This window comes from Lepidochelys kempii, chromosome 9 (assembly GCF_965140285.1).
Source record: "Lepidochelys kempii isolate rLepKem1 chromosome 9, rLepKem1.hap1, whole genome shotgun sequence".
NCBI classification, from domain to species: Eukaryota; Metazoa; Chordata; order Testudines; family Cheloniidae; genus Lepidochelys; species Lepidochelys kempii.
In genome coordinates, this window is record NC_136388.1 from 8,346,761 (window position 1) to 8,484,608 (window position 137,848).

Sequence of the window (137,848 nt, forward strand, 5' to 3'; positions counted from 1 at the left end):
ATAGGCTCCAAGCTGCCAGGGAGGGGCCCTTTAAACCCATCAAGTCGTTCGCTGAGCAGAACTCTGGCGTGGAGCTCTCTACGTTCCCCCGCTGGGGTGACCAACGTACCGGAGCGAGACGGAGACGTCGGTCCTAGTGGTATGTGGGAGAGGGGGAGGGGAGCCCCTTTGCTGGTGCCCATACCCCTCTCTGAGCGCTTGGCCCCCGCCCAGCCAGCATGGAGGGGCTGCAGGGTTACAAACCTCTCCAGCAGCCTGGATGCCCCTCACCTGCTGCCCACTGGGTGGAGAGGGGGTCCAGTTAGTGGCTCCCCTCCTCCAGAGCGTGGAGAAGGAAACTGCCGGTGGTGGGGTAACTTGGCCTCCGCCGAACCTGTGGGGCATTGCCCGGGTGCTGACACCCAAGAAGGGAGGGACCATGGGATTGTATGTCATTATAGACAGCTCAATGCCCTCCGTGTCTGACAGGTAGCCGATGGCCAGGCCTGCTGAGAGCTGAAATGAGCTGGGAAGTGCATGTTACTTTACCACATCTATGTTTATCCCCGAGTGGGCCTGGAAGGGGATTCCAGCTATGTCGGTCGCTGGCTGGGGAGAGATTTGTTTCCTAGCTCAGGCCTGGGAGGAGCATGTTCCCCATGATGGGGGGCAGCTCAAACTTCATTGCACCATGACCCCCTTCGGACAACAAGGTTACAACATGACTTTGGGTTGAGGGAAGAGCCTGAGCCCCACCGCCCCAGGGGTGGGGGAAGGGGGCATGGGTGGCGGGTGAACCCCCACTTTGGGGAGGCTAGCCCACTGGCCCTGCCCCTTCCACCTGAGGCCCCACCCTCCCACAGCCGATGAAGCGCCAGCTTGCTTGTGCTGGGCAGCGCCCCCCCCCGAACCGGGCTGGTCCCAGCGCCACTTTGGGCTGCTGGGCCGCCCCAACCCCCCCTGGGCTGGCCCCAGCGCTGCCCCTGGCAGCCTGGAGCTGGGTCCCCTCCAGCTTCAGGGAACAACAGGGGGGAGGCAGAGCAGGGCCTCAGGCCAGAACATGGGCAGGGCCAGGGCTGGGTCAGAGGAGGCTTAGCTCCTGAGAGGGGCCGCAGCCAAGTCCTGCTGCTCCAGGTGGGGGTGGCAGCTCGGACTTCAGCCCTGGGTCCCAGCAAGTCTAATGCTGGCTCTGGCGACCCACAGTTTGAGAACTGCTGCTCCGGCACATTCAGGCTGCAGGACTGATGGACAAGATGGAGAAGCGTAAAGGGGGCACGGCCTATCTGGGCCATGGAATGGGGCCTGGCTGCTTTAAACAGGAGCCTGCAAAGGTGGAGGGTCCTAAGAATTAGCCCGCGCCCCCGAGCAGGAAACAGGCTCGGTCCTTTCCAGGGATGGCCAGAAGCTACAGGAGCTTCGTCCCTCGCGGCAGCTCCATCCCTGAGCTGTGTCCAAAGAGAGAGCCAGACGAAGGAGATTGCACTGAACAGGCAACAGGCCTCCTGTGAACTGAAATGGGCCTTCAGCAGAGATCTGTCCAGCAAGCCCAGACCACCCACTGGGTTCTCACAGACACAGCTGTGAGCTGTACGGCTGCAGACCGGTGACAACGGGGAGGCAGTTTGTGGTGTATTGGAGCAAGATATTTCTCCCCTGAAAAATAAACGATGCAAGTGATGATCAGGAGTGTCCGGCCATTGTGTGGGCACGGAGACCATCCAGCCATGTCGCTGTGGGTACCGTTGCTCCGGGTGCGCCCTGACCATTCGCTCCCACCTGGCTGCGTCAGATGAAAGGGTCCAATGCTGAGATGGAGTCTGGTGCGGTGAGATCAGGAGATGGAGGTGATGCATGGTAAGGGGAGTGAAAACACAATGGCAGATTGGCGGGTGGGCCAGGGGCTACTGGGGGCCTGTGACAGGAGACTGCATCAAACGGAAGGAGCGTCCCTGCTCTTGCCTGGCTGCTCTAGTGGGCACTGGGGCCAGTTGTGCGTTTGCTGACACATTACTGGGAAGTAGCCAGTAAGCTGGCCAATAATTATCTGGGGAGCTGTTCCCTGGCTTAAAGGCTGAGTCGGCCAAGCCAGCCCACTGAGAGATTAACAATTGGAAACATTAGGCTGCAAAAAGCTCCTCACAGGATTAAAGCAAACTTTCTCCATGGAGTGGCAGGGCACAGTGGCCTGGAAAGCCGTGCTTCCTGTCCCACAGAGCACCCCTTTAAATGTGACATGGCAGTGACGCGGGGGGAGGCCTGGGGGGTTCCAGCTAGACCATCATGCAGTAAGTCTGGGCAGTGCCCTGCAGCACAGACCTGAGTCAAACTGCCGCCCTGCTCTGGCTGTTCCCTTTGCCCTTCCATTGAGGGAGTCACCGTGCCCTGGCGCTCAGCCACCGGCCAGCAGTCGCCAGGGCTGTCACCATCTCACTGGGGCTCTGGGGGCTGCTTTTGGGCAGGCCTGGCCTGGCAGCTTTCGGAGCTGGGCTATGCCTGGGGGTGGCAGCCGCGGAGCCAAGAGCAGCAGCCCCAGCTCCTACGCTACCGAGGACTGACGTGCCAGGACTCCCAGCTGGGGGACAGCGTGGGCAGGGACGCAGGGAGAGGTTTGCCTCGGGTGCCGCAACGTGGCCTTCGTCCACTAGATGGCGACGGAGGCTCACGGCTCCTGGCAGGTGGCTGTGGGGCGGTGGGGGGCACTGGCCTTTGGACACTAACTTTCTCCTCTCCATGCTGTTTCCTCTCCCCCTGGCTGGGGCTGGGCACACGCCAAGGGCGGATCTCGCACCTCTGGCATTTCCTGGGCGGCGAGGCTGCTGTCTCCCTAGCCCCCGCCCGCTGTATCCTAGTCCACCCTGCGGTGACGGCGGGGCCTCGCTCCCTCTTTCTCCCGCAGTGGAGGATCATCACTGCCCCACAGCTGTGCTGTGGCCGGGCACGGACCCGCCCTACCCAGACAGCAGCTGGGCCTGCGCTTCACACGGGGGCCTAACAGGTGAGTCCTAGCGCTGCTAGGAGCATCCTGGTTGGAAAGCAGGCCGGTGTGTCTCTTCCAGCAGCGCCCAGTGGCCCCAGCCAGGATCAGGGCCCCGCTGTGCTGCGTGGGGCACAGACAGAGCCGGGGGCAGCCCCCTTCCAAGGACCGTGCAATCTACAGAAGCAAAGGCCATGCAGGGAGTGGGGGAGAGAAAGGCCACGGAGTCCAGCCTGTAGCTGTTTGCTTTAGGCTCTGGGGCCCGGCTGCCTGGCTGATTGCCCCGAGGTGTCTAGCAGAGGAGGTTCTGGAGTGGGGATCTGAAGGAGCATAGGGTGGCACCAGCGGCTTTGCAGGGTGGGGAAGGTAGCAGAGATGCTTGTGGGAAGAGGCTGGCGTGGTTGGCAGAGCGGGGAGCAGGGGGCACGATAGGGAAAAGCAGAGCTATGCCGTGCCTTGGAGGACAGGGCGCTTCAGTGTGATTGGGCGAAGCAGGGGGAGCCAGGGGAGGGGTGCCGTAGTCAGAGGGGTCTGAGCAGCTGCATTTTGAGTGGCCAGGAGCGGGGCAGCAGGCATGTCGGGGTCTGGAGTGCTCGGGGGTCCAGAATCGAGCTAGGAGATGAGCATGTGGGCAGTGTTCCCTCTAATTTTCCCCACACGTGTGCAGAATGAATTTTGTGATGTGCACTAATGTGGAAGGGATATGTGACACATCCCCTCCGTATGGGTGCACATCACAAAATTCGTATGGCGGGGGTGGGGCTGAAGAGTTCGGGGTGCGGGAGGGGGCTCAGAGGGTTGGGCTGGGGATGAGGGGTTTGGGGTGCAGGCTGCCCTGGGGCTACGGCAGGGAGAGAGGATCCCCCCCCAGCTCGCGCTCTCCCTGCTGCAGCCCTGAGCACCTGTGCGGCCCATGTGTCTCAGCGTGACGCAAAGCTTGTCTGTGCTAGAAATGTTCCCCTTTGCTGAACCTGGGAGATCAGAACCGGGGCTGAATACGCTTTGATTGCAAGTGGAGACAGGACGAGCCCACATTCGGTGCCAGCTCAGGTCCAGTCTACATGGGCCGTTACACCGTGTTCAGCTTCCTCTATTGCGTGCAGTGGAGAATGTCGTTGGTGTAGACACGCTCGTCATGTTGGCCATGATCTGCCCGGGATCTCTCTGGGCCGGATTCTGCTACCTCATGCACTAGTCCATGAGCAGTCCTGTTGGTTTCAGGGTGGCTTTGAATGGAGTACGGCCCTGTGGGCATAACCATGTTCTGGTCCCGCGCTGATCTCCCTTGGTGCTCACAGCAGAGCAGCAGTGTGAGGACGCATCCTGGTCCCTGGTCTCTCGCTGGGCTTTTCTTGCCTCCATTGGTCTCTGAAGAGGAACCTTTCCTGCTGTTTTCCCGCTGGAGTTTCTCATTTTCAGTGGAACATTTTGGGGTGGGGAGCGCAGGGGGGCCACTTTGCTTCTCAAGTGACAATGGAAACTCTGGCTGTTTCTGTCAGCGGGGGGGCGGGGGCAGGGGGAGGTCCTGCTGTGCAGAACTTGGCTTACACACAAGTTCACAGCCAAATTCCCCCTCCCCACCTGGCGCTCCCCTGCCTCAAGGGACTATACACCCTGTCCATGCCCCTTGTAAGGCACCGCTGGTCTGGCTGGCAGGGTGAGTCAGCAAAGCGGCACTGCGTGTCCATAGAACCAGATGCCCTATCACCGTTTGTTTGACAAGGGGAAGTGTCATTTTCCCAGGAGGGGTTTTCTTTTCTAAAAGGAGGTGCTTCAACAATGGGGCTTTTCAACAGAAAGTTGAGTCAAGATCATTCCAACCCTCTTCGAAATTCCTTTCTTTGCATCATGCTGTCTGTAGCACAACGCCCTTCTCCTCCCCTCTGCCCCCCATAGCAAACCACAACCATGGGCAGAGACGAACTTTGCAGAGAGGCTCCCTCTTCACCCCTGTGCCACAGAATTACATCCATAGGACCAGATGTGGGGCCTCTTTTGCCGTCTGCTCCTCTTTCAGGGCATGAATCGTCCTCTGGGGTTGTCCCCTCTTCAGCGGCTTCAGATGCTGCCTCATGGGTCACCTGCTCCAACATCTCCTCCATCTTCAACAGCCAAGCTCTGCTTCTCACCTCTTGCCCACAGTGCTCCAGAGTGCCTGGCCAACCCGCCCCATTAACCCTGTGCTCAGCACCGGCTCCAATGTACACTAGCCTGCTCTTGAACACCAGACCTGTGCTGCTGGGCCCTGGGTGACACATACAGCCACTTTCGCTAGACCCATTGTAACAAGATGCAGAAGAATGGATAGATCTCCCCTCAAATCACATGGGCAATGTCTGCCCTCAAAAGCACCCAGTCAAGGTCCTAAGAGCAGAGTTCCGTCAGCTGAGAATGATGGGATCTCCTGGATGGCTCTGTGCATTTATTGGCCACACAAGGGGCTGGAGAAATAGCTAAGGTAGGGGGCCAACCGCACACCCAAGCCAAGCTATTCAGATTCAGCAGATCGAGCGTCGTGGTCCAGAAATAACAGACTGTCGTGAAATGACTCCGCAAGCTGGAGTTGGTGATTGTGGTGGCAGATGAGATGGTGGGTGGGGTGGGGTGGGGAAGGCACAAACAGTCCTTTGCTCATGGAACTCGCCCAATGGTGTCGTTGGAGGAGACGCCCTCGGGCTCACTGACATCAATGCCTGGGAGGGATCTAGCAGAGAAGATACCAAGCTACGAAGCGTGGCAGCAGGTCTCAGGGTCACAAGTGGCTTTGGGTTTTGATGGAGCTGGTGCCATGAGCGGGTGCCCGGTGGTGGTGGTGATCAGTTGTGTGGGACAGCCATTGTGCACACTGTGGTCTAAATGTGGTGAACAGAGAATCTAGTGGGGATCCTGCAGGTTTTAATTTGTTCTATTGCACAAACAACATTCATCAGCCAAAAAGTGACCCGGCTGGGGCACGACAACAAACGCTTCTGTTGACCAAGTCGGTGCCGACCCTCAGCAGATGTATCGACATGCTGCTGCTGCTGTGTCCCACCAGCTGTGTCTATACATTGTGGATGCTCTGGGAGCCAGAGACGGTTGGGACATCCCAGGAGAGGTAACTGTTCTCCGACACCTGTTACGGGATACAGTTTTATCATCTCACTTGGTGTTCTCCAAGCGGCTTTGGGTGAGACCCAGAGCGTCAGTGGTGGCCTGCCATGTGCCACCCCGGACTCGCTCCTGCCTGTGAACTACATGGCAATGGTTAAATGGAGTTTCCAAGACTGGCACCAAAACGGGATCAACATGGTAGTTCCAGTGGCTGAGGAAGGTGCCCTGTCTCTTGCTGTCATCACAGATCTTGTGGGGAGGTCCTGGCCAAAGTGAGACCCCTTTGAGGCCTATCTCAAGAGGTGACTATCTGATGATAGTCCAGAGGGGCTTTGGAGAGAGACACACCTGGCTGGGGTGCCTGCCGGGGCATCTCTGGCATCCAGGCTACTCTAGAAAGTCAGTGCGGCTTCAAAATGCCCTGTCCACTTAGTGCCTCAGGTTGGTGAGATGCTGGACAGATGAGGTAAAGCCAGACTCATTCAGACTCTAGGACCCGCCTGTGACGAAGTGGGACTGTTGTTAATGTTTCCTCTGAATACTGTAGGGGTGCCTCAGTTTCCCCTATGCATTTCTTAAGTCTCTAGGTGGTGGGATAAGGGGGTGTAACTGTTGCAGAGCAAAGGGCCAGGGTACATAAATGGCCGACACTCTGTCTCCTGGCAACTGATGGCCTGGGCTCTTCCCCACTGCAAGGTGAGAGCTGAAGGGTTGGAGAACAAAGGAATCAGGTGACCTCCTGGCCCGGGAAAGGGACAAAGCTCAGAGGAGGAGGGGGTGGAGGGTGAATCAGTTTGGGGCAGGCGGGCTGGCTGGGGACGTGGAGTGAAGTGCAGACGTGGTTGTCTGGCTCACTGCCACCCCAAATGGACCCAGCTGAGGGGTCCTGGTCTCTGTACCTACAAGCTCTGTTTTAGACTCTGTTCCTGTCATCTAATAAACCTCTGTTTTACTGGCTGGCTGAGAGTCGCGTCTGACTGCGGAGTTGGGGGGCAGGACCCTCTGGCTTCCCCAGGACCCCGCCTGGGTAGACTCGCTGTGGGAAGTGCATGGAGGGGCAGAGGAGGCTGAATGCTCCGAGGTCAGACCCAGGAAGGTGGAAGCCGGGTGAGCTTCTTGCCCTGCAGACAGGCTGCTCCCAGAGAGGAGACTTCCCCAGAGTCCTGCCTGGCTTCGTAGGGAGCAGTTCCAGAGCAGCGCCCAGGGACCCCGGGACAGCCCACAATCCACATCATCTTTGAGTCCAAAAAAAAGTCCTTTGCCCTTCTCTTTGGTCTGGACTCCGCCTTTGGTCTCTTTATTGCCCCAGCCACATTCCAGCTTGGGTGCTTCCCACCACCCCAGCAGTAGGGTAGAGCTTCTTCATGCAGTCATTAGTCCAGTACCATTATAAAGCCTGTGTTGGACTCAGCATCTCAGGAGAGCCATGACAGGACTCCAGCTTTTCAGGAGGTGGGTTTAGCCGGGAACCCAGCTGAGGAGGGCATTGACCCTGCCTGGCTTTTCTGTCCCAATAGCTCTCTGGACAAACCTCACAAAAGACAAAGCTCCTGGGAAGATATTCGGGACACCAGCATAACAGATGCCCCTGGGGACTCGAGGGCAGCCTGGGCGCTAAACTGGCATTGCACAGTCCTGGTGTCTCCAAGCAATCAATCTTGCAGGCAGGTGCCCCTGAGCTGGGGCCTAGAGGGCAGCAGGGTCAAACGCCCCATGTGCTCTTCGAATATGATCCTATTTCCTTGGCAGAAAAATTGTTCCATGCTAGAAGGGGAGTGTCCAACTGTGAACATAAGAACGGCCACACTGGGTCAGACCAAAGGTCCATCTAGCCCAGTGTCCTGTCTTCTGACAGTGGCCAATGCCAGGTGCCCCAGAGGGAACGAACAGAGCAGGTGATCAGGTGATACGTCCCCTGTGAAAGGGGCAACACTAGCATCCCTCACATTAGATAGTGCCCAGTTCAGTGTCTTTCATAACCATGCAACCAATGTGTATTACACCTCTGATATAACCCTACTTCTTCGCATACCACCCCCACAGCCCTACCTCAGCCTCCCGCCCTGCCCTGTCCTTTGGCTGGCAATCGCTCTCTGGCTTTGTCTGCAGCGGGAACATAGAACACATTTCTCTGCCCCAGTCCTGCTCTTCCAGTGCTAGCAGGAGCTCCAGCTGAGCTGGGCCACCCAACAGAGGCCGAGTGTGATTAGGAAACGCTGGAGCCAGCTGGTCCCTGACATTTTCAGAGCCTCGCTGTAGCAATGACAGTAATTCCCGACTTACAACACGGAGCCAGTTTCCCTTTGGAACACTCCGTCCAGCAAACAAAGCTGGCATGTGGCTAGCAAGAGCAGGGGCAGGCCAGCATTTACAATGTCCCTTGAGACAGAGAGATTAGCCAGCCCTTTATGCTGTGGTGATAAGATTGCCCCATTAGAACAAGGTGACAGTCCAAATTTTAAATGACCCCAGAGATTTTTGCCTGTGCCGTAAAGAACCCTGTAATGGCTTCTCTCCAGCTGATGGAGTAAGAGCGGGAGGCTTCTCGCGGCGGTCTCTGTCGCTGTTTCCCCCTTTGAGTCTGTCGGCTGGAGAGCCGCACTGTCTCTCACACCGTCGGCCTGGACAAGGGGCAGCGGCTAACAGCCTTGATGTGCTGCACTGGGCACGTGTGGTACATTCCTTCTGGATGCCCAGTGTGATCACCTTTCGCCCCCATGCATACGTGCACTGACTGCAGCCCTAGCCTGGGCAGCTCTTGCCTGTCTCTTGCTCACATTTTGGCAATGCTTGCCTAGCCAACCGAAGTGCCATTGAACTGAAATCGATCCCTCGCTGATCTGACCTTCCCAAGATGGCCAGGGGATCTGGCCTTCCCACCATTGCTCGTGCTTGCTCTAAGGTGCATTGGCCACACGTTTACCGACTAGCCTGCTCTGTCTAGAAAGGGGCAGTATCCTGCTGCCGGATCAGCTGTATTTTCCCAAACTGAATCTCATGGTGTTGCCTGCTTGTGCCTCCAACCTTCTCTAGCCCCCCTTGGTTTACATTCTCCCTCCTGTGCAATGAAATGAACGATGGGCCATTCCATTGCCATTGCTGGCAGGAGCGTGGGGATAAGACAACCAGGAAATAGACAGATAAGAAGGCCATATTCTGCTGTATCTAATCCATAGCCCACTGGCCAGTGCAGGAATCTTCTGTACCGGGTGTTGGGCCAGCAGGGAGGGTTCCACTGGAACTAAGAGTCATCCCTAGGGAATAATCCGTTCAGTGACCACCACTTTCTCCTGGTTGGGAATCATTCCCCAGCTGTGTGTGATTTCCTGGGTTTTTATTTTAATTACTCAGAATTATTTGCCTGTGGATCATCCATTGGCTACAGCTCAATTGTGAATAGCTGATGGAGGAGCTGTTTGATTGGGCGCCTAGGTCACCTGACTATGTTTCTGTGACCTAACTGGGTGAGAGCCAGGTTTCCGATGCAAATGTTCACGACGGGGCATTGGAATTGTGGGAATCTGCGTCCCTGTTTGCTTGAATGTTTCTGCCACCAAGGTCACTGCCTGGATAGTCCCAGACACGGACCGCAAGAGAGGCCCAGACGCTGCTGCGTCTCATGCACTTTAGAATTTGTGGGAAGAGTTTGGAGAGACTCGCCCCATCATAGGTTCCACCCTGTCTAACCTGGGAGGTCGACTTGTGCAACACCTCAGCAGATGGTGGCAGCCGTTCCAGTCACACGACCGACGGGGCTCTGTGTGCGTGTGTGCAGGCAGGTGCGATCACATCCCCAAAGACTCCACTGCAAGAATGTTAATGGTGCGCAGTCAACAGTGAGGAAATGCCGGTATTAAAGTTGCCTGGGCAACCTTAATTTGGCCCCATCGTGGGTATGCATTATGATACGCGCATGTAATTCAAGACGGTGTAATAATTTTTTCCCCCAAGACACCCACTTTGCCAGTGGGTTTCACAGCTATTTGCTTGACAGCAAGGAAGTGTTGAGACCTGGGACTATTCCAGGCTCTCTACAGGTGTGTATCCTTCTGTGCCAATCCATCCAGCCTCTCCCTCGCCCTTGCTCCTATCCTTCCCTCCTCAGCTCCAGCACCCGTCCCCTCCTGCTAGCCCCCTGGCTCCTGCCCCTGCCCTTATCTTCCTCCCTCTGCCCCGTCCATCCCCCTATTTCTCCTCCTGCCCCACTCTGCAACTCCTGCCTATGGTTCTCCATCCCCCACTCCCTCTGCACCTGTCCTCATCCCCTCTTGCTCCTCTCCCTCTCCCAGTCTGCTGTCCTCCTCTGCCTCTGCCCCCACCCTGCATCTCTTTCCCTCCCCCCATCAGTTCTTCACCCCACCAGTCAGGGAGCTTCCTCCACCTTCTGTTGGCTTTCTGGGGCCCAGCAGGGGAAGCACAGAAAGTACAGGAGATACAATCACCCTGCTCTCCGTTCCAGTGCCTGGCAGATGAAGGAAGCCGCACTTGCAGGGAAAATCCTGCTCAGCCTCTGCGTCTCCGGGCTGGAGCATGCTCAGTTGCTTTGTGAGAATGGCCCATGCACAGTCCAGCCAGCGCCTAGGAGGTGTGAGGGGGTGGAGCATGCTCAGTTCAGATGGAGTCTTTGGGGGAATTTAGCTGCCAACTTCAACCAGTCTCTACTGAGCATGTGCAGACAGATTCTTCAAAGGTTTATAGCTTGGGCAGCAAAGGGCACATCTCTGCCACCAGGGCAACCCCCCTGGCAAATGTCAAGTCCCCGCTCCAAAGCATGGAGGCACGAGAGCTTCCCAACAAATCAGCTGTGCCATTGTTTTAACGTGGTCGAAAACAGCACCGTTTTCCCTCATCTCGTCCTGAGGAATACGCTGGGCAAAGTTATAAGCAACTGGAAAGGTGGTTTTAGAACAGGAAGTGTCAGGCCACCTGTACTAGAGAAAGGTCTAGGGAGACGCTGTAGTGACACCAGCGGGAAGAACTCTAAGGGGTCCTTAAAAATCGGCTGCTTCTACTCTGGGAACACCCGCTACTAGTATGCGTGTAACCGTGAAGTTACTGCATGGTGCCACTAATGGGATCCCTCTGACTGGTTCTAAAGGGCTTCAAAGCTCCAGTGAAAGGCATTCCCTCCCCCTCCTTGTCTCTTCCAGAGCAAGGTGCAAAGGTAACATTGCTTAGTATGGGCTGGGACGTTGCTGCAAGGCCCCCAGCCTGAGCTGGGGCCCAACAGGGAATGTGTGCCTCACTGCACCCCTGCCTGCACAAGTGCCTGCCAGTTATTAGCACAAAGACGTTTTAAAAAATAAAACCATCTTATGCTGCCCAGACCAGCTCCCAGGGCACGTGTGCTATGATTTGGAATGGAACGCAGCTGTTCTTTTTGTGGGCGCTCTGGCTGGGTAGGGATTTTACCAGTGCTTCCCTGCTGTCTAGTTCAGAATTAGATCTGGGGAAGGGGGCACTTCCCAAACTGGTTAAAACCACCCCCGAAATCCCCCTAGCATTTTCATCCGAGGATGGCTCCTTCCTGCCTTTTTCCAGGCTTCAGGGGGTGACACACCATGCCCCCTTCTCCTTCCCATGGGGCAACGTGTGGTACCATCGCCCCCGCTGCCTGACGCTGGCCCGTTCCCTCCCACCTGGCACTAATCCACCCCAAGGTGCTCCTAGGCAGTTGCAGCAGGACTAAGACAAGGGACCCCAAAAGGGTTAATTTGTCAAATCCAGCTCTGAGAAGTTGCCAGGGCAGTGATGATCCCCTCCCCCCCCCTCGCCCCCCCATTATTACTGATCCACCCAGCATAGAGCATTCCCACGATTTATTCCGTAGGCACTGACCATGTGCTTGGTGTACCCGTCACCCTGCCCTGAGGAGTTTGCAGAGCAGGAGTCATGAGAGGGGCGCCTGGGTTAGACTTAATGTTTGTAATGGGATGGGATTGGAGAAGGGTCTGTTGGTTGTCACGGGCAGGGGTTTATGGGCTGCTGGAAGGTGTGAATCTTTAGCAGTGATTTGAATGAGGAGAAAGTGGAGGAGCCTTCCCTATTGGGCTTTTGGGGGTGGGGGGTGCAGTATTACACCAAGTATAGGGGGCAGCTTGGAAGGGGGGAGGGAGTGGAAGGTGAATTTGGTTGAGATTTTCAAAGTGCCTTAGGGAATCTCTGTCCCATTGCCTGTTAGTAGACACAGATGTTGGGCCCTTGGTGACTGAGTGACATGATGGATTCCCATGTTCCCATGGAGCTAGACGCCTGGGATTTAGCTCGCTCATTCACAATGGGCCTGACTGATCCAGAGAAGGCCCTGATCTGATCTTCCTCTTGTAGGTCACCATTGGCTCTGAAAATCCCCGAGTTTGGAGGGTTTGTCGTCTGAGGTCAGCAGATTGTTGACGGCGAGTGAGAGTCCTGCAGACAGTGATAGCCGTGCCCACGCAAGGGCTGGATAACTGTCAACTACCACCCCCGTAGCCTCCCTAAAAGGCACTGTGAAGCCCTGTCTGAACTGGGCTCTCTGCCTTCGAACATTTCTCCTGCAACTGCATTAATCTCTACCTATGCTTCCACCGTAACGCTATTTGCCTGAGGAGCTCTGTGCCGAGATGTGGCCATACACACCTGTATTAAGTGCCTGTTTCACTCTTTATCCCCAAATGTGATTTACAGGCTTGACTTCTGGGATCGGACAGTTTCCACACCCTCCCCGGCTCTGTTTCTCAGGGTCATGTAATAGCTTCCACGGAAGGGTCGTTAAGAGACAATGCCAGAACAGGTAGATTTAATGGCTCTAATCCAGTCTTTTTGCAGAGCATGAACCCAGGTGGAACAGTGTGTGTCAGACTGAAAAACCAGGTGGATTAAGAGTCCCACACAGATGCCCAGGAGCATCTGAACTGGCTGGGAGAATGTCAACCCGTTCTGTTCTGTTCCTGTAATTGAAGAGGAAAATTGATCTCACTTAGTCTATAAAACTAGTGGAGATTGTCTACGCACGGAGGCTGCTTAGGGTTTACAGTCCGTTTTCTCTAATGCTATCGTCCCCCAGCTAACTAAAAACAGTTTGTTTCCAAGAGGCTGGTGGTCAATATAACACCAGCCACGTGCCCCAACGAGGGGAACACAGGTGCCCAAGCCCAGCCAGGCCTGCAGGGGAGAAGCAGTCGGCATCTGGGGTCGTGTAGCTGGGTCCTGGGCTAAGAGTGGCAGAATCAGGGGATTCCACCGTGACACAGGGAAGGGCCAGAGATTATGAACCTCAGGGGCGCTCTCTGAGAGACCCAAGACATGACGAGGCACAGCTAGCCCTGTAGCCATGAGACTGTAAAAAGGTGGGTAAGTATTAGGCTTCCCATTTTACAGGGCATTAACCGAGATGGAGAGTGAATGTGATTTGCCCAAGGTCCCACAGGGGGTCTGTGAGAGAAGTGGAAACAGATCTCAGGGCTCCCAAAGCCCAGTCCCTGCTCTAATCCAGCGGCACTTGCTCCTGGTCTAATGCACCCTCAGGGTTCCAGCTCTGTAGCTGTTCCTCTGAGCTCACCCGCGTGGGGAAGACGAGGGGCTGGTGGCATCTCCTCTGGCTGCGGGGAACGTCACTGCTGGTTCCTTTAATAGGGAACGTCAAGGGTCAGCTGCCAGGACCTGGGTGCAGGATTCTGTGTTGCTGCTGCGGCAGCGGAATGATCCCCCCCCGGCACCCCCTCCCCCCCAGGTCCTGGCAGCTAAGTCTAGGAGATGCTAATCCTGTTTGGCTGTGAGGTTGTTTACGGCGAGTGAGAGTCCTGCAGACAGTGATAGCCGTGCCCACGCAAGGGCTGGATAACTGTCAACTACCACCCCCGTAGCCTCCCTAAAAGGCCCTGTGAAGCCCTGTCTGAACTGGGCTCTCTGCCTTCGAACTTTTCTCCTGCTCCTGTATCTGCATTAATCTCTACCTGTGCCTGATCAGTGAGGTGGGGCTCTGATGTTCAGAGGTGTGCAGTTAGCATCTGGCTCAGCTTCGCATTCCCGGGTCAAAGACCCCCAGACGCTGGCCTAATGACACTTTCTCTCTGTCATCTAGGTTTATCTAAGGCACCCATCTTCATGGTCCCTGAGCACCCATCTCCTTCTCTGCCTTCTCCCTGGATAATGAACACTCATGACAGTATCTCTCCCCAAAGAGATGAACCACTTGGAGCCATCAATAGGGATATGGGAGCACTCCTGAGCTCTGGCGTGCTCATGTTCTCTCTCCCTCTTGTTGCTTGGCAGGACCCTGAGGGGGTCTGGATAAATGAGCAGACCTCTGAGAGCCTCTCTGCATGTCTCCCTAGTGGTTGTGTCTCCTGAGTGATTCACTTACCCACTCAGCTGTATTATCTGGCTGCAGATCCAAGGGCTGCCCTCCAGCCAGGCAGGGAGAGAGGCAAATGTTTGAAGGTGATCCTCTTTCAAAGGAATCCATCACTGGGCCAGTTACTTTGGGGGCGGGAGGGAGTTCTGGACATTCTCTTCCCAGGGCATGCTTCCAAAGTAGGCAAAGCTAAGGCCTACAGGAAGAGTTTTCATCACTGTCTGGGCTGAGCCCTTGTTTGCGTGGAGGCCAGTGTGTTTGCTGCGGATGCTGGCAGTGCACAATAGCCTGCCTTTTATGTGTTCTTCCCAAGCGCATGAGGGAGTGCACACTGAGTGAACTAATAGCAGGAAGAAGTGGCTGTTGGCTCAGAAATCTCTCTCCTCCCCCCCATCCCGCCTTGCTTCTCCTGTCAAGGCTCTGCCACTGGACTTAGAAGGCAATTTGACTGACCCTAAATCAGCAGGGATGCCGTTCGGGGTAAACCAAAATCCCTGGCAGCCTGCCCTGACCTGAGCAGAGCTAATCTAGCCTCCAGCGAACTCACAGTGAACCCACACTGAGTACCAATATAATACCCCTAGGTCAGATAAAGACCCCTTACCTACCCGCAGCGCCAGCCCATTACATGGGTGAGTAGTGAATTAATTATGGGGCACTTCCTGAGCATAGGCTCCAGCTTCCAAAACGAGCCCTTTGCAAGGGGCTTTCTGGCTCTTCCCAGGAGCAGAAATTTCCTGCATCCCAATCTGTTCGCTCCTTCCTGTTTGTTTCGCAGGCTTTCACTATGCAGTTCAGCAGCAAATGTGCATGAGAAATGTCCCCTCTGAGTCCCTAACTGGTGCTGTTCTGGGCTAAGGGGATGTTCGCGGTGTCAGGGCTGTTTAGAATTATTGCTAATTGTTTGTGATATGGTAGCCGCAAGAGGCCCCAGGTGAGCAAGGCGCTCCATGATGCGAGATGCCCTATAAACACCTAGTAAAAGGCTAGCTCTGAAGAAGAATTGACAGTCGAAATAGACAAGCCAGACGGGGGTGGGAGAAAGGGACGTTAACCCCATGCCTGTATTTGAACCCCTTGCCAAGAGAAACCCAGAGGTATCATTTCCTAGTTGTTAGTCGCCTCCCAAGTGCTTCTCTCTCTAGGAGGCTGCAGCTAATGAGAGGCCCTGCCTCAGAGAGCCGACAGCCCGAAAGCTTGATCCGGTGAGGACCAGGTCCTATCAGATGTTTTTAAAGCTGCTCTGCCCTCATTTGGAAGGGCGGGGTGGGGAGCTCAGCACCTTGCCCTGCACCGTGACCTCATTGAGATACAGAGCCATAGCTCTTAGAGACGGAAAAGGCCGATGGTTCCAGCTGGTGCAAAGCAGGGCCCCGTGGGAGGGTTCTTTACAGTCTAGTTCCCAATGCTCTGGCCACGGGAGCCCACCACAGTCTAATTGGCTGTGACAACTCTGCTGTGAGGGCCTGATTCAAAAAGCTATTGAAATGCCATGAAAAGGCTCCCATTGGCTTCAGTGGGCTTTGGAAAAGGCCCGTACTGTGTAGCACTCATAAGATGAAGCAAATAGTCTCCCCCTAGCCTTGCTACAGTGAACAAATTGCAGAGGAGTTCATCAAATAAGGCTAGCATTGAAGCCACTGGAATTTAAAGGTACCTCCTCTATGAAGATTGGCCCCACGCACTTCAGCTGGTTTGCTTAGAAACAGACATTTTTATCACCCCAACAGCAATTTCCTCCACATTGTGTCCAGCAGCCCGAGTGCAGGGGGGGGGCAGGGAGGAAGCAGGGGGGGGCACCTCTTCCCAGCCCCTTTGTTCTGCAGAATTTCATTTCTTATGTCTGCCGAGGTTTCCTCCCCAACCTTTTGCTGCCTGGATTTATCAGTCCATTTCATCATGTTATACTTGGTCACCGACGTGACACCTCTGTCATAAATACACAGGCAGGGGCTGGGCTGGGTGCCTCTTTGTGAATGTGATGGCTGGGGGGGGGGGGGAATGCAGAGCAAAAGAGGGCTGGAGCCAGCTGTTTGTCCGCAGCGCCAGCAGAGCATGGGCATCAGAAGGGCCTGGCTGCCCCCCCTGAACTGTCCCTCAGGGTGTGTCAATCTTAAACTGGAGGGACCATTTGAGGAGTGAGCGGGGAGTTCCGCCTTTGTGCTTGTTTACTCCTTGGCCTCTGCTGGGCCTGCCAGCTGGGGCACCACGCGACTGCCAGTTACCCTGGGGTTTGTGATGGGCACGCCTTGCTTGCTAAAACTGTGCCCAACGTCCCCCATCCCCTCCCCCCCCACTACTCTCAAATGGCAAAAACTCCCTGTCACTGGTGAGCCTGGCTGGATGGGAACCAGGCTCCATAACCCGTTATGATCACACCCTGAGCCAGCCGGGATTTATGACTCACAGCTAATACCAGGGACAACAGTCACACAAGGAGCCATTGAACTGGGGCGTGATCGATGCTGCTGAGTGCTTTGCAGCCAGCTCTCTGCACGGCCGGGAAATGTCAGGGTGTATCTTGCTCTCCGGTCCTGGGAGCCCGAGCCCAGCCCTGTGACAGGTGCCGTGTTCGGGGTCCCTTGTGTAGCTGCCATCCCAGGGTGCTAGATGATTGGGCTGACATTTCTGGGATTGGTACGAACACCCGGGAACCACGAGGAAGGGCATAGCTACTCCCAATGCAGCTGCGGTGGCTTGGGCAGCTGTTTCATGAGCCCGTCTCATCTGTGTAGGGATGAAGGGAGAGTGCAGAAGGGCTGGGGGGTTGCTGGTGAAGAAGCAGTGGAATGAAGTGGGGCTTTATTCTTTGTCCGGGGGAAATGTCTCGATCAGGGCCCCGGGGTCCTGGGGGCTGCACACACCCAGTCCCTGCCCCACAGAGGCTGACAGTGGGTGGGAGAGAGGAAGGAGTATCTTCTCTTGGCTGATGGGGAACTGAAGGTCAGAGAGCTGGTCACCCAGGCAGCTTGCAGCAAAGCCAGGAACTGAGCCTAGATCTCCTGAGTCCCTCCTCGTTCCACTGACCCAGGGAGGCCACCAGACCCAGCAAAGAGATGGGATGAAACCTCTAGCGAGGTTATGGGGCTCGTGTTTGCCGGAGCGGGGGTGGACCTTTGGGACCTTTGCACCAGAGGGAGGTACTCGAGTAACTACAGGTCCCCTTGCGATGGCTCAGCGCTGCCCAGCCCAGCCTGGCCCAGGGCTTTTTCAATGCTGGATGCTTTCCTTCTGGATCATGTCCTGGGCCGTGAATCCCCGGGCAGGCAAAGGCGGGTGGTGTCTGTTGTGGCAGAGAGGGACGACATTACTGCTGGGCTGGAGTCCCTGCCAAACCGGAGCTGAGGGCCCCTCTGCCTGGGACCATTTCAGGTTCAAACTGGGCTGACCTGAACCCTTGAGCAGGAGCAAACTCCCTGGAGCAGGAGAAGGAACCTGGGCGAGTGTCACCCCACCGGGGTCTATTTAAATGCCCAGCGGTCTTGGGGCGCCGAGCCCCTTGCACCCCCAAAGTCCCTGGCCCTGCTTTCTGAGCCGCCTGGGGTCTGTGCGGGGCGAAGGAGTGCGCTGGCTCTGCTTCTGGGCCAGCGGCTGCGGATGGTTTGGTTTCAACTCGGGGTTGAGCAGGGGCGGCTGGATGGGCCAGCCCCACTTCTGGGTGCAGCCCTCCCGCTCCCGTGGGGGCTGGCTGGGCGGGGGGGGGCTCTGTCCCCCCCCCCCGCAGTGGGGGAGCAAGGCGGGGGCGGGCCGGCGCCCGGCGGGTCCCCGCGCCGGAGGGGGGCTCGCAGGGCCCGGGGCCGGGCGGCGGGCGCTGCCCAGCGTCCTGAGCCGGGCCCCGGGCAGGCCGCTGGCCCCGGTGCTGAAGCCCCGCCCCGCCGCGCGGCGCTGACGTGGCCGGGCGAGCAGCCGAGCCCGCCGCTCCCGGGCCGGGCAGAGGCGGCGTGTGGCCGGCGGCGGCGGGTCTGCGGCGATGCGAGCGGGCTGCGCTCGGCTCCGCTCCCCGCCAAGCCGCCCCGGCCGAGCATGGGCTGCATCGGCTCCAAAGGCACCCTCGGTAAGCGCGGCCGGGCCCCGCGGGACGCCCCGAGCGCAGCAGCCGGGGCGGGGGGACCCCGCGGCCGCGGGATGCAGCGGGGAGGGGGCCGCGCCGCAGCCGGGCGGGGTCGCGGGCCGGCGGGAGCCGGCGCGGTTAGTGTGCAGCCGGCAGGGCCGTTGCCCCGGCGCCAGTCTCCTTAGGAGACCTTCAGCTCCCCGCGATCCGCTCCCGGAGGGAGGGAGGGAGGAAGCGGCCGCGGCTGCGGACGCCGGGGCGGGCCGGTGGGGAGCGATTCCCCGCCTCGGTGGAGCGCGGCCGAGCCCGCTGCTTCTCCTGGCCCGGCTCGGCAGGCGCTGGCCGGGCTGCGGGAGGGGGCTGGCGGGGACGCGGCGCGGAAGCACCAGGGGTAGGGTCAGCCCGGCTCGGCTCGGCTTGGCTCGGCTCAGCGCTGGTTCGGAGCGGGCTGGCCGGTGGCAGCGGGGCGGGACGCGCTGGGAGGCGCTGTGCCCGGTTGGCCGGAGTGCGGGGCCGGGGGGCCCCGGGGTGCTGCGCTGCGTCCGCCCCAGGGCCCCCATCCTGAGCTTGCACCGCTGGCTGAGTTGCTCGAAGTTGCTAGGAGGGAGGTGGGCCGGCCCCAGAGGAGAAAGCCCCCGGCCTGGATGTGATTGACCCACCCCCCTTCCCCAGCGCGCAGCCCCGGAGCTCGCTCTCCCTTCCCTGCGTACCCGGCTCCCAGCAGCGGCTCTGCCAGACCCACACCCCAGTTGCTGGGCAAGGGTGGTCCTGGTGCTACTGGGGCCTGCCTTGTTGCTCTCTGGCCAGCTCGTCCCTTCTCCAGGGGGCAGCTCCGGGGCCTCTTGCTGTGGGGATGAATCTCCTGGGCCCTGGGATTGCGGGGAGCCCTTCCCCAGACAGGGCCAGTCCCCCAAGGGGAGGGATTCCATCAGGTGGGCCGGCCAAGGCCATGGGGAAATGCCCCTGAGCCCCCACAGCACAGGGGGCTTGTTAGCTAAGGCCAGCCCCAGCCATGAAGGCGGGCAGAGGGCGGCTGGGGCCTGTCTCTATATGGACACCCTATACTGCAGCCCCTTCAAAACTCATCTGCCTCCGAGGCCTGGCAATCCTAGTCCCGGGTTAAACCACAATGGTTCCCAACGTCCTGGCCAGCCGGGCTCAGCTTCTGCCGGGGTTGGGTGTACTCCCCCGGGGGGAGGGGACCAGTCCCAGGGTCTCTTACCATGTCAGCATCATTGTGTGCAGATGCACCCAGACACCCCACTTCCTCCTCCCTGCTCTCTGAGACCCCGTCCCAAGAGCGATAGGGACTCGGGGTGCTGGTGGGTTAACGGCTGCTGTGGACTGGTCGGGCACCATTACTGCCCCGGGGAACCCCACTGGTACCCCTGAGCAGCAGCTGTTCAGGGAGATTGTCTCCTCTCGCCGAGCCTGTTTTTGAGAGGAAGGATGGTCTTGTGGATAAAACCCTGGACTCAGACTCATGCCCGTAAGGGCCTGAGTGGGGCTTACGAGATGCCTAGGCCTCGACCAGCTCTTTGCAAGGGTCGTCCCCCCCTGCCACTGCGTACCTGGTGCCTCTACTTTGTCTCCTGCAGAGCCCTAGCCTGGGCCCAGGAGTCCCTGTGCTCCAGCTTCCCCAGCTCAACTTCTTGCTTTGAGGGCACTGTCCTGTGGACACCTACATCGGCGGGGGGGTTTCTGCCAATGTAGTTAATGCGCCTCTCCTGGAGTCGGTAGCCAGCTGGCTGGAAGGATTCTTCTGTTGCGTTAGCTGCAGGGATTAGGTCTGCACTTGGGGTGCAGAGAGCTTCACAGCCCTGAGGGGGTCCCTAAGCCAATCTGTTTCCTAAGTGGAGACCAGGCCTGAGTTTCTCTCATTCTCTTTGGAGGCCTCACTGATTTGCCACCCCATGTGCCTCCGGCCCACCAGTATCCCCATCGCTCAGTGTCCCACAGCCTGGGGCACAAAGTGTGTGCTACCCTTCTTCACCATCCCATTTTGTCACCCCCTGGACAGCCTAGGGCCCCACAATACCCTATGCAACCGCTTCACGCCGAGTGCATCCCCACCCCTTTGGATATATCTAGCTCTGATGACCTGTCCTTCGGCCTCTCACTGCCTTTTCTGGGCCTTTGTTTTGATCCCACTTAAGTCAATGTGGGTTTTTGTCCAGTGACGTCAATGGAAGCAGGATTGGACCTTTTCTTTCCAGTGCGCATCCAGCCGGCACTGGCTCAGGCTGTTAGGAAGGATCCCTGCTTTGGAAAGGCCCAGCACGCTCCTGTGTCTCTCAGTTTAACTCTCTGCCTCGCTGTTTCGTTTGCTCCGAGGTCTAGGCAACCAGCTGTGCCTCTAATCCAAGGTTTGAGGTAGCCTCCAGCCTGACCCTGTGTGGTGAGCTCACAACTCAGCCTAGCAGCCAGCTCCTTCACTGGCTTTAAAATCTGCCCCTTTAAAATCAACCCTGTTTAAACATCCACCTCTTTTAGGGTGTTATTACACCAGACCTCCAGGCCTGTGCAGGCCTGATCCTGCACGATCCTGAGCCCCTCCGCTCCTGTTGAGTTGGGCCGCCATTGCGGGTGCACCGCAGGATGAGGTCCTAATTATATCTCTGGTGCTCAGTGGGTCTCCAATGCTTCCATCGAAGGCTGGTTGCATTCCCCTTTGTCGGCTCCCAAACAAAAGCTGCTCTCACCAGTCATAATCCAGTCATTTTCCCTGTTGTGCCATTCAGCCGGCTAATAGCAGGGTCATTACAATTGCCGGTGAGTCTGACTGTCCCCGTGGCTTTTGCTGCTTGGACGCTCTGAGTCCCAGGGCTTGACCCCTACCGGACCGGGAGGGTTCCTGTTACCTGGCAACTTGTAACCAAACTGAGTCGGCTTTGGTAAGCTTAGGCTGTGTAACTAGCTCCCCTCCCCATCTGTTGGTTTGTTTCACTTGTTGCATTGGGTCTGAAACCAAAGAGAGAAGCTCCTCCAGGGAAGGGAATCTCTTCTACTCAGGGCGTACAGCTCCGAGCACGGTCGGGCCTGGAGCGCGCAGCTGTCCCCACCGTGGGATAATCTTTGGGTTCCTTGTTAGGTAGCGAGCGATTACCCCACCAGCCTCCCCCATGCTGATGTAACGTTTCCTTCCTGTCAAGTTTGGAGTCGTCACCATAGCCAATTGATTTTTATCATCTCACCACGCAGCGGAGGCATGAGTGATGAGCTTTGCTCCCCCCGGCAAGCGTTCTAGCGAAGCCCTTTTTTGGCCTTAAGCTTTTACTCCAGCATTAGCATCAAGCCGGTTGTCACTCCCCTTGCTATGAGCTCCGTTTAGCTGACAGCTGGCTTTCGCTTGGCACAGGGCCATGCCTCACCGTGTGCTCTTAGCCTGGCTACTGGAAATGTCACGCTTCCCCACACAAGGCAGTGCGCGCTGGGAGTGACACACGGCTGGCTGGGTGGAGTCTGAGGGCTGGGGCCTGATTCTGCTCCCACTGAAATCAACGGTACAACTCCCAGGGACTTCAGGTGGAGAGCAGTATCCAGCCTGATGTGGGAGCTAGAGACCTCATCTAGGGGGACCTCCAGCTGGGGCTTGGGTCGGGAAACTCCAGCTAGGGCATGGACCTTACTGGACAGGCTGTTCTGAGAGAAGGAGGCTGCTCCTTTCTCGTCTCCCTGTCCCACAACTGACCCAGCCCCTAACACAGAAATGCTGAACCCCCCTGACTGGCCCAGCCCCTGCCTAGGTCACGACATCCGTATAGTGTGTGCTCACACGTGCCACGCTCACTAGCATGACACACTTACTGTACCCCCAGTTAGATCAAATCCACATTCGCTAATGTAGCAGCAGCCTGGATACCCGCTGGGGGTCATGGATACATGGCTGTGTCCAGGCAGTGTTAGTCATAGCGGGTGTCCCATCCTGGGTCTTTGGCAGCTGTTGGACTGGCACTGTAGTGCCAGGTCTGAGACAGGAAAGGATCCCACCTCATGTACGGGATCTGTCCCCAGCCCTGGTGCCCGTGGGTCTGGTCCACACCATCAAGGTTGCAGTTTTGTAGTCCCAGAGCAGTGACCAAGGCAGGTGGGTCCTCTGATGTGGCATGGAGACAGAGCTGTGCCTCTCCCTGGCTGAGAGACGCTCCTGGCCAGGATCAACCCCCCCGGGGCTGGCGGGGGTGCATGAGTGGGGTACCCAGGAGTGACTCCAAGTGGGTGGGTTTGAGGAGTCACGGTGGGCTGTTGCGTGTGAACGTGGAGGCAGGTGTTGCATTGCCTGAGTCTGTGTGTTCCGGATGAATTTGTCACATTCCATGTGCTTAGGGCAGTGCTGGGGGGGTGGGGGGGTCCCGGGGACAGTGCCTCCCTGCTCTCTGTCCCTCTGCCCACCCCCTCCCCAGCATCCTGGCTCTGATATACCATCTGGGGGGAGGGGGGGAATGAAACCTTCCCTGTCCTTGGTCCATTCTGTGCCTCTCTTCTCCTCCCCCACTGTTAGCAGCGGGAGGTCACCTTTGCAGGGTGCTGCGGGTCAGCCCCTGGCCCTCTCTGCTCTCCACCCTGTGGGATTCCAGTTGCCTCTCCCTGACCCCGCTCCAGCTGGCCACATGTGCCCAGAATCTCTGATGCTGGGGCTGTCCGTGCTGGGCCAGCGGGGGGAGCCTGTCCCGGGAGGAGGCGTGTGGGAACTGGCACCCGGCTGGCTCATGCCCGACACTGGGCAGCAGGCTGTCTCCTGTCCCAGCCCTGACGTGTGCTCATCAGAAAAACTCACTGTGCCAGAAGCACCGTCTCCCCCCTGGAATATTAATGGCTCCATGGTGGGAACATTGTGTCCCTCGAATGGAGCAGGCTGTAGCAGAATGCACGTTCCTTGGAAGGAATCTTGGCTGGAAGGCACATTTCCCACCCCCCATGCAGTGGGGCTGCCCCTCACCCCTGATCTGCGGGGCCCACAGCCTCCTTCCAGCCCCCACTGCCTTCTCCTTGCCCCACCCCACAGGGCTGAGTGTCTTGTCACCCCTCACCAGGGTCCAGTGCCTTCTCCCACCCCCCCACTCCCCTCCCCGTCCCCCCCGCCACATGGCTCAGTGTCTTCTGCCCCCCATGGCCTGCAGGGCTCAGGACCTCTCTCCTCATTCCTGCTGCCCATCGTGTTTGGTGCCTCCCCCCACGCCTCCCCCGCATGGTCTGCAGGACTTGGCCCCTCTCCTGGAGGGGATGACCAGGTGGTTCAGGGGCGCAGGATTGTCTAGGATCAAGCACACGACAAATCAAGCCCTGTCCCCAGAACTTATGCCGAAAACACCCAGCTCCCTGCGCCCCACTCCCCTCCCTGCCATGGCAACCCCGTCTCTCTAGCCCCTAGCATCCCAGCCGGCATTCACACCCCGTGTCATGGAGTCCCCGGGCACTGCTCTGGAACTGCTCCCAACGCAGCCAGGCAGGACTCTGGGGAAGTCTCCTCTCTGGGAGCAGCCTGTCTGCAGGGCAAGAAGCTCACCCGGCTTCCACCTTCCTGGGTCTGACCTCGGAGCATTCAGCCTCCTCTGCCCCTCCGTGCGCTTCCCACAGCCAGTCTGCCCAGGTGGGGTCTTGGGGAAGCCAGAGGGTCCTGCCCCCCAACTTCGCAGTCAGACATGACTCTCAGCCAGCCAGTAAAACAGAAGGTTTATTAGATGACAGGAACAGAGTCTAAAACAGAGCTTGCAGGTGCAGAGAACAGGACCCCTCAGCCGGGTCCATTTTGGTGGGCAGGGAGCCAGACAACCACGTCTACACGTCCCCAGCCAGCCCCCAACTGACTCATCCTCCACCCCCTCCTCCTCTGGGCTTTGTCCCTTTCCCTGGCCAGGAGGTCACCTGATTCCTTTGTTCTCCAACCCTTCAGCTCTCACCTTGCAGGGAGGAAGGGCCCAGGCCATCTGTTGCCAGGAGACAGAGTTTTGGCCATTTATGTACACTGGCCCCTTGCTCTTCAACAATTACACCCCCTTATCCCACCACCTAGAGACTTAAGAAATGCATAGGGGAAACTGAGGCACCCCTACATTATTCAGAGGAAACATTAAGAACAGTCCTGCTTCGTCACACCCAATCACTAGTGCAATGCAACCACTGCTGGGGTGGAACAGGGGATGTGAAGAAGAATCCTGTATTCTGAGGCAGACAGGCTATCCTTACGCGAGCTGGGAGTTGTCCGGGTCTGTGGAGATACTGTCCCAATGCGCGTAACAATGACCATGGTCCATTGGGTTTACATCGCCTGTCCAGCGAGCCAGGGCCTCCTAGCACCGGGCTGGGGCACTGACTGAATGCTGACATGGATGGAAGGGTGCCCTTTGCTGAGTCACCCCTCCCTGTTTCTGCAGCTGGCTGGTCCTTGGAGGTCTCCCATCCACACTTCAACAAGGCCTGCCGCTGCTTAGTGCAGATGGGCTCCTGGTGGTTTGGCTCTGTGCCTTCCTTCCTTTCTTTTGGGCCACGAGCCCGGTGCACTGCCAGCCGCCACGGCACCTGCCCAGGGTCCTCGGCTCTGCTCCTGATTTGCCACGGTAGCACAGAGCGGTTGTGCCCCATGGGGAAAAAATGCTACAGCCGCGGCCATCCATGCCCAAAGGTCACCTGCCAGGTGGCCAGGAACTGCAGCAGAACCCAAGCCGCAAGCCCTTTGCTGTTCCTGTGGGATGCAGCCAAGCTTCTGGGAAAGGGGGGAAGCACTTGGCTCTGGCTAGCGCAATTCCACCTTCCCAGCTTCCAGGCATCTCTGCTCTTCCCCGCTCTAGTACAGCAGCTCCCGAGCTGTGGGAAGACTAGCGGTGGGTCGTGCGTGCCCCAGAAGCGCTCTCCCCCTCTGCCCCGTGCTCTCACTTCCCCTGGTGCAGCAGCAGCCCTGCAGAGGAAGTGTCGGGAGCCTGGCAGTGATCCGGGCCCAGCTGGGGGCATGGCTGAGGAGAGCCAAACACGGGGGCTTGGGCTGAAAAGGGGAGTGGGGAGCAGGGGGTTGGAGAGTGGGGGAGGGGAGTGGAGAAGGGGGTCAGGGGGCTGGAGGGCCCCCACTTTAAAGGCACTCTGCAGCCTGGTGTGACAGCTCCTAGCAAGCCCGATTTGTTTTCTCTCTCACTGTCTCTGTATATGTCACGGGGCATCCCTCAAAAGACACGGTGCGGCTGGTGGGTCACCTTAGTAAAAAGTTTGGCAACTTCTGCTCTAAGAGGCAGCGCTGTCTAGTGGTTTGAGCACAGGACTGGAATCGGCTCCTGCTTATGCCTGGGTAACTGGGGCGTGACCCCACTGGTGTCAATGCGAGGAGCCAAGCCTGGGGAAAGAGGAAGGGTTAATAACATGGACAGAAGCATGTCGGTGCTTGTGGGAGAAGTGGGCAAATCTGGGCGTGAAGGTGGCATTGCTGGCGAAATGGAAGGGGGCTGGGGTCTCGCCTCCAGTGTAGAGGGTGGCCTGTAAAGATGGGCCCCGGGATGAGAATCTTCCTCTTGCTATGCTTGGCCTGTGGGCCTAAACCCACAGTGAGGGGTGCACCCGGCTGGGCAAAGAGAAAGCATTGCATGCTGGGAAGTGCAGTCCCTGGGCTACAGCTCCCCATCGCTGGAGTACGGTGTGGGCTGCAGCTGGTCCGATGCAGCGTTCCTTTTCCTTTTTCAATCTGTGCTGTGGTATAATGGTACAATGGGAACTGCTGTGGTATAAAGCCAGGCCCTGCCTTTGCCTCTTGGGTGGAAGGTGTTCCCTGCTGGCACCTCCCCAATGATTTCACTGACTGCGGGGCTGGCTTTGCGGGAGCGTCGGAAGCTCTGGCCAGGATCAGCGACGCTCTGGCCAGGATCAGGGCCCCATGGTGCTGGGAGCTGCACAGACACGCCGGCCCTGCCCTGACGAATTTACAACCCGGTGAAAAGCGGGGGGGGGGCAGCGACTGTGTTAAGCAAGAAGAGAGAGGAAGGGTGAGAGGGTCAGCGGAGCTTAGTGACCTCCTGGAGTAGATCGGAGAAGGCGTTAAGCTGGGCTGAATTAACACTAGGAAAACCAGATTGGTCTTCTCAGCCCTGCTTTGACAGGCCATGGGGCAGGTTAACCTCCCATGGCTAATGCCTGCCATTTCTATGCCTTTCACAGGGTGTAGGTCTCTTGTTGTGGCTGCAGGGTGAAATGCACCCCTGACCCGGAGGGGAGGCACAAGGCCTAGGCACTGCTTATGACTTGTGCTGGCCCCTGTGCACCGGGTGAATTACTCCCCTAAAGAACCTGGCCTGCTTTGCAGCAAACAGCTACAATTTTCCCGGCACTTCTCCAGGGAGGGAAGCTCTGCTTGTGCTTTGGGGGCTCTGTGCTTTACATAGTGACCCAGGCAGCTTTGTAAACGAAGGCACAAAATTGTCCCCCCCGGCAGAATCCACATGACGCTAAGATGCAGCAGGCCGAGGCAAAGGGCTGCTCTCGGTGCTGCCTAGGGAAGCCTCACGCTGGGATTCTGCTCCATTCCCTACCTGTGCAGGACTGGGACTTTCCCATGGAGCGGAGCTGGGAGGGTACGCAACCCGTCAATCCCATCCTCCTTTACTGACCTGCCAAGTCCTTGTGTTCTGGACCCCCAGGGGTTTTCCTGCCACCTGTGAGGACATCCACAGCCTACACTGGAGGCTTCCCCTGGTTCATTTGAGGGGGTCTGGGATGACGTCAGCTCTTGCAGGGGAACCCAGAGCCCTTCTAGTCAGGTCTTGGCAGGTACGTAGAGAGGACATGGGTTTTTCAGCCCTTTTGTTCTGCAGTGTAACAGATGCCTTGAGAATGGGGATATTAAAATCCCCTCCCTAGGCCATGAGCAGGAACCTGTTCAAGTCACTGGCAACATTCTTAATGGGAGCAGAATCAGGGCCTTAAACTGCTAAAAAAACCAATTCCAAACCGCCCCTGTAAATAAGAGAATGTAGTAGTGTCCCCTGGTGGGAGCCCAGCATCCGACCTCGTGTGTGTGTGTGTGTGTGGGGGGGGGGGCAGCAGCCCAGCCCCACCCCAAACTTCATGCCTTTTTAACAAACAGCCATGAGTGTGAGGATCAGGCCTTTGGCATTTCACACTTGCAGTGAGTTTTGGATGGTCTCAGACACACACTAGGGAGAATCCTGGCTCCCAGGATTGCCCTAACTAGTGAGATTTCACAGCATGCCGAGTATGGCATTCCAGTCCATCCTGACCCTGGTGGTGCCTTGTCTCCCATTGATGTGGCCACAGCTCGGAGACAGAACCCCCCCGCAACCAAAACCACAGCGCCTCTGAAAGGGTTCTAAGCAAGCCACATGAGGATGTGGCTGGGATGGCAGGGTGACAGAGTCTCTGCTGGAATAGCATGCTGAGGACGGGCCTGGCTCACAGGCCCCAGGGTGACATTCACCCTGAGGCAGAGGGCCAGCAAACTGCTTATTCATCGCTTACGCCCTGTGGCCTAGTAGAGCGAAGTGCAGACCTGCCCCTCCTGAGATAGAAACGCACGTGACCCACTGGTGGGTGAGTGTGTGGTCAGTCCCCTTTCGTGCCTGATCCACAAAGAATGGGATCCTGTTCCAGCTGCTGCTGGGGAGCCCGGAATCCAGTTGTGTGTGTAGCTTTGGGGGGGTCCCAGTCGGACCCCTGGTGTTGTGACCAGGATGGCAGCTGTCACAAATGCCTTCTATGATAAGTAGGGCGTAGGGGCCCCAATCCCACTGCGCTAGGCACAATGCAAACATATAACAAAGGGAGGGTCCCTGCCCCCGAAAAGCATGCCGAACTAAGCAGAAGAGTCAACAGGTAGATGCAATAGACAGGCGGACAGGAGAACAATGAGACGATTGGGATCAGCGGCGCACCAGTTGCCGATCGTTTATGTTCCATCCGGTTGATACAAGAGAGAACAACACAGTTAGTGCCGACAGCGTGTCTGCTAGGAAATCCGGCAGCCCTGTTCGGGTGTGTCTGTGCACGGTAGCCTGTGTGCACGTGCGTGTGCATTTGCACGTGTAGGGCCTTTATGCTGTTCTCTTTTGCTAGAAGAGTGCAATTCGCTCCCTCTGCGTGGCGGGTTTGTTCAAGGTTCCACACACATCACCTCCCGCCGGGTTTGCTGCCCTGGGGTTTACATGGCACTGCGTTGGGGTGGACTTCACTGGACGCACTCACAAAATCCAGGAGGATAGCCCTGGGGAAATGCAAAAGATTGGCCTTGGATTCCGTGCTGCAAATCCTAGTCCAAAATCCCACCCCCTTTCAACACGGGGGCTGAAACCCACAGGGAGGTCCGCGCGCCGAGGTCCCCCTTTGAAGTTGGTTTGACATAGCTGCGTTGGTTGGAGGTCTGTGAAGAAACCACACCCCTGATGACACGTTTATACCGACCTAAGCCCCAGGGTAGATGCAGCTCTGTTAATGGAAGAAGGAAGGCTTCCGTCGATTGAGGCTCTGATGACAGGCTCTCGTGGTGCAGCTGTACGATGGCCGCGGAGGGGGTTCTTCGGTCCTTGCTGTAAATCCACCACTCCACGAGGTGGTCGCCAGGTTGATGGAAGAATTTTTTTTTATTTTAACCTAGGGGTGTCTACACCAGGGCTCAGGTCAGCTTTATTACATCCCATTTTTCACAGCCCTGAGCGTGAGAAGTGAAGCGGACCTATCTCGGCAGTGTAGATCAGCCCATAGCAATGGTCATTCGGGGACGTGGTGTCCCTACACGGACAGAGAAACCCATCCCCCTTCCCCATCGCTGTCTGCACTACAGGCTTATGCTGGCCTAGCTATGCCGCTGTTGTCTCCGGGTGTAGACACAGCTGGGCCTCCATGGTGCCTTAGTGCCTGTTAATACTTGGACTAAAACATTAAACCAGCCTCTCCTCTCCCCTTCTCATTGCTTCTATTCCCCTGGGGAACAGAAAGTAATACCCCCTCTGTGCTTTTATGGTCCCACTGGGATGACTAACGTTAACCCCTCGTTGTCACTGCCTGCTGCCTCCTGATGGCGCTCGGAGACCTTAGAAAGAGGCTCGCTGGTAACAACGGGGTGACATTTACATTCAAAGTCTGGGATTCCTTAAAGGGAAGAATCAACCCCCGCTGTTGCCCAGAATCGGAGAGATCTGGTCCCAGCGGAAAGCGGAGAGCTGGAGTCTGGTGCAGAGCAGAGGGGACACAGCCAATGTCCTGCCCACGGCAGTCACTTTCCTGGAGGGAGCAGTGCAGTTTAGAGTCCCCAGAGGGCCCCGCAGCAGGGCTAGGCTCTTGGGGGCTGACATTTCTCTGTGCTCTCCCCACAGTGGCTGTGGACACGACTTTGCATGTGGAGTGGAATGAGGTGAAGGCCCTGCCTGCCCTCTCGCCCTTGGGGAGCACCAGGACGTCGCTGGTCCACAGGCTGGTTCGGCAGAGCTCGGTGGACAGCCAGGACTCTCTCGAGGTGCCATGGTTCTCATCCCTCTGCCTTTGGGGACGGGGGGTGCTCCGTAGGTGAAATGAGCTATGAGTGGGCGTGTGGGTCTATGGGGCAGCTGTTTGGGGCAGGGGGAGATGGGGAGGAGGGCCATGTGCGTAGCTTCTTTGCCTTTCCAATTCAAGTGAAAGCCAGCTGCCGGTTATCTAGGGGTTCTCTTAAGGCCCCAGCTGCTGGAGTCAGGCCTAAGTCTCACTTCAGCCCTACTTACGTGGCACGTAGGCCTTGTGCGATGAAAACAGCACCTGGGGTTTGGCTGGGGCTGCTGTCCTCCATACCATCAGGATAGACCCAAAATAGCAACACTTCCCCCTTTGCCAGTGCCTTGCAACTGAAGATCCCAGAGTGCTTTGCAACCCAAGAATGAGCCTCACCTTGCAACTTTCCCCCGGGATGCAGGTGGCAGCGGTAGGCCTATATTGGAGGAGGGGAAACTGAGGCCCAGAGGGAGTACGGCCTCCGTTTTCCACGGTAGCATCCAAATATCAGTGACTTGTTTTGCAATCGTGGATCTAAGAGACTTGCTCAAGGTCAGGTCCAGCATGGGCAGCTTTGCCAGCCCAGCCCCATCTTGCACCAACCCACCCTGGTGTGGCGCTCAGATCCCACAGTAACTGTCGACTGTGTGATACATCAGAAATCTTTATTGGCATGACAGGCAAGGGTAGAACCTTTGGGCAGGGAGGAGCTGGCTGCAGGGGGACATTACTGAATTCCAGTCATCTCCTCCCTTGGCCTTTCGTTTCAGGGTCTCCCACATCTCACGGCTGCCTGGTTTAACTTTCTGCCTAAGGCTGCTGTATCCCCGGGGCTTTCTGAGGTTGTGTCTACACTGAAAGTGAAGATGTGCTTATAGCACGGGTAGGCACCCCTGTGCTAGCTTTAACCTGGGCCACGATAGTAGCGGAGGTGTCCATCCAAGGCCTCATGTTCGTACCCATCCCGCCGCTGTGACCAGCTCCAACCAGAAAACTGGCTGTCCCCTTTGCCCTTGTCTGGGCTAGAGTATTTTGCCACTGTGAGCACCACTGCGTGCTCCAGGCTCACGTCACCGGGCGATTGCGCGCGCCCTGGGGAGCAAAGCTGCCTCCGCGGCCATGTCCCTCGGCATCGTTGCAGAGCCAGCGTGCACAGGAATAACAGGCTTTGGTGGTGCAGTCGGTCTTCCCGCTCTGTCTGTCTCCCTGCCCGGTACTCTAGCTGTGTCTCCAGCTCAGGGCTCTGCTCCCTGCAGCTGTGATGGGTTGGGGATCACTCACATCCGTAAGGGGCTCTGTCACCACCCGTCTTGTAACTTAGGGTGCTGTACTGTTTTGCTGCTGTGGCTCAGAACCTTGACACCCATAGCTGGTCCTTGAGCATAAAGGTCACATCGTGGCTTCCACCGGCCTCGTTACACCTTGCAGGGTGACCCCAACAGCCCTTCTGGTCCCCAGATCCGTGTAACCTGAGTTCTTAATGACTGGCCACTCGGATTTTCCCCTCTGGCTCACCGGATCAGTTCGCTTTCGGGACACGTGCTCCAAACAGTTTGCACAAAGGAGAGCTGCTAGGCGTAAAAATAAAAAGTTTATTTAATAGAAAAATCCCAGGTTCAAAGATGAGCTAGTGAGGAAAAATAAACCCAGGCAAGTAACGAAGAGAATTAACAGACACACAACTCCAGGCTTCACGCTTCTGTGTTAGTTAACTTGTATTAGAAAAGGGACATTGTCTATTGCCCCTGCATGGTTTCCCCGCATGCCCTTATGATAGAAGGGATCCAGCCTTTCCCCAGCTTCCCGTTTAGAGGCTGTCCCTCACCCCCATCGTTTCTGGATAAAAACCCTCAGACGCAAGCCTGATTTTAAAAGGCTTTCCCCCCTCACGCCTCTCTTTCTCCTGGCATGATGACTCTCAGTTATTCAGAGCAAACTCCCTCCTTCCTTAGGTTTCCAAGACTGGGGGTTTCTTGTCAGTTTCAATGTCTGTCCATTAACTTTAATGGTCCCCCATTGTCTGTTCCTGGCTGGACAATGGGTCATTGCTTGGAGCCAGTTTCATGGAAATATCTGGCTTGGGAGAAACCACCCCTTCTGGGCGGTGTGTGTGAAATCGTAGAACAAGTCATGAGTTTAGTACTTTAGATACATAGATTGATCACCACAATGTGTCTCCATATCTTATAATACCCATCACGCTCAGAACATCACAGGCTTTCATAAGAGACTTCACTCGCTGCACTTTTCTAGTACGATAACGTTGTGTGCAAGACATTGGTTCAGTTACTTGCTCTCTGGAGTTCAGCCCCCCTGGTTTCCCCTTGGAGTGTCTGGCCCCTGATTGTCACAGCAGCCTCTCTATGGTTAGAGTGCTGGGGGACTACGGCTCCCCCAGGGGTAGAAATGGGTGCCCAAAATCAGGGGTGTCTGGGCCAAGCTAGGAGGCCAAGTGGGTCTGCACATGCTCTTCCCCCTCCCCCCGCCCGCCCCCCAATGCTTACACCCTCAATGTACTTACACTGCCCGAGCCACCCGTGGACTGCCTCAGCCGTGTCCCCCGTGCTACTGAGACCTGAAAAAGTAAGAGCGGGGAAGGGTCCTTGTAAATCCACCTACACCCCAGGTTGCTCCAGCACCCACTTGTCCTCCCCGTCACCCCAAGCAGCAATCTATCCCCCCAGACCCCAACTGCGCTAGGTCAGGGAAGGAAGGGAATGTCTCCTCTCCAGAGCCAGGGAGTGCAGATGGATGCTCTGTAAAAATAGGACATGCAGTGTGACTGCTCTGCTCTGCACTGCTGCAGCTTGCAGGGGCTGTGACTGGACCAGGGCTAGCAAAATCTGGGTGTCCTTGTTCTGCTCTGGTTTCTTCCTCCATGCAGCTCCCTACCCCTGATCCAGTCAGACCCACATGCCCCCCACTCTGCTCAAAACTCTCTCCTGATTTGACAATAAAGCCAGTCCCTTGCCTTGGAGTAATTCATCAATTCCCAGGCCAGAAAGGACCACTGTGGTCATCTAGTGTGACCTCCCGTATCACCCAGGCCAGAGGACTTACCGCAATAATTCCTAGAGCAGATCTTTTGGAGAAAACATCCAATAGCGGTTTAACAATTGTCAGGGATGAAGAATCCACCGTGACCCTTGGTCAGTTTTTCTAGCGGTTAATTAGCCGCATTGTCAAAAATGTACACCTTGTTTCCAGGCTGAATTTGTCTAGCTTTAACTTCCAGCCGTTGGACTGTGTTGTACCTTTCTCTGCCAGACTGAGGAGCCCATTATTAAATGTTTGTTCCCCCTCATCAGTCTGGATTGTAGGTGGCTTTGTCCTCCCAAGTCCAGACCAGGCTCAGGGCGGTAGAGATGGTAGATAAAGTGAATGCCCAAGCTGTGGGTGGGCCCCAGGGGCATTCTCTGCCGCTCATGAGCACCCTGCTTCGGCCACATAGGCGCTAACTCTGGGGGTGTTCCGGGGTTGGAGCACCGACGGCCGGCAGCCTCCCCATCAGCTCACCCCCCCTCCCCCAGGGCCTGCTGGCGGGCCCTGCAGATTAGCGCCTCCCCACTCCCTCCCCATGCCTTTCACCCACTGTGATCAGCTGCTTTGTGGTGTGCAGGAGGCTGGGGAGGGAGGAAGGGGGAGCAGTGAGGATTAGGTGCACTTGGGGAGGGAGTGGAACTGGGCGGGGCCGGGGTGGGGCCTTGGGGGAAGGGGTGGAATGGGGTGGGGCCTGGGGCAGAGCCAGGGGTCGAGCACCCCCGGCGCTTTGGAAAGTCGGTGCCTGTGTCCTGCCAAGCTTCCTTTCTGAGCAGGGGAGAGACCTTGCTGAGCTCAGAACATGGGTCTAGCCCCAAGCTCTGCACCCAGGAACCCCCTAGTTCAGCCCTGGGGAAACCAACCCTTTTGCTCTCCTGTGAGGAGCAGCGCACCCACGGTGCACCCAACGGGGGCTGGGGCAAACGAGGCAGAGAGATGTTGGGAGTGTGGAAGCAGCTGAAGTCTGTCTCTTTCCCCCTAGGTACAGCTTCCATGATCTTCAGTGGGATTGGGGGTGCTCAGCAGTGCTCATAATCTCCCGCTTTGATGCAGGGGCTTAAATATGGCTTTAGGAGCCAGCTCTGGGGTTCCAGGTTTGCCAGTGCGTGAAGCCCCCTCAGAGCAAGGCACAGCCTTTTAATGGATGCCTCTGGGATGGCTCTCTGGGTACCCAGGGCAGTGAGTCCCCCTGTTCTCCCTCACGCTGGAGGCAGGGGGATACTTGCTTGTGCTTAGCTGGGTGTCGGCTGCCTGACACCTCCAGCCTGGTAGCCCCCAAAAGCGCCCTCCTCGGGGCAACGCCAGCCCTCCCTTTGTCTTACAGGCTAATGATAGGTGCACCCCGCTCCCGGAGCCCCTCTGCAGGGTGCCCTGTAGTGTCCAACCCCGTATCCACTGAACGCCCCCAGAAACACCAGGTCTGCTGTCCCCAAGGGACCAGTGCACACACCAGTTTGTAGGATTCAGCTCAGGATCGGCTCCTTGCTTAACGTCACAGCTCTGAGATAGTCAGAGTGAGCCATGGAGACGTTTAATATCAAAGATTTAAGAGGGAATGGGAAAGGATGTTGGAAACAAACTCGTAATGTGCTTTCTGGGGGGCCAGGCTGACCTCCCGGCTAAAGCTGTTTACCTTACCCCCAAAGTCCTCTGCAGCATTTCAGACAAGGCTGGTTGTGGTCCCATTTTCATGCCTGTCTGCACGCTGCCCGGTTACTTCCAAAGTGCAGGCTGACGGGGGTCGTCTTCCTTGGTTACTTGTGTCCTCAAAGTAACCAGGGAGCTAAGCAGGGGGCAGCATCCATTGTGTTCGCTGAGAGTGCTTAATTTACAGCTCAGCAGAGAGACAAGTGAGTAAACATCCCTTGGTTGACAGAAAACCTGTTTGTCAACTCGGCTTTCAGACGGAGTCGAAACCTTGTTTGCTGTACACATCATAACTCCTCGGGTAGTGTCTGTACCTACCATTCACACCACGAGTAATGACCAGTGTGAGCCCAGCTTTCATTTAAGACCTCCCAGTGACCGTTCCTTGGTGAACCAGAGTGGACACACCAGAATCAGGACGTGCCTGTAACCGCTCTAACCCATTGGCATTGAGGGATTCTTGGATTACAACCTCCCACGTGGTTTATGTGCGGGTGACTCCCTGGGCCTCTGGGCATTGGCATTCTGCAGCCGACTGAGAACACAACCCCCACCTCACTCCAGCACCCCACATACCCTGTCCCTACACCCACACCCTCCCTCCCCTCCTTTCCCCAATGCGCAGGCCACTCTGGCCCCCGTACACACACTGCCCCATCCCTGCCCCTCTGGGGTGATGGGCTTGGAGGCTGCAGAATGTGGGGAATAGGGGGATCCCAGTCCCAAGGGGATGAGCCTTCCAGTGCCCTGCTGATCAGGGCAGGACGGCTGTGGGTTAATCCCCAGCGTGGAGTCGCACCAGCTTTCAAAGCCCAGAGGAGACTAAGGTCTCGGCACCTTTAGACTTCTCGGCATTCCTCCCTAGCATGTAGCCAAGCACCTTGGTCAGCCTTGCCCACTCAGTTGGGTAACCAGAGCCCTTGCCCCTGGGCAGGTGCGGTGTCTGGGCTGAGCAGACATGGGCCTTTGCACTGGGGAAAGGGCAGGAACCATGGTGAGCCCCAGGGATTCCTGCTGGCACCATCCCCAGGGATTTGGACCATGTCCCTGGGGGCTTGATTGTCCTGGAGCTCTCAGGCATTCCTGGCATCACCGTTACCCCCCAGAAACCCAGCGCTTCTCTTGTGGCCATTCCCCAGGGCACGGCTGGTCCTGACACACCCTCTGCTGTCATGACCTGGCTCCCGGAGCACCCCTGGGGTTGGGGCGGATCCAGCACTGGGCTCGATGGGAGGGGGGGGTCTGTGTCTAATCAAAGAGAGAATTCAGGGAACCCCCACAAATGTGCCGGGGATTGGCACCGAGCTGGGCTGGGCTCATAATCAACAGAGCGAGTCCTCTGCAGGCTGCAAAGGGCTTCTGGGCCCAAAGAGCCCAAGGGCGGCTTCTAGACTCCAGCCTGAAACTGTCCTTTGAATCATCCTTGTTTGCTCTCTTATGGCTGCCTCTGAAACAAGCCTCCATCTTCTGCCTCCCCCCACCCTCTGCCACCCCTCCTCACTCAGTCTCCAGATGGTGCACCCCTTTCCCCTCCTGTGCCCTTTGAAATGCAGCCTGGAATGCGGACACGACTGGGAGCTCTTTAGGGCAGGGCCTGTCTCTTGCACACCTGTGCGTGGTGTGCCCAGTGCAATGGGCCTCTCTCACAGCTGCAGTGACACAAGCGCACAGAACACCAGTGACTGGTCCCAGGCAGGGGCAGCAAGCTGCTGAGCGGGCAGGTTAGTTGCTCTGATCGGTGCCCTGAGCCCGGGACTGTATTATTGGGTGCTCTTAGCTCAGTGCCCCCAGCCTGCTGGCCCCTGGATGAGACCCAAGTGCTGGGCAGTGAAGTGGGGTCTGGATATTGGAGAACCAAGGAGCAATTTAGCCTTATCTCAAAGAACCGCAGAGCAGCAATAACTGCCTGGCCTGTGACAGCCCCTGCCCATAGCTCAGCCAGCAAGGGCAGGGTGCTCAGCATGTGCCCTGCACCGAGAGACCCGGGGGAACCTGTGCAGTGTCTCTCCACTGACCCCCTCACCTCCTGGTCCCTGACTCCCTGCTGGCCTGGCTGGGGTATTGATACTCCCTGGTCCCTGACTTCCTGCTGGCTTGGCTGGGGTATCGATACTCCCCAGTCCCTGACTCCCTGCTGGCCTGGCTCGGGTATCGATACTCCCTGGTCTCTGACTCCCTGCTGTCCTAGCTGGGGTATTGATACTCCCCGGTCCCTGACTCCCTGCTGCCCTGGCTCGGGTATTGATACTTCCTGGTCCCTGAGACCCCAGCCAGGCCAGCAGGGACTCAGGGACCAGGGAGTATCAATACCCCAGCCAGGCCAGCAGGGACTCAGGGACCTGAGAGTATTGATACCCCAGCCAGGCCAGCAGGGGCTGGGGAGTATGGATACCCCAGCTAGACCAGCAGGGACACAGGGACCTGGGAGTATCAGTACCCCGACCAGGCCAGCAGGGACTTAGGGATCTCAGAGTATCAATTCCCTGCTGGCCTGGCTGGGGTATTGATACTCCCTGGTCCCTGAGTCCCTTCACGTGCTCGGGCCAGGCTGGGTGTCAGGGCTGCAGGATCAGCGGGAGGGGAAAGCTCAGGGCTCACTTCACACTGACCACAGCCACGGAGGGCTCCTGGCGGCAGGGGCAGCAAGAAGAGGCCTTCACGGCATCTGTGCGAGACAGATTCACCATCACGGCTCCAGCCTCAGAGGACGGGAATTTGAACATCAGCAATGAGGGAAGAGATGTGCCCCAGTCAGGCCAGCAGGGAGTATCGATACCCCTGCCAGGCCAGCAGGGAATCGATACTCTCAGGTCCCTAAGTCCCTGCTGGCCTGGTTGTGGTATCTATACTCCCAGGTCCCTGTGTCCCTGCTGGCCTAGCTGGTGTATCGATACTCCCTGGTCCCTGCTGGCCTGGCTGGGGTATTGATACTCCCTGGTCCCTGACTCCCTGCTGGCCTGGCTCGGGTATCGATACTGCCAGGTCCCTGAGTCCCTGCTGGCCTGCCCGGGGTATCGATACTCCCTGCTGGCCTGACTGGGGCACATCTCTTCCCTCATTGCTGATGTTCAAATTCCCGTCCCCTGAGGCTGGAGCCGTGATGGTGAATCTGTCTCGCACAGATGCCGTGAAGGCCTCTCCTTGCTGCCCCTGCCGCCAGGAGCCCTCCGTGGCTGTGGTCAGTGTGAAGTGAGCCCTGAGCTTTCCCCTCCTGCTGATCCTGCAGCCCTGACACCCAGCCTGGCCCGAGCACGTGAAGGTTTTCCCACGAGCTTCGCTGAGCCTGTCCTGTGCAGCCAGCAGCCTGTGAGCTCGGCTGGGGCCTGCCCCCTCCATCCCCCGCTCTGCCCCCTTCCCCACGCCCTGCTGCAGCCCCAGCTCCCTGGTATCTTTTCCTGCCGTGCTACACTGACGTCAGTGCCAAGCCAGGCCTGTATCCTGGGAGAAATCAGTCCATGGTGACTGGTTGCCATGGAAATACACCTTGTTGCAAGCTACAAGTCCAGAGTCACTTCCTAGGAAGCCACTGGCTGTGAGCCACTGGGGCTGGGTCTAGGGCTGCTGCCAGGGAGGCAGGGGGCAGCTGGCAGTGCCAGGTAAGACCACGCGGAGGCTGCGCTTCTCCCGGGTGGTGCTGGGACTGTGCCCAGGGGCCATACACGGTGATAGGAGCGGAATTGGCTCCTACTGTCCCTGGCTGTGGGAAATGCATCCCCAGCTGCTGCAGTTCCTCTTCCTCGCCCCTGCTGGGATCTGACCGGCCGCTGGGACAGCACCCGCAGAGCATGTGCCTGAAGTCCCTCTTCCATGCTTGGCACCTGTTGCATGAGTGTTTGCAGAGGCCCCGAACTGCATGTGGCTCCCAGGGTCTGTCTACGCTGCACAGTAAGCCCGGGCTCTGACTCAGGCTGGAGCTCAAGCCAGTCTGGCTTAGGTCAGCAAGCACTCAGAGCCCGGGTCCTAGGATCCTGCTAGGGGGGTGGGTCGGAGCCTTGAGACCTGCTGAGACCTGGGGCCAAGCTGTGGCTGCAGCTCAAGCCGCAGAGCCGAGTCTCTGCCTAATGCAGTATGGCCTCAGTTTGAGACCCGGGTCCAACAATGGCAAACCCAGGCTTGCACGGCCGTGCAGATACATCCATAGAGCTCTGCAGGTGCAGGTCTCAGGGGAGGGGGTTTAACTCCCTGGAGCTCGCCTGTGCTGGTCTCCCCAGGGTCCGCCGTGGGGCTTAGCAAGTCCAGCAGCTGCTGCCAGGTTCCAGGCCATGTGCAGCCCCCGTGCTTCTGTATTTAGGGTGAAGAGCAGGAGGCCCAGCCCCGTCCCACGTCAGAGCGGTTCGCTACCTCGGCTGCTGGGGTGGCTTCTCCTCTCCTCTCCTGCAGAATGGCAGGCGCTTTCAGCAGGGGTGTGCGAAGCGCGCTTCCCCGGTCCCAGCGGGTGGCTAATTGCCAGGGCGGCTGCGGGGCGTTCATGACTGAAGCATTCGGAACCATTATCTTGCTTTTATTTTCCCTCCTGTCACTCGCGATTGCTCTCCCGCATGCAGCTGATTTACTTGTTTTCTTAATGGTGCTGATAAAATGATGACAACCCTGCTCCCCTGCAACCCTTTCCTAAAGCTCTGGGAGTTTTCCAGGCTGTAGCTCCAGGCCCAGGCCAGCCCCTGTAATCCTGCCACGGGCAAATCCACTCCAGGGCTTAGCGGGAACCCAAGAAAATATTTATCCCGAATGATGAAATAGTCTGCAAAGTTACAGGAGCAGCCAGCTATACTCAGTTAAACAGCCTAATGCTATCAATGCTCTTCTTCAGCACCCCGCACAGCTTCCTGCTGGGGGGGAAGAGGCAGGCGTGTGCGTGCATGTGTGTGTGTGTGTGTGAGAGAGAGAGAGAGACTGTACGTGTGTAGTGGCAGAATGTATGTAGGTGTATATACAGTATGAGTGTGTCTATATATATGTATAGTGGGAGAATGTGTGTGTATATATAGATAAAGATGCAGGTAACGTAGGAGACTGTGTATACTGTCCGTATGTGTGTGTAATATATAGATACACACAGTGTGTACGGTGTGAGAATGCATGTGTATATTTAGTGTGTGTAGTGGGATAACGTGTGTATAAAATATACACGTATCTACACGCCTTTGGGCCTAAAAACAGACTAGCGCCATTGTTGAATTATAGACGTCAGAGGTGGACAAGGCCTAGTGGTTATTCCCCAGTGGCCAAGGCAGGTTCTTTGTCTAGTCTGGTTTGAGCTGACTTGAACGAAAGGGTTTCCATCTTCGGTGTAAAGGGATGATGTTCAGGAAGGACACCAGGAAGAACTGCCTGAATGTGACATCACCCTAGGCGCTGACTCTGTACTGAGGGTCGCTTTCCCCTCAAACCCCGATTGTATTTCCCCAAAAGGACTCTCTGGTGCTGTTATTTCCTGCACACCCCCTCTCGTACTATTTCACAGTCATCTGATGTTTGCAACACCTCCGGGGTGAGTGTCATTGACAAGCAAAATCTACACGCTCTTTACCCATTCTTGCAAATCATTCACACACGCTCTATGTACTACAGACAATGATGGTAAAAGAATATTAAGGTTGCAAATTGCCCGTGCAAACTTAATTCAGCCCCCTTGTGTCTATGTTTTATGAAACAGTCTTTAATGACATGATCACATACATTTTTTCCCTGCCTCATTCAATATTTCTTTTTGTCCCCTCATTCACTGTTTGACCCCCGACCTTATTTACCACATGCTGTCCAAACCCTGCACTGAATACAAAACTATTCATTTCCTCAGGGGTGTTTCTAAGGTGCTCTCATTATAGTATCCGAATGCTTCACAAACATTGATGAATTTATCTTAACCGCCCCCTCTCTTGGGGTTACTATGATCCCCATCTTACAGACGGGGAGCAGAGAGATAGAGTTTAAGGCCAACTGTCCACTATCTTTGGATGCCCGACTTGAGATAGCGAGGGCCTGACTGAGAACTTAGCAGTTTTATAACACTTGATACCGTCAGAGCACAGCTGTGATCAATTTCAGTTGCAGTTGTGAGCATGCTGCATTTCTGGACAGAAGAGCCCAGAGTCTCAAGTCAGAAAAAGAGGATCACGCAATTAGTGATTTGTGAAAAGGCTGGAGTACGTGATTTGCCCAGAATTACACAGGCAAAGGCAGGGATAGAATCCACTTCTCCAAGGTGACATTCAGCTGCCTTAACCAGGAGCCATCCTTTCTCATCCTTCAGTTCCCTCTCTCTGTCACTAGCCACCTTCCAATTACTGTGACAAACGAACCAGCGTCCCGGACAACAGCCTCATTCACTATACAACCATGATTCATCCCTGAGCAGATCTATCCCCTCCACTGAGTGAGGAGGAGGGGTCCAGTGGAGAAAAGAGTATGTGATCATGTAATGAAAGACTGTGTCAAAATAATGGAGTGGCTAATACAGGACTCAATTAATAAAGAACTAAAGGTCGATAATATAATGAATGCCAATAAACATGGGTTTATGGACAGTCGAGCCTATCAAACTAACTTGATGTCTTTTTTTGATGGGATTACGAGTTTGGTTGATAAAGGTAATAGTGTGGATGTAATATGCTTAGCCTTCTGGAAGGCAGAGGACTTGGGACCACGCAACATTTTGATTAAAAAGCTAGAATGATACAAAATTAAAACGGCACACATTAAACGGATTAAAAACTAAGAGAGCGGTCTAAAAATGTGATTGTAGTTGGCACTGATGTGACCGCTGCTGGAATCCTGTTTCCAGTTCTGTTGCCTACAATTCAAGTTGTTGATAAATTGGAGAGGGATCAGAGAGGGGCTATGAGGAAGATTAAAGGATTAGAAAACATGCCTTATAGTGATAGCTCCCAAGAGCTCAGTCTAAACAAATAGAAGGTGAAGGGGTGACTTGATTACAGTCTGTAAGTATCTACATGGGGAACAAAGAATTAATAATGGGCTCTTCAAGCTAGCAAAGAAAGGTACAACATGAGCCAATGGCTGGAAGTTGAAGCTAGACAAATTCAGACTGGAAATAAGCCATAATTTTTTAACGGTGAGAGTAATTAACCATTGGAACAACGGACCAAGGGCCGTGGCAGATTCTCCATCCCTGACAATTTTTAAATCACTATTGGATGTTTTTCTAAAAGATTGTTTCTAGGAATTATTTTGGGGCAGTTCTCTGGCCTGTGTGATACAGGGGGTCGGACTGGATGATCACAAAGGTCTCTTTTGGCCTTGGAATCTGTGAATCTGTAACAAGATCCAATGGCTGGAAGTTGAACGTAGGCAATTTCTGACTGGAATTAAGGCACAAATGTGTAATAGTGAGTGTAATTGACCATCGGTACAATTTACCCTGGGACATGGGGGACTCCATCACTGGGAATTTTAAAACTGGATGTTTTTCTCAAAGATGCACACTAATTCAGGGAAGTCCTATGGTCTGTGTTACACAGGATGCTAGACTGGATGATTACAATGGTCTCTTCTGGCCTTCTGCTCTGTGAATCAGTGAATAATGCATACGCACAAGAGGGGGCCGAATTAAGGTTGCACAGGTAACCTAAATTCTGGCATTTCCTAGCTTCTGAGTGCTTGCCTTTGCAACCTTATTCTTTGAACATTTTAAACATAATTTCCCAACATAAAAAGCAAACAAACTAAACCCCACCATCAAACCTAAAAAAGAAGAAGAAGAAGAAAAAAAAGAAAGAAATTCCATTATGTGGAAATATGCTGACTCCAACTGGACACATCAGCAGGGTTCAGACCTTTAGATCCACAGCACAGACTGTGATGACTTATGCTCACAGAGTAACTGGTAACAGCAGTAGGCTGTTATCCTCTGTCTACTAGAGGCAGGATGAGACACGCTTTGCTGATGGGTTTTATAGCTATTTTCAGACAGCAGAGGAGACTCAGGACTCCTGGTTCCATTCCAGAGTATGTAGGGGAGTGTTCGCTAGTGCTTATAGACCCTTCTGACCCATGCCCCCAGCCTCTCCCTTTCCCCTCTGTTCCTATCTAGCCCTCCAGTTCCTGCAACCCCCTCCCTCATCCCCATCTGTTTTTCATCCCGCTGTATTCCAGTGTGGCTGCTTCCTCCTTCTCCATCTCCTCTCTGACAGCTGGGGGAGCACTGAAAGCATAGGACAGACAATCTCCCTTCTCTCAGTTCTGGTCCCCAACAGAGAGAAGCAATGGCAGGGAAAGTCCTGCTCAGGCCCTGCCGTGCAGCCCCTGGCTGGGGTATGCTCAGTTGCTTTGTGGGGATGGTGTGTGCATGGTCTGGTCATACAGTAGAACTTCAGAGTTACGAGCACCTTGGGAATGATGGTTGTTCGTAACTCAAGGTGCTCGTAACTCTGAAATGTTTGTAAGTGAACAAAACGTGATGGTGGTTTGTTCAGAAGTTTACAGCTGAACATTGACTTAATACAGCTTTGAAACTTTACTATGCAGAAGAAAAATACTGCTTTCCCTTTGGATTTTTTTAGTAGTTTATGTTTAATACAGTACTGTACTGAATTGCTTTTTTTGTGTGTCTCTGCTGCGGCCTGATCGCATATTTCCCTTTCCAAATGTGGTGTGTGGTTGACTGGTCCGTTCGTAACTCTGGTGTTTGTATCTCTGAGGTTCTGCTGTACTTAGGAGCTGTGAGGGGATAGAGCGTGCTCAGTGCAGATAGTCTCTTCAGAGAATTTAGTTGCCAAACTCTAACGAGTCTTGACTGCGTGTGTACACACAGATTTTTTCAGAGATGTATAACTTGGTCAAATTTGGGCGGATTTGCCTGGAAACAGGAAAAGCACATCTCTGACACCAGTGTTATGCCCCGGCCAAATGTTGTGACCCCCCTGCTCCAAAGGATGGGGGTGCTGGAGCTTCCAAAGAAAACAAGTTGTAAGAAATTTTAGCAAATGCAAAACAACATATTTTTTCCTAACCTTGCTCTTGGAAATAGCTGAATCATTTTAGCTGAAAATTTAAAATATATAAATATATTCAGCCTGAGGCAGACACCTCGCATGGAAAATTTCAACCCAAACAGTTAAAGTCTGGCAAGTTATAATCAGCTGAAAACAGGGACCTATAATGATAAATGTCAGGTAAACTTAACTATACACATCACTATCAGCCCCACCTATAATATATGGTGTAGATTTTTAAAGGCAAAATGATATTTAGGCACCTAGTTCCTACAGAACATCAATGAGTCTCGAGCCATCGGTCTATCTGGCCTCTGTTGTCACTGCAAATATCTGAGCACCTATCAGGATGCTCTGAGTAATCTCTTGTCTACGTGGGCCATGCCATGTTCAAGCCAATCTGTATTAATGTTTCAAGTGAGATTTCAGGCTGTATCAAACATTTTGGGAGAATGGGGTGTGTCTTTCAAGCCCCCTGCTGCGTTTCCCTCTAGTGCTTTTACACTGTAACTGATAAAGTACAGTGGGGCAGAAGACAGAGAGAGGGTCCCCGTCCTGGACTCAGGGTGGAGCCTCTGAGGCAGCTGGACTCAGGGGTTCCTCTGTGGGGAAGGGGGTTAATTGAGTCAGGGAGTGTTGATTGATGGCTCTCTCCCTCTCTCTCCATATGGGGTCTCTGTCTCAAGGGATAGCAAATGGCAGGTGCCCAGAGTGCTGGGGCGGGGACTTACCTACTTCTCTTCTGTGTTGAAGGTAAATGTTGAAGACACTGTCGAAATGTTACCCAAGTCCCGGCGAGCGCTCACAATCCAGGAGATCGCTGCCCTCGCCCGGTCCTCCCTGCACGGTAATGCCGGGGGGCCTCGTGTGCGTCTCTCAGAGGGGTGTGTCATGAGGGTGGAGTGGGACTGGGGTGTATCCTTCTAGGAGAGGGGCGTTTTATGGGATTTGGAGTGGGGGTGGGGATGTCTCATTGGGGTTTGTGTCACCCGTGGGACGAGCTGATGGGGACAGAGGGTGTCTCATGGGGGGGTGCCCCAGGGATATCTCATTAGGGGGTGGGGGGTGTCCCATTGGGGGTGACATGGGGTGTCCCATTGGGTGGGTGCTGAGTTTCCATAGGTCCCCCTCCTGGTCCCCTGCCCGCTGCAGTCCCTGATGCTGCCCGGTGTGTTCAGGTATCTCGCAGGTGGTGAAGGACCATGTCACCAAGCCCACAGCCATGGCGCAGGGCAGGGTGGCGCACCTCATCGAGTGGAAAGGCTGGTGCAAGCCCACGGACTCCCCGGTGGCTCTGGAGAGCGCCTTCAACTCCTACTCGGACCTGAGCGAAGGGGAGCAGGAGGCCAGATTTGCAGCAGGTGGGAGTGGTGTGACGGGCCCGGGCACATGGACCCCAAGAGGCTCACTTGAGAGGGCGATGGAGGCGGGGTGTTCCCCCCCGCTTAGAGGAATGGCGGGAGGGTTATTGCCAGGCACGTCACAGAAATGGGGCCCTGCCCCACAGAGCTCCCCAGGGGGACCCAACAGAGAAATGTGGGGAAGGAGAACAAGGACTAAGCCCCCACTCTCAGTTTGGGCAAAGAGGGGGGTTAACCCCCACCCGATGTTGGGGGAATTATGGGAGTTACCACCTAGTTGTGAAGCACCCCTGTGCGGTCCTCTGCAGAACCTGGAGGTGGTGTGGCTGAGCTCTGAACAGCGTCCCCTAGCCCCTGGCTGAGCACGGCTCCCTCCCCTGCTGTGGTAGAGATGGGCACGCCCTTCCCACCAGATCCACCCTCATGGCCGTTCCGTGCCACTCCCTTGCTGGTGGCGATCCCCATTGTCCCATCCCTGCTGCTCAGACCTGGGCCGGGGAACAGGGGACAGCAGGGCAGCGCTGTCGTGTAGGGCACCCCCTCTGCCCGCTGCGGGGGTTCGCCCTGACGCCTCAGTGAGGCCTCCAAATGCGCTGTAGGGATGGACACAGCAGCCAGGCCACAGCCAGGCAACATGGAGAGCGTGTCCCCCCCGGCCACGGTCTGCAGACGGCACAGACAATAGCCAAGGCTCTGCGCTGACCCCAAGCGCCCGTGTGGGCTTTGCTCACGAGCTCTTTGCCCGGCACTGTTTGCAAGTGGCTCTGTTTTGCTGCAGCCCACAGGGGATCCGGCCTGCCAGGGAGGGAGGTGAGGAAGGGCCTGTGTCCAGGTTATCGCTCTCTGTTCCCCTGGGCGGGCTCTTCTGAGCTGGCAGGGCCCGGCAGGCTCTGTCCTTGGAGATCCAGGCTGGGAGCTGAGTCACTGAGCGAGTGGGAAGGAGGGAATGGAGCCAGAGAGAGAATCATTAACCTGCCCCACCCCAGGTAGGCAGGGGCTGAGTTTAGTGCCACCCGTCTCAGCTGACCGCCAAGCGTCCCAGCCCCGCAGCACCACCCTGGCCACGGCCCCGGGACAGGCAAGTGCCCGCTCAGTGGAGCCCTGTCATGTGATTGTCACCCAGGCAGCCAGCCAGCCCCGCGGGCTGCAGAATTCACTGGCAGAAAGAGGGAGCGGGGGCACAAGGACATGCATGTTGCCAGATTTGATCAGCTCATTGTCTAGCACACAATCTAACCGCCTGCCCCTGGCAGCGGGAGAAGCCAGTACCCTATCGCTTCGCCGGGAGGGGAACCCCCTCACCTGGCTGGCAGTACATGGGAGTGCAGTGCAGTGCATGGGGGTGCGCATCCCTTGCGTTTATTAAGGGCCCCATCCAGGAGCTCTGCCTTTGCTTAATCTGCTAATCCCTGGGCTCTCAACCTGGGGGTCACAAACCAGTGTAAGGGAGACACAGTTACCCTGCCCTTCCCATATTGCTGCTACGTGGGAGGCTGGCTGCCCAGATGGAGAAGGTTGGGAGCCAGTGCATGAATTATACCGACCTCAGATAACCTGAGCTCCTAGCCAAATCCAGCCTCAGTAACAAGCCAGAACCCCCATTCCACTGCAGACCCTGATGACGGGGGTGGGGGAATGGGGGAGGGAAGCATTCCTTCCCAACCCCCACCATCGCCTTCCCTGCCCTGGCAGTCTGGCATCTGCTCACCCGTCCAATGCTCCTATCTAGAGAAATGTTCCTGGTGGCTATCAAATGATCTAGTCTCTTTAAAAGTCCAGGCACAGAGTCCGTCTGCACGGCCAGAGCATGCTGCTGCCTTGTGCTGAGACACAGACCAGACAGGGCTGGAGCCGCTGTCCAGCCCTTGCCTTTGCTGCTGTAAATCACCACCAGCTTCGTCCCCACCCAAAGCACCAGCCGTCTGGAATGAGGCACAGCCGGCCTGGTACCATCACCACCCTTCCCCCTCCCAATGTGGTCTTTCCCTCGTCTCTCCCATCCTCCTGTGGGGGTCTCTCTGTGAGGAGGTCTCTGATCTTCAGTGCAGTCCCTGGGGCTGTGGGGAAGGCAGATAGGCTGGTGAGACACGCAGGGCAGGGGGAGCAGGGGCTGAGGCAGCTGCTGGCCACTGGGAGGAGGCTGCAGGAGTGGCACCCCCTTGGGTTGGAGGCCAGGGTCAGGGTGAATAACCCACATGGGACAGGTGAAGGGTAGATTTTAACGAGCCCCTCGCTGCCGTGCAGGCTGCATTGCAAAGAACAGCAGGCAGGGCTAGGTGGGAGGCAGGTGGGGCTGGACTTGGGGAGCAGGGGGACCCTAAGTTGTGGAGAAAGACAAGATCTGAAGGAAGTGCCATAAGTAGCCAATGTGGGCCCCAAATCTTTCCCAGAGCCCTGGTTGCAGGGCCAAGGCGGGAGGCTGAGTCAAAGGCTGGGTCGAAGGCACATTCCTATAGTGGGCCCCACTGGCTCCGGAGGTCACACAAGACCGGGGAGGGGCACAGGGCTGCTGGAGGGAGCAGGGAGTCACCTTGGGGTCCGTGTGGGGGCTGCATAGGTATGTTCATAGCTGCTGGGCATTTGCCTTTCTCTGAAGTATCAGGAACTGGCTGCTGTTTGTGGGAGGAGAGGTAGACACGCTGGAGGGTAGGGATAGGATACAGAGGGCCCTAGACAAATTAGAGGATTGGGCCAAAAGAAATCTGATGAGGTTCAACAAGGACAAGTGCAGAGCTACAGTCTAGGGACCCAATGGCTCGGCAGCAGTTCTGCAGAAAAGGACCTAGGGGTTACAGTGGACGAGAAGCTGGATATGAGTCAACAGTGTGCCCTTGTTGCCAAGAAGACCAATGGCATTTTGGGATGTATACGTAGGGGCATTGCCAGCAGATCGAGGGACGTGATCGTTCCCCTCTATTCGGCATTGGTGAGGCCTCATCTGGAGTACTGTGTCCAGTTTTGGGCCCCACACTACAAGAAGGATGTGGAAAAATTGGAAAGAGTCCAGCGGAGGGCAACAAAAATGATTAGGGGACTGGAACACATGACTTATGAGGAGAGGCTGAGGGAACTGGGGATGTTTAGTCTGTGGAAGAGAAGAATGAGGGAGGATTTCATAGCTGCTTTCAACTACCTGAAAGGGGGTTCCAAAGAGGATGGATCTAGACTGTTCTCAGTGGTAGCTGTTGACAGAACGAGGAGCAATGGTCTCAAGTTGCAGTGGGGGAGGTTTAGGTTGGATATTAGGAAAACCTTTTTCACTAGGAGGGTGGTGAAGCACTGGAAGGCATTACCTTCCATTTATATATTTTGGGATGTATAAGTAGGGGCATAGCGAGCAGATCGAGGGACGTGATCGTTCCCCTCTATTCGACATTGGTGAGGCCTCATCTGGAGTACTGTGTCCAGTTTTGGGCCTCACACTACAAGAAGGATGTGGATAAATTGGAGAGAGTCCAGCGAAGGGCAACAAAAATGGTTAGGGGTCTGGAACACATGAGTTATGAGGAGAGGCTGAGGGAGCTGGGATTGTTTAGCCTGCAGAAGAGAAGAATGAGGGGGGATTTGATAGCTGCTTTCAACTACCTGAAAGGGGGTTCCAAAGAGGATGGCTCTAGACTGTTCTCAATGGTAGCAGATGACAGAACGAGGAGTAATGGTCTGAAGTTGCAGTGGGGGAGGTTTAGATTGGATATTAGGAAAAACTTTTTCACTAAGAGGGTGGTGAAACACTGGAATGCGTTACCTAGGGAGGTGGTAGAATCTCCCTTAGAGGTTTTTAAGGTCAGGCTTGACAAAGCCCTGGCTGGGATGATTTAACTGGGAATTGGTCCTGCTTCGAGCAGGGGGTTGGACTAGATGACCTTCTGGGGTCCCTTCCAACCCTGATATTCTGTGATTCACCCAGAGCCCTGTGTCTATGGGTCTGACCTGGCACCCCAGCCCCTGAGCCTGGGTTTGACCTGCCTCTCATGCCCCTTCCACTGAGCTTGGGTCTGTCTCAGCACCCAAGACCCTGCTCCCACAGCCTTCCCCACCCCCGCCAGCCCCACCACTGAGCCTAGGTATTTCTCCTGGCAGTGGACAGGGCTTTGCAGACCAGAGACAGCTCAGCCGACCAGCCCTTCACCTGCATTACCTGCGTGGATGCAGAGCCTAGAGCCTGGCAGAAGCTGCAGAGTTAAGCCTGGTTCCCGGGAGAGCTGGAGCATCCAGCAGGGAGCTGCCCCCTCCCTGGCATCTGGGGGAAGGTGACGCACAGAGGCAGCTGCAGCCCTGAATTAACCAAACAAGCGGCTCTTAACAACAGGGTTTGTTGTTCGCTGACAAGCAAAATTAGAAAGAGCGGGGCCGATCCTTCATGGTGCTGAGCACCCATTGAAACTGATGGGCCCGATCCTGCGCTGAGCCCCACCGCAGCCCCCATTGACTCCAGTGGGCCCGATCCTTCACGGTGGTGAGCCCCCACTGACTCCAATAGGTCCAGTCCTGCCTGGTGCTGAGCCCCTGAGTCCCCACGACTGATGGCCACAATCATGCATGGTGCTGAGCCCTCTCTGCCCCACTGATTCCACCAGGCCGGTCACCCTGTGAAGTGCTATTGGTTCTCCTGGGCCCAGCTGCCCCCACGTGGGCTGCAGTGTCAGGCCCCCAGTGAGAACAGAGGGGTGCCCTGCCTTGCTCCCGGACCACCTGTGGTCTTCCTTCAGCTCTCCCATCGGGGGACACACAGTGGTGGGTTCCCTAGCCTGCCTTGGTAGGAGGCTTCTCCCAGCAGTGGGGAGCACCGGTGCTCTGCCCCGGGCAAGCCGGAAGCCATCTCTTAGCACAGGGCTGGGCCCAGGGGGCCGAGTGACACACGAGGATCCGGAGTTGCGGCCTGTGGGACCAGTTCCTGCACAGGTTTCGGTGGACAGCGCAGGTCGTGCCGGTGGTGTGGGGTCCCCCCGCTCTGGGCCGTGTTGGTGACGGGGCTTCCTACACACCTGCTCTGAGATTGAGGAGCCAGTGATCAGGAGTCCAGCCTGGGCTGTGGCTAGGTGGCCAGGGCATGTGGTGCTCAGCCTTGCTTCTCCCGGTGCAGCAGTACCCACCCTGAGGGGTCCCTGCCCCGCATCCTGGGACGGGACACCCAGTGTTACTCTGCAGCTGCGGGGGGCCAGCGTCTCCCCATGGGGCCCCTCCTGAGAGCTCATTGGTCTCCCTCCCTGCTTCCCCAGGTGTGGCCGAGCAGTTTGCCATTGCCGAAGCCAAGCTGAAGGCCTGGTCTTCCATGGACGGGGAAGACTCCAACGACGAATCCTACGACGAGGACTTTGGGACAAACACCAACAGCACCCAGCCAGCTGGTGAGTGAGTAGGAGGCATTACCCACATCCGTGGGGACCCAAGGGCCCCCACCTACAGACTCTGGGGAGCAGGAGGCTCCACTCATGTCAGGCAGTGGGGCAGGGGCTCCCCACCTGTGTCATGTGCCAGAGCAGGGCCTACCTCCACGCGCCCCCAGGGGAGACGTGGGTGGGGGGGCTCTGGGGCCCCTGGGTGCCAAGCTGGACCGAGTAGATCTGTGTGGGTTAGTGCCAGACACCGTGGGGCCGACCCCTGGCCAGTAGGTAACTAAATATAGATACCCCCTGTCACGGAGTGTGGGGGAGTCCAGGCCCTGCACCCCTCTTCCTGGGATTCACTGAGACTCTCAGCCAGCCAGTAAAACAGAAGGTTTATTGGACAACAGGAACACAGTCGAAAATAGAGGTTGTGGGTACAACCAGGACCCCTCAGTCAAGTCCTTCTGGGGGAGCAGGGAGCTTAGACCCCAGCCCTGGGGTTCCCTGAGTTCCTCCACCCAGCCCCAAACTGAAACTAAATCCCCCCCCCAGCAGGCTCCCTCCTGCAGCCTCTGTTCACATTCCTGGGCAGACCCTCCTGGCTCAGGTTACAGGCTCTCAGGTCTCCCATCCCCAGGGCACATTCCCAGGTCAACACTCCCCCCTCCCTGCTGCGTCACATCCCCTTTACAGAGATGGGGAAACTGAGGCAGGGAGCCCAAGGCCTTGAGTCAGTGGCAAAATCAGGGATAGATCTCTACAACTCAGCTCCTGGGCCTTCACCTAGCCCCCAGCACCCGTTTCATACCCACAGACTGACGCTGCTATTTCCTAGGCCAGGGGCGCCTCAGGGTCTGCTGGGTCTGCAGTGAACAGAGCTTAACGCCTCATTCACAGGGAGGGCGCACTGTACCGCTGGGGGCTCTTCCGATCGGCACGCTTGGTGCTTTGCAGGCGAGCACAGGGGATGGCGCTGAGATGTGGTGGACCGAGCATGTCGTGCGTCATTCCCACTCGAATCGCCCTTGTGGCTTTGCAGAGTGTTTGTGAGCGGGAGCTGAGTAAAACAGGGAGAGCTGGGTTGGGTGCGCATTCGGCACATGGGGAGCAAGGAGAAAAGCATGCAGGCAATGGGCCATGGAGGCCAGTCCCAGGGCTGGGTGCCGAAGGAGCCCCTTCCAGCCACACACCGGGCTTGTCTTACGGCTGGCTGCTGTGCACAGGGCAGGGGCTCATCGAACCGGCCAGGCGACGCCCAGGTCCCTCCCCTGAGAGCGCCAGGCGGTGCCGAGTGGTTCCCCTTCCAAAGCACCAGCGCTAGGCGTGCCCTGCCAGGGTGCTGCCCGCTCTCCTGGCTCCGCCAGGGCCCGAAGACATTCTCCACAGCCTTCTGCAGCTGGCTAGATACGTGTGTCTCCCCGGCCCATGTAGCTGCCTCACTGCTCCCCCCTTTTCCAGGTCATTCATTCGAGCCTGGTCCCCCTGCAAACCTTGGGCCATGCTGCAAGTTGGCCATTGACTCCTCTTTGCCTTCTGCCCCACTGCTTGTGTCTCTCAGGCACCGCACCTCACCTCTCCCCCCTCTTGTGAGCAGTGGGGACCAGCACCTGCACAGGTCTCAGTGGGCAGCGCAGGGCCTGCCAGTGCTCCCCCCTTTCCGAGGCTCTGCGGGGGGCCAGCCTGAGAGGGACCCCAGGGCATGTCCCCTACATCAGCCCCTGCCGCCGTGGCAAACAAGAAGGAAGGAGAGGCCAATGCACGTGTCCTCTCCAGGCGTGTAATCCGTGTCCTGTGCAAACAAAGGTGCTTTCTCACAGTCATTAGATGCCCACTAATCTCGGGCAATTTGCATATCAAAGGCAGTCAGCAATAATCTGCCCACACTCCATCCAGAGAAGGGTCTAATTGCTCTTCTGTAATTAGAGGCAAAGTGGAAGAGCTGGCGGATGGGCGCCCGCCCCTGATTGGGTTTGTGGGCATGGAACGGCACCGCGGGCATTGGTCCCGTGGCACCCTCCCTCACTGCTGCTCTGACATGCCCCCAGCCCCTGGGCGTACTGACATGCTGCATTCCCTGGGAGGGACCCTGGCTGGGGCGCATCCTTCCCGGGGGGTTGGGGCTCTAAGCCTCAACAGATGGCGGCTTGTGGGAGAGGGAGCAACCCACTGATTACTGCTGCAGCCCCAATGTCCAAACTCGTTGCAAATTCATGTGTTAGAATCAAACGTTTAGAAGGATTTTTTTACAAAGTCCCTGGTTGGATTTTCAGGAGCAGGGAGGGTGAGAGGGTGGCATGGCTGGGGAGCGGGCTCTGGGAATGCTGGCGAACGTTAGGCACAGCATGGAAAGAGGCCTCCCCGCACACGGCTCTGCCCGTGCCACTCAATCCCGACTCCCTGAGCTCCGCACACACAGCTCTGCCGGTGCCCCTCGGTCCCGACCCCCAGAGCCCCTGAGCTCTGAGAGTGCTGCTGTGGGGGACCTGGCACAAAGCCCCCCAGGACATTTGTGTCAGAGCAAGTGCTGTGACCTGCCCCCTCGCTCCTGGGCATGGCCTCCCCCGAAGGGGCCTTCCAAGCTGCCTCTCCCTGGGGCCAGCCAGGCGTCACTGAGCTGCCCAAAAGAGTGCAGGGCCAATCCAGAGGGGTGGAGAGAGCCAGGCAGAGGCTACAGGGGCAAGAGAAGGGGAGTCTCTGCGCTGGGCAAGCTGCAGGGCCTCTTGCCAAGTGAGCCGAAATACCCCTCCGCTCAGAGGGTCTGATTTGCAGATCCCCTGAGGCACCCAGCTAAGGGCCAGGGTTTCCGACATGCCCCACAGCTCCCATGGGGACGCTCATGGGCAGATTTCCCGAGGGTCTGTGCACCCAGCATGCTGGGCACTGCACAGAACCTGGACCGTAGTCCTTGCAGGTGAGCAGGGCTTTGGCTCGGGTCAGAGGCTGCCCAGGAGCGCAGCACTCACTGGGGCTTAAAGGCATGGGCCCTGTGGGGCTAGGGTCCAGCCCTGCCTCTAGCCCATGCTCAGGTCCTTGGGATGTGTTTGTTTCTGTTTAACCAATTTATTTGAGCATAAGCTTTCGTGAGCTATAAACACCCATTTTTTCATGGTCTGTGTGTATAAAAACATCTTCTGTATTTTCCACAGTATGCATCCGATGAAGTGAGCTGTAGCTCACGAAAGCTCATGCTCAAATAAATTGGTTAGTCTCTAAGGTGCCACAAGTCCTCCTTTTCTTTTTGCGAATACAGACTAACACGGCTGCTACTCTGAAACCTTTGTTTCTGTTGCGTTTCCTTGAGTCACCCTTTTCCACAAGTTGCTTCCCAGGGGCTGGGCCTGTGGCATTATTCTAGCCATTGCGGGATCTCCAAAGGCCTCCCCCGAAGAGATCAGCCCAGCCCAGCCCTGGCTTGGGTCAGCCATAATGCTGTCACTTCCTGGCTCCCCACCCTTCATGTTCCCAGTGACACAGCTACTTGGCTGGATGCACACAGCTGCCAGCAGCCCCATCTGTCCGGGGCGACTGCTGGCCTGGTCAATGTCCTGGGTGCATGATGAGCTGCTGGTGTCCTGGCCACAGCTCCCTCCCTCACCCATCCCTTGGCTGCAGCTGGTATCGCATCTCAGCTGTTTGCAATGGGGCTGCAGGCAGCTGTTGTTGAGAGACAGAGGCAGCCAGGCTGGAGCAGGGGAGGGCGTCTCTAAAGCTAATGGGAGAGGAGTTGCAGTGCATGGGACAGAAAGCTCCCTCCCTGGGGGCCATGTGGGGAGGGGGAGTGAAAGGGCCGGGGGAAGCAGCCAAGGTGGGGGGAAAGACCTGCTTTAATCCACTTCTGCCCAGCAGCAAGGATTCTCCCCTTGGGCACATGCAGGAGGCCTGGCACTGCCTAGCCGGCTGCCAGGATACTCCCCCGCCCGGTGCTGTGGGGAGAGAGGGAGGCCAGGCCGGGAGGGGGAAACCGTGCTGCTGAAGCCAGGTCCCCCCTTGTGTGTTGCAGATGCTGCAGGCCACCTGCCGCCCGGCTCCTTCCTGAAGGATCTCCTCCGCAGCCACCCGTGCCAGCTCAGCGTCCGGCAGAGCTCCTGCGAGCCCGAGAGCGACTCCTCCCAGACCATCTCCCCGGAGACCTTGTGCTCCAGTCTCTGCAGCCTGGAGGACAGCCTGCTGCTCAAGGAGCTGGGCTCGCCGGGCGAACTGGCCGCCAAACTGCTGGGCTCCATGGCCGGAGGGGAGGAGATGCTCCTCTCCAAGCTGCCCCCTCAGACTGGAGAAAGTGCCTTCCAGAGCCTAGGACAGCTGGAGTGCCAGGACTCCCTGTACTCCATGTCCTGCACGGAGTCCTGCCTCTCGCCCACGGGGGACGACAGCCTGTCCTGCAAGGACGACCACACGGCATGCCCACTGCACGGGGACAGCTGCGGGGTTCGGAGGAAAGTCTCCGACGTGGCCTCTTCGGGGGTGGTGTCACTGGATGAGGAGGAGGAGGCTGAAGAGCAGTGAACTGGTCTTGGTCTGTGGCATGCTTCACCTGCCATTTCTGTCCCACTCCGTGACACCCCCGCCCCCCTCCGGGCCCCGTTCCCTGTTCTTCTTGTGGGCGAGTCCTGTCTGGGGTTGGCGTGAGCCTTAGCTGGGCAGAGGAGGATGGTGGAAGGAAAATCCAGCCCCCCCCACTGGCGGAGACTGGTGAAGCCTGAGGCCTCGCGGCCGGCCACCGGATGGATTTGCTTGCTGCGTCTCTCTCTCTCTCCCCCCTCGTCTGTTTTTTTGCATGGGAGTGTTTTGGGGATAACCAAAAGCCCTGAATTGGAGCCAACTGGACGTGACGCCATCTGAGACGGTTCTGAGCATGTTCTGCACCCCACCTCCGAACCCCTAGGGAGGCGCCTTTCGCTGTCGGGGGGCCTGGCTAGTGCTGTTAAAGCAACACGTGTACATTCCTAACGAAGATTAAACCCCCTGCTCCGGCCCCCCAAGCCCCGGCTCAGAGCACTGTGTTGGGCTGCTCTGCACTTGACTTGGGAGGCCGTTTTTCAACCCTTTGGCACAAACCAGCTCTTTGCTTTTATCATACTGGGTTTTATATCGTGAACCGACTCAAGGAGACGGCCGAGGGCAGAGCAGGTTTGTCGGGACGGAGCTGGACAGGAATCGCCATCTCTGCCGGGACAAGGGGGCACGGTCTGAGTTGGTGGGAGCGCGAGAGCAGATCTTTTTCTATATTTTTGTATGTTGTCTCTGTGTGGCCCTGGCCGGGAATGTTGGGGGACGCTCCAGGGTGACATGGTGCAGGGATTGGTACCACCCCAGGCTTGGCAATTAAGTATTAACTTCCCCATTGGACATCTTGGCCTCCGGAGAGCTGCCGTCTTGGGCTGGGCAGTGGGTAGAGCTCACGTTCCCCTTGCTGGAGTAATTTCGAATGATCCCAGGGATACTTTCTGCATGCACAGACACGGGCATGCACCTGTGGTCCCACATGTGTGCACACAAATGCACACAGACCCCCCCACGTGCTCATGCACATGCCCTCCACCCCCACTCTTCATGAGGGTGCTCAGCATTTTACAACCCCCATTCCTGCCTTGGAGAGCTGACCCTCTGCTCCGAGCCCCAGGGAAGCTTGGGCTGGGGTGAGATCCAGCCCTGCCCCCAGGTCTGAGTTGGGGGCTGGATCCAAATGGGCTCTTTTCTGGTTTGGCCATGGCCGTGGGATTTCATGCAAAGCCTTGCTCCCAGCTTGGGATCAAACCTAGCCCCTGATGCCCGCCCCAAATCCAGCCCTGGAGCTGACTGCCAGCCCTTGGGTCTGCCGGGGCGCACACGCAGATCTGAGCGTACACAACAGTGCCAAGCGCCTGCCACAGGCCAGTGGGAAACAAAACCCAAGTCCCAGCTGTGGTGAGTGCCGCAGGTTCCTGTCCCTCTAGCTGAGGTGGGAGCCCCCTCCCCTCCGGCAGGGGGGCTGTGGCTGGCTCCTGGCAGCTGCCGCTTTCGGCCTTACGGTTCAGGAATGCTGAGCCTGGCACCCAGTGGAAATGCAGGGGCCCGGCGGGATCTCAGCCTCGCCCTGCAGGTTCTCCCTTGCTGTCGTGGCTGTGATGGCCCCATAGCATTTGCCGCCCCACGTCAGGCTGTAGCTCCAACAAGTCGGCAGGCACCAGCCCCTGATGTTTGAGAGGCGCGGGGGGGCTGGGCTGGGTGCGTGGACTAGGACTCACGTCTGTGCTCCTTCACTCAGGCGCTAAATGGTGCCACGTGTGACCCTGGGAGACCTTGGGCATCGGAGCCCCTGCACTGTGCGTGTGCCCACAGCCTGGCGAGGTGGGGGGGGAGAACGTGGCAGCCACCCCCAAACTGGGCTTGTTCATGGTTAAGGGATCCTGCAGCTTTAAGGGTCCTGCTTGGCTGCTAGCTGGTGCTCACAGGTAGGGCCCTGATGGGGAGCTGGCTAGGAAGGGACGGCAGCGCCCCTGGGCCTGTGTGGGTGCCCAGGGGGAAGGGGGGGGCTGGACCATGCCTTGCAGGGGCAGCACCCAGGCACTGCCAGCTGGAGCAAGACTGGCTGGGTGCTGATGGGGCTGCTCGCCCTGCGTTGCTCCCAGCAGTGATTCCCAGGGACAGGGCAGGGCCCCAAGCAAGGGGACTACCTTGGGCAGCGAGAGCTGCAGCTTCTGCCCCTTCTGCTCTAGCCAACCCCCATGGCCAGCCCGGGCGGGCCCAGGCCCTGGTGTGCTTGGCCTGGCCACTCTTCCCACCCCCCATGCTATGGCCTCCCCCATGCACCCAATGGCTTGTGTCCATCCCCCCTCACAATAAGCTATGACTTTTCCCATCCCTCCCCCCCCCACTGGCTCGTTCCACCCTCCTACAGGTACACAATGGTCTGTCATTCCCTCCCACCATGGCCTTCCCCATGCATCCAATGGCTTGTGTCCCCCCCCAAGCTATGACTTGTCCCATCCCCCCTGCCTGTTCCACCCACCCACCCACACAGACACAGTGGCCTGTCATTTCCCCCTCCCGCTCCCCCCACTCTATGGCCTTCCCCAATGGCTTGTGTCCCCCTTGCCCCCACACACAATGGCCTGTCCCCTGTCCCCGCTTCACAGTGGCTTGTTTCCACCTCTCACACACAAAATTGCCTGCCCCCCCGCCACTGTAGCCTGTTCCCTCCCTAGCCCCGCCACTGACCTGTCCAGTTCCCCCCGACACATACTCTATGGGCGGTTTCCCTCTCCCCCCCTGGCACACACAATGGCTTGTCTCCCCCCCCAGTGCCGGATTGCACCCTGGCCATTCCAGTGTCTGCTACGTTATGTTTACCAATGCAATTCATTAAAGCAACGGGTGGGCCGTGAGCGTTGCTGCCTGGCTGCCGTGGGACCCTCTCCTCCCCAGTCCCCGATCTCCCCTGACACTTCACACTGCCCTGCAGTCCCCAAATGTGCCAAACAACTCCTCCTGCAGGAGCCAGTGCGGGACCTGGGTGCAGGGAGCCCCTAGGGTATGAGGCAGCCTGGGGCCCCTGTGCTGCCCCCCAGGTCCCCAGAGCTCCCAGCAGGGCCTGCCCCCTCCTGCTTTATTGAAATTCAACCAGCTGATCAAGTGCCTAAACTAGGGTTCAGGCCTGGCCTGTGGAGCTCCTGAGGAACTGACTCTGGGCAAGGGGAGGTTGCATCTGACCCCGGGGCTCGGCCCGCGCCCCAACCTGGCTCTCGAGCAGCCAGTCCGTGCCTGCACCTTGGCAGAGCGTCTGCCTGCCTCAGAGATGCCGCTGGATGCTGAGTAGCACCGGGCATTGCCCGGGACTGCCCCAGTCTCTGGCCAGTGCGTCTGCTCAGGGCCCGGGATGGGGAGTGAATGGGGGTCAAGCTGTCACCGTCTCCCTGCAGAGAACCGGGGATGTGGGAGGGTGTTAGCAAGCTCTTGGGCCAGAGAGTCAGTGTCCGGGGTCCAGGGATGGATCCCAGGGCACTGGGACACGTTGTGCTGGGAAGCTGCCTGACCCAGGGAGGCGGGGGGTGCCATTGTCCCGTCTAGGCCATGGGCCTGAGGAGGAAACGTGCCCCTGATTGGAGGGCTGATGCTGCTCCCCGAAGGCAGCAGTGACTTTCCAGCCGGGTGACATGAGGCCAAACCTGCTTCCGCCAGCGGGCACGTGCCTTGCTCACAGCCCAGGGGCAGGCAGCGGGGCCTGAGGGCTTGGGGACGGTGTCCCAGAATGGCTGGCACAGGCTTAGCGCTTGCAGTGACCTTGTAGCAGACAGCAAGGGGACGTGGAATCAGGTTTTCTCCACTGTGCCTGGTGGTTTGTTATCGTAGGGTCGCACGAGTGCTGTGGGCTGTGCATGCTGCTGTATTATTACAGGGTTGCTTGAGAGCACTGGACCACGCATGCTGTTTTGTTATTGTAGGGTTGCTGACAAGTGCTGGGCTGAGCATGCTGGCTTGTTATTGTAGGGTTGCTTGCACAAGGTCTGAGTCAAAGCCCTTTGAAGACACTGAAAAGCCTCCCCTGGCTCCCCCAGGCTGTGGATTGGGCCCAGAGGCGAGCACGAGCGAGCTCTGTGCCTTCTCTGGATTGCTCGCCTGCGAGCCCCAGACCCTGCACCCCTGACGGGCTGGGCTGGAAGCTTCTCCCCAGGCCCTGGTGCCTGAGCCAGCCTGAGTGGGTGGCACGGTGGGCTACTAGATCTAAATGCTCGGGGGGGAGGTGGTTCTCGCTGGGCCCGGGGGAGCAACTGGCTCTTTTAACTCGGCCAGGGAACCCCAGGATTTGGGGGAGGAAGGGGAAGCTGACCTGCTCCTCCCCAACCCTCTGCCACGGACCCCTTCAATCTTCCCTCCCATTCAGGCTAAGGTCTATATGGGCCCTGGGCAGCAGTCTCTCCTGGGGCACTCCCCACCCCACGTTTCCCCACATAGCCCAGGCCCCACTGTGCCCCACCCCAGCAGTGCCCACACGCCGCTCCCCACCGCTGTTGTCGGGCAGCCCCCCGAGCAATGAGTCTGAGTCTGGTCCCAGCACCCGCCCCCGGCCCGTGCCCTCACACCATGGACTCTGGCCCCCTTGCTGATAGGCTGTGGGCTCCCCACCCTCTAAGGGACTGAAGCCTCCCTCGCTCTGGGAGACACTGGCAGGTGGGCTCCCCCGGACACACAGATGGGCACTACCTGCAAGGGTCTGAAACGCCCCTTCCCCCAGGAACATAAGGCAGCTCCGCCAGCCCCTGCTCCCTGCTTGGAGTGGGCGACAGTGGCCATGTGCCAGCGTGCCGGAGACTCGGCCGTCAGAGGGGCAGCTCCCAGCTGCAGCCGTGGGGCAGAGGTGGTGGGAGACCATGCTGGTTGCTAGCCCCTCCCGTCCGAGAGACTCTGGGCACATTCACAAACACTCCCATGTTAACCCTGCCCATGCCCAGGGCGTGGGCATCACCCCTTTATGACAGCTGGGGAAACAGAGGCCCGGGGAGGGGACGGCCCAGATCCTTAAAGGTATTTAGTCACTGAATGCCCATTGAGTTCAATGGGAGTTAGTCTCCTTCATATCCTTGCTGATCGGTGCTGAAGTGGCTTGCCCAAATGAGGAAAAGAACCCAGGAGTCCTGACCCCCAGACATCTGCCCTACCCATTGTAGCACGCTCTCTCCTAAGGAGCCTGGCTCACAGAGGGGCTGCCCGACACCCCAGAGAACCTAATAACGCAGCATCTGGAAGGGGAAAGGCAACTAGGAGGGGGTGGCTAGCAGCGCTGGGCAATTGCTAGTCCCTGGGCCTTCCCCAGCCTGTGGCAGGAGCGGGTGACTCCGATTGCACTTCACCTGAAGGGGCTATGCAGGCATGTGGCCGCGTGGTGTGCGTACGTGTGTGCTTGTGTTGCCCACATACAGGTGGGTGTGTGTGCACACGCCTGTGAGAGGTGGGCATGTGCATAGGCACATGGCTGTGAGGGGAGATGTGTATGTGCCGGGAGGTGAGGTGTGGGTGTCCATGTCCATGCACAAATGTGGGGGGGGGGGTGCGCGCATGTGTGTGTGTTGTACAGGTCTGAGGGGAGATGTGTGCATGCACACTGCTGTGAGGGATGTGTGTGTGTGTGTGTATGAGGGGGAGGAGGTGTGACCACACATGATGTGAGGGGAGGGGTGTGTGTGTTCACACAGATGTGATGGGAGGGGTGTGTGTAGTCAGCGATGTGAGGGGAGGGGTGTGTGCATGCACACGGCTGTGAGGGGAAGGGGGTGTGTACACACACAGTTGTGATGGGAGGGGTGTGTGTACTCATCGATGTGAGGGGAGGGATGTGTGTATTCACACAGATGTGATGGGAGGGGTGTGTGTACTCACCGATGTGAGGGGAGGGATGTGTGTATTCACACAGATGTGATGGGAGGGGTGTGTGTATTCACACAGATGTGAGGGGAGGGATGTGTGTACTCATCGATGTGAGGGGAGGGATGTGTGTATTCACACAGATGTGATGGGAGGGGTGTGTGTACTCACCGATGTGATGGGAGGGGTGTGTGCATGCACACGGCTGTGAGGGGAAGGGGGTGTGTACACACACAGTTGTGATGGGAGGGGTGTGTGTACTCACCGATGTGAGGGGAGGGGTGTGTGTATTCACACAGATGTGATGGGAGGGGTGTGTGTACTCACTGATGTGAGGGGAGGGATGTGTGTATTCACACAGATGTGATGGGAGGGGTGTGTGTACTCACTGATGTGAGGGGAGGGGTGTGTGTACTCACCGATGTGAGGGGAGGGATGTGTGTATTCACACAGATGTGATGGGAGGGGTGTGTGTACTCACTGATGTGAGGGGAGGGATGTGTGTGTACACACACGGATGTGCTGGGCAGTGTGTGTCGTGGGGCAGCAGGCTGGGAGTGGGGAGGAGTGTCCCATGGACCCTGTCTTGGTCCCCAGGAGCCAACCCCGGGGCCGCGTGGCCTCGCACTGTGCTTGGGGACCGTGAGCCGCCGGCCTGGCCCTGTGGCCGCTGAGAGCCGCTCTCTGTTGTCCTGTGTCCCAGCTGCCTGTGGCCGTCCTGCCAGGCCTTGAATAAAACAAGTCTTGTTACTGCAGTGCCGTGTGGGCGCGTCCTTGGTGGGTCTCATCCACTTCCCTCCATGGGCGCCTTGCGTTCCCCAGGGGCCCGACCCCGGCGGGGACAATGGCCAGCAGGGGCCAGGGTGACCACCTCTGAGCGGGCCGGATCTCGAGGGAATGGCATCCCAGGGTCCTGCCTCCTGCGCCATAGGGTCCTGCTGAAGTACCCCAACCATGGCCAGTCCTGCCCGAGAGTCCCCCTCCCTGCTCCAAAGGGGATCCAGCCCCTTCTCCATCCCCGGGGGCTGCGGTGGCCATGGTGATGCTGGCCCCCCCCACTCTCCACATGCATGCGGGCCTGCCAGGCGCTATCTGGGAACAGGGCCGCCTTATCTCGCATTCCAGGGGCCGGTGCCATCAGACACCTTGCTAATTATGGGCATCTCCAGGCTCTGGCCGCCTTCCCGCCCCTCCCCTCGCTCCCTCTCCCAGCAGTGACCCGTCTCCTCCGCGGGCCGGCACCAGCGCCATGGCGTCCGTCAGCTCGTCCTCCACCTATCGCTCGGAGCGGATCAGCACTTACAGCCAGAACGCGCCCCCCGCCGAGCCCTGCTTCGAGCCCCGCGGGCGCTTTGGGGAGGAGGGGGACAGGAGCTCCCTGCGCCACGGCCCCTTCGCCGCGCGGGCCCGGGACTCTTATGGATACACAGGTGGGGGCCGTGGGTGTGGGGGGACCCAACCCCACACATGCCTCAGGGTGCTATAGCCACTGCTTGCACAGGGGCAGGACGGTGGGGAGGGGCTCGTGGGCCAAAGAAGGTGAGAGCCTACTACTGCTACCAGCTCCCGGAATCCCTCCTGTTGGGCGAGTGGGCGAGGCCTGTGCTTTCAGCGCTATGGTGCTGGTTCAAAGCCCCTGACCACCCAGGCAGGTCCTTGCCTTTACACCCAGGGAGGGGAGGGAGATGCAGCCCCCATGGGGTGTGGGGTGGCCAGTCAGCCTCTGCAATCCCCAGAGGCCCAGGGTTGTGCTCACCCTTTGGGGTGAGGGTTCTTCATCCCATGCTCCCCTTCCAGGCCCCCCCAGCTTGTTAGCCAACCCCCCCACACTCAATCCTCCCATCCCTCACTAGCCTGACCCCCACCCCAGCAATCATCCCCCCCCCCATAGCCAGATCCCCTTCCAGCCCCTGGCTTGCCAGCTAGATCCCACCCCCATCAATCCTCTGATCTCCCACTACTCAGACCCCCCCCTTTCAGCAACCCCCCCACCGACCCTGGCTTGCTAGTCAAATGCCCCCTTGAGTCAACCCTGACTGCCAGCAGACCCCCTACCAAAAGCCAGAGAGCCCCAAGAGCCGGCAGCTCCTCCCCCATGCCTGCTCGACAACTAGCCTGGTTGTCCTGAGCAAAATCAAGGGACCCCCCCCCCCGCTGCAAAGGCACCTCGGGGTGACAGACCCAGCCAGCACCGGCCACACTCGCTGCACCAGCAGTCCACCATGGGAGGAGGCAGCTTGGCTTTCCCCCTGCCTGCCGGGTGCCAGCCCCCGCCTGCCCCCCACCACTGCCCCCCGACACCCCACTGTGACCCCTCCCATAGCTCCTACTGACACCCCCACGGCTCGCCAGGCCGTCTCAGCACCTGCCACACGGTGCAGCCCCCGGGCCTCTGTGGGCTCCTGGGGCCTCATCCCTCCCCCTCACTGCCCCGCTCCGTGCAGGGTCTGCGGGCTCCGTGCGCCCCTGCAGCCTGGGCAGCAACGTGCGAGCCGGGGGCGACACGTACCAGGTGACGGCCGACGTGAGCCAGTTCGAGCCGCAGGACGTGGTGGTGACCACGTACAACTACCACATCATCATCCAGGCCGAGAAGGTGAGGAGCTGGGGTCGGGGGGAGCGAACAAGGCACGGCGGGAATGGGGTGGCTGGGACAGGAGCAGGGAGCTGCCCGCTGCCCCCACGCCTGCCCCAGTCCCTATGGCGCCCCCCTCCTGGGAGGGGCGGGGCTGAACGGGGCTGTGCTCAGCAGGAACGTGGCTCGTGCCCGCTCTCACGGGGTGTTTGTGTCCCTGGTAGGTGGCAGAGGACGGCACCGTCTCCAACACGTTCACCCACAGGTGCCAGCTCCCCGAGGACATGGACCCCCTGTCTGTCAGCTGTGCCCTCACCGACGCGGGCCTGCTGGTCATCAAGGCCAAGCGCGGCGTGGCTGCCAAGGCGGGCGAGACGCCCCTGCCGCTGTACCGCACCGAGGTCCAGCTGTGAAGCCCCTGGGCACATCACCCGCCCCCCCACCCCGCAACCTGACAGATGAGCTGGGCAGGTGACCCACCACCCCGCCCGGCCACATGTGTCGAGGGCGGGGGCAGCTGGCGGGGCCCAGCATGCCCCGCGGTAAGGCAGGCTGACTCAGTAGGCGGCCGGGCAGGCTGGGACCACGGGCTCCATGGGCCTGCCCTGCTGCATGGCTGGGGCATGCACGCTGCTCCTGGCGTGCAAAGGGCTGCCCTGGGCCAGGCTGAGCCAGTCACTCACCCAAGCCTGTTGCACTGGGGCTCCCTGGGCCTGGCGCTGTCCTGTGCGGGGGCCCGTGCTACTGGCTCCCAGCACCTGGCTGGTGGCTCACCCCGGCTCCTGTTCGGAATAAAGGTTTCTCCCACCCATGGCTGTGTCTGGGCCATTCCTCGCGGCCTGCGGCTTGCCCCAGCCCCCCCCACTCTGGGCGCTCACCCTCCCCTTGGTACAACACAGCAGCCTCCTCTGCTGGTGACGCATGTCTCAGCCCCTTACCCCGACTTGCCAGGACCCTGCATCCCCCCCCCCCCCCCCGCCGTGCGCTCTGGCTGCTCCCTGAACCCGCTGCTGGCTGCAGAGCTGCCTCCAGGGTGGTGCCGACCCAGGGAGTGGGGCCAGCCGGCATGGGGAGCTCCCCACCCCAGAGCCAGCGCCAGCGGGGCTCCCCCGGTGGGGAGCACACAAGCTCCTCGTTTGGCAGTGAAGGGACAGGGAGACCCAATTCACAGCAGCGTGGGGAAGGCCAGGCCTGTTGCCAACCTTCCTGGGGCGTGGGGAGGGCTGCATGGTCCCACCCGCCAAGCCCACCCGGCCCCCAGCTGTTTCGGTGCAGCAGCTCCCTCCACTGGCTGGTTGGGGTAGGAGCGGCATGCAGGCCCACCCCCCCTCCCCCTCCTCCCCCCCCCCCCCCGCTGGTCCCCTTTGCAGTTGCAAGGCTGCTGAGCAAAATCAGCTGGTGCCAGGCTGTAGCAATGTGCCCCACCCCCCAGCCCAGCTGCATCAGAGGTGCCTGGCATGCAGCAGCCGCTCGTTGAGTTACTTTATTGCTCTATTTATAAAGTCCTTTTATTAAATTAATATAAAAATCTCTGTATTTACATCCTGGCCCGCGCAGGGCCCAGAGAGACCCGGTCGCTGCCCGCCCCCGGCTCCGAGCCCCTGGGACCCTGCCCAGGGCCAGGCAAGAGCAGCCATGCTGGGGAGGGGGGGCTCAGTGAGACTGGCGGGGGGGAAGTGCTTGTGCTGTTCACCCTGGGCTCCAAGCCAAACTCACCTCTGGCCTCGGCTAAGCCCAGCTGCCCTCTCCCCACTGCGCCCTGGCCCCGTACCACAAACCACCCCCAGAGGTAGCATGGTTGACGGACTCGACGGGAGATTGACTAGCGAGGGGGGGCCTGCGGCTCAGGACTGAGGAGCACCGGCAGGTCGAGCCAAGGGGGAGGGCTGTGGGTTGGGATTCAGGGGCACTGGCAGAGCTGGGGGGGGGCAGAGCCCGTGGCAGGTGTAACCAGGGGAGGGGAGCAGCTGTGGGTCAGGATTCAGGGGCACTGGCAGAGCTGGGGGGGGCAGAGCCCGTGGCAGGTGTAACCAGGGGAGGGGAGCAGCTGTGGGTTGGGATTCAGGGGCACTGGCAGAGCTGGGGGGGGGGCAGAGCCCGTGGCAGGTGTAACCAGGGGAGGGGAGCAGCTGTGGGTTGGGATTCAGGGGCACTGGCAGAGCTGGGGGGGGGGGCAGAGCCCGTGGCAGGTGTAACCAGGGGAGGGGAGCAGCTGTGGGTCAGGATTCAGGGGCACTGGCAGAGCTGGGGGGGGGGCAGAGCCCGTGGCAGGTGTAACCAGGGGAGGGGAGCAGCTGTGGGTCAGGATTCAGGGGCACTGGCTGAGCTGGGGCTGGAGGGCCCGGGGGTGAGACAGTTGCAGAGTCGGGGGCGGGGGGATTAGCCCTCAGTGCTGTTTGGGGACCAAGGGGCCCCTGGCAGCGGGGGGTGGTGCTGGATACGGCCTTCTGCCCCCAGGAGCCCCGCGCCAGCTGTCCAGAGAACCTCGCATGCGGAGCCCGGGGGCTGGACTTGGTTCACCCTTCCTCTTCACCACACGGGGGCTGCCGGGGCAGCTCCGGGGGCAGGGCTGACGGCAGTGGCTTGCTGGGGCTCCGGCTCCGGCTGGCAGTGCAGGGTGCCAGGCCTGCAGGCTCCAAGGTGCAACGGCACCGGTGCCACCGTCGCGGGGGCTGGCGGTGTCTGTCGTGTCCATCAGCAGCCGGGGCGGGCTCTACCCGCCGGCCCCGCCCCTCACGGGCTCTTCTCGTCCGTCTCGGCGGGGCTGGACTCGCGGGGGATGGAGAGGCGCCGACACCGGTCCCACAGCTGGCGGACGTCCGCGGCCTCCACCTCACTGCTGCTGGCAGTGCTGTCCCGGAAGCTGGCCAGGGGCGGCCGGACCTTCACGCCCTTGGCAGTGACTGAGCCCTCGATGGCCTTGCGCAGCTGGGGGCAGAGAAGGCTCAGCCACGTGGCATGAGGAATTCTCCCCGCCCATGTCCCCAGCTGCATGAGGGCACCTGGGGCCCTTCTCCCCCACCCCCAGCTGCAGGAAGCACAGGGGAGCGGTGTGCAGGAGGGTCTCCAGAGACACCGTCCCTGGAGATTGGTGGCACCCTATGCTCCTGGGCTCAGGGTGGGGGGAAGGCACCATTGCTCACCCCCCAGGAGGGCTCAGGGGTTCTGTTCCTGCCTCCATGTGATGAGTCCCATAGGGCTGATTCCCCCCTTTCCCAGGGTGTTTGGGAGGTACCCCAGGACTTGCTCACCTCTTTGAGGGACACCATGCCAACGAGGCGCCCAATGCTGGTCACGTACGCGTGGTCCACGCCCAGGAGCGAGAAGATGGTGTGAGTCTGCAACAGAGACGGGGCTCAGGGTCTGCGGGGCGGGGAGCTGGCCAGGCTCCACTGGGGCTTGGGGCCCACAGGGCTGGGAGAGCCAGAGGGGACCCCGCACTGGGGGAGTCTGCTGAGACGCAGCCCTACGCACACTGCAGAGGATATGGGGGGTGGATCTGCAGAGTTCAGAGCTGAACCAGCCATGCCAACATGGGGAAGGGGCAATATTGATGAGCCCGGGGAGCCAGGCCCCAGGGCAGAGGACACAAGATGGGGAGCTGGGCTCGGGCTGTCAATGCACCCCTGTGCTGTGCACATGCAGCCAGCTGCCAGGCGCTCCAAGGAGCACGGGACCCCTGGCCACCCCACCTTGTGCAGGGAGGTGCTCTCCACCAGCTGGAAGGGAGCAGGGTCGATCTTGCTGTTGTTGAAGTTCACGGGCTGGTCCAGCTGCTGCTTCTCCCACTCCATGATCTGAAAGGCAGAGGGGCCGTGAGCGCCAGAGACGGGGGGAGAGGCAGGGTGGGCCTCAACGGATGGGCAGGGCAGTCCAAAGCCCAGTGCTCTCCCAATACTCCACCTGCAGCCCCATGCCCTGCCCAAGGCGGGGGGCGTGGGGGGGAAGGGAGGGCACTGCCTGGCTCAGGGCCAAGGAACAGGACACACGGAGGTGACAGCTTTGATCCAGGCCCAGGACCGGGGGACTGGCTGGATATGGCAGGCAGGGAATCGGACATGCAGCCTTTCCCCCTAGAGGACGCTGGCTCCGATCTGGCTCCAGGGTGGAGGACTGGCCGGCTCAGGGGATGGGGAATGGGACGCCCCCACTAGGGGGAGATGGCTTGGATCCAGCCCACCGGGAGCAGGCCCCATTGGTTACCGGGGGTTGCGTGCCCAGCTCGACAGCCCCCCAGCGGCTGCCCGACTGTCACTCCCTGGCCCCGCTCAGCACAAGGCCAAGGCTGCATGGGCCCATGGGCAGAGCCTCCTCGCCCTCAGCTGCACGGGGCAGCGGGCTCCCCTGGCAGGAGCGGGCATCTGCCTGTGGCCCAGCAGGGTGGTGCATGCGGCTCCCCCCGAGCTGCGGGGGCTGTTCGAGCCCAGCCCTGCCATCAGCCGCTGCCGCAGCGGGACCTGCCTCCTCTGCCTGGCACATGCACAGAAGCCCCGCAGCCTCGCCCCACACCTGGGGGGCTCCGCCTCCCCTCCCCAGTGCCCAGGGCCTCCCCCCGGGCCCCGCCTGGCCAGGATTTGCCCATGGAGGGGCAGCTCTGACAACATTTAGTGCGAGGGAATTGAGGAGATCCTCTCCCAGCTGCCTCCCCCTACAGGACTGAGCCTCTCCAGCCAGTCCCTCTCCCCTCCCCAGCTCCTCTCCTTGTGCCCCCACTGCTACCTCCCCACATTCCCTCCCTTTCTCCACAGGACCCATGGGCAGCATGGGGGAGGGGAAGAGCAGGGGGCGGGACTGCCCTGCCTCCAGCCCCCTGGAGAGCAGAGCTGGGCAGGGGCCCTGGGGAGCAGGACCTCTCAGCTCCTGGCAGGCGGAATGGCTGGGGTGGGAGGGGCATATTCACTGGGCGAGTGACACGGGTGGTGCCATGAGGACTTGGCAAGGCAGAGCAGGCTCCCCAGAGCCCGGCGGCCCCCAAACTGTGTGGGTGTGGGGGGGTGGTCCCCTCGCTGCGCCCAGGAAGTGTGGGCTTCAGCAGAGCCGGGGGAGCAGGGCAGACAGATCCCTTTGCTCTGTGCCAGCTGGCCCAGGGGCAGCTCCTGACCAAGGGGTGAGGGAGACTCAGCCCTGGGCATCCCACCAATGTGGCCCTCACCCTGGGGAGGGACAGGGCCCGGCTGGCCTGGCCCCCAGGAAAGGACTCAGGGCCCTTCCATCTGCAGGGTGCCACAGTGGCAGGGCCTGGCGCATGGTGCCCCTGCTGGCACTCACCTCGGAGGGGCTCATCTCGCCAGGCAGCTCATACTGGTCCTGCAAGGGAGGGAGGGAGGCGGAGTGTTAGCCAGGCTGTGGGGACGTGGAGCCGGTGCGTGCCACGGAGCCAGGGTGGGCATGATCGTGCCCGATCGGGCACTGACTAGGTGAGCTTGGGGCTCCCTCCAGCCTCCCGGCTCAGAGCACAGTGCTGATTGTGGCAAGGAGCAACCCGGCCCACCAACACTCCCTGCTGCGCCCAGATCCCCACTCTTCCCCCTTCAGCCCAGCTCAGCTCCCTCGCCCTGCCTTGTCTCAGGCCCCTCACAGTGCCCTGCTTGAACCTGGATTTCCCCCCTCCCATGCCCTGCATCCCAGCTCCCCTGACTCTGGCTCTGCAGGACACTGCTGGCCACAGAAGCCAGGCTGCACCCCACTGCTCAGCTCCCCCCCTCGACGCCCCAGACACCTGCTCTCCACACTCCCTCTCCCCATGCTGCTCCAGAGCTCACTCCTCTGCTGCAGGGAGCAGTCCCCCTGCCTGCCCTGCCCAAGGCCCAGGGCCCAAGGAGGGTGCAGGGGTTCAGGCTCGAGCCTGGGAGCTGCAGGTTCTAGTCCCTGCCGCGCCATATATTCCCCTTTGGTGAGTCCCCCAAGCCCAGAGGCCCAAGGTATTTAGACACTGAACTCCCATGCCATCGATGTCAATGGAGGTTAGGAGCCCAAATACCTCGGAGGGTCTGGGCTTTTGTCCTTCTGTGCCTCAGGTCCCATCCAGTGCTCAGCTGCTCCAGGGTCAAGGGCAGAAGCAGGGGGATCTGCCTCTCTGGTCTGCCTGCCCGGGGGGGAGCTGGCTGCAGTGTTACTCCCCCTCTCAGCCGACTGCCGCCCCTCGCTCCGGGCCTCCTACACCTGGGGGCCTCCCGTGAACACACTCCAAGCTCAGCCCCCCTCCCCCGAAAGCTGGCACTGTGCCCCTCTCACAAGGGGTTGCATGTAGTTGGGGGCGCCTGGCTCTGGGGAGGGATCACAGGCCCCTTTGCGCTGGCAGCCCCTCGCTGCTCGCAGCCTGGCGTGCCCTCAGCGGTGCTCCTCTGCCCTCAGGGGCTCCCGGAGCCGCCTCTGCAGTCTGGCTCATCCCAGGCCAGAAAGGCACGGGAGGGGAGCACCCACAGGCGTGAATCGGGAGAGCTCACTGGGGGAGGGGAGGTAGATCGGCAGGGGAAGGAGCGATGATCTAGGATGTGCTAATTTCCGAGTGGATCGTCGCCGGATTGGTCCGTTGGAAGGAGCGTTAAAAGGCTTCCATTGGATCAGCTGGGAGAGGGGAATCAGATCAGCTCAGGAGGTATTGATTTCTGATTGGCTGGTAGGAGTGGATCATTGCCAGATTAGTCGGTTGGAAGGAGCGTAATTAGGCTCCCACTGGATCAGCTGGGAGAAGGTGAAATGGGATGTGGGGGTCAGATCAGAGACCATACTGTGCTGAAAGTCCCCAGAGCTCAGCATGGCTCCAGGAGTGGAGCGGGGGGTGTGTCTGTGGGGTGGGGGGATGGACATAGGAAATCCGCTCTCCTTGCCCATCCTCTGCACGTGGCAGACAGGCTGTATAGGGGCGGGGCAGGCAACGGCCGGGGCCAGTCTCTGCAACACGGGAATGCTTCTGCTTCTTGCCCCTTGGGCCACCCTGATCGTCACCCGTGCGCTGGGAGTCAGGATGCCTGGGTTCTATCCTTGGCTCAGCCACTGCCTGGCCATGGGGAGGAGGTCCCTCCCCGCCTTTGCGCCTCGGTTTCCCCACCTGTAAGCCGGTGTGGTGACCCCACAGCAGGGCCCGGGGATTCATTAAGGCGTGCCAGGAAGGGCTCTGCAGCTGGAAATCCCGAGGGAGGCTGCAGATGGTTGGAGGTGTGGGGCGCCCTCAGCACAGTTCGGGGGAGGGTGGCGGCTGGCCTGTGGTTGGCCAAGGCGCGGCACACACTTACCGCGATGGAAATGCGGACGCGCTTCAACTTGCGCTTTTCGGGTGGTGCTGAATTCTCAGACTTTTTAGCCACGAGAAAAACAGGAGAGAAGACAGAGGCATTATGGGAAACCACAGCGGCCTGGCCGGGCGCCATCGCCCCAGGGCCTCGGGTGGGGGCTGGGCACAGAGCAGGGGCCAAGGTGCCATGGTGGTGGGGAACACCGTCTGGGGGGGCGGGTGGAGGGGCACTCACCTCAGCGGGCTCCATGGCAGCGCTGGTGCAGAAGAGGCTCTTGAGGGCAATGCCCAAGTGATCTGGGCTCCTGGCTGGGGACACACAAGCAGAGAAACCGTTAGTGCAAAGGGCAGTGAGCCGGGAGCCTGGCCGGCACTATGGGGCCACGGGGACGGGGGGGCTCACCTGTGGGGCTCTCCAAGGTGCTGGGACTTCGCTTGAGTGCCGGCTTCAGGGGCTTGCGGGACGCTCCGTGTGGCGGGGCCGATGAGGATTCCTCCGTGCTGATCTGGGGGCAGCATGTACAGGGGGCTTGAACCAGCACCTGAGCCTGGTAGGGTGGGGTGAGTCCAGGGCATCCCACCCCGAGTTTCCCAGGTGGGATGGGGAACGATGTGACGAAGTGGGACTGTTCTTAATGTTTCCTCTGAATAGTGTGGGGGTGCCTCAGTTTCCCCTAGGCAGTTCTTAAGTATCTAGGTGGTGGGATAAGGGCGTATGATCATTGCAGAGCCCTAGAGGGCAGGTGTGTGCAGGGGTCTGGACACAGAGAATGGCCGACACCCTGTTTCCTGGCAACTGATGGCCTGGGCCCTTCTCCCCTGCAAGGTGAGAGCTGAAGGGTTGGAGATCAAAGGAATCAGGTGCCCTCCTGGCCCTGGAAAGGGACAAAGCCCAGAGGAGGGGGGGCTGGAGAGAGTTTCAGTTTGGGGCTGGCTGGGGACATGGAGTGAAGTGCAGATGTGGTTGTCTGGCTCACTGCCCCCCAAAATGGACCCGGCTGAGGGGTCCTGTTCTCTGCACCTACAAGCTCTGTGTTAGACCATGTTCCTGTCGTCTAATAAACCTTCTGTTTTACTGGCTGGCTGAGAGTCACGTCTGACTGCAGAGTTGGGGGGCAGGACCCTCTGGCTTCCCCAGGACCCCGCCTGGGCGGACTCGCTGCGGGAAGTGCACGGAAGGGCAGAGGAGGCTGAATGCTCCGAGGTCAGACCCAGGAAGGTGGAAGCCGGGTGAACTGCTTGCCCTGCAGACAGGCTGCTCCCAGAGAGGAGACTTCCCCAGAGTCCTGCCTGGCGTCGTAGGGAGCAGCTCCAGAGCAGCGCCCAGGGACCCCGTGACAGGCGAGTCCAGGGCATCCCATCCCCAGTTCAGCAGGGGTGGGGGGGCAGAATTTCCCACAACCAGCCAGGTGGGATGGGGAACCATGGGCCTGGGGCATCCATACCCCATCCAGCCCAGCCCAGTTCAGGGAGGCATAGTTCTGGGATGCCCCATTACCAGGCCAATCCAGAGCATCCCAGGCCAGAGGGAGGGCGGGTAGGCAGGGGCCCAAGGTGCACCATCCAGGCCAGGAAGATTTAGACCTGCGCTCACAGCCAGCCCAGACTTGACCAGATTGGCGTGAGGAACGGGGGGGGGGGGGGGACAGACTCCCAGACAGAAGCCTCTCGAAGGCCTGGGAGCGCTGGGTGCTTTGGGGTTTCCAGCCAGCGGCTCCCTGCATGGCAGTGGGGTGAGGGTGCAGCGGGCCCTGGGCATCCCATCACCAGCCCAGCCCTGGCAGTCGGGCAGGGGATCCCCATGCTGCCCCCTGCCTCTCACCTGGAACTGCACTCCCGGGTGGGAGGCCCCGTGGCCGGCCTTGTCCTGGGGCTTCTCGGCGACGCTGCTCCTCCCGGCCTGCGCCCTCTCCTGCATGTACTGCAGGCGGTGCTGGTAGCCCAGCTGGCTGCTCAGCAGCGCTGCCACCTGGGCCCGCTCGATGGAGCCCAGCAGGATCATGGACTCTGCAGGAGACCAGCCCCAAAGGGCCGCCAGCCCGTCAGCTTGGGGGTCACAGCTGGGAGCGGCGTTAGCTTCCCCGGGGGCTAGATCCACCCCCTCCCCAGCCCCCAGGGTGGAGACCCAAACCTGAGCCCTCAGGAGAGCTGCCATGCCTCCTTGCAGGAGAGCTCAGGCTGCCAGCCCATTGGCAGGGCTCGGGGAGGGGATGCGGGGAGGATGGGACAGGTGTGCCCTGCAGGACTCCTGGCTCCCAGGCCTGTCCGTCCATCTGTCCATGGAGCAGTAGCTGAAAATGAAAAACCCAGTCCCACCCAGGCCGGAGGCACCGGGGTCCACCCTCCCCGGGCAGGGTGGGGTGTCTCTAAGAGCAGCTGCCACATGGGACAGAGCCTGCTTGGTCTTCCTGTTTCAGCACGAGGATGCGGGAGGCCCAGGGCTCTGAGCTTGGGGCTGGGAGACAGCAGGACTCCTGGGTCCTATTCCTGGCTCTGCCCCAGGCTTGCTGGCTGACCTTGTGCCAGTGCCTTCCCCTCTCTGGGCCTCAGTTTCCCCTATTGCAACCCGGGGATAACTGCTCCGGGGGAGGGGGCAAAGGCGCAGTGCCCAGAAACGGGAAGGGACCATCAGGGTCTCCTACAGCTGGGCCTGAACTCCCCGTTCTGTGCCCAGGTCTGCTCCCTGCCCACCAGTGTGCCCACGGGATGCTGGGTCCAGGCTGATGAGTCTGGGACCTTTGGGTCTGCTTGCTCTGGAGCAGGGCCTGGGACTCTGGGGCAAGCAGGAAGGCCCCACGGTGCCCACAGGCAAGAACTGAGAGGTTCTGCTTCAGGCACCAGCCCATGTGTGAGGAGTTGTGGGGTCTCAGCTAACAGAAGAGCCCTGAGCCCCACCCTCTGCAGTTAGGAGGCCCATCCTCCTCCCCTTCCCCACCACTCCTGTTTATTTGCCGTCTGGCTCTGAAGTGGGGTGAGGAAGGATCCACTGAAAGAGGCTGCACTGGCCTTCCTGTTTCCGTTAAACTTTACAGATTGCCATGGTAACGCAGCATCCTTTGTCGCCACGGTAATGGGCATGGCAGACAGGCAGAGGAGATAAACGTCAGAGTGGGCTGTCGTCTGGCACAGGGCCGGGCAGAAGCTCAGGATGATCTCAGTGCCCGGCCCCTCGCCAGGGAGACGGGCCCAGTGCCAGAGCACTGCTGACCCGGGAGTCTGCTGGGGGCGCTGGGTGGGGAGGGGCTCCCGACGGCCACTCTGCGGGCAGCCTGCTCTGCCCAGGAGGGCTGTGCTGGCCCAGGGGCTGGGCACACATGGTTGGCACGGCCCAGAGTGAGCTGGGCACAGCCCAGGCTGGCCAGGGCACGAGGCGCTCTGGGACCCCCCGGGGCGTCGCCTGCTCCCTGTGCAGCCCCCACATCTCACCAGCCGACTCCACCAGCGCCAGGCTCTTCAGCTTGGTGTCGTACAGCACCTCCTGCAGGTTGCGGTACTTGCAGTTCAGGGTGAGGTAACGCACGTCCCGCACCATGATGTCCTCCACCCGCACGTTGTACTTCCTGCGGAGAGCAAGGCCCGGCCCTGAGCAGGGGGCGGGAGGGCTGCTGCCCAGCGCTCCGCCCTGCCGCGCGGGTCCCGTCCAAGCTACGCTCCCCCAGCACCTTGGGGGCAGGTGAGCGGCTCATCTGGGTGTGAACAGGCTGGGTCCCGGTCCCAGCAGTCCCCCAGGCCTGGGAACCACAGCAGCTGCTGCATGGTTCTAGTGCCCATCACCAGTGTGTCTAGGCACCGAGCGGAGCTCCTGGCCTGGGTCCCCGGAGCTCCCGAGAGCCTTGGCCTTGAGAGGGGCTTCCTGCAGAGGCTCCGGCTCCCCCCCGGGGAAGGGAGCCCGGGCAGGCCCTTACTCCTGGTGCCCCCAGCCCAGCTCAGGCAGGTACGGCAGCTTCTTGATGCGGATGATGCTGTCGTAGAGCGAGGGCTGCAGGCTCTGGGCCACGGCGTTGGCCAGGATGACGGCAATCATCACGGGCAGGATGTGGGAGATCTGGCCCGTCAGCTCGAAGACGATCACGGCGGTGGAGACCGTGTGGGTCACAGCACCAGAGAGCGCGGCTGCTCCTGTGCGTGGCAGAGAGCGGCACAGTGAGACCCTGGCAGGGCTGGAATGGCCCTGAGCCAGACCCCACGGAGCTGCCCCACAGTGATGCCCCACAATGAGCCCCAGCCCCCCCCCAGCAGCCCCAGGGAGGGGGACCAGTATGTGACCCCTATGGCACAGCCCCCCCACACCCCCAGGGAGCCCTCAAGCTGCTCTGCCAACCCGTCTGCACCAGCCACCAGCCTCCTGCTGCCGCCTGCTCCCATCACGGGCCCAGAGGAGAATTGGGCCCTGGCTCCCTGGTCCTGGCACCCTGGAGACATCCCCCTCCGGGGAGGAGCCTAGACACGTCTCTGTGGTCGTACAGATTTGGGTTCCCCTGAACAGCCTGGCTCCCTCCAGGGGCTGGCAGGAGGGAGATGCAGCTGCACCACGAGTAGGTTCTTTGGGCGGTCGGACTGGCTGGAGCCCGTGGCAGCCTCTCCTCGGCCGCGGAAACGTGGCGCTTACCTACCACGGCGTAGCCCCCCGGCACGATGCGGTAGGTGTTGCTGTCGGTGTGGATGCCATCCGGGAACCAGGCTGCCATGCTCTCTCCTACCAGCCGGCCGAAGGCCGCACCTGCCCAAGGAGACAGGGGTCAGAGGGGGGCTGGGGGCAGCCCAGGCATCTTCAGGGAGGGGAGAAAATCGGTTGTATCCTGTTGCCTCTGGCACGGTGCCCCTCCCTGTGGCGACGCGGCTGCTCAGGGGGCAGTCACTGCCCTACCAGCTCTGAGCTCCACAGCAGGGCCCTGCCCAGGGCTGCCAGCTGCTGTGCCCTAGGGAGCCAGCTAAGCAGACGTCCCAGCCCCTTCGCGCTGCTGGGAAGTGGGAGCCGGAGCAGCACCATGAGAGGTGGCCCAAGGTGGCACTAGGGTCTGTACCCCCTATGGCTATTCCCTGCCCCTTCCTTCCCACCCTGGGTGGTTGGGGCTCTGGAGTGAGGATGGTGCTGGCTGCATGCTCCCGCAGGGGCAGGGGAGGGGTGCTGTGCCACCCAGCGCTAGTGAACACTGGGCCACCACCACTCCGACCAGGGCTGAGAGGTACCGAAGCTCCTTCCCAAAGCCCTGAGCAGGCCTGGCACTCCGGGAAAGGGCCTGCCCCGAGGGGCAACCCCCGGCATCAGGACCCCATCACACTCACGGGGCACCAGCCACACCAGGGAGCTGCCACTGTTGCCGGAGGACAACGGCCAGCACAAGGGGACTGTGGGCAAACCAGCTCTCTCCTCTCTGCCTGGAGGGGCTGGTTAGTAGCTCGTGGAGGTGCTGCACCTTTGGGAGCTGGGTGGCATGGGTAGGGCTGCCCTGGGCTCTGCACAGGCAGGCTGGCTCAGGGCGAGGCCAGGAGTGCCTCCGGGGCTGGTACTCACCAATGACAAAGACGGGCATGAAGGTGCCGCAGGGCACTGGGATGGTGGTGGCCAGGGCTGACATCCAGAACTAAGGGCAGAGACATGAGTCAGGGGTCATCCATCCATCCAGATCCTCCGCACACCCACCCAGCCAGCGCCATGCCCATGCCCACCCAGACCACACCCACCCATCCAGGGGCCTGACCACACCCCAGCCAGGGCCACAGCCATCCAGCCAGGGCCCCTCCCACACCCCAGCCCCGGTGCAGGGGAAGGGGAGGAGGAGAGGGGGTGTGAGCTGGACAGCCCCAGCCCTGGCGCGGGGACCCACCTTCATGAGGATGAAAACCAGCAGGGTGACGAAGACGTTGGCGTGTGAGTGCTTCCAGGCCTCAGAGATGCCAATGTACTCGAACTCCTCAGCCAGGCCCTGCTTGGCCCAGGTGCGGTTGTCAAACAGGGTCACCAGGGTGTCCTTCTGGCTGAGCTGCGGAGAAGGACCATGGCAGACAGGGTGAACCCAGGGCAGCGCCTCCACCCCATCTCCCCACCCTCCCGAGGATGCTCCCTGTCAGGGACCTCGTGGGGGCTGGGTGCCCTCCCCAGCCCAGCCCATCACAGCATCTGGCCCTCTGGCTGCTGGAGATCTGGGAGACATCAGGGCTGACACTACTGGAGCTTTGGCTCCAGATGCCAGGGTCCCGGGTTCAAGTCACAGCTGGGGCAAGCACAGAGCAGCAGGTTCTCCAAATGAGTGCCAGTGATACCCACTGGGCAGGGCTGCCAGGCTAGGGTAGGGGAGCGGGTTACCTGGCCGGCCATGAACTGTCCGAAGCCAGGCGGGAAGGTGAGCGTGGAGATGAGCAGCGTGACCAGCGCAGGGAAAAGCAGGCGCCTGAGTGGGAGCAACATACACAGCAAGTGATCCCACCGCACCCACCACAACTGGCCCCAGCCCTCAGGGAAGGACTAGCACCACCCCGTGCCCAGCAGCTCCCATGCCAGCAGCTGCTTCATAGGGAACCAAAGAGCCCAGCCAGCATGCAGCGCCCCACCCAGCTCAATCCCCTGCTCCCCAACCCCAACTTGCCCCAGTCTGGGTTCTCCCTCCACCTGTTCTTCAGCCAGGCCTGGTTCTGGGGGTGCTGTACTCAGCGCCCCCTGCTCTGGGATCAAAGGGCCCCTAGTCTCAGGGAGGGAGCCAGCAGGCACCACTTACTTCTTCATCAGGAAGCGGTTGATGGTCTTCTGCTTGCGCATGAACTGGACGATCTTGCGGTTGAAGTAGACAAAGAGTGCCCCTCCGAAGCCACTGGCAATCCTGGGGAGAGGGGCGTCCGAGTGAGCCACCACCAGGAAGCTACTGCTGGGGTGGTCCTGTCAGGGATGGGGGGGGGCACTGAGGATGCCCCCTGCCCCAGCACAGGGGGCCCAGAAAGAGGGGAGAGTCCCCTCATATATCCCTCCCCGTCCCTCCCAGGAAGTCTGATATCTCTCCCCCCTGCCCCGCAGCAATGCCCCCCCGAGTGGGGTTGGAGTGACAGAAGGCACTGGACTCACCCGATGACAGCAAAGGCGGGCAGCTCCTGCAGGTCGAAGGGAAAGTCCAGCCGGAAGCGGGTTTTGAACAGAGCCGTGATGGTCTCTGGGGGGGACGAGACACCGCGGGGGGGAGCGTGTCACCCAGGGGACCGCCAGGGAGGCCTAGCACCCGGACGCCCTGCTCCAATACTGGGCAGCTGCTCGCCACTCAGAGCACTGCGGCCCCTTGGGCCCATGCCATTAGGCCGGGCCTGGCTGGAGACCCCCATGGCCTTGGTTGGACTCTGCTCCCCCCAGCTCTGCCAGTGCCCCTTAATCCCACCCCCCAGCTCTGCCAGCGCCCCTCAATCCCAACCCCTGACTACCCCAGCCCTGGGCTTCCCTCACCCCCCAGCTCTGCCAGCGCCCCTCAATCCCAACCCCCGACTACCCCAGCCCTGGGCTCCTGCCAGCAGGGCAGTAGCCGGTGCAGGCTGGAGGGGCCGGTTCCCTGGGGGGCTGGACGGGCTGTACCTTCGTCCTTGTTCCACACGGCAAGCACGCGGAAGATGAAGGCACTGAAGGTGGCGGCGAAGAACCCCCGCCAATAATTGCGGACGGCGAAGAAGGTGGACGTGACCTCGATGCTGAAGAGGACGCCTGGGGAGGCAGAGGGGAGGGGAAGAAGCAGTGCCACCATGGCCCCTTGGCACACTGGGGGCTCCGCTCCACACAGCCCGCGGCCCCAAGACGGGCCTCCCGGCCTGCCCACGCACAGTCCACGCAGGGGCCGGCACAGGGTCACCAGACCCAGACACACCTCCTGGGGCATCTCCACTTCCCCAGGCTTTACATTTGTGTGCCAAGGCCTCTTGGGACCAGACTATAACCGCATGGGCAGCTCCTGGGGTTAGGTGGGCACCTTGGGTCCGTGTGGTTAGCCGCGTATGGGCACGGTCGCAATTTGCAGCTGGCTGGCCCTGAGGTGAGGATGGCAGCTGGGAGAGGGCCCCGAGCCACCCCCTGCCAGAGCCAAGTGGTCCCCTCTCCAGCCAGCTGGGCAGCCACCCCTAACAGCGAGTGGGTCCCGCCTTGGGGGCACAGGGGAGTGGTGCGAGTGAGTGGGCAGTGCTGGGGCATAAGCAGGGACCAGCCCATCTTGGGGGAGAGGGGGCAAGGCACTGACAATCCAGCTGGGGCAAGCAGGAGGGACAAGCATACACAGACAGATGGACAGAGGGGGACACTGCAAAGAGTTAGACACGTCACCAACCTAGGAGCGCAAAGCTGCGAGGGAGCCATGGGGCCGGAGCTGGGCCTCCCTGGAGCGCAGAGAGGAGGGGAAAGGAGGAGATATTACATCTTCTGGGGGGATCGCCCTCCACGCAGTGGCCTCTGCCACCCCTGCCATGGGCACAGAGCCTTGGGGACCCCCCAGGCACCCGGGAGGCCAGTCCTGGCCGGTGTGTGTCTCTGGAGCCCAGGGTACCTGCAGCGTTGAGGTGGGGGGGGTTCTGGGGGCTGCTGGGCTCCGTCCCGGGAGGCCCGTACAGACTGGGTGGGTGCCCTGGGGCCTGTGTGCCCGGGCATGGGCAGGGCAGTCGGGGAGCGGCTTCCCTGCAGTTGGGGGGAAAGCGAGAGGCAACACAATGGCAGAGTGCGGGGGGGATCGGGGGCTAGTCCGGGCACAGCTGTGAGGAGAGAGGAAAGCAGGGGGCTGGGCCCAAAACCCTGTGCTCATCTGGCCTGCACACCCCATAGCATCCACCTGTGTCCACCCGCCCCACCGCTTGGGGGGTGTCAGGTGGGGACCCCAGCGACTTGGGGGGAAGAGGCGGTGGCCTGTCCCGGGCCACGCTCCCGGCCAGTTTGGTGGCCAGCCAGGCCCAGGTGTGCAGGGCCTCCCCTGCCGTGTGGCTGTCCCCACCAGATCAGGGTCTTGGGGACACGAGGTGCAAAGGCCTGTGAGGGGGATGGGACCCCCTGGCCAGGCACAGCTCCCATGCTGCCCTGCTGGAGGGCTGGGTTAGCTCAGAGCCATGGGCAGCTCTGGGATCAGGCAGGGCAGGGGCAGGGGAGGGTCCAGCCCCACAGCCCGCATGGCCGGCCTTACCTCCGATGGGGGCAGCAAAGCAGCAGCCGACGCCCACGGCACAGGCAGCCGCCAGCATCTCGATATTGCGAGACTCGTTCTGCAAGGCAAGAGAGAGCAGGAGACAATGGAGGGCAGCGCCGGGACGGGAGCTCCCTGCGGGGACACGCCCCAGGCAGCCGTGGCCAGAGAGACCCTCCCGGGGCTCACCTCTCCCCTGCCATGGCCGGAGACACCCCCGAGGGGCTCACCCGCTCCCCTGCCAGGGCCAGAGCCACCCTCCCGCCCCAGCCAGCCATGGACAGAGACACCCCCCCGTGGGGCTCACCCTCTCCCCTGCCATGGCCGGAGACACCCCCTGTGGGGCTCACCCTCTCCCCTGCCATGGCCGGAGACAACCCTGTGGGGCTCATCTGCTCCCCTTCCAGGGCCAGAGCCACGCTCCCGCCCCAGCCAGCCATGGACAGAGACACCCCCTGTGGGGCTCACCCTCTCCCCTGCCATGGCCGGAGACACCCTCCTGCCCCACTCAGCCATGGACAGAGACACCCCCCGTGGGGCTCACCCTCTCCCCTGCCATGGCTGGAGACACCCTTCTGCCCCAGCCAGCCATGCACAGAGACACCCCCTGTGGGGCTCATCCTCTCCCCTGCCATGGCCGGAGACAACCCTGTGGGGCTCACCCTCTCCCCTGCCATGGCCGGAGACAACCCTGTGGGGCTCACCTGCTCCCCTTCCAGGGCCAGAGCCACCCTCCCGCCCCAGCCAGCCATGGACAGAGACACCCCCTGTGGGGCTCACCCTCTCCCCTGCCATGGCTGGAGACACCCTTCTGCCCCAGCCAGCCATGCACAGAGACACCCCCTGTGGGGCTCACCCTCTCCCCTGCCATGGCCGGAGACAACCCTGTGGGGCTCACCCTCTCCCCTGCCATGGCCGGAGACAACCCTGTGGGGCTCACCTGCTCCCCTTCCAGGGCCAGAGCCACCCTCCCGCCCCAGCCAGCCATGGACAGAGACACCCCCTGTGGGGCTCACCCTCTCCCCTGCCATGGCCGGAGACACCCTTCAACGGGCTCACCCTCTCCCCTGCCAGGGCCAGAGCCACCCTCCTGCCCTGCCCAGCCATGGCCAGAGACACCCCCCATGGGGCTAACCCTCTCCCTTGCCAGGGTCAGAGAGAACAAACCTCCTGCCCCCCAGCCCAAAGGTCCCTCCGCATACCTGAGAGCCCCCACCCCCCGCCCAATAGACCTGCATTCCCAGCCCAGACCTGCCCCCGGTACCCGTTTGGTCAGCACCCGCAGGCCGCACAGCGTCAGCCTCTCACCTTGTAGATGCCTCCAAAGAGGGAGAGGAATTTGCTGAGCAGGGTGGCACACATGCTGGCAATGTGGACAAAGGGCCCCTGTGGGAAGAGTGCCAGGGACCGGTTACCACGGGCACCCAGCCTCAAAGCAGGGAGTCTTGCGGGAAGACTTGCTCATGGGCAGAGCTGCCCACCCACCGCACCTGGCACACGCCCCCCCAGCACCGCCCGCCCACTGCACCTGGCACACGCCCCCCCAGCAGCGCCAACCACCCACCACATCTGGTACATGCACCCTGGTAGGGCCACCCGCCCACTGCACCTGGCACCCAGCTTGTGCCCCCTCCAGACATGGCCCAGTAGCTCCTCTGCCCCTCTTACCTCCTTGCCCAGGGGCATCCCGCTGCCCAGAGCACAGGTCAGGCCGATGACCTTGGCCACGAAGGTTTTGAGGGTGAGATACTCCTTCAGCACCACACCCCGGAGAATGGTCTTCATCTCGGGGATGCCAGAGCCTGGGGAAGGGGATGGGTGAGCACCCAGAGAGAGGGTCCGTACCCTTTTGGGGGGGAGGGGAGATCCAGGTTCAGCCCCCCACCCCCAGGCCGGAGAGCTGGGCACAGGAGGGGTGATTCCCCCAGGCGTGGCCTCGCACAGCGGGCTGGGGGATCCCAAGGGGTAGGGGCTGGCTCCTACCCACAGCCTGCGGGGCCAGGATCTGGGTGAAGCCGGCCGAGAAGGTGATGAGCACCACGGGGTAGGTGACCCAGGCCATGTACTGCAGGAAGATGTTGGTGTCCAGGCCCCCGTACATCCACTTCTGGGCTGCAGAGAGATAGGGGGAGTCACTGAGGGGGCTTGCTGGGATCAGGGTCACTGACTCCCCAAAGGGACTGAGCCTGGCCCAGCCCAGGGGAGGGAGGGCACAGATGGGGCCCCACTCAGGGTGACAGGGCCCCATCCAGAGGGGCCAAATGCTTCCACTGCCGGGAGCCTCTGCTCAAGGCAGCTACCACGTCACGGGACTGAGCCCAAACCCACGGGGAGAGACAGCACCCCTGGGCAGCAGCCTGCCTAGCCATGCCTCGGACACATCCCTGCCTGGCTGACACCTACTCAGCTCCACACCTGGGCCCAGCCCCCTGGCTGACAGGGTACCCAGCCCCCCACCTGGGCAATCCTGGCTGTGCCCTCAGGGTGCCAAGTGGACCAGCTGCCTGGCTCAGGTTGTGGGCATAGAGGCAAGTGGCCCCGGCCCCCCTCACCTTGCAGGCAGGTGGCTATGGCGAAGTCCATGGCCCAGCTCACTAGCGCCATGACCAGCCCCAGCAGGATGAGGAAGATCCAGTCCTCGCCCACCTTGGAGATGAGGAACTTCTGGCATCGCACGGTGCAGACTGTGGGGAGAGCGCGGGAGCTGAGTGTGGAGGGCGAAGGGCCCACCCTCCCTGCCCAGCCCCTGGAGGCAAGATTAACCGACCCCCCGTAACCTGTCTCCCACACGGCCACGGGGATGGGCACGGCTCAGACGCATGGAGAATCCGCACAGATCTCTTTGCAGCGATCCAAGCTCTCCAGCAATGGGCCACTGGGGCACCGGGGGTGGGGGAAAGGGGAAATTGTGGGCTGGGGGAGCGTCCAGGACCCAGGGGGCCAGGTGGGCTGGGACATGGCCCCGGCAGACCCTCGGGGGTTAGCGCAGCCTGGGTATCTGCACTGAGCTCCGCGTCAGCTCCTCAGGACAGGGCACAGGGGATGGGCAGAGCCAGCCTGTGCCCGTTCCGGCTATTTGCCCTGGCTCCTGCCCTGGCCACAGGGACCTTGCAGGCCGGGCTGAAGCCTCTGTCGCTCGGGGAGAGATGGGGCTTGGAGGAGAGAAGTCAGAGCAGTCGGGCGCAGGGCCAAACTCTAGGAGAAGGGACACCCTCGGGTAGGGCTGGCCAGGAGTCCAGGAGGGTGCTGAGCCTGAAGGACCCAGGGGAGGGAGGAGCCGGCTCAATGCTCCCTGGGGACCCCAGCTGCCTTTGCATGGGTCAGCTCCTAGGAAAGGCATGGGCTGTGCCCCCCGGGGTGCCCTGAGCTCAGGGGGCACAGGCTGAACTGGCTCCAGGGCAGCGAGCCAACCAGCAGCTTGTGTTAACTCAACTGCTCCCGCCCAGACCTCGGCAGTGCTGGGCAGAGCAGCCCAGCCCCACACCCCCAGCTGGGGAGAGAGACAGGGAAGTTCTCACCCCCAGGGCTCTGCCTGGCCAGGGAACCTGGCACAGGATGGCAGAGAGGAGCACTCAGCAGGCGGGTCACCTGGGGCCCACCCCCCCCCACGACTGACGCTGCCCCAGCCCAGAGCGCCCCTCAGCCAGGAACGCATGGGCACAGAGCTGGGAGGTTGCTGGGCAAATGGTCCTCCCACCCCACAGCTCTGCCAGCGCCCCTCAGTCCTGACCCACGGCCCCCTGCTATCCCAGCCCTGGGCTCCCCACCCACAGCGCCGCCAATGTCCCTCAGTCCCAGCCTAAGCTCCCTCTAAGCTACGTGGCCACGCAGAAGGCTCTAGCGGGCCACGCGGGCAGGGAGAGGCACCTCTCCCCTGGCCCCAGCCTTGGAGTTGCTGCAAGGAGAGAGGGCTGGGGACAGTCCTCTCTCCCTGCCGCAGCCCCAGGGCAGCCTGCACCCCAAAGCCCTCGTTTCTGGCCCCCCTCCCAGAGCCGCCCCCACCCGCCCCGGAACCCTCACCCCCCTGCGCACCAACCCTCTGCCCCAGCCCTGATCCTCCTCCCGCACCCCAAACCCCTCATCTCTGGCCCTACCCCAGAGCCCACAGCCCCAGCCAGAGCCATCACCCCCGCACACCCCAACCCCTCTGCCCCAGCCCTGAGCCCCCTCCACTCTCCGAACCCCTCGGCCCCACCCCCGCCACACGTCACCTCCATCTTGGTGCACATAACAAAATTCATTCCGCACATGGATGTAAAAATTTAAGGGAACATTGGTCCCAACCCACATCCCCCGCTGCTATCCCAGCTCTGGGCTCCCCTGACCCATAGCTCTGCCAGTGCCCCTCAATCCTGACCTACAGCCCCCACTGCTATCCCAGCCCTGGGCTCCCCTGACCCATAGCTCTGCCGGTGCCCTTCAATCCTGACCTACAGCCCCCACTGCTATCCCAGCCCTGGGCTCCCCTGACCCATAGCTCTGCCGGTGCCCTTCAATCCTGACCTACAGCCCCCACTGCTATCCCAGCCCTGGGCTCCCCTGACCCATAGCTCTGCCAGTGCCCCTCAATCCTGACCTACAGCCCCCACTGCTATCCCAGCCCTGGGCTCCCCTGACCCATAGCTCTGCCGGTGCCCCTCAATCCTGACCTACAGCCCCCACTGCTATCCCAGCCCTGGGCTCCCCCGACCCACAGCTCTGCCAGTGCCCCTCAATCCTGACCTACAGCCCCCACTGCTATCCCAGCCCTGGGCTCCCCTGACCCATAGCTCTGCCGGTGCCCTTCAATCCTGACCTACAGCCCCCACTGCTATCCCAGCCCTGGGCTCCCCCGACCCACAGCTCTGCCAGTGCCCCTCAACCCCGACCCTGCAGCCCTCTGCTCTCCCAGTGCTGAACAAAGATGCCCCTGGTGCCAGTTCATTGTGGGAGCTGCGCTGCGGGCAATCCAGCAGAGACGGCTGCAGACGGAGACCCACAGTCCACTTGTCTCACACGCCAGACAACCCTGGACGTTGACATTTACATCACTCAGGGACCTGCCACAGCAGAGTGCCCTCAAAGGCCACGCTGGGGCAGAGTGAGAACTGCAGGGCCCCTCAACACCAAGCTGGGGTGTGGGGGAAAGAGAGGCAGGGCAGCATCTAAAGCAGCACAGCGCCCCCTAGTGCCAGGCTGGGCACGCGGAGATGGGCAGGGTGCGGCGGGGCAGCAGCACAACGCCCCCTAGTGCCAGGCAAGGGTGTCATTTCAGAAAATCCAAAGGATGTGGGGCAAACTAGTGTCGGCATATGGAACATGATCGGTGATGATATTATATCCTGCAAAGTGGGGAGGCAAGTGGAGCATATCGACCTATGACAAGTCTGGGGGACAACTGCCCTCTTGCCCCATAGCCAGTGATGCCACTGAGGCTGGGTGCAGGGACACGGGCTGGGGCCGTCAGTCTCATCTCTCCTGGAGCGAGGTCTCTCGCTCCCCACCGGCTGTGTTTCTTCCTCCCAGCCCTGGCACGCAGGGCACAGAGCCAAACACTTGCTAAGTGCCTGCGAGGTCTCCGGGGAGCGGGGTGTTGGGGGAAGTGAGGCAAGGCCGCTCACAGCACAGAAAGCCCTCAGCTGGGATAGCAGCAGGGGATGTGGGTTGGGACCAATGTTCCCTTAAATTTTTACATCCATGTGCGGAATGAATTTTGCAATGGGGAGATGTCCCGGGGGGAGAACAGGGCAGAGGAGGGGGCATTGCTGCGGTGCAAAGGGTGAGGCATGAGGCAGGCCAGAGGGATGGCTTCCAGGGCTCTGAGTGGGCCTCTAGAGACCCAGCCAGCGAGGAGCCAGCCCCAAGGCTGAGCAGGCACCTAAGGGATGGGCACCTCTTGAGCCCCGATGGCTGGTGGCTCCCTGGCAATGAGCCAGCCGGTCTCCTGGCTGATGTCTGAGCAAAGCAGGGGCTGATGCCGATGCTGCTGTGCCCACAGCAAGGTGCCCCACGGCAGCTCCACGGCCCAGAGCCACAGTGCTTGGCAGCATCGTGGCTTGGCAGCCCCAGCTGGCCCCAGCAGCCAGCCCGAGACTGAGGCTTCTCTGCCCCCACCTGTACCTGGGGCAGCTGCTCCGCTCAGCCTGCCACCCTAGGGCCTGGGCTCCCATAGAGATCCCACCAGCCCCCATGCTCCTGGCCTGCAAAGCACTGGGGTCTGGGGCCGGGTCCTCAGCCTCGTCCGCCCTCTCGTGGCCACTACCATTAGTGCAGGCCCAGTGGATTGCTGCAGGGAGTCAGCACTTGGCTAACACCGGACAATTGGCACCAGCACTGGGAGATGTGTGGGGGGGATCAATCAGACCCAGAGCCCAGAAGAATGTGGCCTGCAGTGAGCGGCCCGGGATCAGATCGCACCCCATACTGGCTCCCCCAGCCCTGGCGCCTACGCTCAGGATAAGCCCAGAGGGGAGATTGGGGGAAGAGGGAGGTGTTTCCAGGTCACCTGTGCCCCACTCATCCCAGCAGCTCAGAGCCTGCAGACACTGTGCCAAACTAATATGTAGATCCCAGACCCTGGGTATCCCTATGTGATGTTATTGATTTGAACGGGGACCGTACAGAACATTGTTGCAACCAAGGTCCTGTAGTGGCACCAAATCTTGTATAAAGGGAGTCAAATAAGGTGTCTCAGACAAGGTTATGGTTTGCTGGTTATGATTATGCTGTCTGTGTATGTGTATCATTTTTGTGGTTAAAGTTATGAATATTGGCTCTATACTGTCTGTAGTTCAAACTTGTGCTGTGCTTCTGGGTGACACCCCAGACAAGTTGGTGTCAGCTCTGCCTAGCCTGCTTGATGGCCCATGAAGAACCATCAGCTACACAATTGACCCATTGAGAGAAGGCAGATACGCCTGGTGACTCAGCAAGGCACGCAGGGACATGCCTAGGGACAGAACTCAGGTTTTTCCATGCCATGTGCTGGGTAGCTTGTCTTTGGAACAAAGAAATAAAGACTACATGGCAAGAGACTATAAAAGGCTGTCAAGTATCAGGGGGTGGCCGTGTTAGACTGTAGCCACAAAAACAACAAGAAGTCTGGCAGCACCTTAAAGACTAACAGCTTTATTTGAGTATAAGCTTTTGTGGGTAAAACCCCACTTCTTCAGATGCATGGCGTGAAAATTACAAATGCAGGCATTACATAATGACACATGAAGGGAAGGGAGTTACCTCAAGTGGAGAACCAGTGCTGACAGGACCAATTCGATCAGGGTGAATGTGGTCTACTCCCAATAATAGGTGAGGAGGTGTCAATTCCAGGAGAGGCAAAGCTGCTTTTGTAGTGAGCCAGCCACTCCCAGTCCCTATTCAAGCCCAAATTAATGGTATTAAATTTGCAAATGAATTTTAAAGTTCTGCTGTTTCTCTTTGAAGTCTGTTTCTGAAGTTTTTTTGTTCAAGAAAAGCTACTTTTAAATCTGTTACTGAATGTCCAGGGAGATTGAAGTCTTCTCCCACTGGCTTTTGTATGTTACCATTCCTGATGTCTGATTTGTGTCCAGTATTTGCAACCTGAAGCAAATACTCACCAGCAACAACACACCACACCACAGATACACTAATCCAGGAACCAATCCCTGTAGCAAACCTTGTTGCCTACTCTGTCCCCATATCTACCGTAGTGACACCATCAGAGGACCCAACCACATCAGCCACACCATCAGGGGCTCATTCACCTGCACATCTACTAATGTGATATATGCCATCATGTGCCAGCAGTGTCCCTCTGCCATGTACATTGGCCAAACCAGACAGTCCCTTCGTAAAAGAATAAACGGACACAAATCGGACATCAGGAATGGTAACATACAAAAGCCAGTGGGAGAAGACTTTAATCTTCCTGGACATTCAGTAACAGATTTAAAAGTAGCTTTCCTTGAACAAAAAAACTTCAGAAACAGACTTCAAAGAGAAACAGCAGAACTAAAATTCATTTGCAAATTTAACACCATTAATTTGGGCTTGAATAGGGACTGGGAGTGGCTGGCTCACTACAAAAGCAGCTTTGCCTCTCCTGGAATTGACACCTCCTCACCTATTATTGGGAGTAGACCACATCCACCCTGATCGAATTGGTCCTGTCAGCACTGGTTCTCCACTTGTGAGGTAACTCCCTTCCCTTCATGTGTCATTATGTCATGACTGCATCTGTAATTTTCACTCTGTGCATCTGAAGAAGTGGGGTTTTACCCACAAAAGCTTATGCCCAAATAAATCTGTTAGTCTTTAAGGTGCCACCAGACTCCTTGTTGTTTTTATAAAAGCCTGATGCCTCATCTCCATCTTGTCTGCAGTCCTGCTTCTTACTTCTGGAGGGACTTTGCTACAAATGGAAGCTCTACACAAAGGACTGAATGATCCATCCCAGCTGTGGATGTTCTCCAGAGACTTGATTTGAACCTGCAGCTTATTCCATTATTGCTACAAGCCTGAACCAAGAACTTGGCCATCACTGTATGTCATTGATTCCATTGAACCCATTCTCGCTCTCATTTCTAGCTTTTTCCTTTTATGAATAAACCTTTAGATTTTAGATTCTAAAGGTTTGGCAACAGCGTGATTTGTGGGTAAGATCTAACTTGTATATTGACCTGGGTCTGGGGCTTGGTCCTTTGGGATCGAGAGAACCTTCTTTCTTTTACTGGGGTATTGGTTTTCATAACCATTCATCCCCATAACGAGTGGCACTGGTGGGGATACTGGGAAACTGGAGTGTCTCAGGGAATTGCTTGTGTGACTTGTGGTTAGCCAGTGGGGTAAAACCAAAGTCCTCTCTGTCTGTCTGGTTTGGTTTGCCTTAGAAGTGGAAAAACCCCAGCCTTGGGCTGTAACTGCCCTGCTTTAAGCAATTTGTCTTGAATTAGCACTCTCCGTTGGGTCCCGTCAGAACCAGCATCATTACACCCTATAACCCTTATGCACCTCTCCGCTGCCCTCTGCTAGTGGGCACCAACAGATCCCTAGGGCACAGACACTCCCCCCATCCGATGGTTCCTCTCTGCCCTGGAGACTCTGGTCACCTGAGCTCACCCCCTGAAAGTAGACAGCCTCTCCTCACACCACTACCCACTCATCACCTCCAGGCACACCCAGGACAGAAAGCACATTCCCTGAGCAAGAACAGCCTGGCTTGGAGGGGTGCACTTGGGACCCTTCCACACCACACGTTGCGGCCAGCTGCCCTGGGCTCAGTTACAGTCATAGCGAAGACAAGGCCCTGGGCAGGCTTGGCGAGAGACAGGAACTGCCCCCATCACGGCCTAGCCAGCGCGGACCCAGCCTAAGGACACCAGCGATAATTGGGGCAGGCAGTTCGGCAGTGCCGATGCAGGCCCAAGGAGTTCCCAGCCTCACGTTTGCCCATGGAGTGATGCTCCCTGCGACAGTGACGAGAACTCTGAGCTTGGCTACTGCATCAGGGCCCTGGCAGCAGGCGGGCAATGGTTGCCTGGAGGAGTGATGTGACTTGGGTTAGGAAATCCCTTTGCTGAGCCTGTTCTTAGCTTTCCTGCCACGCTGTCCCTGAAGGGTGGAAGCCCGGAGCACCCACAGCCTCCACAGAGCTCTGAGGGAACATGGGAGATCAACTGGGGGGCTCAGATACTGGTGCCCCTTGTCCTAACAGAGGATGTCAGACAAAGGTCTTTGTCCCAGGATGTGTCTTAAGGCCCCAGAGCTAGAAGCCAGTGACAGGACTCCACCCAGGCTCACGGGGCTTGGAAGCACGTGGCACCCCGCCACTGGATCCACTTGCAGCAAACTGGCGTCTGGCTGCCTGGGATTGGCCTGCCAGGGTCTCCTCCTGTTGCATGACAGTAACCCCTGGATTGTGCCAAGCTGGCATTGTGCCAACCGCAGCTGCTGCAGCCGGTCCCTACCAGCCTCACACGGCCCAGCCTCCTGCGACACTCGCTGGGGAGGCGACTGGGTCAGCAGCGTGTGCTGGACTCACTGGACACAGCATTCCCCAGAGCACTGCCCCCTCTGGGCTGCCCAGCATGGCCTCACGGGGCAGCTTCAGCACCCAGCCCTCACGACTGGGGCTTGGAAACAGACAGCAGCATCCGGGGCCCTTCCCTCCTGAGCTGGGGCCCGGGTGCTTGGGGGAGCCCACTTGTGCCCCCCTTCTAGGAGCTCTGACATGACACAGAACTGCTGGGCTGAGGGATCATGCGGGTGAGGGGGTATCTGACATTGCCTACGGGCTAGTCCTGAAGTGTCCATCACCCTGGTCTCCCAGCTGCTGGAGTCCCCTATTACCAATTGCCCAGATTCAAATGTGGGGGGTGGGGGGTGCAGAATAAGCCCATACGGGGTCAGACCAATGGTCCATCTAGCCCAGTACCCTGTCTTCTAACAGTGTCCGGTGCCAGGTTCCCCAGAGGGAACGGACAGAACAGGTAATCACCAAGTGATCCATCCCATCGCCCATTCCCAGCTGCTGGCAGACAGAAGCTAGGGACACCCAGAACATAGGGTTGCATTCCTGCCCATCCTGGCTATCCTCCATGAACGTGTCTAGTTCTTTTCTGAGGCCTGTTATAGTTCTGACCTTCACAACATCCCCAGGCAACAGGTTCCACGGGTTGACTATGCATTGTGTGAAGAAATACTTCCTTTTGTTTCTTTTCTTTTTTGAGGTGTGGCGACCACATCTGCCCACAGTATTCAAGATGTGGGCGGACCACGGATTTATAGAGAGGCAACATGATATTTTCTGTCTTGTTATCTATCCCTTTCTTAATGGTTCCTAACATTCGGCTGCACATTGAGTGGATGTTTTCAGGGAACTATCCACAATCAGTCCAAGATCTCTTTCCTGAGTGGAAACAGCTAATTTAGACCCCCTCATTGTATATGTATAGTTGGGATTATGTTTTCCAACATGCATTACTTTGCATTTATCAACATTAAATTTCATCTGCTATTTTGTTGCCCAGTCACCCAGTTCTGTGAGATCCCTTTGTCACTCTTCGCAATCTGCTTTGAACTTAACTATCTTGAGTAATTTTGTATTGTCTGCAGATTTTGCCACCTTACTGTTCACCCCTTTTTCAAGATCATTTATGAATATTTTGAACAGCACTGGTCCCACTACAGACCCCTGGGGGAAACCACTATTTACCTCTCTCCATTCTGAAAACTGACCAGACTGGAGAGAGGTAAATAGTTTCCTATCTTTCCTACCCTTTGTTTCCTATCTTTCAACTAAAAGAAAAGGAGGACTTGTGGCACCTTAGAGACTAACCAATTTATCTGAGCATGAGCTTTCGTGAGCTACAGCTCACTTCCTCAGATGCATCGGATGAAGTGAGCTGTAGCTCACGAAAGTTTATGCTCAAATAAATTGGTTAGTCTCTAAAGTGCCACAAGTCCAGACTAACACAGCTGCTACTCTGAAACCTATCTTTCAGCTAGTTACTGATCCGTGAAAGAACCTTCCCTCTTATCCCATGACTGTTTACTTTGCTTAAGAGCCTTTGATGCGGGACCTTGTCAAAGGCTTTCTGAAAGTCTAAGTACACTATATCCACTGGATCCCCCTTGTCCACATGCTAATTGATCCCCTCGAAGAATTCTAGCAGTGCTGAGGCAGGATTTCCCTTTACAAAAACTATGCTGACTCTGCCCCAACAAATCATGTTCATCTATGTGTCTGATAATTCTGTTTGGTACGACAGTTTCAGCCAGTATGCGCAGTACTGAAGTCAGGCTTACCGGCCTGTAATTGCCGGGATCGCCTCTTGAGCCTTTAAAAAAAATTGGCACCACATTAGCTCTCCTCCAGTCATCTTGTACCGATGCTGATTTAAATGATGGGTTACATACCACAGTTATCAGAGTAGCAGCCGTGTTAGTCTGTATTCAGAAAAAGAAAAGGAGGACTGTGGCACCTTAGAGACTAACCAATTTATTTGAGCATAGGCTTTCGTGAGCTATAGCTCACTTCATCGGTGAACTGTAGCTCAGGAAAGCTTATGCTCAAATAAATTGGTTAGTCTCTAAGGTGCCACAGTCCTCCTTTTCTTTATACCACAGTTAGTAGTTCTGCAATTTCACATTTGAGTTCCTTCAAAACTCTTGGGTGAATCCCATCTAGTCCTGGTGACTTATTACTGTTTAAGGTATCAATTTGTTCCAAACCCTCCTCTATTGACACCTCAAGCTGGGACAGTTCCTAAGATTTGTCACCTAAAAAGAGTGGCTCAGGTGTGGGAATCTCCCTCACATCCTCTGCAGTGAAGACTAATCAAGGAATTCATTGAGTTTCTCCGCAATGGCCTTTTCATCCTTGAGTGCTCCTTCAGCACCTCGATCGTCCAGTGGCCCCACTGGTTGTTTAGCAGGCTTCCTGCTTCGGATGTACTTAAAAATTGTTACTTTTTGAATCTTTGGCTAGTTGCTCTTCAAATTCTTTTTTGGTCTTCCTAATTATACTTTTACACTTCCCATGCCAGAGTTTATGCTCTTTTGTATTTTCCTCACTAGGATTTAGCTTCCACTTTTTAAAGGATGCCTTCTTCCCTCTCTCTGCTTCTTTTACTTTGTTGTTTAGCCACAGTGGCAGGCACTGCTTTGATCCTCTTACTATGGTTTTTAATTTGGGGTGTACATTTAATGTGAGCTTCTATTATGGTGTCTTTAAAAAGTTTCCATGCAGCTTACAAGCATTTCACTTTTGGGCAGAGGTGAAAGTAAGCCAGTATGCCCCAGTACGGACCGTACTGGGGCAGCCCGGCTTCCCCAGGGGGCAATTTAAAGGGCCTGGGGCTGGAGCCCCAGGCCCTTTAAATTGCCTCCAGAGCCCTGCTGCTGGAGCCCTGGGGTAGCGGCTGCAGGGCTCCGGCAGCTATTTAAAGGGCTTGAGGCTCCCCTGCTTCTATCGCCTGGGCCCTTTAAATAGCCACTGGAGCCCCACCACCGCTAATGCAGGGCTCCGGCGGCTATTTAAAGGACCGAGACGGTAGAAGCAGGGGAGCCGCGGGCCCTTTAAATAGCCCCCGGAGCCCCGGGCTGCTGCTGCTACCCCGGGGGGGGACGGGACGTACCTTACAGGGTGGGCTGGGGCTGGCTCTGACCCCCTCAACCCCGCCCCTTCCGGGGGCCAGAGCTGGCCCTAGAGTACCCTCGACTTACTTTCACCCCTGCTTTTGGGGCTGTCCCTTTTAATTTCTGTTTCACTAACCTCCACATTTATGTGCAGTTCCCCTTTCTGAAATTAAATGCGACCGTGGTGGGCTACTGTGGTGTTTTCCCTCCCACAGGGATGTTACATTTTATTGTGTTATGGTCACAATTACCAAGCGGTTCAGTTATATTCACTTCCTGGACCAGATCCTGTGCTCCGCTTAGGACTAAATCAAGAATTGCCTCTCCTCTGGTGGGTTCCAGGACCAGCAGCTCCAAGAAGCAGTCATTTATGGGGTCAAGAACATTTATCTCTGCGTCCCGTCCTGAGGTGACATGTACCCAGTCGATATGAGGGTAGCTGAAATCTCCCGTTAGTACTGAGTTTTTTATTTTTAAGATTTTTACCACATTTGACTCTCTCAGAGCAGAGCCTGCCTGCAGAACACCCCCACACCCCAACTTTCCATGTCCTCCCCGCCCCATGCCGGCACATAGCTCACACTCCCCCCAGCCATGGGGGCATTCAGGTCCCTTCCTCACCCATAGAGGCTCTGTAAACACTGCGCTCAATACACACCTGCCCATCTCGCACCCCCCTGCCCGGCAGCGCTCATGCCCCTTGAGTGCATCAGATGAGCTTGCCAGGGGCATGAGGCCATAGGGAATCTGGGCGTGGCAGAACCCTAAGAGACCCCCGCAGCTCAGCAGGGGCCAGGAGCCAGCTGAGGGGCTGAAACAGAGCCCCCAGTGCCCGCCAGAGCAGCTAGAGAGGCCTGCTCTTTGCCCAGTCTCTAGTAGGTGGGAGCAGCTCCTCTGATTTCTGCCATGGGCAGCGCCAGGGCAGCACCCCCAGACCCGGCCATGGAGCCAGGCCTGGAGCAAGCACATGAGGGACCCAGACCCAGAACCAGGAAAACACGTGTCACAACATTGACACCACAGCCCTCAGCGGCACAGCGAGCCAGCTGGCCAGGGGCTCCACCCTGCCCAAGCAGCCGGGCGAGGAGCCAGCGGGGCAGGGGCCTGCTGGATGGGGCCCTGGGACACATGGGGCCATCGGAGCAGGCTGTGCTCTGACAGAGAATGTGCCTCAAGAACAATGTGAGCCAGAGCGACGCCAGTTGTCAAGGGGACTATTTTAGGGCCCCCAAGGGCGGGGGTGGGAGGTGCCCAGCGCCACAACCATGCCTGGGGGAGCCAGGGAACAGAACGTCCCAGTGCCGGGAGCCCACAAGTCAGCACAGCACGGGGATGGAGGGTAGGTGTGGGGGGAGGACCCCTGCTAACCTGGCACTCAGAACAGAGCCCCCCCTGCAGAAAACACCCACACCCCTACTTTCCACGCCCTCCCTGCCCTACGCAGGCACACAGTTCATACTCCCCCCAGCCATGGGGATAGTCGGGTCTCCCCCCCACCACACACATCCAGGCTCTGTTCACACTGCACTCAATACATGCCTGCCCAGCTCGCCCGCCACCCCCTGCCTGGCAGTGCTCATGCCCCCTGAGTGCAGCAGATGAGCCCGGCTCACCCGGCTGGGTGAGGAGTCACGGGACTTCCCGTCACAAAGGGAAATGCGCGTAATCGAAAAGACCAAAAGAAATCACACATCTCCCCTGCTCCGACACACATGGGGATGGGGATTGGCTCCGTGTGCTGAGAACAGGGGATCTGGGTCCCTCACGTGGGCACGGGCAGGGAGGGGGAATCGTCCCGTCCCCACCCCGGCGTGGGCACAGGCAGGGAGGGGCCGCTAGTTATTTTTGGGAAGGCCACGTTTCTACGGGTGCCCAGTTGGGCGGGTGTCGCTGCCCTCATTTGTGAGTGTCCAATGACAATGCGTGAGTAATTTTCTCTCCAGCGGCCCGGTTTGCGCCAAGGACACGGCCCAAATCCCCGTGTTGCACAGGGTGAGGTCACGCATGCTTAGCCTATTGTTACGGGTCACTGGCTGCTCTCCCTCCAGGAGGCATGGCCCAGCTCTGGGTCTGCGGGGCGGGCAGGGATGGAGACTTGGAAGGAGACCCAGAGCCAGGGAGCGAGAGAAAACAAAGAAGAAAGGGGACTGGTGAGCTCAACAGTGCCTGGCTGGGGGCTGTGAGCCCCGGCACAACCACTGAGCCAGCAGCACAGAGTGGGCCAAATGGGACAAGAGAAGAGAGGCAGAGAGGAGAGGGAAGGGGGGCAGGCTGGGATGGGTGGAAAGAGGGAGGTGCAAGGGGGAGCGATGAGTGTGCACGAGGGCCTGGGCATGCACCGGAGTGTGCACCAGGGTATGCATGGGGGCCCAGGCATGCACCAGGGAGTGCATGAGGACCCGGGCATGCACCGGGGTGTGCACGAGGGCCTGGGTGTGCATGAGAGCCCAGGCATGCGTTGGGGTGTGCACCAGGGAGTGCATAAGGACCTGGGCATGCACCGGGGTATGCACGAGGGCCTGGGTGTTCACCGGGGTGTGCACGAGGGCCTGAGTGTTCACCGGGGAGTGCATAAGGACCTGGGCATGCACCGGGGTGTGCACGAGGGCCTGGGTGTTCACCGGGGAGTGCACGAGGGCCTGGGTGTTCACCGGGGTGTGCACGAGGGCCTGGGTGTGCATGAGGACCTGGGCATGCACTGGGGTGTGCACGAGGGCCTGGGTGTTCACCGGGGTGTGCACGAGGGCCTGGGTGTGCATGAGGACCTGGGCATGCACCGGGGTGTGCACGAGGGCCTGGGTGTTCACCGGGGTGTGCACGAGGGCCTGGGTGTGCATGAGAGCCCAGGCATGCGTTGGGGTGTGCAACAGGGAGTGCATGAGGACCTGGGCATGCACCGGGGTCTGCACGAGGGCCTGGGTGTTCACCGGGGAGTGCACGAGGGCCTGGGTGTTCACCGGGGTGTGCACGAGGGCCTGGGTGTTCACCGGGGTGCGCACGAGGGCCTGGGTGTTCACCGGGGAGTGCACGAGGGCCTGGGTGTTCACCAGGGTGTGCACGAGGGCCTGGGTGTTCACCGGGGAGTGCACGAGGGCCTGGGTGTGCATGAGGGCCCAGGCATGCGCTGGGGTGTGCGCTCAGGCCTGGGCGTGCACTGGGAGTGCACGAGGGCCCGGGGTGTGGTGGTGTGTACACTAGGCCTGAGCGCACACACCCGTGCAGCAAGGACTCCCTGCGTGAGGCTGTAGGGAGCTGGGGAGGCTGTGGTCTCACTGGGCTGGAGGCCCGTGGGAGTGGGTTTCACAGGAGGCCCCCCCATCCCCATGCGATGGGGCAGCCCGGCCCGGGTGTCTGGCCCCGGCGGGCTCCTTACTGCGGCAGTGGGCGCAGCGGCTCTGGTCGTACTCCAGCAGCTCCGGCCCGAGGGCGCGCTCCTGCGGGAAGGCTTTCCAGTGCTTCTGCTGCAGCCGGATGCGCGCCGCCTCGTCCTTGGCAAAGGCTCCCAGGTCCTGAGTGTAGCGGCCATACATCTGGCAGAGAGAGCGCGGCGTCAGGGCGGGCAGCAGGCCAGACGGCGGGATAATCCGCCCTGTAGGCCCCCACCCGCACCAGGGCTCGGTGACCCTGGAGAGGAGCCTGCGGGAGAAGATGGGGGGGTTTGCCTCTGGCTCCCCCACCCCCCCCCACCCCCGGCACAGGCAGAGCTGGGGGAGCTGGCAGCTTGGGGGGGGGGAGAAGCCCGTGGCTTAGCCCTTCCCCGAACGTCCCAGCCCAACCCCATTGCAGCCGCTCACACCAGCACCCCACACGCTGGGGTCTAAGGGCCGGCACACCTGCCCCCTACTCTCCATCTCCCTGACTGCCCTGCTTCCCAGCCCCGGGCTCCATTTACCTCTCAACCCCCCCCCCCACCGGGTTTCCTTCTCCTCCCCCTGCATGGTGCCTTTACCCCGCACAGCACTGAGGTCACAGCAGCGCTATGGAGGCAGGGCATGTGCTGAACAGCCCTGGGCCCATGTAGTGACGGGTCACGCCGCTGGCAAGCAGGGCACAGGCCAGCCCAGTGGGCAATGGCCCTCTTCAGTGTCCCAGCCTGCCCGGGCAGGCCTAGCCCAGATCCAGATCTAGGTGACCCCGTGCAGAGGTAGGGCTTCCTGGCTCCAGCCCTTTCCCAGCCGCACGAGGCAGGGGGCCGAGGGACGAGACAGCTGCAAGGGAGGGGGAGCGACAGGACAGCAAGGCCGGGCGTCCGTATGGGGCCCTTCAGGCTCCCAGCACTGCATGGACACAGCTACCCTCCCCCGCGTGGATGGGGAAACCAAGGCTGGGGAGCAACTGGCCCGGGATCAGACTCTGTGCGGGAGCTGGGAGTCTCGAACCCAGGAGTCCCAACCCCCAACCCCGTGCTCCTCCCATTGGGACACGCTGCCAGGAAAGCAGGGCAAGAAGCAACAGGAGCAAACAGCTCTGCGTTGGCTGGATCCAGTCCTGGGGCCAGCCTCCAGGTCTCAGCCCCCCCTTTCCCACAGCAGAGAGGGGAATCCACAGGCAGACAGAGGCAGGGGTAGGCGCTGGGCTCCCAGCCTGGCCAGAACAATGCCAGGCAGATAAGGAAGCTTCACAATCAATAGCAATTGTTCCCCCAGTGCAATGCGTCTCCCAGCACCAGTGCCCAGCTGGGGTGGGCTGGCATCAGCACACAGCACCGCCCACCCAGTGACCCGCCCGTGGCAGCCTGACATCAGTGGCGGGCGTGTTCCCCACCCTGCCAGCTCCAGATCAGGGGGACGGCGGATTCCAAACAAGGGGGACAATCCCAGGGCTCATACCCCCCCCCAGTTACCCAGAATGCAGCAGGGGCAGCTCACAAGAGGCCTCCCCACCACCAAGGGGATGGGCAGCCACTGGGTGCCAGCGATGGGCCAACCAGGCTGTTCTCAGCCTGCTCCACCGAGCTGGGCAAAGCCTTTCAGAGTGGGCTTCCAGACAATTCCCTGCCCCTAGGCCCCACCCTGCTGGGCCGCAGGCCAGGTGCAGGCCCAGTGAGGGGGCTCTGCAACACCCTAGACTCTGAATGTGCCCACTGGGAGCGGGGCCCGGCAGCTTGCTCCTTTCAGCCCCAGCATTGGTGAGCTCTCAAGCTGCCAAGGCTCTTCAAGGGAGAGGCTCATTACAGCTTTTCTCTTCTCTTAGATAGGGGATGCCAGCTCCCCCAGTCAGGGAGTCCCTGCAGGGGCAGACCAGGGGGGCAGATGTAGAGCAGGGTGGGTCCCCTGGGCTCTGGGGGGCACAGAGCAGCAGGGGGGCGATGCAGAGTGGAGGGACCCCTTAGGGTCTGGGGGAAGCTGCAGAGTGATAGGAGGGGAAGATGTAGAATGGGTGGGGGATTCCCCATGGCTTATGGGGGCAGGCACAGAGCAGGAGGCGGGGGGGGGAGGGTCCCTGCAGAGCAACAGACTTGCATCGTCCAGTGGAGCTGATCCCGCTACCTGTGCCTGAACTGGGTGAGCAGGGGCGCTGGGACGTAACCCGGTGCTGGCCCTGCTCAGGGGACGGTGACTGAGGACCACACCCAGAGATGGAGCCTTTCACCTCGAGGTCATTCTGGGAGCTCAGATGCAGCCCCAGTCAGTTACCGGATAGCCACTGCCAGCTACCAGCTGCCTAGAAGCCTGGGTGAAGTGACCACATGGATCCAGCCAGGGCAGTGAACCAGCTATCGCAGCCTTCTGGCTACAGCCAGGGCTGACGGTGCAAGACAGTGGGTGAAGGACTAACCTGCCCCGACCAGCAGGTCATTCGAAGCCTGTCAGCTGGGGGGTCTGAACCTTCGCCCTATCAAGTGTCCTTGCAGGGAAGTACTAGCTAATGAACGGCCAATCCTCCACTTCAAGCCCGCCAGGGTCTGGGCCTCACTGATCTGGTGGCAGGGAGTTCCACAGGCTCATCGTGTCTTAGGGACAAAACCCATTTCCTTTTATCGTTCTGAAATACAAGAGCTGGGTCCCAGGCCAAGGAGATGACAATGGGAATTGTCCCTCTCCCTCCCCGAGATTCGCAGAGGGCTGAGGCCAGGAGCATTGTTCACAGATACCCTGAGGGTGGAGAGGGCCAAGCCGCGTCTCAGGGGAAACTCCCCAACACACAGTGGGACAGACACGGGGGAATTACCCCAGTAAGCAGGGGCAGCTCACAAGAGGCCTCCCCACCCCCAAGTAGATGGGCAGCCACTGGGTGCCAGTGATGGGCCAACCAGGCTGTTCTGCACTTGAGACTTTAAAAGTGAGGCTGGCTGTAGCTGCGGAGACAGGAGCCCGGGGTCTGAGGCTGGCACGGCCCCTGCTGCGAGCTCCCTGTGCCCTCTCTCCAGCAGGAGGGGTGCGCAGGTGGGCATTGATCCTGTACTGTAAGGGCACTGCCAAGGACTTCCTCCCCCGTGGCAGGGCCGGAATACAGAGTGCCAGGAACAATGGGAGGCTTTAGCGAGAGACGGCCCCTCATGGGAAGAAAAGCCGAGGGGCCTGACAGTTCTGGCACCAAGAGCACTGGAGCCTCAGCACAGGAGCTCCGTGAGGGCCATGCCGATTCCCCCGCAGTCCCAGGGCCAGGCTGGACGGGCCTGCCTGAGTCGGCGCAACCCGGAGCCTTGTCCGACCCAGCCCCAGCAGCCCCGGACACAGCTCAGCCCATGCGGGCCGCAGGGCTCGGCTGTGCTGTCCCTGCAAGCTAAGGGGTGATGGGGCCCCAGGAGGCGGAGGTCTCGGGGTCCCCTGCAGAAGGCAGGCTAGGCTTGCCCCAGCCTGCTCCTCGCTGGCCCATGCAGACTCCAGGCCAGAGCCGGGCTCTGCTTAGTGTCTCCCAAATCAGCACTGAAGGCGGGGGCCTAGTGGTCTGGGCAGGGCAGGTGCGGCAGCCCGAGGATGCACCAGGACACCCAGGTTCCTCTCAGACCCCCTTTGCAAAGCACCAGATCCTTTGCAGCCCCCTTGGAGAGACAGAAGTGATGCACTGGGGGAGGAGGGGGCCTGCACTGGGGATGAACCCGGCTCCAGGGCGGGAGTCCAATCTCAGCCCTCTTGCCCAGAGACATAAGCTCTGAGCTGGCCCGGTGAGCAGGGAAAGGGGTGGGGAGAGGGGAGACCCAGAGACACTTTGGACAGGACGGCAGCTTAAAGCCCCCCTCGATCCACCCCCTCCCCCGCTGCTTTCCCCACATCCCTTGTCTGCTTCCAGAGAGGGCACTGCTGGGGGGGGGGGGTGTGCAGAGACAGCAAATGTCTGGGCTGCCCTCAGAGTGCTGGGGGGAGGGGGTGAGCAATGGGGCCAGACCCAAAGGGATTCCTGATGTGCTCCCTCAGGAGTTAACCTGGGGGGCACCCCGGACTGGCCTGCCTTGGCAGAGTCCTGCCCTCCCCCCCACCCCCACGCCACCAGGGCAGCTGAGGGAAACATCTGGTTTGAATGGAACTGGGTCTGCCCCCAGTCTCAGTGCTGCCCCTCGCCCCGCAGGGGAGTGCAGGCTGCCCCCAGCGCAGGCTGGCATGTGGGGAGAGGCGAGGAGGGGCACGGGGAGCAGAGGCCCACGCTGCATGGGAGGCAGGCAGGGAGCATGCATTGTTGCCAGAGAGCCACAAGGGGGTGCCAGGGAGAAATGGAAGAGTTGGGCCCTGCGGATAGGAAATAGGCATGGCAGCGAGGGATAGAAATCCGCAGAGCGCAGGGGGTGGGGAGAGTAGGATGAACCGGGCCAGTCCCTGGGGCTCTAGGGCCTGAGCATGGGATCAGCCCCATAGCTCAGCAGGTCTGGCGAGGGGCCCTGCAGGCCGGGTTCCCGTGACGCACGTGAAGTGTCTTTCCCCATAGCGTGCACTAACCCCAGAGTTCGCCCTGCAAGGGCGGGGACGGATGGTAAAGGGGGTCAGGCACTGACCCAGGAGGGCTGGGTTCAATTCCCTGCTCCGCCACAGATGCCCCGTAACCTTGGGCAAGTCACTCAGCTCCCCATCTGCCCCATGGGGATAACAGCTGGCTTGGGCGGGAATCTCTGTCCACCTAGGCCTGGCTGTCCCCAAGGAGGCTGCTGGCAGCAATACTGGGTGGGATGAGGCTACTTCCCCACCAAGACCTTGGCCTGGGACCTAGCACTCATGTCACAATCGAGGAAATGTCTTTGTCCCTAACCCAAGGTGAGCCTGTGGAACTCCCTGCCACCAGATTCAAGCCTAGTGAGCTTGAAGTGAAGGACTGGCCATTCCAGTGGGTGACGTGTGCATTGGCACCAGTGAGGATAAACACATTAAACATTTCACGCCCCCATTAGGGAGATGGGGGCTATCGAAGTACTTTTGATAGAGGCTGTTACAGCTTCCTGCTGCTCGGCCTGCATCCCCTCAGATCAGTCTAAACAACCCCTCCCTCCTGCCGCTAGCCCGTGTGACCTCCCCCAGGTAAATGCAGGTCCTCTCAGTCCCTCCTGGTACATCACTCCCAACTCCCCCAGCTCAGCTCGATGCCAGTCTCTGAACTCCTCCCCGACAAGCGCTATTTCGTTCGGGTGCCAGCTGGTGGCTCAGGCAGGAAACGCCAGCGATCGGGGCAACTGCACTCCGGTGTGGAGAAATCGGCATAGGAACCAAGAGGAGCCTGCAAAGCTGTCCCTGATCACCACAATGACAGGCAAGGCGGGGCGCACCCGCCGCCAGAACTTGACCTTTCCTGAGCAGCGGCAATGCGGCATTCACGGAGCTTCACTGGGGGACGTTACGAGCGGGTTTGTCCTTGTTTAAAGGGGAAGTAAAATGAGAAACGCCTATGGGGAGAAGAACCACACTGGCTGGGTATCCTGCCCCCGCCAGGCGCTTTATGAGCCCTGACAAACACATGCCCAGCAGAGCCACACGACAGCATCGCCAACGGCTCATCACTTGGTCGAATCAAAGCCAGCTTCCTCTGGGGGAGAGCCGGACCCCTGCTAAACTCCAGCCACTTCAGCTGCCGAACTGATCAAGGGGAAAACAAAGCCACTGCAGGATCTGAGTGGAAGACAGCCCCCACCTGAGCCCCCTTCCGCTGGCTGAGCCGATTCTGTTCAGACTTCCCTTCCTGCCAGTGGCCAGCCCTTGGAGCACCAGCAAGTGCCACGGCAGGGGCTTAGAATGGAAACCGTTACGCACCCTCGACTCTAGCTGCCCCTCCAATACCTGCTTTCTGGGACTGGGGTGCCTAAGCTGAGCGCCGCATCAGGGTGGGGGTGGGGGGCATGTGCAGTTCATGCTTAATGCAGGCACCAGTGCAGCTGGGACAATGGGCTTGTGGTTCACACAGTGGACTGGGACAGCCGAGCCCGGGGTTCAGTTCCCTGCTGTGACACAGACTCCCTGGTGCATCTTGGGCTAGGATCTGTGGGCTTCAGTTCTGGGGCTAATCCTTCCTTTCTCCCAGGCTGTCGGTCCACGCTCTGGCCTGTCCCTCTCCCATCACGCACCAAGCTCAGTCAGACAAACAACCTTGTCCTACGGTGGGGCATGCAAAGCTCGGCCCCGAAACTGACTCCCCGGCTTGGCAACTCAAACCTGCTCCCATTCTCTGAGAAGGCATTCGGGTGCCCAGGCAAGGCATGGGTCGGGGGCAGTGGCAGAGCACACCCCACTGAATACACTGGAACCTCTGCCCAAGATATGCCCAGCTGCCGCCCTCTCACCCCCGTCACTCACTTGCGCACTGACCGACCCAGACACACTCTGGATTGCGCTCTGTTTGGACTTAATTTGTTTTGTTCTTTCCCAAGTAAAAATATTGATACAACTGGGGCTGCAGTGATCCCTGTGTCCGGCCTGCCGGCTCACCCCAAACAGCAGGGTGGGGGCGTGGCTCACAGCACCCCCAGGAGGCACCGATCCTCTCTGAGAATGGGGTCCCGGGCGAGCCTCGCTCCCCTAAGGATGGCGGATTCTCCTCTGCGGTCTTGGCAGTGTCCAGCCGCAACCCCGCACTCCCTGCTCGCTCTTCCAATGGCCGGGCGCTTTGTTTGGGCTCCCAGGAGGGGTCTGGGCACAGCTCGCTGCCTTCCCCCGGCTTATTTTTCAACAAAGGCCTTTTGAAAACAAACAGCAGTGAGGCTCCAGCCTCCGCAGAGAAACAGCTGAACAATCACAGCTCTGGGAGGGGCAGGGGGGGCTGGGACTTGGGGGCAGCGGGTGGGGGTCTTTTTCCTGGACCTTTCACTTAAATGTCCTGCCTCGGGTGCACTCAGCTCCAGGCCCCAGGTTACCCCCCTTGGGCAGTGCCTGAGCCCATTCAAAGCGCCCCACCCCATGCCCAGTGCAGCCCCGAGACAGCGCAGCGAAAACGCCCCAGATCTTCTGGCCTGGGGATCAGAGGACTGAGGGGGTTGTCAGTCACCCAGCCCCAGAGTGCCCCATCCCAGGGACAGAGGAATTCATCAAGATGCCCTGGCATTGATAGGGGCATGGGGCACCCTGTGTGGCCAGGGAGAGGGCGCTGCGCTGGGCATGCATTTGTATTTTCCTGCTTGCCTGTGACTCCCCTCCCAGAGCTGGGATTTGCATCTCCAGCTGCAGGAAGTTAGGCCTCGGAGATAAACGAGAGGGGAGGGGCTGGGCACCGCTGCTCCATGGCTCTTCCTCCAGTGTGGCAGGCTGGGCAGACTAAGGGAGGGAGCTCTCTGTAGCTGTGTCCCAGGGCAGCGCCAGAGTGAGTCTGGGTTGCAGGGATCCTTCTCGTGCCCAGGTACCCTGGCGCAGCTGCACCCAGGCCTGCTTTTCTGGGCACCCATGGTTACACTGGCACCGATGCCCCACCAGCCTGCACTGGTCCATCGTCATGGGTACCCCTGTGTGCCAGCCGTGTCCGGTCACTGGGGGCTTCACAGCCGCCCAAGGCCCTGCCCCGAGCTCAGCCACGGCACAGAAGGCAGAGCAGCCGCCCCCCGCCTTGTCCCTGATGCCACCATGTGAATGGGCAGCAGGGAGACAAGAATCAGGCACCAAGCCTCCCCAGCGCCCTACAGGAAGGAGCCAGCCCTGGGGGCCCCAGCCAGGCTGCGGGAACCAGAGCCGGACACAAGCAGCAGCCTCCTGAATTTGAGGAGGGCTGAGTGATGGTGGTGGGAGATCTGGGGGTGCTCAGCAGCTCTGCATCAGGCCACTGCCTTACAGGTGCCTGCCACAGGCTCTAGGACCCTGATCTTGACCCAGAGTTGAAGATGTTGGTCCCTCCCTGCTCCCCAGCCTAGATCTCCGGGACCCATAGGGGGCTGTAAAAAGGATCAGTCCCAAGCCCACACAGACTCGGGGGCCGCAGGGCTCAGGCAGGAGTGCCAGGGGTCCCAGAGGGGCTGGGGAACCACGTGAGCATGGCGGGGCTGCCCCCACCCTCCGCACAGGGACACTCGGCTTCTCACAGAAAAGGCCTTTTCTTCTGGACCGCGCTGCATCCCCAGGCGCCAGGAGCATCAGGGACAAAGGGAACGGCAGCAGCAATCTGTGTCACGCTGCTTTTATTACATGGAATCACCCTGATCTGCTACGACGACGGGAACAAGAGGCGCTTGTGAAATGTAAGCCCCTTCGTCCCGGAGCCGCATCTCTGAGCAAGGGGGCTGGGCGTGAGCCGGGCGCACGCCCTAGCCAAGGGGGTTCCATGCAGGACCTGCAGGAGGGCTGGGGGAGCCTGTCCATGTCCACACCGGGGGGAGGAGGGGTACAGCCTTTGGCCCTCCCCCGGGCGGGCTTCTCTGCCAGGACACCGGGTGGAGATTGTGGCAGCCCATGGGGGCACGTGCGTCTCCCAGAGCCAAACGTCCCTTTGCCCGCTGTAACCTTGAGCCACCCCCCGCGACGGGTTGCACAACACCCACAAGGCCAGGTTGGGGCAAAGGGGAGAACAGCTTATCCATTGAGATAAGGAAGGTGGATAAGAGTTCAAGGCTATCGGAGAAATGGAGAAGGATGGAGCTGTCAGCGGTGGCAGAGGGGGACCTGTCCCAGCTGCAAGGAGGGAGACTGGGGCCTGGTCAGGCCACTGGGTTATTTTGGGGGTGGGAGATTAGGGGAGAGAGGACAGATGGGGGGACAAAGCATACAGACTGTTTTCTGAAGGAGCACTTTAAACCCCAGAGCGATTTGAAGGGCACAACGGGGGTGGGGCTGGACCAGGACGGCTGATCCGCTGGGCAAGCACAGGGCACGGAGCGCTGGGAGAAGGCCCCTCCCGGGAGCCATGGACTAGCTGGGAAGAGAGGGTGCAGATGAGAGAGGGGTGGGGGGTACTGATCAGCTGACACCCTCCTGCTGCCTGCTAGGGGCAAGTGGGAGCGGGACTGGGATGCAGCTGGGGGGGCGATTCCCACCGCTCCCTTGTTCAAACCAGCCGGGCCCGGCTGGAGCTGAACTTCCCTGCGCTGCAAAGGAGCCGGTTCAAATCACCAGCCCGGGTGTGAAATTTCTCAGAGGAGGAAACAGAGAGTCCGTGTCATGCTCTCGGCCGGCCCTGTGCCCACAGGCGCTTCCCCCAGCCTGGCACAAGGCAGCTGCAGTGCCCCTCCGCTGACCACTGTGCCCTGCCCTGAGCCCAGAACGGTGCAGGCTGCTCCCACAAAGGCAGAGAGCACACGTGGTGGCCCGGTTACCCTGGCTTTCAGAGATGGAGCCGGCTGAGCCAGAAAGGGGACACATTGTCCCCTGGTCAGCAGGGAAGCCTGGGGGAAATGTACCATTTCACCCATGCTCCCAAGAGGAGGCACCGCGTGGCTCACGACTGCTGGCATCAGCAGAGACAGGGTGGGCACCACCTGTCTCCAGAGCACCCCGCCCGCTCCATCAGCTGGGCCCAACGTGCCGCATGAGGAGGGGATTACAACAGCCCCTGGGCTCCCGGGTGTACGGTGAGGAGGGAGGCGGAAGCGTCTGTTCAGCACAGGGGCCAAAGTGCTGGGGGCCACGTGAGCACTTGGACTGGTCGGTGCCACTATGTCTCAGGGGGGTTCACACCCCACACGCCCCCGGGTCCTCCAACCGTGTGGATTCTCCCACAAAGCAGAGGGCAGCTTGGCTGCGGCTGCACAGATGCCGACCCCATCCCCCGCACAGCAGAGGGGATCTACACCCCCCTTCCCCATCTCTAGTTTCACAAGTGCAGCCCCACCTCGCCCCACAATGGGTGGGGAGCCCTAGGGAGCTGCCCAGGGATGGAGGGGCTTGCGACAAGGTGAGCTGAGGGGCGGGGAAGGGCTATTCCAGAGATCGCCTCCACTGATTGGGGGGAGGAATAGCTCAGTGGTTTGAGCATTGGCCTGCTAAACCCAGGGTTGTGAGTTCAATCCTTGAGGGGGCCATTTAGGCAAAAAAAAAAAAAAATAATAATAAAAAAAAAAATTGGGCATAGCTCCTGAGCAGGGGTTGGACTAGATGACCTCCTGCCTCCTTCCCCCATTACTTGGCCCAGCAGCAAAGTTACGCAGGGCCCCAACGCCTAAGGAACTGGGCCCTGCCCAGCTGTCTGCCGAGGGAAGCCCACTGGTGGCATCATCCACCTGTGAGTTTGTGGTGTGCCCCTTTCTGTGCCCATCTGCAGAGGAGCTGAGCCTGTTACAGGCTCTTTAGCTCACGCCGCTGCAGTCCCTGGTTCAATCCCTGGTGTGTCAGCCAAAACAAGCAGGATGGCAGTCTGCCCTGGCATAGGATCTTAGAGTAGTCAGCTGCACTCCCCAGGGTGTTCGGTACCCGCTGCCCAGCATGCCCATGCTCTGATGGCAGGGGCCTGGGAAGAGCCCCATTCCCCAGAGCAGCCTGTCCCACCTGCAGATATGCCAGGAGGCTATTTAGCCCCTGAAAAACAATGGCTGTCCTGCCCTCATGGCTCCCACCCCACCTGCCTCGCCCCAAGGCTGGGCTATAGTGCCCTGGGAACTGCACCAGCCTGTGTGCATGTCCCGGCAGCTGACCTCTTCCTAGCAGGGCATCGCCGGGAGAGACCCCGGGGCAGATGAACGAGGCCATGTCCCCCGAATGATGAGCACGGTGGGGATTTGGGGCTTGGCAATGCAGGTGCCCCTTGCAAGATGCCATCCTGCTCCCCATGAGGCAGCTGCAAGGTCTCCAGCTGGTCAGCACGAGCCAGAGTAACGACACAGCAAGCTGGGAAGGAGAGTCCGCAGGGAACTGTCAGCCTCCTCACCATGCCACCTCCCCAGCATACAGCAGCGGCTGTAACCCCGGCAGCCTGTGCGAGAGACCAGTACAAAAGATTGGGGATAGGGTGAGTCAGTGTCCAGGGAGAATGGCCAAGGGAGGCCTCTCCCCCCACCACTAAACGGGGAGGGGGCTGCTGAGATCCACACTCGGTGCTGCCCCCAGGGCAGCTCCATCTGCCTCCGGGTGGCAGGTGTCTGAAATCCAAACTGACTGGGCTCCTGACCAGCCACAGCAAACACTGTCAGGGGAGGCTGTCTTCACCGTGTGGCAGCTCGGCAGGGCTCTGGCCAGCAGCAGAAGCACGGGGGCTGCCTGCCTGCGGGCTCATGCAGGCGGCAAGGCGTCGGTTAAGCTCAGGGTGCTTTCGGAGGACTTTCTTCCCAGCCAGGAGGGCTGGAGGCTTGCGTGCTTTTAATCAGAGCTGGGATAGTGCAGGAGCTGGTGGCTCCCGCCCACCCTGGCCTGCGGGCATATTGAGCCCTGCCCTGCTGCCCGGGCCACAGAGCAACCCAATGCACAGCAAGGGTTATCAAGGTAGCTCACCCTGATTGCCCAGCAGGCTGGAAAGGCCCCTACAGAAGGGTTAGCGCAACACCCTCCCCTCCCACAGGGGCAAGCTGCAGGGACTTGGGCCTCCCTAGAGGTGGCTGCAGCTTCATTTGAGAAGGGATCGGAGAAGGGATCGGAGCTGGCAAAACCTCGCACTCCTCTCCTCAGATAACACCTGGCACCCACAACAGCTAGCCCTGCAGAGGGGCTCAGTGCACGACACCAGCACCGAGGGCTTCAGCCAGTTCCCAGGGCAAGAGCTACCTGGCCTGGCTCAGATGCCCCTGGTTTGCCCCACACGGGACTGGGCCCCCAACCCTGGTGCCTGCTCCTCTCTGAGCCACGATTCCCCCCCACATCACTACCTTCTGTGCCCCTTCCACTCGGCAAAGCCCTCAGTCTTGTGCCCCCACAACCTCCTTCTGCCTTCTCGACATCTCCCAACTGCACCTCAGAGGGGTCCTCTAACCCCTTCCTTCCTGAGGGACCCAGAGACGTCCCTGCAGATATGCAGCCAGCTCTGGGGTGCAGCATGAAAGTCCAGTTCACGCAGGGCACAGCACAACAGCAGGGACACCGGTGAGCTGCTACTTCGTCCCTTGGGGCTCGAGCCTCCAAGGACCATCCAGGCACATGGAGTTTCAGCATCTCAACAGCTGAGCCTTCCAGAGCCCACGGGGCAGCAGAGAGCATCCTGCCAGTGGCGCCCCCTGCAGGGAATGTGCAGTGCTGCAGGCTTCTCCCAGCTGAGAAAGGGCTGCACGGGCATTAGAGCAAGGAGGGGAAAGTCCCCTCTCTACACAGCTCTGGAGAGATGCCACAGGGGATGCTGCACCCAGCTTGGGGGGACCCCGGCCTGGGGGAACACAGAGCCCCTGCCATGTGGGGGAAGGGGTAATGGGAGACAGGCCAGGCTAAGCGTGCGGGAGGGGTGAGGGGAGCCCCTGAATAGAGGGGGATAGGAGGGTGGCACACAGATGTTGTGGGGACGGAAACGGAGGGATGCAAGGAGCTCCTGGTGTGTCCCATGAGCTCAGCCTAATCAGGCTACGGTGTGTGAGGCCCTCGAGCAAAGCTAGATTCACAACTGCAGCACGTTGGGTTGTTTACAGGAAGATGAGCTCACAGGGCACAAGACGAAGCCTGCAGGGTAAATTATCAGCTCTCCGAGCCCCGAGCCACCGAGAGCCAGCCCAATCCCACCCCTGGATGGAACAAGTCCAGGGACACAGAGGACACATCTGCCCTGGGAGCTGGAGGAGGAAGGGGTTGATGTGGTACCCATGGGGAGATGGCAACACCATGCTGGGATCTGGAGGGGTGGGACAGAGGAGGGAATTGCCATGAGGGAAGCAAGGGGCATGGCTGAGCATTGCAAGAGAAGTGAGGACAGGGAAATGCTACAGGAGTCGGGGAAGCTCAAGGTGAGGGATGTTCCATTCCCAGGTTTCAGGGAAGGCAGAGGGAGGAGGGAAGAGAGGGACTGGACCTGGGATGGAGGCTGGGTCCCTTCGCACTTTGGTCTCCCAGACGTTCAGCTTCAAGGAGCTGAGAAAAGCTGCTTGTTTACTTGGTGAGTAGAGGCAGGAGTCATTCCAGGAATCAGGAGATATGAAGACATCTAGGGTGCAGGGCTAGCACCATAAACATGGGAGCTAAGGTTAAAGGCAGAGGCGCAAGGAGGGAGCTGAGTGGAACTTGCTGGAGAAGGGGTCTGGATGCAGAGGAGAGGCACCCCCAGAGACAGGGGCGGTAGGAACAGGAAGGTGGCAGCAGGAAGCCAGGGACCCACCACTACGCAAGCTCGGAGGGAGAGATTACAGGAGCTAAATAATCCTCGCTGGGCTGCACATGCTACTGGGGGTGGGGGAGAAAGGGAACAGGCTGCAGGTATTAGCGGTGTTAAGGGGGGATTGTAGAGGGGACAAAACGGATCAAATGACAATTTAGGCTGAAGATCAGTGGGAAACTCCCTGTCAGGGGGATGAATCCGGCCAGGGATTGCCCACAGGGCAGGGCTGGCAGCCCCGTTGCTCCCCAACAGGGGGTGGACGTGGCCAGAGAATGGTCCCCCAAGGATGAAGGGGAAACCCCATGACTTGTGACATTTCAAATTGTTACAGCCCTGGGGAATAGACTGCAGGGAGCAGTCCTGCCCTGGCCCTGGGGAGGGGAAAGGGGGAGAGGGGACCTAGTGTGGGTATGTGTACCTCGAGTTTCTAGGAAGGAGTGTCTGGAGGAGCACAGAGAGCCCCCAGTTTGGCCCCCAGGTCAGGGCCAGCAAATGACATGCCAACCTCCCACACTAGCTAAGGTCTGGCTGGCGTGAAAGTGCATGGTGGGACTCTCCTAGAGGCACCAAGCCCCCTCTGCCCCTCGCAGGCCCCCGAAGTTCACACACACACACACACACACACACACACACACACACACACACACACACACACGGAGAAAGTCGAGCCACTAGACGAAGTTATTCTGCTAACAGGACTTGGTGCCAGAGGCAGCGAGTGGGGAGACGAGGTCCTGGGCACTGGCAGAGCAAAGGTGGCGCGACCGGCACCTGAGAAAGGGGCAGCCTGGTGCCAAGCGCAGGCATCGAAGGGCCTGAGCCCCTGCGGGTAAGAGGAAAGCAGCTGAAACTTTACGGAGGCAGAGCTGGCATCGACCGACCGACCGACCGACTGGCTGCCTACCCCCCGCCCCACTATTCCAGTGCAGGGCTGGCCCCGGGGGGGCAGAAGGGGGGGGGGTCGATGCCAGCACAACAATTCACTGAGGCAGCCACCAGAGTACACAGCAGCCACATGCCAATGGTGCGTGCCCACCCCCCATGCATCTTTTCCTAGAGGTGCCCGACACACGCCCAGCCCCGGAGCCTCCTCCTGGGGGTGCCCGCAGCCCTGGCACCTCCCCGTTCCCAGTGTACCATGTGTTGGGGGGGGCTTGTCCCCAGAGCGCACCCACGCTCGGGGCCCCCTTCTGAGGGGTGCCCGCAGCCCTGGCACCCACCCATGCCCAGTGCCCCGGCACCCACTCATCCCCAGGGCGCTCTCCTGGGGGGCCCCCACGCCCGGCCACAGCCCATTAGCCGCCAGCGCTAGGGTGCCCACCCTGGCATCTCGCAGCGCCGCGCCCCTGCAGAGCCCCGGCCCCCCGGCCCGGGCAGGGCTGGCAGGGGGAGCCGCAGACGGCTACACTCACCAGGGTCTGCTCATAATGCAGCGCCCGCGCCTCCATCCCGTCCGCGGCCATCGCGCCTCCCGCCCCGTCCTCTGCCCCAGCAGCGCCCCGGCCGCGCTCCGCTGCCCGGGCTGCAGGCGGCGGCTCCTGCCCGAGCCCCAGCCCGAGCCCCGCCCTGGGGCGGGCCCGGGGCGCTCGCTCCACCTCCGGCGGGGAAGGGGCTGGAGCCGACCGGGGGAGCCGTGGCCGCCGAGCCCCTCACCCCGGCAGCGCCCTGCCTAGTGCCCGCGGGAGCGAGTCCCCCCCAGGGCCAGGGCTGAGCGGGGCGGGCCGGCCAGCACGGACCCAAGCAGCCCGGCCTGGGACTGGCACAGCCTGCCTGGGGCAGAGCCACTCGCTGGTGACTGCTGGGCGCAGGAGAAGGGGCTGTGGGACCCTTTCCCCGGCCGTCTGCCCCCTAGGGATGGCACTGCCCGGCCCCGCCCCTTGGGGTCACCGCAGCATCCGTGCCCTGGCGTGTCCCATGGGCCTGGCTCCATCCCAGCTGCTGAATCCTATTTCCCACCTAGCCACCCCTGGGTGCTGGGGACAGAGAATGGGATGGGAGCAGGGCGCTGGTACAGGGAGAGATCGGGGCCAGGAGACCTGCTCTCTCTTCCACGCTACGTAGAGTCCCCCCAGGGACTCCTGGGCTCAAATCCCAGCTTTGCCACTAAATCACTGGGGCAAGTCACTTCATCCTTTGCCTCCCTCGGTCCATAGGCTGGGGCTGCTGAGACTTGCCACTGGGCCCCTTCCTGGTGCCTTCAGTTTGCTCAGTGCTCTGTTGTGGGCTGCCCTGGCTGGGACAGGCTGGAAGGAGCCCAGGGCCATTTCAGAGGGGAGCAGCAAGTCACATGGCAGGCGCAGCGTGCAGGAGGGATAATTCCTGAAAGCGGGGGGGCTGGCGGTTGGGTTGGCAGTAGCCCTTCGCAGAACAAGGAGCTGTGTGTGAGCTGCTCATTAGCGAGCCGTCCCAGGTTAGGGAGCTTTGCTTGCAGGCAGCAGAGGGGGCCCACTGGTCCGAGGACAGCGTCCTTTCCCGTGTGCCCTGACAGCCAGATGTGAGGGGGGCTTTCCACTCAACAACACCCTCCCCCCTCCCCCCCCACAGGCCTTTAGACAGCTAGAAACTGGTTGTTCTGCCAAGGCCAGTGAGTTTGACAAGCCTCCTGTGGCCGGATTTAAAAGGAGGCCCTCAAAGATGGGGCAGCAAAGGGAAACTCATGCGCCAGGCGGGGAAGTCTCTGTAGTGGGGCAGTAAGCCTTTGGCTACTCCAGACGCGCATGACGAGCTCTTGGTGTTTTCCAGCCCTTGACTCTAATGCTATGCTTTGTTCCTTGCCTTGACTAAACTAAACGTGGGTTCTGAAGGCTGTTGGCACTGTATTGGATAAGCCAGGGGAGAATTGCAGGTACCCAGCCCAGTAGGATCAGCTGGGGAAGCCAGGTCCAGGGTGCTGCAGGCCTGGGTCCAGTCTAAGAGCAAGAGAATCATGGGATTCCAGCCCAAAGAGAGGGGGTGCAATCAGAGAGATCAAGGAGGGGTGCAGCTAGCCTGGAAGGGGCTCAGCAGGATCCTGGTCGTTGCAGCAGTTCCTGGCAGGGTCCCCACTTGGTATCAGCACTGACGTTGCCCCTGCAGGAGATGGGAGGAGCAGGGGTGCTGGGTGCAGCCGGGACATGGCTGCATTGGTCCTGGAGGCGGCTTTCTCTCTGTGCCCTGGGTCTGGTCTCTGGGAGGCGGTTTGCTGCAGCGTTGCAAGGGAGGCAGTGTCGGGCAGCCAGGCACCGGCAGCAGGCAGCATCCTACAGGCAGGAGCATGTGTGAGAGGAAAAAGCTGGGGTGGACACGCCCCGGCATCCATCGGGTGGGGTGGAGCAGGGCAGAGGGGATTTCATTGCTCTCCAACTGGCCACTGCCTCCGTCCCAGTCTCAGTTAACTGCACCTTTGACACCCCCCCCCCGCCCCGGTTTTCTCAAGAACACCCACTTGAGGCTTCCGGCGCCCAGACATCCCCTCTCTTGGGTGGAGACCTGTCCCTCTCTCCCTCCAGAACAGGGAGTTAGGTTGCAGTCCCTCTGCACCTCACTGAGGTTCACCTTTCTCCAAATGCTGCCCCTGGGTACTCCAGGTACCAGCCAGCCTGCCCAAAGCCAAGGGTATTTATTCTTCGGTTAAGAGTATTACAGTGACAAGAAGTTCCTATCCGCTTGCTGAACATTTCCTGGAGGTCACCTGCCATCTTACGGGACCGAAGTCTGACCAATCCTTCCCTGTGGGCGGGCTCCCCTTGGACAGAAGGTCCTGTCCGTTTGCTGGATCGAAAGAAAGGCTTGAGTTAGTTTCAACTCAGCCTCTTTATGCCCAAAGCCCTTTCTGTGGGTGTTGATCTCTGGAAAAGCCAGTTTGACCCCGTATATGCCAGCCTCCCCAGGGGGTGGCACCTCTCTGCAGTGTTTATAAGCTGCATGATTTGCCTTAACCACCCCCTGCCCCCTACACTCACACACATCCTGTTTTTGGTTCCTGGAGGAGCCTCGTAACCCTGGCCATTGCATAGGGCCCTGGCCCATGGTAATACGTCAGCTTAATACAAGATGGTCCCCAAAGGGATTGCAATGTCTGTCGCCTTCTGTCTTCAGGCTCCTTCTCCATGACCCAGCATGCCACAGCCATGCTGTGCCATCCCTTTCACGGGTGCCTTCGCTTCCCAGCCACCTCCCCTCCCCCAGCCCATTCACTGGCCCCATCGCTATCCAGCTCCGAAGCCAACATGCACTTGCCTTCCTGGTTGGCTTGCCAACTCTGGTTGGATCTATTCTGGGAGGTTTTGTCACATGACCTAATGGCACTAATGACTGACCGACTGTACTCTAAAACTCATTCACTGCAGAGTCATTATCTCACCTTGGGTGGAAATAAGGAGTGTGATATATGAATCATCAGGTCACATTTGAAGCCTGTTGCATAAACAGACAATATTGCAAAATCTCCAGTTGTAATATGAGTTATTTTTAAGTAGCATGATTGGGTTTAGGTGACGGGGCTTGTTGATGCGTTTAGATGTTTGGGTGCATTAGTTGATTCCATTATGTAAAAATACGGAAAATAAAACAGCATCCCATTGGAAATGGCAGATCCAGTGAAAACTCACTGATGAAACTTATTGAACGGAAGGTGCTTGACGCCACAAAAGGCATCATTCTGCTGTAAATTCATCACCGCCGCAACGCCGGTTTTCAGAGTCAGGGTCTTTGCACCTGTCGGTATTGTAACAAAAGTACTTTTGTCTGAAAGTACCTCCAGAGCGGTTCTGTTTCGAAGAGCCCACCCCATCAGCCAGTGCTGTTCCCTTTTTTGGGAAGCGCAAGGCAGTCACAGTGCAGCGTGGAGTAAAGAGGCAACACGAACGTGCCTGCATGCCCGTGTGGATCAGTTACGGTGCAGACTTTACGTGGTGACATAAAGCCGCAGCCGCACAAGGTAAAGAAATGAGTGCACAATGCAACTATTGGGCAGGCAAACACCTGCATTTTAAACACCGCCTGGACTAGCTAAGGCTCCATCCACTAGCTGTATAATTCAGATTCAACATTCACTGTTCCTTTGGGCAACTCTGCTTCCTGGCTGTCCAAGCATCCCCTCGATTTGCTCTGGCCTGAGGGCCACACTGTCGTGTGACTTCCCTGCCAATGGGGCTTCCTCTCTGTCCCCCCCCCAGGGCTGGAGTCGGGGTTAAGTTTCTCTTATAGTTGTGGCCCGATCCCTAGCTGGGAGCACGTGCTTGTGGGGGGGAGCGTGCTGTGAGTCTCCTCAGGCCCCCCTCTCCCTCGCACAATCCCAGAGCAAGGAGATACATGACAGTGCTGGCATGTGAGGGCCCATTAGGCTCCAGAGTCAACACCTCACTGAGGTGAATGGGGGCTGCTCACGCTCGGCCCTAGCTCAGCCCTGGTGAGTCGGAGGGGGGCAGAAGGTTGTGCCTCCTGGAGGGCTCTGGAGTCGGAGAAGCAGGCGCCCATCCTGACGGGGGCTGGGGTCTCAGAGGGGGGAGCGAAGCCATCTCAGCACATTCCCACTAACCACTGGGAGAGCAAGACTCAGGGGCCAGCGGTACCAGATGGTGTAGCAGGAGGGAGTTCCCAGGGAAGGCCCTGTGACAAAGTGGGACTGTTCTTAAAGTTTCCTCTGAATAGTGTGGGGGTGCCTCAGTTTCCCCTAGGCGGTTCTTAAGTATCTAGGTGGTGGGGTAAGGGTGTATGATCATTGCAGAGCCCTAGAGGGCAGGTGTGTGCAGGGGTCTGGACACAGAGAATGGCCGACACTCTGTTTCCTGGCAACTGATGGCCTGGGCCCTTCCCCCCTGCAAGGTGAGACCTAAAGGGTTGGAGAACAAAGGAATCAGGTGACCTCCTGGCCCGGGAAAGGAACAAAGCCCAGGGGAGGAGGGGCTGGAGGGAGTTTCAGTTTGGGGCTGGCTGGGACATGGAGTGAAGGGCAGACGTGGTTGTCTGGCTCACTGCCCCTCAAAATGGACCCAGCTGAGGGGTCCCGTTCTCTGCACCTACAAGCTCTGTGTTTGACCATGTTCCTGTCGTTTACTAAACCTCTGTTTTACTGGCTGGCTGAAAGTCATGTCTGACTGCGAAGTTGGGGGGCAGGATCCTCTGGCTTCCCCAGGAGCCCCGCCTGAGCGGACTCGCTATGGGAAGCGAACGGACGGGCAGAGGATGCTGAATGCTCTGAGGTCAGACCCAGGAAGGTTGAAGCTGTGTGAGCTGTGTGTCCTGAAGACAGGCTGCTCACAGAAAGGCCACTGCCCCCGAGTCCTGACTGGCTTCATGGGGAGCAGTTCCAGAGCATCGCCCAGGGACTCCGTGACAACTGGTGGCAGCGGTGGGATGTACTGCACCCCGTGGATGGCACTTCCTGCAGTAAGTGACTGGGGAGCAGTAAAACGCAGGGGGATTGATAAGGACCAGGCGTGCTGAAGGCTCAGAGAGGAGCGGTTTCGGGGGGCAGTTAACCCCTGGGATTGTGTGACCAGAGAGAAGGACTGTGCCGTAATGGGGTCCCCCTGGGGACTGCAGTGAGCAGTCTCAGGGGCAAAGGAGCCTGAGGCTTGGCCCGGGGAGAGAGAAGGACTTTTGCAGTAACAGGGTTCCCCTGGGGATTGCACCGAGTGCTGGGACCGGAGGAGTCTGCAGCTCGACCCTGGCAAAGAGGTGGTGACCTCGAGAAGGGCTGGCACACTAGGGGTTCTCCCTGGGAACCGTGGGGAGCTGAGAGCACACAGTCCTGTGAGTCCACAACAACTTGGGAAGAGCAGAGTGACGGCCTATCACCGTCTCCTTAAGAAGGACATTGTGCAGAAAGAGAGGGTTGCGCATTGGAAAGTTCACCAAGGCACAGTTAATCGTGCAGCTGGAGGAGGATGACCGCTCTAAGGAGCAGATTCCTGACCCCCAAATGGGCCTATAGCAGGATCTGGGAGCAGCTGGAGTAGTAGCCAGGCATCGCCAAGACTCCTGTCCCTGACCAGACGAGGGTCTTCACAATCGGGTTCCCCATCGGGGGATCGGAGACGGACGGGATTGGAGCTGAGTCCGAGGGAGCAAGAGGACTGTGAGAGACAGCAAGAGCCCGAAAAAGAGCTGCAGAAGCAGCAGCAGCAGCATGAACTGGCGATGGGGGAGTGGAGAGGCCTAGGGGACCTCCCTGGGGTGAGTGGGAATAGACCCCGGGGGGCCAGCTCCTCAGGGAACCTCGAGACTAAATTGCTGCCCCTGGTTAAGGAGGGGGGGCGATGTGGATGCCACCTCACTGCCTTTGGGCAGGCTGGCGATTTGAACCAGGGGGACCCTGCGGAAAAGCCCCGGTGTCTAGCTCCCTTGCTGGGTCCCAAGGCCATAGACTCCCTCAGCCAGATGGGTGGGGAGGTGGACAGGCTCCCACTCCTGACCCCGACCTATATGTCTGTGTGGAGTTTCCTGGGGCCAGGCCCCTCGAACCCCCAGTGGGAGCAGAAGGTGATGGTCAATGGGGAGACATTCCTGGGGTGGTGAGATCCCGGGACAGAGAGAACTGTTGTCAGGCTCCTGGTGGTGCAGCCTCAGATGCTGAGGGGCTGTGTGAGCTGGGCGAGGGTCCCAGGGATGAAGCCCCTCGCCCTGCCTATGGCCCAGATTCCTGTGCAGACCCAGGAGGGGTCGGGCTGGCTGGTCGTTGGGGTTGAGGGTCCAGGATACCAGCTGCGAGACCCTGTTGTGGGGTGACTGTGTCTCTTTGGGACAGGATCCAGGCCCTGTTCCGGTAACTGCCAAGGGTTTGAATTTGAATCCAGGGAACCAATCGATGGAGAGGGAAATGGTCAGTGAAAATGCAGATGACCTGGCTGGCAGCGGGGAGGAGCCGCTAGGCTCAGGCTACCTGCCTGCCAGTAACCAGACCCCTGGGGCTCCCTGCCCCCCTTGAACACCAGAGAGGGGGCTCACTCTGGCTCTGATGCAGTGAGGAAAGCAGCGAGCTCGCTGCCTACCCCCACTGGGACAGCAAGGGCAGTGCTGAGCACAGTGGGAGCTGAGACCCCAGCTGAGTGGGGGGAGACACAGGCAGGGCAGGGGATCTGTTGGGAGTGGCAAGGTGCTGGGTAAGGAAAGTTTGGATGAGCCTAGGCAGCCTTGTGAGCTGATGGCTGTGTCTAGTCAGCAGGGTGGGAAGGCGAGGAGAGCGGAAGATGAGTGTTCCTGGACCTTACCTGTTAGCTGAGTGGAATCATAGAATCATAGAATATCAGGGTTGGAAGGGACCTCAGGAGGTCATCTAGTCCAACCCCGGAGAAGTGTGACAGTGAAGGAAACGTGCCTGTGTCTGTCAGGGGTATTGACTTGCCTATGGAGGGAGCTACCCGGGTCTCCAAGCAGTTGTCTAAAGAAAAGGAGGACTCGTGGCACCTTAGAGACTAACCAATTTATTTGAGCATAAGCTTTCGTGAGCTACAGCTCACTTCATCGGAGGCATACTGTGGAAACTGCATCATGGTCTCTGTGTATATAATGTCTTCTGCAGTTTCCACAGTATGCCTCCGATGAAGTGAGCTGTAGCTCACGACAGCTCATGCTCAAATAAATTGGTTAGTCTCTAAGGCGCCACAAGTCCTCCTTTTCTTTTTGCGAATACAGACTAACACGGCTGTTACTCTGAAACCAAGCAGTTGTCTGTGACCAGCCTTGTGTGCTGGGACAAGGGGAATGAGATCCCAAGCTGTGTGTCTGGTAAAGGAGAAAGTGTGTCTGGCTTTTCTTTATCTGTGGAGCAGACAGAAGGGGTCTTTCAGCCTGTGATGGTTGAGGGTCGTGCAGGTGTCTCAGAGTTGGTTCTGGATTCAGCTAAAGCCCAGGAAGGGAAGGGTCCTAAGTTTGTGTCTGCTCAGGAGAATGGCCCTGTAACTAGGTCACATCCAGTTAGGGTGTCATGGAGTGTGCGGGAGTCCGGGCCCTGCACCCCTCTTCTTGGGATTCACTGAGACCCTCAGCCAGCCAGTAAAACAGAAGGTTTATTGGACAACGGGAACACAGTCTAAAACGGAGCTTGTGGGTACACGCTGGTGCTTGTATTTTGCCTATTGCTAGTGTGTTGTTGGGAAAGGGTGGAACAACTCTGTCTAATCAGGGTGAGATCCTAGCCAGGATACAAGGAGACCATGAAGGTGATTTCCTTATGTTACCTACTGAGGGTATGGAAACCTGTAGCAAGAAGGAAAAGATTCCTGAACTTGTGGGTGGCAAAGGGAAGGAGAATGCTTCTGACCTTTTATCTAGGAAGTCTGTAAATTTGCCTGAAAGGGGATTGTGTAGGAATCCACCGGATGGGCCAGAGGTAATTCTGGATATAAGGGAGACCCAGAAGGAGTCTGTTGTTGCTCAGGAAAGTGTTCCTCTAGAGCAAGCCCTAGGTGAAGAGGGTGTCACGGAGTGTGGGGGAGTCCAGGCCCTGCACCCCTCTTCCTGGGATTCACTGAGACTCTCAGCCAGCCAGTAAAACAGAAGGTTTATTGGACAACAGGAACACAGTCCAAAACAGAGCTTGTGGGTACAACCAGGACTCCTCAGCCAAGTCCTTCTGGGGGAGCAGGGAGCTTAGACCCCAGACCCTGCGTTCCTCCACCCAGCCCCAAACTGAAAACTAAACCCCCCCAGCAGGTTCCCTTCTGCAGCCTCTGTTCACATTCCTGGGCAGAGGTGTTACCTCCCCCTCCCCCTCCCCCTCCCCCTCCCCGTCCTGGCTCAGGCTACAGGCTCTCAGGTCTCCCATCCCCAGGGCACATTCCCAGGTCAACACTCCCCCCTCCCTGCTGAGTCACATCCTCACATCTCTCCCCCCTTCGAGACTGAGCTGAGCGGGGTCACTCTGACCAGTGACCTGGGGAAGTTCGGGGCCCCCCCTCCAGGACAGCGCATCCGCTATCAGGTTGGCACTTCCCTTCACGTGGACCACGTCCATGTCGTAATCCTGCAGGAGCAGGCTCCATCTCAGGAGTTTGGCGTTGGCTCCTTTCATCTGGTGCAGCCAGGTCAGGGGAGAGTGGTCTGTGTAGACGGTGAAGTGTTGCCGGAAGAGATAGGGCTCTAGTTTCTTGAGGGCCCACACCATGGCCAGGCACTCCTTCTCGATGGCCGCGTAGTGTTGCTCCTGGGGCAACTTCTTGCTCAGGTACACGATGGGGTTCTCTCCCCCTTTTCATCCTCCTGCATTAACACCACCCCCAGTCCCGTATCTGAGGCGTCGGTGAACACCACAAAGGGCTTGTCAAAGTCTGGGTTTGCCAGAACCGGGCCACTGACCAGAGCCTCCTTCAGCGCCTGGAAAGCCTCCTGGCACTGCTCGGTCCAGACCACCTTGTCTGGCTGCCCCTTCTTGCATAGCTCAGTGATGGGGTGGCTATGGCACTAAAGTGGGGCACAAATCTTCGCTAGTAACCTGCCATCCCAATAAAGGCTTGGACCTGCTTTTTGGTGTGGGGAGCGGGCCAGTCTCTGATCACCTCCACCTTGGCTGGTTCCGGCTTTAGGCGGCCGCTCCCCACCCGATGGCCCAGGTAAGATACTTCAGCCATCCCCACCTTGCACTTCTCCACTTTTACAGTCAGCCCAGCCCCCTGGAGTCGATCCAGCACTTGTCTAACCTGGGACACGTGGTCCTCCCAGGTCTGGCTAAAGACACAGATGTCATCAATATACGCCATGGCAAAACTCTCCATCCCCCTCAGTAGCTGGTCCACCAGATGCTGGAAGGTGGCCGGCGCTCCCTTGAGGCCGAAAGGCAGGGTCAGGAACTCATAGAGCCCCAGAGGGGTGATAAAGGCCGATTTCAGCTGGGCATCTGCATCCAGCGGCATTTGCCAGTAGCCTTTTGTAAGGTCCATGGTGGTAAGGTATCGAGCTCCTCTGAGCTTGTCTGGGAGCTCGTCCGGCCTGGGCATGGGGTAGGCATCAGATACAGTGATGGCATTGAGCTTCCGATAGTCCACACAGAACCGGACCGACCTGTCCTTTTTGGGGACCAGCACCACCGGCGAGGCCCAAGGGCTGGCCGATGGCTGGATCACCCCCAAAGCCAGCATGTCCCGGACCTCTCTTTCCAGGTCCTGAGCAGTTTTCCCTGTGACTCGGAAGGGGGAGCATCTTAATCAGCAGGTCTGCCCCTGTCTGCACCTGGTGGACAGTCAGATTAGTGCATCCAGGCTGGTTGGAAAACAGCTGTCGGTAGGGATGCAGCACCCCCCTGACCTCAGCTTGCTGGGCAGGGCTTAGCTGATCCGAGAGGGGAATTGTTTCCAGGGGGGAACCAGCTCTGGTCCCAGGGAATAGATCTACTAAAGGGTCATCTCCCTGCTCCTCCCACTGTCCACACACGGCCAACACCACATTCCCCCTGGCATAATATGGCTTCATCATATTCACATGGTACACCCGGCGGTGGTGCGCCCGGTTCGACAGCTCCACCACATAGTTTACCTCATTGAGCTGCTTGACGACCTTGAAAGGGCCCTCCCAGGCGGCCTGTAGTTTGTTCTTTCTCACAGGGATGAGAACCATCACCGGATCCCCTGTGGCGTAGGCACAGGCCCGCACCGTGCGGTCATACCAGACCTTCTGCTTCCTCTGGGCTCTGGCCAGATTCTCCCTGGCCAGGCCCATGCGTTCAGCCAGTCTCTCTCGGAAGATCAAGACATACTCCACCACTGACTCTCCATCGGGAGTGGCCTTCCCCTCCCACTCGTCTCTCATCAGGTCCAGGGGGCCCCTTACCCTCCTTCCATATAACAGTTCGAAAGGCGAAAATCCGGTAGACTCTTGGGGTACCTCCCTGTACGCAAACAGCAGATGAGGTAAGTATTTGTCCCAATCCTGCGGGTGCTGGTTCATAAAGGTTTTCAGCATCATCTTTAGCGTCCCATTGAACCTCTCCACCAGCCCATTGGACTGGGAGTGATAAGCTGAGGCCCCGTTGTGTCGGACCCCACATTTTTCCCACAAGCACCGGAGCAGGGCCGACATGAAGTTGGATCCTTGGTCTGTCAAGACTTCCTTGGGGAACCCCACTCGGCTGAAAATGGTCAGGAGCGCATCGGCCACGGTGTCTGCTTCAATGGAAGCTAAGGGCACTGCCTCGGGGTAGCGGGTGGCAAAATCTACCACCACTGGAATGTATTTCTTCCCCGACCGGGTCGTCTTGCTGAGAGGCCCCACTATGTCCATGGCCACCTTCTAGAAAGGCTCCTCTATGATGGGCAAAGGTTTCAAAGCTGCTTTCCCCTTGTCCCGGGCCTTCCCCACCCTCTTACAGGGTCACAGGATCGGCAATACTGCCGGACCGTGGTAAAGACTCCGGGCCAGTAAAAGTTCTGTAGCAACCTCTGCCGGGTGCCCCGGATTCCCTGGTGCCCTGAGAGGGGGATGTCATGGGCCAGGGACAGCAGCTTGCGGCGATACTTCTGGGGGACCACCCGCTGCCTCCTGATCCCACAGGACTCCACTTCCCCTGGGGGAGCCTATTCTCGGTACAGGAACCCCTTCTCCCACAGGAACCTCTCCTGGCAGCCTCTCCTCATGGTCCGTACCACACTGAGGTCGGCCAGGTCCCTGAGCTTCCGCAAGGAGGGATCTTTCCTCAACTCAGCCTGGAACTCAGCGGCTGGGGAAGGGATGGGGCCCGGTTCCCTCTCACTGGCCGGGTCTGAGGCCACAGCCTCTCTGAGCCGTGCCCCTCGGCACTCCCTCCCCACCAGGGTAGGGTCCTGCGCCTCCGGTGTGGTACCCTCCCCGAGGTCAGGGTGCAGTGCCCCTCGCCGGCTCTGGCTACGGGTCACAACCAGGGCGGTCTGGGGCTTGCTTGGCGAGTCCTCTAGGTCTCCCCCCATCAAAACCTCAGTGGGCAAATGGTGGTGTACCCCCACATCCTTGGGGCCCTCCTTGGCCCCCCATTTCAGGTGTACCCTTGCCACGGGCACCTTAAATGGGGTCCCGCCCACCCCCGTCAGGGTCAGGTAGGTGTTGGGCACCACCCAATCTGGGGCCACCACCTCGGGCCGGGCCAGCGTCACCTCCGCGCCCGTATCCCAGTATCCACTGACCTTCCTCCCATCCACCGCCAGGGGAACAAGGCACTCTCTCCGGAGGAACAGCCCCGCGCCCACCCTGTAAACCGAGCACCCTGAGTCCAGAGCATCCAGCCCTCTGGTGGAGCTGGCCTGGGGTACTCTTCCCTCCCGAGTAGGTGGTAAGCTGGCAGCCCCCCTTGCCTGAGCCGTCTGCCCCACATCCAGTTGGGTCCCTACCCAGTTAACCCAGGGTAGGTTGGGTCTGCTCAGTCTGTCCCTGAGCCTGGGGCACTGGGTCCGTACGTGGCCTCTCTGGCCACAGTGATAGCAGCTCAGGGCACGTTGGTCCCCTCGAGCGGGACGGAGGGGCCCGACGCCAGGTGTTCCCCTTTGGAGGGGGTTCTCCCTATTTCCCCACTGGGAGGTCCCATGGTGACTCTCTCTCTGCATCGGGGGGGGCCTGTTCTTTTGGGACTCCTCCCTGCTACCCCCTGACCGACTGTTCACAAACTCGTCGGCCAGCTGCCCTGCGTGCTGGGGGTTCTCTAGATTTTTGTCCACCAACCACAGCCTCAGGTCGGAAGGGCACTGTTCATACAGTTGCTCCAGTATGATTAGGTCAAGCAGGTCCTCTTTAGCTCGGGCCCCAGCTGTCCACTTGCGGGCATATCCCTGCATCCGGTTGACCAGTTGTAGGTATCAGAGTAACAGCCGTGTTAGTCTGTATTCGCAAAAAGAAAAGGAGTACTTGTGGCACCTTAGAGACTAACCCATTTATTTGAGCATGAGCTTTCGTGAGCTACAGCTCACTTCATCGGATGCATACCGTGGAAACTGCAGCAGACTTTATATACACACAGAGAATATGAAACAATACCTCCTCCCACCCCACTGTCCTGCTGGTAATAGCTTATCTAAAGTGATCATCAAGTTGGGCCATTTCCAGCACAAATCCAGGTTCTCACCCTCCACCCCCCACACAAATTCACTCTCCTGCTGGTGATAGCCCATCCAAAGTGACAACTCTCTACACAATGTGCATGATAATCAAGTTGGGCCATTTCCTGCACAAATCCAGGTTCTCTCACCCCCTCACCCCCCTCCCAAAAACCACACACACAAATTCACTATCCTGATGGTAATAGCTCATCCAAAGTGACCACTCTCCCTACAATGTGCACGATAATCAAGGTGGGCCATTTCCAGCACAAATCCAGGTTTTCTCACCCCCCCCACCCCCATACACACACAAACTCACTCTCCTGCTGGTAATAGCTCATCCAAACTGACCACTCTCCAAGTTTAAATCCAAGTTAAATCAGAACATCTGGGGGAAGGGGGGGTAGGAAAAAACAAGGGGAAATAGGCTACCTTGCATAATGACTTAGCCACTCCCAGTCTCTATTTAAGCCTAAATTAATAGTATCCAATTTGCAAATGAATTCCAATTCAGCAGTTTCTCGCTGGAGTCTGGATTTGAAGTTTTTTTGTTTTAAGATAGCGACCTTCATGTCTGTGATTTCGTGACCAGAGAGATTGAAGTGTTCTCCGACTGGTTTATGAATGTTATAATTCTTGACATCTGATTTGTGTCCATTTATTCTTTTACGTAGAGACTGTCCAGTTTGACCAATGTAAATGGCAGAGGGGCATTGCTGGCACATGATGGCATATATCACATTAGTGGATGTGCAGGTGAACGAGCCTCTGATAGTGTGGCTGATGTTATTAGTCCCTGTGATGGTGTCCCCTGAATAGATATGTGGGCACAGTTGGCAACGGGCTTTGTTGCAAGGATAAGTTCCTGGGTGAGTGGTTCTGTTGTGTGGTATGTGGTTGTTGGTGAGTATTTGCTTCAGGTTGCGGGGCTGTCTGTAGGCAAGGACTGGCCTGTCTCCCAAGATTTGTGAGAGTGTTGGGTCATCCTTTAGGATAGGTTGTAGATCCTTAATAATGCATTGGAGGGGTTTTAGTTGGGGGCTGAAGGTGACGGCTAGTGGCGTTCTGTTATTTTCTTTGTTAGGCCTGTCCTGTAGTAGGTAACTTCTGGGAACTCTTCTGGCTCTATCAATCTGTTTCTCTACTTCCGCAGGTGGGTATTGTAGTTGTAAGAAAGCTTGACAGAGATCTTGTAGGTGTTTGTCTCTGTCTGAGGGGTTGGAGCAAATGCGGTTGTATCGCAGAGCTTGGCTGTAGACGATGGTGTGGTGTGGTCAGGGTGAAAGCTGGAGGCATGCAGGTAGGAATAGCGGTCAGGCCAGTCCTTGCCTACAGACAGCCCCGCAACCTGAAGCAAATATTCACCAACAACCACATACCACACAACAGAACCAATAACCCAGGAACTTATCCTTGCAACAAAGCCCGTTGCCAACTGTGCCCACATATCTATTCAGGGGACACCATCACAGGGACTAATAACATCAGCCACACTATCAGAGGCTCGTTCACCTGCACATCCACCAATGTGATATATGCCATCATGTGCCAGCAATGCCCCTCTGCCATTTACATTGGTCAAACTGGACAGTCTCTACGTAAAAGAATAAATGGACACAAATCAGATGTCAAGAATTATAACATTCATAAACCAGTCGGAGAACACTTCAATCTCTCTGGTCACGCAATCACAGACATGAAGGTCGCTATCTTAAAACAAAAAAACTTCAAATCCAGACTCCAGCGAGAAACTGCTGAATTGGAATTCATTTGCAAATTGGATACTATTAATTTAGGCTTAAATAGAGACTGGGAGTGGCTAAGTCATTATGCAAGGTAGCCTATTTCCCCTTGTTTTTTCCTACCCCGCCCCCCCCCCCCCAGATGTTCTGGTTTAACTTGGATTTAAACTTGGAGAGTGGTCAGTTTGGATGAGCTATTACCAGCAGGAGAGTGAGTTTGTGTGTGTATGGGGGTGGGGGGGGTGAGAAAACCTGGATTTGTGCTGGAAATGGCCCACCTTGATTATCGTGCACATTGTAGGGAGAGTGGTCACTTTGGATGGGCTATCACCAGCAGGAGAGTGAATTTGTGTGTGTGGTTTTTGGGAGGGGGGTGAGGGGGGTGAGAGAACCTGGATTTGTGCAGGAAATGGCCCAACTTGATTATCATGCACATTGTGTAGAGAGTTGTCACTTTGGATGGGCTATCACCAGCAGGAGAGTGAATTTGTGTGGGGGGTGGAGGGTGAGAAAACCTGGATTTGTGCTGGAAATGGCCCAACTTGATGATCACTTTAGATAAGCTATTACCAGCAGGACAGTGGGGTGGGAGGAGGTATTGTTTCATGATCTCTGTGTGTATATAAAGTCTGCTGCAGTTTCCACGGTATGCATCCGATGAAGTGAGCTGTAGCTCACGAAAGCTTATGCTCAAATAAATTGGTTAGTCTCTAAGGTGCCACAAGTACTCCTTTCCAGTTGTAGGTAGGTGACCTCAGGCATTTTACGCTGACTCCGGAACCTTCTCTGGTACATCTCAGGGTTCAGCCCAAACTCACAGAGCAGGGCCTGTTGGAACAGTTCGTAGTCCCCTGCCTCCGCCCCTGTCATTCGGCTGTACACCTCCACGGCTTTGGGGTCCAGTAAGGGGGTGAGGAACTGGAGCCTGTCTGCAGGGTCAACCTTGTGCAGCTCGCAGGCATTCTCAAAGGCTGTCAGGAAGCTAGCTATGTCCTCCCCCTCCTTACGCTGGGCCAGGAAGCACTTATCAAAGCTCCTTGCAGACTTGGGTCCCCCCGCACTCACCACAGCTGGGGTCCCACTGCTCCTCAGCCTGGCCAGCTCCAGTTCATGCTGTCTTTGTTTCTCCTTCTCCTACTGCTCATGCCTGCGTTCCCGCTCCTTCTCCTGATGTTCCCTCTCCTTCTCCTCCTGCTCATGCCTAGGTTCCCGCTCCTTCTCCTGATGTTCCCGCTCCTTCTCCTCCTGCTCATGTTGACATTGTTTTTCATGATCCTCCAGCTCCCTCATTTTCATCTCCCTCTCCCATTCCAGCCACATCCGCTCCAGGGATGGGGAGCTCCGCCGGGAGGATCCCCTGCTGGCTGCCGGAGTCAGGGTGCCCTCGGTATTCACCGGGCTTCCCCCAACCCCTCCCCCAGGCATAGGTAGGAAGGGTCTCGGGATGTCCTCGGCAGCCGTCTGACCCCTCCCAGCCCGGTCAGACCCCAGGGCCCACACTGCGTCCACCGGGCGGCTTCCCTCAGGGACAGGGATCGGGTCATCCAAGCGATCCCTCTCCTCCAACTGGGCAATCAGCTGTTCCTTGGTGGACCTCCCAATGCGCAGCCCCCTCTGCCTGCACAGCTCCACCAGGTCGCTCTTAAGGCGTTTAGTGTACATCTCCCTGCCGGCCACTCGCAGGCCGGGCAGCTTTCCACAGTTTCCAGGAAAAACTCCTCGTGTGCCAGTCCTTCTTGAGGTCACACACTCCCAGGGGTTAACCGCTCCCTGAAACTGTCTCTCCCTGAATCTTCAGCACGCCTGTTCCCCGTCAATCCCCCTTCGTTTTACTGTTCCCCAGTCACTTACTGCAGGAAGTGCCGTTCACGGGGTGCAGTACATCCCACCGCTGCCACCAGTTGTCATGGAGTGTGGGGGAGTCCGGGCCCTGCACCCCTCTTCCTGGGATTCACTGAGACTCTCAGCCAGCCAGCAAAACAGAAGGTTTATTGGACAACAGGAACACAGTCCAAAACAGAGTTTGTGGGTACAACCAGGACCCCTCAGTCAAGTCCTTCTGGGGGAGCAGGGAGCTTAGACCCCAGCCCTGGGGTTCCCTGTGTTCCTCCACCCAGCCCCAAACTGAAAACTAAACCCCCCCAGCAGGTTCCCTTCTGCAGCCTCTGTTCACATTCCTGGTCAGAGGTGTTACCTCCCCCTCCCCCTCCTGGCTTAGGTGACAGGCTCTCAGGTCTCCCATCCCCAGGGCACATTCCCCCCTCCCTGCTGTGTCACATTGTCACAGAGGGTAAGAGCAGAATTTCTGTGAGGGGTGAATTGTTGCATAGAAAAGCCCTTGGGAAAGGAATCCTCTTGGAGTCTTTGCAAGCAGTTTACTGCAACTGAAGGGTGTGAAAGTGATTTAATCAAGAAAGTTTCAGTTCCTAACAGCCAGAAATTTTCTGTTGTGAATGGATCCACTGACTTTCCTGTTGAAAGGTCCAGTGTGGATAGCTTTGAGAAGGTCTCAGATGAAGTGAAAGCTGTTAAGAAAGTTAAACAGTCTGATAACCAAGTGGCTGTGTTTGGCCAGCTTGTTGGGGAGAAGACCCAATCCCAGTTTGACCCCCTGGGGTTTTGGGGTGGCCAAAGGGCACGGGCTGCATAAACCTTCCCACATGCGGCCTGCAAGTGCTATGGACCACCCCTGACCTAAGGGAGGGCGTGAAACTGGAAGGGCCTGGGGTAACTCCTACCAAGGAAAGGGAGAGATGCTGGGGCATCCATGGGAATGTTGGTGGCTTCGAACTTCCCCAGATCACCGGCTAAAATGACCCCGCTCAGTTCGATCTCGAAGGGGGGAGAGATGTGACGAAATGGGACTGTTCTTAATGTTTCCTCTGAATAGTTTGGGGGTGCCTCAGTTTTCCCTAGGCGGTTCTTCAGTATCTAGGTGGTTCTTAAGTATCTAGGTGGTGGGGTAAGGGTGTATGATCATTGCAGAGCCCTAGAGGGCAGGTGTGTGCAGGGGTCTGGACACACAGAATGGCCGACACCCTGTTTCCTGGCAACTGATGGCCTGGGCCCTTCCCCCCTGCAAGGTGAGAGCTAAAGGGTTGGAGAACAAAGGAATCAGGTGACCTCCTGGCCCGGGAAAGGAACAAAGCCCAGGGGAGGAGGGGCTGGAGGGAGTTTCAGTTTGGGGGTGGCTGGGACATGGAGTGAAGGGCAGACATGGTTGTCTGGCTCACTGCCCCCCAAAATGGACCCAGCTGAGGGGTCCCGTTCTCTGTACCCACAAGCTCTGTTTTAGACCATGTTCCAGTCGTCTAATAAACCTCTGTTTTACTGGCTGGCTGAGAGTCATGTCTGACTGCGAAGTTGGGGTGCAGGACCCTCTGGCTTCCCCAGGACCCCGCCTGAGTGGACTCGCTGTGGGAAGCGCATGAAGGGGCAGAGGATGCTGAATGCTCCAAGGTCAGACCCAGGAAGGTGGAAGCCACTTGAGCTGTGTGTCCTGAAGACAGGCTGCTCACAGAAAGGCGACTGCCCCTGAGTCCTGACTGGCTTCATGGGGAGCAGTTCCAGAGCATCGCCCAGGGACTCTGTGACAGGCCCCAGATAAGGAACCAGTCCCAGCGAGAGCAGCACCGTCTCTGCCAGTCCCAGTCTGAGACCCCACTGGTAGGGGGCACTGGCTGAGGGGAGGGGACAGCTTGGCTAACCCACCCTGCCATGGGCTGGCAAGGGTGCCCCATGCAGCAGCTTTTGGAGTGTGTCCGGATGGGCATGTGGCATTCCCTCCTGGCAGGAGACGCTGACGGTCCTAGGTGCTCCTGGCTCAATCTGCCAGCCAGGAAGGGCTGGGGCCAGAGCCGGTGCAATGGCTGGGGTCTGCTGAAGTGCTCCTAGAACATCTCGTTGGCTGAATGAGCCCAGCTCTGGAGGCATCAGTTTGCTAACAATCCTGTGCTTGGTCCTATGGGCAAACTTTAGTCCTAACCCTGCCTCCTCTCCCTGGCTGGGTCTCGAGGCATCCCACTCCTTGCCCTGCACCCCTCATTTCCCACCCTCCTGGACTTCGCTCCTTCCAGCAACAATAAACAGATTTACATTAAAGGAAGGAAACAGCTTGTTTGGGCACAGAACTCGCAACTCGTGAGCCTCCTCCACTATAAACCCAGACCTGCCCAGCCCCATCCCTTCCCAGCAATGACTGCGCCCAGCCCAACTTCGGAATGCTTTCAGAGCACTGGGCTAAAGAACACGCCACCCCCTGTGTCAAGGCTGATTCCCACCCTGGCACTTCGAGGGCAGAAGTTGGGGGCCTGCAAGGATTCTAAAAATTAATACTGGCCACTCCAGGCTTGTATTAAACTTCCAAGGTTACAGCTTCTCTCTGACCTTGGATGGGTAGATGCTGCCACCACCCAAGTGCAAAAAGCCCCTTTGGAACCCAGGAAGGCGCACTTGGGAATTCCTGCCTGTGGGGCACCCTCAAGCCCTTTAACCCTCCCCCCCCCCGCCCCCAGGGAAGAGCTGAGAAGAAAACAAAGGCAATCAGCTGTTGCCACCAGCTACAAACCTTTTAGGGACACAAAAATCCAATTCTGTTCTTAAAAAGTGTAAATTGTATTAAAAACAGAAAGAAAAGAAAGAAAGAAAGAAAGAAAGAAAGAAAACACATCTGGAACATAGGCTTTTTGCTAGGTTTAAAAAAAAAAAAACAATTACAAGGATTAAGCATCAAGAATGGTTTTCTTGAAGTCCAGCTTAAAGGTTACAAGCAAAACAAAAGCACCTGGGGTTAGCACAGAGCAGTCCACAAGCCATAAAGAAATAAAAGAGAGAAACCGAATCCCATCTCCCTAGACATTCCTGGATCTACTTCCATCTCTGGGGTTTCAAATGGGTAGTTTCTAGGTAGGATCTGATGATTTTCATACCTGACCCAAAGCTTTTTACAGCATAGCTCCAGCCCTGTCTCTACTCTGTCCCCTCTCTCCGGAGAACAATAACAGACAGACAAAGGGGGCCCGTTTCCCCCCCATTTTAAAAAGTTCTAGCCCTCCCATTGGCTCTTTTGGTCAGGTGCCCACTCCCTTCCTTTTACTTATGGACTTTTTTAACCCTTTACAGGTAAAGCAAGTAGAGAATAGCTACCAACAGGGATTTCATAGCTAACTGGCTGGGTGGGTGTCCATAAAAGAGAGCTACCTCCCCCCTTCATTTCTAACACCCTGCGAGCCATTTCCTCCCCTCCCAGCTCAGTCTGAAGTCCCCCCACACCTCTGTGCAGTGCATTCTGGGACACTGGGATTGGGATGAACTGGGCCCATTTGCCCAGTCTCCCTCCAGCATTAGAGCAGCCAGGGAACATGCAAGGGCTGGAGGAACAAGCAATCGGAGGCCAGATGTTCACACACCCGGCACCCACAATGAGAGACAGTTTCCCAGCTATCTCCCCTGTTCTAACCCATGCGTCTGAGGCCCTTAGATAAGATGTCTGGGACACTTATGGCCAGCAGGCCCATGCTGCCTACAATAAGAAGGGGTCGGTCTCTTTCCCTAAAGCGTCTCCATTCGATGGATTAGCACCACTGGGACACCAGGCTCTCACATGCAAGCTGCACTCAGGGCCTTGCCCTTGTGTTGGTGTTGTGCCGTGGAGGGAGGGAGGAGGAAGCCGGAGGCTAGAATTGTACGGTACAGGCAGTTCTCCCCTGCAAGCTAACAGTGCTTTCCCTGTTTTGATTCAGGTATTTTATTGTTGAGCATAATCTGGTTTATGGCGAGGGTACAATAAAATCCTCACACATTGTTATACCCTAGAACATAGTTCATTTCCCTGGCTCAGGCATCTGCTTCCCCAGGTGTGTTCAAGAAAGACAGCGCCTCGCTTGCTATAAATCTGGAGGAAACAGACCCCACGCGGGTGAAATCCGATGCCAGCGGGCGCATTCCTGTCCAACCTCGTGGCACGCAGCAGCAGACATGCTCATGCCAGGAACCTGGCATCCAGGAGGGATGCTGCCAGATCAGAGCCCTGGCCTGCCAGGAAACCAAACCAGGGGTTGCCTGCCCCAGCGATCTGGACAGCAAAAGAAGCCAAAACAGACCTCCCAGGCCCACGGAAAAGGATCCCTCCACTGGCAGGTCACTGTCCCCAGGGGAGAGTTGGTGTTTGCTAGGGCCACGCTTGGTTTAACGGAACTGGTATCACTGGCAAACTTTGGCCTTGTCACTAGGATCGTTTTGTTGGTATAAGGCAGCTTGGCCGCACTCCAGGACTTTCGGTCCGCTGACGCAGGGTCCATGCGAGACGCTGCTGCCCAGCAAGCCGGTGTGCTATAGATTCCCACCTCGACTTGCCACGCGATAACTCACCATGTAGACGGGCCCCCGGGTGGGGAGCTCCATGAGCCCCTCTGGGCAATGGACAGGTGTAGTCACACAAGGAAAGCAAAGGCCAGGGGTGGCCTAAGGGGTGGGGAAACCGTCCTAGCTCCATTGTATGACTCAGCTGCGTGGGCTGGCCGGGAGCACCGGCGGCTGCCCATATCAGACAGGCAACAGCAGCAAGAGATGGGGATCGGCGACAGGAGACAGCACGGACAGGCACAGGCTCCAGACAGGGAGAGACTGAAAGACCTGCGGCTGTGTAGTCTAGAGAGGAGGCGAAGCAGTGGGCACCTGACCTGTGAGCGGTGGAGGGAAGGGAAGTCAGGCCTCCCACTTGCCTTCACTCACTATACAAGGACACAGGGCCACTCAGCAGAAGTGACAGCAACACTTCTAAAGCAGCCAGAGGGACAAGCCCTTTTTACACAGCACCCAACCTGCGGAACTCCCTGCTCCTGGGGATCATTGGGGCCAAGTACTTAGTAGGAGTCACGCAAGTGTCAGACTGTGAGACCGTCCATAATTCCACTACAGAGGATAATAAGACAAGGAACCCCCCACCACTTCAGGGTACAAGTCGCTCACGAGCTGATGGGGTAGGAAGGAACTGCCCCGAGGGGCGGGTTTGTCCATTATGGCAGTTCTTGTGCCTTCCCCTGAAGCAGCAGGAACTGGCTGTCACCAGAGACAGGAGATGGGACCAGATGGGCCCCTGGTCTAATAGCACCTGGCAATTCCTCTGTCACAAGCCAGAAAAGGGAGTAGGAAGAGGTGGGTTCTTGGGCCCCTCCTGCCTGTCCTGTGCGGGGCCCCTGCAGGATGGAGCTCTCCCTGCTTGCAAATGGCCCTGCATGCTGCCAGGCGCTGGGCTCTGCACAGGGCAGACGATCCCGTGGGGCTCAAACTCATTGGCAGCAAGTTTCTGGCTTTCTTCCTTTCATTCCAGCCCTGCCAGTGAATACCCCTTGGCCCGCCCTCCCCAGCCTTGGGGATAAGGCCCCCTGCAGCCTCCTTCCTTGTGCTAATCTTGTGTCCTGAATCGACCCCCACCCCCCCAAATAGTTCTGCTGCTCTTCTCTTCACTCCTCCCCGTTAATCAGCCGCGTTCCGGCGCGGATGTGCCCAGGACTGGACGCTGTGTTCCAGGCACGGGCTCACCCCCTCCCCAGCGTCGCCTGTAATCTCCCGACCCATCTGTGCTGATAAGGGCCAGCCTTTGCTTTTGAAGAAGCCCCGTTATTGGCATACCAGGGGCCTGGGCATGGGGAAAGGAGGGCTCCCGCTAGCTGCCTAGGGCTGGTATGTGACCATGTAGATCAGGGGCAGGCAGCTAGGGCACAGCCTCTGGGGGCCAACTCCCCACCGGGTGTAAATCTGCGTGGTTCCACTGATGTCCATTTGCACCAAACAAGGATTTGGCCCTGCACCTCGATTGCATCGGGGGGTCACCCCACCACTCAGTCTCCCCAGTAATACGCACCAGAGCTATTTCTGTCTCGCCTACATGGTCTTGGGGTCACTGCTGACAGGCCCAGCAGCATTACACAGCATGTGACAATCCCATGCATCAGCGGGGGGCACTCCACTGGGGAGACAGGCTGCAGGCCCTACCCAGGTCTTCACTGCCTCTGGGCCTATTTCAATCTCTCTCCCTGGCTTTCAGGGCTCGGATCTCCACGTTCCCAGACAGATTCTAGCTGCTTTGAAGCGACAGGCCATCTGGGGAGAAGAGACCCCAGGGTAGGTTGGGGCGGGCTGGGCCCCAGGGCATGGTCTGTTTCAGACTGGGAGAGAGGATTTTAGGCAGAAATGTGTGGGCTGCCCAGATGCCTTCTGTCCTGGGAAGCTGGCATGCAGGGCTGGCAGCAGCCCGAGCCCATTTCATGTAAATGGCAGCCTGCCCCCGGCAGACAGGAATGCTCCTGCTTTGCATGAAAGTGGGTTTTGCCCTGGCCCTGAGTCCCAGGCTCTGCCACCTCCACCACTTTCCCCGGGGACAGACAGCGGCACTGTTCCCAGTGCCAGACCTGTGGGTGCCTCTCCCCTAGACCCGAGAGGGGGCCAGAGTCAGACACCACCGGCACTGGGTTCCTAGAAGCATGAGTGCCCAAAACAGAGCAAAAGGAGAGCGAGAGTGAAGGGCTCCTGGCAAGTCTCCCTGGGCTGGGCACAGCGGGCATACCTCTCACTGGCCCCAGGACAGGCGGGCACCTGCTCCTTTGCCCCAGTGCCACCCCAAGGCACAGCTCTGGATTTCCCTCTCCTCCCAGATGGTTTGCTGGGGTCATCTCCGGCCATGTGAAAGCCTGCCCCAGGCCACCGGAAATGCACTACTGCAAAGGGTGCTGCCCAGCCAGGCCCTGTTGCAAGCACCACACGCCCCGCTTCAGGGCTGGTGTCTGAAAACTCCATCGAGGCCCAGCCTGGGTCACCGGGGGAGTGCTGTGAACCCCCCAGACCTGGGGTCTCTCCCATTGCAGGGTAGCTGCTCCTTCCCACTGTCCCAGCTCAGTCACACAGGCCGGTGGACAGGCTGCCCTGACAAACCACCACACCAGCAATGTCACCCCAGGGGCCCATCTGGCCCAGACAGACCCTGGCAGGGGCCAGTGCCAGGTGCTGAGGGGAAAGTGCAAGAACCCCCGTAGTGGGCCATTACGGAATAACCTGCCAAGGGGGAAGGTGTCTTCCTAAACCTGCCAGGGTGGTTAATTTGTTAATTAGCCCTGAAGCTGTGTTATGCCCTGAAGCTGAAGGGTTGTATCCCATCAAATAGAACAGGGGATGGTCTCTTTCTCCATAGTAAACGTCCAAGCCTATCCAATTTCCTGTCTTAATTGATATCTAGTGGCAGAGAGTTCCGCAGGCCTTGTCTGCACGCTGTCAAAAAAGAACTTTCCTTTCATCTGCTTACCCTGCTGCTCAGACTCCCCTGAGACTCCCCTGCTCAGACTTACCCTGCTGCTCAGACTTGCCTTCAGCCCATTGGCTGCCAAACAGCCTAGCATGTAATGCAATAGCCAACCCCAGCCAAAGTCCTCTTGCTCATGGGCCACTCTCCAGCTGACAAGCACGAGTACCAGGTATGTCTTGCTGTGCTTGTAAAGCTCAGCGTAAGGGCAGTGCATTGAAATGATTCATTAACAAGAAGACGCTGCGGGCAGCAGCAGGCAGGGCCCAGCGGCTCTCCTCCCCAGGCTGCTCGTCTAGCCCCAGGGCCAGGGCCCCATCACCTCCCTGCGCTGATCCAGCCCCGGATCCTGCCCTGCCCTGCCCAACCCAACCCTCCATGGCACCCGAACTGGGGAGTGAGCCGCAGATTTGGTGGTGGGTCACATTAGAAGGGCTACATGTGTGTGTGAGAGAGACACACTCTGGGTGTGTGCACGTGAGCAATAGGGAGCAGTAGAGGTGAGGGTGGGGCTGTGTGTGTGTGTGTGGAGGGGGGGTGTCCCTGGGGCGGACAGTGAGGGGAGATGATGTGAGTGTGTGACGAAGTGGGACTGTTCTTAATGGGTCTTCTGAACAGTGTGGGGGTGCCTCAGTTTCCCCTATGCAGTATCTAGGTGGTGGGGTAAGGGTGTATAGTCATTGCAGAGCCCTAGAGGGCAGGTGTGTGCAGGGGTCTGGACACAGAGAATGGCCGACACCCTGTTTCCTGGCAACTGATGGCCTGGGCCCTTCTCCCCTGCAAGGTGAGAGCTAAAGGGGTTGGAGAACAAAGGAATCAGGTGCCCTCCTGGCCTGGGAAAGGGACAAAGCCCAGAGGAGGAGGGGGTGGAGGATGAGTCAGTTTGGGCTGGCTGGGTATGTGGAGTTAAAGGCAGACGTGGTTGTCTGGCTCACTGCCCCCCAAAATGGACCCAGCTGAGGGGTCCCGTTCTTTGCACCTGCAAGCTCTGTTTTAGACCATGTTCCTGTCGTCTAATAAACCTTCTGTTTTACTGGCTGGCTGAGAGTCCCGTCTGACTGCGGAGTTGGGGGGCAGGACCCTCTGGCTTCCCCAGGAGCCCACCTGAGCGGACTCGCTATGGGAAGCGCACGGAGGGGCAGAGGAGGCTGAATGCTCTGAGGTCAGACCCAGGAAGGTGGAAGCCGTGTGAGCTGTGTGTCCTGCAGACAGGCTGCTTCCAGAAAGGCGACTGCCCCAGAGTCCTGACTGGCTTCATGGGGAGCAGTTCCAGAGCATCGCCCAGGGACTCCATGACAGGGTGTGTATGAACTGTGGGGGACAGTGTGTGTGAGGGCATGGGGGGGCTGTGGGGCCATGGGGTACAGGGTGGGGGGCCATTGTGGGGGGGCTTATGGGGGCAGTGAGTGTGTGTGGGGGGGCAATCCCTGGGCCTTCAAAGGTGCCCCATGCTGCTTGCTGCGCACTGATTCTGATGGATTGGCCCCCTCAGCCTGGAGGGTCCACACCCCTAGGAGCTGCTCCTCCTGGAGACACACGTGGACCAGTCACAAGTGCACACACACAAGCACACACGCATCCGACGAAGCAAGCTGTAGCCCACGAAAGCTCACGCTCAGATAAATGGGTTTGTCTCTAAGGTGCCACACGTCCTCCTGTTCTTTTTGCGGATACAGACAGACACGGCTGCTGCTCTGAAACACACACGCTGTTACCCTTTGACTCCTGACCCATGCGCAGGTGTTCCAACCATTTGTATCTCAGGGTTGGGACGCTGGCTACCTCAGTGCAAATGACACTACAGCGCCACCCCCTCAGCACCCCCATGAGCCCCCCCCAAACTGCGTGAAGGTTGTTCTAAAGGGGGCGTTGCAGTGAGCCTGATGTCTGGTACGCAGCCGAGGCCCGGTGCTGGAAACAGCCTAAGGCCACGCTAGGGCTGATTGAAGTTAACCCAAGTAAATAAACCTCCGTTAGAGGATTCGTATCCCTCAGGTGAGCCACTGTCTGGCCCGCGTAGGCTTTGTTTGGTCAGACTCTGTAATGGCACGGGCCAGAGAGCCTTTGAGCTGTGCAGACACACACTGTTGTCGGGCCGCCCAGCACAGGGGGCAGGAATTGCCAATCTGGACCTGAGGCAACAACCTAATCACATAGGTGGGCGTAAGGAGGTAGAGAGGGCATCAAAAAGGGACCTAACCCTAACCCTCAGCAGGCCTGCGGGCTGGTGACAACCTGTGCCCTCATGGGGGAACCCGGCGGGCACGTGGGGTTCCGTGAGGCGCGTCCGGCCCTCTCCTTAGCTGGTTGTTCTTGTTCTGGGATGTCGCTGACAGCAATCGTGGCAATAATAAAACTCCTCAAGACTCTCGGTGGGTCTCACTCATCATCGTCCTAATTCTCCAGACAGCCCCCCGAGAGCGACCCTGGGATCCGTGACATGTGCAATTAGCGCCCCGCATTAACCGTAAGGCCACAAGGTGCTCACGGTGCCGAGACAGGCTCCAGCTGCCCATCACTCCCAGCTATTTGGCTCTAGACGTAATTACAATGCCATCACGCTGCCCCCGAGGGCATGACGCTCTGAGATGCCACGTCCCTCCCCCTCCCACATTCCCTTCCAGCTCCTTGGCCTCTGCCCAGCTCTCGTCTCCTGGCCATGGCACGCGTGCGTGACGTTTGCTGCCTCACGCAAGGCCTCACGTGCTGGTTCCTTCCCACTGTGGCAGCGAATGTGCACAGGAGTGCCCAGAGCTATGGGGCAATCACCGCCTGGACTTTCAGCTGGGGAGCAAGGTCCCAGTGCACAATACGGGACACAGCAGCATGGCACGGCCCAATGTGGGGCGCGCAGGCTCGGGGCGGGGAGGCAGGAGTGCTGGTCGGGGCTTGCTCGGACCCTGGCTCCCTCTGCACTCCCCGGATCTGTGCCCTTTGGCGCCTCGCCACGTGCATCCCCACGGGGGGACTGAGGCTGCCTTAGTTAAAGCATAGGGGGAGGTGAAGCAGCCGGAGTGGTTCCCGTTGATATGTTGCCAATCACAGCTGGTGCTTTAACTCAGTGCCAAGGTGCCCAGTCCCCCCGCCCCCACTGGCAGTGCAGAGCAAGGCTCTGCCTCCAGGCAGGGTGACTATTGCTGGCAGGCGTCTGGGGCTGCTCCGGCTCACCAAATAACCCCCCACCCCCAGGGCCCAGGCCTCCAAGCTCCTGTAGAGGGCACTGGCAGCCAGGCAGCGTTCAAACACTACAGCCCTGGGCACTAATCATCATCAAAGTGGGCCCAGCATGGCCCAGCGCCAGGCGCTATCAGCGGGGAGGGCTGGCTGGGGCACTCTGGCTGTCGCCCCCCCGCTGAGCATTTCCAGTTCTCTCAGGGAGCTCGGGGAGGGCAGTGCTTGGCCCCCAGGTTTCATAGCCTCCTGGCCCTGGGGTTGGGAGGTGACCGGGAGGCTGGCGAGCAGCGCTCGGCCGGGGCTCAGCTCTGCGGGAGGGGCAAACATCTGCATTGGCCGAGCACGTATCAAATGGGCCACAGGGCAACTCCCAGCTGATTCTAGCCTTGGCTTAGGGTCCACTTAGCCAGAGCCTTGTGAATGGCCCCCAGGATTAACCCTTTCCTTGAGGATTTCCTCTCTCTTCTAGTGGCCTCGCTGGCCTGCCCAAGAGCTGCAGGCCCAAGTACTTCCTAGAGCA

General features: G+C 58.9%; 3 protein-coding genes across 5 annotated transcripts; 2 read left to right on the forward strand and 1 right to left on the reverse strand.

Moving 5' to 3' along the window:
* The first annotated feature begins 18,315 nt into the window (after window positions 1-18,315).
* FAM131A (family with sequence similarity 131 member A) lies at window positions 18,316-61,307 on the forward strand. The gene is made up of 6 exons (XM_073359221.2): window positions 18,316-18,435; window positions 29,736-29,875; window positions 44,280-44,373; window positions 44,705-44,887; window positions 50,107-50,235; window positions 54,215-61,307. Exons 1-6 carry the CDS (start codon window positions 18,405-18,407, stop codon window positions 54,715-54,717), a joined length of 1,080 nt encoding a protein of 359 aa, XP_073215322.1. The 5' UTR covers window positions 18,316-18,404; the 3' UTR covers window positions 54,718-61,307.
* A 345-nt stretch (window positions 61,308-61,652) lies between these two features.
* LOC140916857 (heat shock protein beta-7) lies at window positions 61,653-63,938 on the forward strand. The gene is made up of 3 exons (XM_073358746.1): window positions 61,653-61,982; window positions 62,997-63,148; window positions 63,352-63,938. The coding sequence occupies exons 1-3, from the start codon at window positions 61,802-61,804 to the stop codon at window positions 63,538-63,540; spliced, it is 522 nt and encodes a 173-aa protein (XP_073214847.1). The 5' UTR covers window positions 61,653-61,801; the 3' UTR covers window positions 63,541-63,938.
* A 1,360-nt stretch (window positions 63,939-65,298) lies between these two features.
* Window positions 65,299-110,648, reverse strand: CLCN2 (chloride voltage-gated channel 2). 3 transcript variants are annotated; one of them, XM_073359223.2, is made up of 24 exons: window positions 110,554-110,648; window positions 95,961-96,117; window positions 82,045-82,176; window positions 81,476-81,604; window positions 81,161-81,294; window positions 80,801-80,878; window positions 79,493-79,571; window positions 77,914-78,039; window positions 77,419-77,503; window positions 77,078-77,179; window positions 76,669-76,753; window positions 76,190-76,345; window positions 75,877-75,946; window positions 74,971-75,081; window positions 74,267-74,480; window positions 73,788-73,921; window positions 72,184-72,368; window positions 70,765-70,867; window positions 70,597-70,670; window positions 70,363-70,422; window positions 68,396-68,434; window positions 66,820-66,924; window positions 66,379-66,465; window positions 65,299-66,055 (listed from the first exon to the last, which is right to left on the reverse strand). In XM_073359223.2, the coding sequence occupies exons 1-24, from the start codon at window positions 110,602-110,604 to the stop codon at window positions 65,861-65,863; spliced, it is 2,691 nt and encodes an 896-aa protein (XP_073215324.1). In that variant the 5' UTR covers window positions 110,605-110,648; the 3' UTR covers window positions 65,299-65,860. The 3 variants fall into 3 exon arrangements, with proteins under 3 accessions (XP_073215324.1, XP_073215325.1, XP_073215323.1); XM_073359224.2 differs by lacking the exon at window positions 70,363-70,422; XM_073359222.2 differs by having other exon boundaries at window positions 70,363-70,670.
* Between the last annotated feature and the right edge of the window lie 27,200 nt (window positions 110,649-137,848).

What these genes read in the sequence shown, in the direction of transcription:
- LOC140916857 (XM_073358746.1), top strand. Translation starts at nt 61,802, where the DNA reads ATGGCGTCCGTCAGCTCGTCCTCCACCTATCGCTCGGAGCGGATCAGC. An exon ending in GGACTCTTATGGATACACAG is followed by an intron (nt 61,983 to 62,996) that starts GTGGGGGCCGTG and finishes CGCTCCGTGCAG; the next exon opens with GGTCTGCGGGCTCCGTGCGC. An exon ending in TCATCATCCAGGCCGAGAAG is followed by an intron (nt 63,149 to 63,351) that starts GTGAGGAGCTGG and finishes TGTCCCTGGTAG; the next exon opens with GTGGCAGAGGACGGCACCGT.
- FAM131A (XM_073359221.2), top strand. Translation starts at nt 18,405, where the DNA reads ATGGGCTGCATCGGCTCCAAAGGCACCCTCG. An exon ending in ACAGCCAGGACTCTCTCGAG is followed by an intron (nt 29,876 to 44,279) that starts GTGCCATGGTTC and finishes TCTGTGTTGAAG; the next exon opens with GTAAATGTTGAAGACACTGT. An exon ending in CAACAGCACCCAGCCAGCTG is followed by an intron (nt 50,236 to 54,214) that starts GTGAGTGAGTAG and finishes TGTGTGTTGCAG; the next exon opens with ATGCTGCAGGCCACCTGCCG.
- CLCN2 (XM_073359222.2), bottom strand. Translation starts at nt 110,604, where the DNA reads ATGGCCGCGGACGGGATGGAGGCGCGGGCGCTGCATTATGAGCAGACC. An exon ending in GGATGCCCCTGGGCAAGGAG is followed by an intron (nt 80,879 to 81,160) that starts GTAAGAGGGGCA and finishes CTCTTCCCACAG; the next exon opens with GGGCCCTTTGTCCACATTGC. An exon ending in GCGAGATGAGCCCCTCCGAG is followed by an intron (nt 66,925 to 68,395) that starts GTGAGTGCCAGC and finishes TCTGCCTTTCAG; the next exon opens with ATCATGGAGTGGGAGAAGCA.